Source organism: Cryptomeria japonica, chromosome 10, assembly GCF_030272615.1.
Source record: "Cryptomeria japonica chromosome 10, Sugi_1.0, whole genome shotgun sequence".
Classification (NCBI taxonomy): domain Eukaryota; kingdom Viridiplantae; phylum Streptophyta; class Pinopsida; order Cupressales; family Cupressaceae; genus Cryptomeria; species Cryptomeria japonica.
In genome coordinates this window covers 268,993,225-269,137,403 of record NC_081414.1, presented here as the reverse complement: position 1 = coordinate 269,137,403, position 144,179 = coordinate 268,993,225, and the positions used below count along the sequence as shown (strand labels likewise).

Sequence of the window (144,179 nt, the reverse complement as noted above, 5' to 3'; positions counted from 1 at the left end):
ATGTACAAACATTTGTGTTATGTGTTGTGGATGTTAATGTCTTTCTGTTTCATGCATTAATATTTACCGGTACTGCAATTAACTGATAGAATTGTCTACCAACATAAAGTTTGGTTTGTCGGCATTAAGCATTAAGTTTTAGTTGATTTTATTGGACAACTGATTCACCCCCCCCCCCACCTCTCAATTGTCTTTGGGACCTAAAAATTTGTATTAGAGCCTAGTCCTCTTTTTGGCAGAAGTTTAACAGCTTGAGGAGATCAAATGTCTTTTAACTATTTCAGGAAGGACAGTCTGAAAATTGATGGAACTAACTATGGGATATGGAAGATCGGGATGGAGACACTGAGACACATTTGAATTGCATTGGAAAGGACATATGGGATGTTACAAAGAATGGCTATACTGCTCCTACTCAAGGTCAACCTAATCCACTTAAATTGGCTAAATATGAGGAAAATGATTTCAAAGCAAGAGACGCACTTTTGAGCGCATTATCAAATCAGAAAGTCATAGGATTGTCATATAGATCTACTGCTAAAGCTATTTGGCACAAACTGGAAACATTGAATGAAGGAGATTCCACGGTCAAAATTGCAAAACTTGAATGCTTCTGGGTCAGGTATGAAAATCTGAAAATGGAAGAAGATGAAAGAATTTCTGCTTTTATGGAAAGAGTAAATGAAATTGTTTTGGGTATACAATGTTGTGGAGGAACCTTAAGTTAAGATGAGATTGTTTTTAAAGTCTTAAGATCTTTTCCAGTGGCATATAAAATGAAAGTTACGGCTATAAATGAATTGAGAACAATACCTAATGCATCAGTATCTAGAGACACCTTAGTTGGAAAACTTTCAGCTTTTGAACTTGAGTAATTTGGTCATGTTGCTACTATTAAGACATATCTAGCTTTCAAGGCATCATAATCATCTACAGCATCATCATCATCTAAGAAATCTGATTGGAAAGCCTTTTATGCAAGAGAACTTGAAGAAAGTAGGAGAGAAAATGAAGAACTTGAAGAACTTGAAGCACTATTTGCAAGAAAAATGCCTAAAGGTCCAATTGGAAGTAAGTATTAAGGTAAAGCACCCTTTAAAAGTTTTAACTGTAATAAGATTGGTCATAATAAGATTGGTCATATGGATTCTAGATGTCTTGATAGACATGCAAGATTAAGAGAAGAAGCTAAGAGAACATATAAGCCTAACCTTGATTATCAGAAATACAAGTTTAAGAAGAATAGAGACAAATCTTGTTATTATATTGATGAAGGAGTTACTGATGATTCTGATGAGGATCCGGCAGACAATGGATGGGATTTTTTTGCTATAACAAAAGATCAACCGGCACCTACTGCTCAACCGGTAGAGCAGGCCCTGGCAGCTAAAGTTGAAGATAAGGATTAATGGATTATTGATTCAAGATGTTCACATCACATGACTGGTGATAAGAGTAAATTCTTAACCTTTCAAAAGTACAATGGAGGTCTAGTAAGATTTGGAGATGATAAAGATTGTTTGATCAAAGGAAAAGGCACTATATCTTTTGATGGTAAGCACAATACTGATAATGTTTATTATGTTGAAGGTTTGAAGCATAATCTTTTGAGTGTTGGTCAATTAGTTGAGAAAGGATTTCAGTTACAATTCAAGAATGGTAAATGCAAAATCTTAAACAGAACTGGTTTGGAAATTGCAACCGGTAATCAGACTAGAGGTAATATCTTTCATTTGAATAACAATGAGAAAGCATGTTTGATTGCACATATTGATGAAAGTTGGTTATGGCATAAGAAACTTTGTCATGTAAATTTTGATTGCATTGTGAAAATCAGTACAAATAAGGCAGTAAGAGATTTACCTATGATTGTTAAACCTCACAATCCGGTATGTAAGGAATGTCAATTTGGAAAGCAAGCTAGAGAAAATTTCAAGAGTATTCCAGAGAAGTCTAACAATGTTCTTGATTTAATTCATATTGATTTATGTGGTCCAACAAGAACTAGAAGTATACAAGGAGATAGGTATTTTATGATAATCATTGATGACTATTCTAGAATGTGTTGGGTTACTTTTCTCAAGGAGAAATCTGAAGCATTTGAGAAATTCAAACTATTCAAAGTGATGGTAGAGAATAAAACCGGCAAGAAAATCAAATGTTTGAGATCAGATCAAGGAGGTGAATTCACATCTAAGGAATTTAATGCATTTTGTGAAGTGAATGGGATCAGAAGACAGTTATCAACACCCTAGACACCCCAGCAGACTGGAGTTGTTGAAAGGAAAAATAGAACTATCTTGGATGCAGCCAGAAGTATGATATCAAAAGAAAATATACCTCATATATACTGAAGAGAAGCGGTCAATATAGCAATTTATACATTTAACAGATTTCACATTAGAGGTGAAACCGGTAAGACCCCTCATGAATTATGGTTTGGTAATACTCTACTCTTAAATATTTCAGAATATTTGGAAGTAAATGCTCTATTAGAAGAGATGAGTATATTGGAAAATTTGATCCTAGAAGTGATGAAGGAATATTTCCTGGTTATTCATCTAAGAGCAAGGCATATAGATGTTTTAACAAGAGATTGCAGAAAATTGTTGAGAATGCAAATGTGAAGATTGATGAACAGTTTAGAAGAAATTCAAAATACACAGACTCTCAACCAGCAATAGAGATAATCACAAATGAACCTACTATGAATACACCAGTACAGAATGGTGATCCAGTTACACTGGCATCATCTGAGGATTCAACAGTCACTGAAGAACAGCAGCAAGTAAAAACACCTCGGTATGTAAGATTGAATCATTCTGAAGATCAGATAATTGGAAACAAATTTCAAGGAGTCATGACTAGAGGAAGATTGGCAAATGAAGAGGTATGTCTTATTTCTCAAATTGAACCTACATCAATTAATGAGGCATGTGAAGATAAATATTGGATTAAAGCTATGGAAGATGAATTGGAACAAATTGAAAGGAATAACACTTGGTCATTAGTTCCCCAACCTAAAGACAAAAATGTAATTGGAACTAAATGGGTTTTTATAAATAAACTGAATGAAGATGGTAAGGTAACCAAAAACAAAGAAAGACTAGTGTGTAAGGGATATTCATAGAAAGAAGGAATTGATTACAATGAAACCTTTGCACCGGTAGCCAGAATTGAGGCAGTCAGACTTTTATTGGCTTTTGCAGCACACAAGAACTATAAAGTATATCAAATGGATGTTAAATGTACATTTTTGAATGGAGATCTTGAAGAAGAAGTTTATATTGAACAACCTGAAGGATTTTCTTTGACAGATAACAAAGAGATGGTTTGCAGGTTAAGGAAAGCTTTATATGGACTAAAACAAGCTCCTAAAGCTTGGTATGCTAGATTGGACAAATATCTTTTGAAGCTTGGATACACTAAAGGTAATGCTGATAGCAATCTATACTATAAAGTGACTAATGATGACATCTTGGTTATTGAAGTTTTTGTTGATGATATAATCTTTGGAGGAGAAGATAGATTGTGTAAAGACTTTTCTAACAAAATGTAGCAAGAATTTGAAATGTCTATGATTGGGGAGATAAAATTCTTTTTAGGATCGTAGATTTCACAGATTGATAAAGATATATTCATATGTTAATCTAAGTACTTGAAGGAATTACTAAAGAAATTTGGCATGAAAATTTGTAAACCGGTAAGCACACATATGACTACAACTGATAAATTATCTTTGAAGGATGAATCAACACCTGTTAATCCGACTAGATACAAGTCTATGATAGGAGGTTTATTGTATTTGACACAAACAAGACCTGATATTATGAATGCAGTATGTATTGTTTCAAGATTTCAGAGTAATCTTAAAGAAACTCATGAATCAGCAATGAAAAGGATTTCCCGGTACCTACAAGGCACTACAAATCTTGGTTTATGGTATCCTAGAGATGAAAATTTTGACTAATGTGCATACATAGATGCTAATTGGGCAGGAGATGTCGATGACAGAAAAAGCACCACTGGGGGAGCATTTTTTCTTGGGAGCAGACTAATTTCATGGTTGAGCAAGAAATAGATTTGTACATCACTATCAACAATAAAATCGGAATATGTTGCAGCAGCAACTAATTGTACATAGGTATTATATATTAATCAAATGTTGAAGGACATAAAGGTAAAAATGCAAGGACCCTATAACTATTTACTGTGATAATATGGCAGAAATTGATATATCAAAGAACCCGGTATTTCACTCTAAGACTAAACATGTTTCTATCAAATTCAATTTTCTAAAAGAGAATGTTGAAGCAAAAGAAGTGAAATTGGTTTATGTGAATACTAAAGAGTCGATTGTAGATATTTTTACAAAGCCTTTGCCTAAGGATACTTTTGAATATCTCGGAGAGAAACTTGGAGTCCTACCCCCACCGATAGAGATTTAGACAGTTGATGTTTGTCATCAACCGGTAGAATTAACAGAGAAATATTTTATTTCGGCTCTAATGAGGAGAGCTACTTCTCAGGGGGAGTAGTTGATATAATAATTTGGTATTTTGTATTTGAATCTGGTTTTTGTAATGCTTTGGCATTTGATGTCAAAGGGGGAGAGATGTTATGGAAAAACATTTTTGGGGAGAGATATCTTTGGGGAGATATTATTCCTAGGGGAGAGACATTATGTATTTTAATTTTTGGTTAATGATCTCTTTGGGAGACTGTTGGTTTTTGGTTTTTGGCATTTCTGTTTTGACACTTTGATGGTTTTTCCATCTTGTGTTGCCATCAATGCCAAAGGGGGAGATTATTGGTATTTTGGATATGTTGATATGGTTTTGTCATTGATGTCAACACTTGTCATCACTTGTCAACACTTATCAGCACTTGGAGATTCTTGTTATGTTCACTGGCAAGTCAAAGACTTATGCACAGTCACCGGTATTTGGTTCACTGGCAGATTATATTGTTCATCGGCACTTGGAATGACTTGGGGACTACTTGGTTATGTCGAAGACATTATTTGATCACTTGGTTTTGGCAATTTGGTTATTTGTTTATTTGGGTTTGCATATTTATTGTTACCAGCAAATAGGTCCAGGATATACACCGGCAGGCATATCTATTCTAGATTAGCACGGCACGTTATGGAGATGATTTATTATTATTGTAAATGCATTAAGATGACATCATGCATCGGACATCGATTTATTTGTAATTGATTTTATTGTAATATCTTTGAGTGAGCCGACCTATTCAATTGGTCTTAGGTTATGGTATAAATGTAAGATCTCATTTGTGAGATTGATATGCGATTGGAAAAAGAACTGTAATAGGGTATATGCAAAATAAGCAGAGCTATACCCGCAGACATCATTTGAAGGTTGAAGGAAGGTTTTTGTGAAGGCAATCAGAACTTAACCGGTACTGAATCCAGCATATGAAGATGCTATTTCAAGAAGTTCATTATCATTGGATCTAACCATCCAATTGTAGTCAGTGTGACTCTCATTTTGTGATTGAGCAGTGACCTCTAGGCAGCTGGCCTTTTTGCATGTGCAAAATCCTTATTGTACACACATACTATCTGCAATAGTATCATTTGATTGTGGGTAAGGCTTCCCACAATGCTTTTTCCCCTTACAGGGTTTCCACATACAAACATTTGTGTTATGTGTTGTGGATGTTAATGTCTTTCTGTTTCATGCATTAATCTTTACCGATACTGCAATTAACTGATAAAATTGTCTACCAGCATAAAGTTTGGTTTACCGGCATTAAGCATTAAGTTATGGTTAAGTTAATTTTGGTTGAGTTTATTGGATAACTGATTCACCCCCCCCCCCCTCTCAGTTGTCTTTGGGACCTAACACACATAATGTTTATGCCAGTAAATTGGTCTTGTCTGGGCGTCTTTATTGAGCCCTTATTCGTGTTATTTGGTTTAGTTTCCGATTTTTAAACTTAGTTCCAATTTTCATATTTTCGTGTTTGCATTTGGATATTTGTGCTAAAAGTGTATATGCACTATTTGATTTAGTATATGTGTTGTTTGATTTGGTATATGTGTTATTTGAAGTCACAAATGCATTGTTTTGTACAATAATTGAGCTGTCAAATTCAACGAATGAGCTATTTCTCAATGAATGTGCTATTTCAATATATGTATGTGTTGTTTTGATTTGTGAATGCGTTGTAGAAAAGGTCATAAGCGTTGTACTCCTTAACATAAGCGTTGTTCTATCTTATTTTACAATTCTGTTCATTTTGGGTCATTCTGTCATACTCTCCTGGACTTGTTTTTGTACCAGAGGCTTGATTTTGGGCTTTAGATGATTTCCAGATTGATATTTGGTTTGATTCGATGTTTTTCAATGGTTTTTACACTATATGTCTTCCTACGTTATTATGGATGTATTTGCACTCTCTCCATGTTGATAAGCCATGGTTGATGAAATGGTTATATTGTTGTTTTGGACCAGCAAGTGGATTGGCTTTGTTCTGATGTCATTTTCATATTTGATGATAGATTTGATGGCTTTTATTATGCCCTTGCATTTGTTGGCCAAGAGGCTCATTTGGTTATATTTGTTGTTGTTTTAGCCATGTGTATTTTGTAAGGTTATGTATAGATGTGTTTGGTTGCCTTTAAATGTATGTTCTATGATTTCCATTTTGGATTCGAGCCTCTTATGATTTATTTTTTGCCCATGTTAGGGGGAGTGGGCTTCCTTGTGATGACTGAGGTCATGAGAGATAGGCTTGCATGAGGTTCCTTGTAAGGATGCATGAAATCTAGACCGCCAGGGCACATTGGGAGTTTATCATGAAGTTAAATAAGTGATAACCTAATAATTAATGGGTTGGGTAGTTAGATTCATTAATAAAGATAATGATTGATGTGCGCCTCATGATTTGATCCTAGGGAGGATTTTTTTGGATAAGCATGAGAAGACCATTATTATGGTAAGTCAATCTCCCTTGTTCTCTCGGAGGTTGAGATGGCTCCACATGTCCATAAAGCTAGTGCCTTATATTGTTATACTTGTATGTTTTTAGGATGGCATGTGATGACACTCCACCCCTATATGTGTTCCTTTGATGACTTATGGTTATGCCTTATTGGTTGCATTTATACCTTCTTGATTTGTTCGCCTCTGGGAGTTTATTTTTGTTGTGTTATGATTGGTTCTTGCATGAGAGTTCTTGTTTAGTTAGTCTCTTTGGCTATAGGTGCCAACTTAGATTTAAATTGTGTGTTGGGACCTTGTGTCATCTCCTAGTACAGGGGGTGGTTCATTTGGTTCCACATGGTTGGTTGGTTGGTTCTTTTTAGCCATTGGGATGATCTTTTGGATTTCTTGATGCATGGATGTGGATTCCTCTTCGTGATGGATTATGGTTGTCCCTTGCAGCAGATTCATGTAATGGATATGATGGATTTATGTAATGTAATATCTTGTATGTAGTATTTGGAATCTTGTATTATAATGAGTTATGCTTATGATGTATTATTATGCAAATGAATTTGTTTATGAGTAGTTGTAGATAAAATTAGGGATTATATCATAAATTGTAATATGGCTATATGGTGTAGTATGTTGTATTAGTATAATGGATGGAAATGACTTTATGATCTTGGAATTGTAATGGTTTATATTTGAAATAGGATTGGAATAACATTATGGCGTAATTGTCTTAGATGGAATAAGAGAATACTATGGTTATGGTTAGAATGTAAATAAATATGTATGAAGGAATCTTAAGAATGGAATGACTTAAATGTAAGAGATGAATATGTTGGGTAATGTAAATTAGATTTAGATAATGATGAAATGTATTCATGTAGATTCATTAAAAGATAAGAAGCATGTATAGCATTTATATTTTTAATTAAGGAAGAAAGCATTAAGATACTTGGATTAATGAATTTAGGAATTAGGATTGAGGAAATAATCATGTTAGAATTTTGATGCATGTGTAGCATGATTAGATAGATAAGTAAAGATTTATTATACCTATGCTTTAGTATTGCATTATCATGGAAAATGGATAAAGAGCATGTAGATAGGAAATGTTGGGTTAAGACACGTTTGGATTTGGTGTATAAAATGAATGTAGACTTAAGGGGGTTATCTTGCATTTAAAATGATAAATGTATCATGCTAGATGAATGTTAGAATAGTATGCATATCATAGTGGCCAAATAATTAGTAGGATGCATAACTCATCGAAGAAAATGATTATGATGAATTATATTAAAGATTAAACGTGATAAGTGAGTAGGATGTCATTATGGTAGTTGAATAAGTAATAATGTTAAAGTACCCTAGGGAGAAGTAATGATGCTAAGTTATTTCCTCTTGTGTAATTAATGAAATGTGAATGTGTTTTATGTTCCTTATGTTCAAATTTTCATGAAGTAAATTAGATAGTAATATTATGTGTTGCATTAGTTGTTTATAGATGTTAAATAATATAAAAAATTACCTCCATTAGTGTGTTGGTTTCTTAGTTTCTCTAGGGTATTTTGCCAGGCATTACATCTGATATTAGAGCCCATGTCCATACACTGGGTACTCTTGTTTCATATGAGCTCATTGTGCATGTTATAATTTAGCATGGGGTAGCCCAATGGTTATATCCCTGCTATTTATTTTCTTGTTATAGTTGCCCTAGATGACTAGCTCATAGTTTTCTTTTGTGTCTTCCTCAAACAAGATGCTTGTTAGGGGTAGAGATTGTTATCATATTGGTGGCATGGCGACTCATAGGAATCCTCATCCTGAGGTTTCTGAGGAGTCACACCATCAGGAGCAACAACAGGATCATCCTAGAGATGATGTGATTCCGCAATTAGTGAACGTGCTTCAGGAGCTTCTTGGTCACCTAGGACCAAGACAGGAGGAGAACTAGCAAGAGGGATCTCATCATTCGGAGCACCAGGAGAGAGAGTGTTTGTGTTCTCCTAGGAGGAAAGTTGAGGCAAGATGTGTGATCATGCATCTTTGTGGTTTTGTGATGACATTATGGCACATGGAGGAGCAGAAGTTGCATCTGGACATAGCAACAATGTCTTGGGAGATGTTCTTAGAGTGGTTTCGTGCTAGATTTTTTCAGAGCATTTGAGGTAGAGGAAGGTCGATGAGTAATGTGATTTGAGACAGCAGAGGATGACTGTGGAGTAGTATGAGTGCAAGTTCTTTGAGCTTAGGCAATATGTTGGGATTGCAGATGATGAGTTGATGTTGATTCAACATTTTGTGAGAGGTCGCAGTGATCGTATTAGTGGTGAGGTTTGGATGCACGAACCTAAGACTTTGGAGGCAGTTGTGGACAAGGTGAGGCTAGCAGAGGAGAATCTTGCCTTAGCTTCAGGAGGTGTGATGGGTGGACAGATAGTTAGTGCACCAGTTATAGGATTTGTTGCAAGATTTTCTTAGCCGCAGACTTTAGGTTTTCCTAGGATCCATCCTTCTTCTTTCCGCAGTGGTCAGCGGTTTAAGAAGAGGCGTTCTCAGGGTCAGAACTTTGTGTGAGGTGCCAGATTTTAGGTTGACAGGAGTCACATTCATTGGAGTGATAGGATACCTACTCCTTCTCAACCAGCACAGAGTTCGTAGCTATCTTCTAGTAGAGGCAATCTTCAGTAGTTGATTACTACACCAGAGAGTAGAGTTTTTGGCAGAAGAGATTGTTTTTCATGTGGTCAGCCAGGACACATTGTTGTTCATTTTCCTCAACATACTTCTCAGATATCAAGGTAGCAAAAGCCAGCTACTTCTGAGCCTATCGTAGGAGATGTAGGCAGGGCACATTGTGTATTTGCGACAGTTGATAACGGTCAGGTTGCGCATCAGGCCACCATTGTGGAGACATCAGGTGTGATAGGTGGTATCTTTTGTTTAGTGTTATTTGATTCAGGAGCATCAAATTATTTTATTTCTCCTTTTTCTAGTAGAATGATATGGGCTTGCTACAGCAAAGCAAGATGATAGGCGGCAGGTAGAGTTAGCTACAAGGTCCAAGGTGACAGTGGATTCCCTTGTGCTCAATTATCCTTTAGTTTTGGGAGATTTTCATACTTCTATGGATCTTTGTATTATGTCTTTGGGATCTTATGATGTGGTTCTTGGTATGGATTGGCTTGGGTCTCACCAAGCGCAGATAGATTGTAGAGGTAAGAGAGTGCAGTGTGTGGATGATGGTGGAAAGAGTGTGGAGATTGTAGGTATTCAGAGACCTATCTCTTTTCGCATGATTTCCTCTATGCAGATGAAGAGGTGTGCACATAAGGGTTGCGAGTTGTTTACAGTTAGAGTGAAGGATGTGGATGAGGGAGTTAGTTTAGAGGATTTATTGCAGCTGCATCCTATCCTTCAGGAGTTTGCATATGTTTTTCCTAGTGAGATTCCAAGAATTCCCCCTCAACGAGATATTGATTTTAGGATTGATTTGGTGCCAGGAGATGAGCCTATCTCTAAGGCTCCTTGTCGGATGACCGTGTAGGAGTTGAGTGAGTTGAGGGTATAGTTGGAGGAGTTGTTGGCGAAGGGGTTTATTTGTCCTAGTGTGTCCCCTTGGGGTGCACCAGTGTTATTTGTTAAGAAGGATGGATCTCTTCGCTTATGCATTGATTACAGATAGCTTAATAAGCTGACAATGAAGAACCGTTATCCTTTGCCTCGGATAGATGACTCATTTGATCATATTAATGATGCAAAGGTCTTTTCTAATATTGACCTCAAGTCCAAATATCATCAGTTGAGGATTCATGAGGTGGACATTCATCGTACATCTTTTTGTACTAGATATGGACACTATGAGTTCACAGTGGTACCTTTCGGTCTCACGAATGCACCATCAGTTTTTATGAGCTTGATGAATGGTGTATTCAGGTTGTAGTTGGACATATTTGTATTGGTATTTCTAGATGATATTTTGATTTATTCGAGATCACTTAAGGAGCATAAGGACCATGTGAGATTGGTTTTGCAGTTTCTTAGGGAGAATCGTCTATATGACAGCTTGGCAAAGTATGAGTTCTTCCTGATAGAACGTGAGATATCTTGGTCATGTGATTTCAAGAGAGGGTATCGCAGTTGATCCCTCGAAGATTCAGGTGATTGTTGATTGGCCAGCACTCACTAATGTGGGCAAGGTGCACAGTTTCATCGGTCTTGCAGGATATTATCATAGATATGTTTAGGATTTCTCTCTAGTATAGCCCATCCTATCACTTTTCTTTAGAGGAAAGGGAAGAAGTTTGTTTGGATAGAACAGTATGAGGCAGCATTTTGAATCCTGAAACTATTTGTAGAATGTGGTCCATGGCTGGTAATGGATAGTTATCTTTTAAGCTGGCCTGATTTAGATTTTTGAAATCTACATAGATCCTTATTTCTTTGTTCTTCTTTCTAACTAGTACGATATTAGCTATCCATGTAGAATGATGGATGGGGTATATAATTTTGGCTTTTAACATCTTATCCACTTCTTGGAATATAACCTGAGTTGCTTTTGGATTGAAGCTTCTAAGCTTTTGCCGGAAAGGGCTTACTCCAGGTTTCAAGGGAATTTGATGTTGGAATTTTCCCTCTAAAATTTTTAAGATCATCATAGCACCAAGCAAACACATCCTTGAACTCCACCAGGAGACTAATGAACCTCTCCTTTTCTATCGGCGTACAGCACTTTCCCAAATTGATATATTTAGGTTCATTCTCGGTACCAATGTTGACCTTTTTGTAACCTCCAATATCTTGCACCTCCGGGGACTTGTCACCTTTATTGTTCTTGCAGGCATCATGACGATCAAACAGACGCTCCAAAGAAACCAGCCCTTTAGGGATCTTGTTTCCTTTCAACTGCATGATTCCATCAGGCAACTCCTTGACTCGTTCTAGTGAAAATTATTTGCACTCTGCATCTGAACCTTCAAAATACATGGCAGAAAACATATCTATACTTTGCATAAAATTGTTGATTTGTTTATAACTTTCAAATACCTACCAAGAATCAGAATTGTCTGGGACACTAGGCCAATATATCAACTCTACCCGGTAAATATCATCAACAAATTTAGGATGTGGGACAAGAAAAGAAGTTGAAACTGCTAATGAATCTTCTTTTGAATTCAGTTCCCTGGGTATTGTTTCAATGGAAAATGCATCAAAACCTTCAATTTCATCCCAAACTCTATTCCGATAGTGTTTCAACCTTTCATTTTTAACACTAAACAACCCTCTGACCTGTTTTACAATTAGTTCAGCATCTCCTTTAACCCGCAGTAGTTTCACTCCCAATTTCATAGCTTCGGCTAAACCTAACAACAAAGCCTCATACTCAGCTGTATTGTTGTTATTTTTGAATTCTAATTTGAAAGAAAAGGGAATATAATTTCCAGAAGGTGGGATTAACACTACCCCTGCACCAGAACCTAACGCTGCACAACTACCATCAAACTCCATTAACCATAGGCTTTATTTTCCTTCAAGTTTGGATGAATCTTCCACTATCTCATTATCAGACAAAATTATGTAGTTTCTAAATTGACAATCATGACACAGAATCTGGGCTCTAGGGTCATCAGATGGAAAAGCAGTGAATTTGGAATTCGATTCAGGATGCAGGATGACTCGTTGTTTTCTAATAGGAATTGAGGCTTGGGACCAATCCATTTTAATTTCACCACCTAAATCCCTACAGAAAGTACGACTTAGCAGCATGCCATAACTAGTTGGGATGTCAACTATCAGAATAGTCAACTTAATTCTTTTATCTGGGTGAGAAGCAAGAACTACTTGAGCATCCTTAATTTGGCCTAACAAAGGAATTTATTTTGAGTCCATAGAATAGCATCTGCCAAAGGTTTTGGTCAGGGATAGCCCTAATGCTTTGGCTATGGCAGAGGGCATTATATTGTCAGATGCACCTGAATCTATAATACAATTATTCAACTTGTGACCATTTATGAATAATGATATGTAAAACGGTTCTACTTTTGACTCAAGGGGAGGTGTAGAATCATCTGTTTGAAGATCAGTTTTTTCAAGCATTTTTGCATAAGCCACAAGGTGAACCAGTTCATTACTATGTGAGGGCAATATGGCATTTAGTGATTGTTGTGTCTCATTGGCTCGTTGTACATTATTCCCTTTTACAAAATGTAAAAGTCTGTCTAGTTCTTTAGGATTTAGGTTAAGGTACTCAGCAGGTGTGGTTTGAATTTGGGAAGATTTACAAAATTCTATAATATCAAATGAACTTTCTTTTTCAACGGGCTTTAAAATGAAGGTTTCTGCAACTTTTGATCATTGTTACAAAAATTTGGGTCAAACCCCTTACCTTTGAAATCCACAGCAGACGATGAAGAAGGACCCTAAGGTTTTACATTTTGTTGATTTCTTGTGAGCACAACACATGAAGGATCTTCTAAAGTAACCAAAATATCACCTCCTCTTTCTGAATTTGACTCGTACTTAAGAAAATGGCTCTCAAAGTTTCCAGGTTTCTTTAAAGATTCTTCTTCACCCCACTCATTTGAGGTATCTTTAGAATTCATTAATTGTGTGTAACGCACCATCTCAAGACATGAACTACCATCATGTTCATCGGTGAGATGAAAAACACACATACTCCCTTTAGGTGGAGGTGCTTCAATTGCTAATCTTTGCTGAGCAAGGGGTAATTACAGAGTCTTGTTCCCATAGCCCAAAGACTGGTTTGCATTCCTCCTAGGTACATCTTGATATGGAGAAGGGTATGAGGTAATAGCTTTAAGAAATTGTCTTTTAAGGGTAATTACATCATTCATTAGTCACTAGATTACAGGGTCAAAGGAAGTTGAAGGTTGAGCAATGGGTGTTTGTACTTCTCTTTTCTATTTACTTGTCGTGATTAAATCATCTTCCAACTCAACTGCAAGTGTTTTGGCTGCATTTAAATCTGCAACTCTTTGCCTGTGAATTAGGAAACCTATTTCTGAAGGCATAGAATTGATAAAGAAACACCTAAGATTGTCATCTGAGGGCTTTTGATTTATTGGGATTTTATGCACAATCTTATCAAATTTTGCCACAAAGTCCCTCATAGATTCTGGAATTTCTTTCTTTAACTAGGCCAATTGAGCAAGGAGAGAATGTTCATCCTCGGCCACTTTGAACCTTGCCTCAAACCTTGTTTTCAGATCTTGCCAAGTTGTTATCACACTATTTGGTAAGTGATAAAACCAATCAGCTGCTACTCCAGTTAGTGTCTGGACAAACAATCTCACAGCAACATCTTCATGTTGAATCGCTATTATCTCATAAGCCACATTGAATGCATTCAAGTGTTCATCAACGGTGATTTTTCCATCTCCACTAAATTTTGGCAAGTGATCTCTAGCACCTTTGGGTTAGGGATTGAGATTCAAACCTAAGTTCAATGGACCTACAGTAGCCCCCCAAGGATTATTTATTGTCATTGGAAGTATGATATTGAGTGGAGTTGGGTTGATTATATTTGGTAAAGCAATAGCATGCAAGGTCAGAGCTTGGCAAACTGAGGACATAGAAGATGATGGTGATAGTGAAGGAGGTCTACTTCTTTCCCTTCTTTGAGGTGAAAAAGTGGGTTGAAAATTTAGGTTCTATAACTCCTGAAAGACAGAATCAACTACCCCCTCCCTTCTCAGGGACCTAGTATATCTCTTTGACTCCAGTCTTGCAACTAGGCGACCAGTATTATAATTGGACTCCCCAGCAAACTTGCCAAAAATTTATTAGTAAACAGATTTGTCCCTTTCTTGAAAACTTAACTATTATCTTCTTTAAGCAAGATATGACTCTGTTTCTCCCTTTTAAAAGGAAACAAACTACCAACAGCTGGATGAATTAATAAAAATTCAACCTCTGCATTAGAGGGAAGCTCCTCATATGATTTGCAATGAATTTATTATACAAATGATATGCTAATACTTTTTACCAGAAAGCATTGAAAGGCTTCAGCATTCATTCATCAACACAAATAAACGCTTTCAAAACTGTAAACATAGGAAATTTTCTGAAAGAATATTTAAAGAGAGTTCACAGACTTTGATTTATAACATGCTCACTGTATAAATTCAAAATACAACAGAGGCTCCGCAATACTGATGGCTGACCAATACTCTCTCATACTTCATAGAGCAAGGGGGATCAAGCAAATAAATACATGTGAGTCTTCTAACAGCTAATGATAACCATGAACTGAAGAAAAATACAGAGATAAATGATCACAAAATTAAATCATGCCCATAACAACTTTCTCAAGAAAGATTATGAGTCTTCAAACGCACAGATTCAAAGATGGCATAACATAGCATAGTATTTCATTGATAATTAGCTATTGTATTTCCAAACAATTCATATGCAAACCAAAATATTATCTGTTGCTCCTAAAATCACAGTTTTCGGAACCCTTACAAAGACAAGCTTTTCAGCTTAAATAACCCCCAGGCTTATAGTTTTTACATAATCAAATTACATTTACTTTGATTAAAGTGAAAGAAGACGTTTAAACAACAAGAAATAAAACTAAATCAACAGCCACTAGGAGGCTGACATTTCATCTTCGGATTAGCTAGGCTTCCACCATGGTAGAGAAGGTTTCGGATCTATCTTGTTTTGCCGTAGAACCATGCCATTCCAGGTGTGTTGTCGAGAAGTTCGGGATGATTTGAAAATAAGGAAGACCAATGTGTAGGATTCTCTACTTCCACACCTCTTTATCCATGTTTACCTATGCAACCTTTGCCTTGTGAACCTCTAAATGGTCTGAACAAACTATGAGAATTGATTCGATCCTTGCCACCTTTGAGAAGTCATCTGTGGTCAAGGATTTTGTTGTCTGAATGAACTAGATCCTCTCCTAAAAAATCTTGGTCATGTTTGTAGCCTCTTCAATTGTCTTGGTGCTCTCCTTCTTGAGTTGGATATCAATACACTTGAGGTCTTTCTGCATCGTGTCGATCAAGTCGGTCAATTCTCTAAGCAATTTGATGGATTCTTCGTGACCTTTTTTGATGATCGAATTGTGCCACTTCACATTTTTCTTTGACACGTACAATACATTGTCATCCAAGTTCTCTACCAGTTTTTCAACCAAGAATTTCATCACTCCATATTTCTGTACATCATTCATTTGTGCGAGGACTACTACCCATTTGATCCTTTCCTTTTCCCAAGCCACTATTTCCAGTTCTAGATCCTTGCTCACGGTTTCAGCATCTTTATAAACTTTAACCAGATTAATAATATAATTTGACCCCTATTGTATTATCAGGTCCAACCATTTATTGAACATTTCGGTAACTATCTTGTTCCTTTGAACCTGGTCTAGCATTTTTTGGTTGGCTAGATATTTAGGGTCGAACGATACCGGTATCTATGACAAAGGATGGGGGTTTGGATCATGAATGGCATTGATATACTCGGCCATCAGAGTAACATCTTGTTTCAATTCTCTTTTGTCTTTTTCATCCTTCCACGTTCTTGAAATTATCCTCTTCATGGATGATTCCAAATTCCTAACATCTACAGCCCGTGAAGCAACCCCAAATCCATCTTTTCCATAGAAAAATCCTCCTCAGTAACTTTGTCTGCATCCTTTCCTGGATTGATTTGGCTACTTTGGTCGTCCAGTGACCTATTGTTTCATCTACATCGAGCATTGCTTGTGTTTTGAGTTTCTTTGGCTTTGACACCTTTCCCAAACATCTTCTAATCATGTCCTCCATTGGGATTGTAACCAGCACCACACTCTATTTCTTCCAATAGCAGCTTCCAGCCATCTTGGTGCGTTTGTAGGTCCCTTAGGTGGTGGGGTTTCCTGTATGTCTAGTGAAGTGACAATGACCATGGTATTCATGGGGTCTTGTTGGCTTTCTTCTTCTCTGCTCGTGTCCATTTCCAGCATCTCGGGCTCATCTTGATCTTTGGATCCATTGTTTCCTCAAGCTCCTCACTAGGGTCCAAGTCTACAATAACCTATTTTAGGATGGGCTCCCCACTCTTCTTTTTACTCCTAGACCGAGTTACTCGAGAAACTGTGAGACCGGATGGTGACCTCTTTGATCTCCTCGGTTGAATTTTCTCAACAATGGGTCTGGAAACACCCATTACCACCATGAAAACTGGAAATTCCTTAGGAAATCAGAGTTGGTTTTACCTTCGTTGCCTCCAATTTTCCCAAGTATGGCAACTGCAACCTTCTCAAATATGGAAATAAATTCATACACATTTCCTTCAATAAGACGGGAAAATGTCTATAAATCCACACACGCTTCATCATGATTTACCCGAGCGTGCGAAGTAACGGTGAAATGACCAAAATTTAGCAGCTTCTTAATTATCCATCACTTCCGCACAAGTAGTTCGATGCACTCATGATTACTTTCCATATTAGAATTTTAAACTGCTGAAAAGGGAATATTCTTTCTTGTCGCACCGCTTTCATTTTCATCCAAAAGGCCTTAGAGTTAGTCTTGAAATGAACCCATGAACCTTGAACCATTTGACAAAAAAATTCAACGGTTCAAGTTCATTTAAGAAATATCATTGAGTGAGCGGCACACACGACAACATCGATAACGAGCGACAACAAGGATTATTAAGCATGAACCTTGAACCTTTTGAACCGCTTGAGATTTGGTTCAAGGTTCAAGACCGCTTATCAACTTAAAACATATAGACCCATGCTTATTATATAATGATACATTGTGGTGACTCACGAAAGGCATTTTGAACCTTGAACCTTTTAACAAAAAGTTCAATGGGTTCAAAAACTTCAAAGACCACAAACAAAAGCGCACTTGTTCACATGACGACAAAGACCACAAATGACTCTTTTACAGAATGCGCTTTGAACCTTGAACCTATTGAACTTTTTAGAAAGAGTTCAATGGTTTAAGTACGAAGGAAAACAAATGACCCGATGAAAGAGAAAGGCACAAAAGGAAACTTGCGAGTATGAACATTCAAAGGAAAAAAATTGCGGGGGGACTAACAAGAAGCTATGTGCAAAATATTCACAAACAATGGCTAAACCATCACAGACACCAGTAAATAAATTCATTGGTCCACACAAGCAAGATAAAAGAAATCATCATAAATTGGACATTATATCACTATGTGACTAAAATTTGCCACCAAACGAGGAAAGAGGGAACAAGCATCACCAAATCACTCTCCATTGAGTAGAAATATACAACATATATATGTGTGTGTGTGTGTGTGTGTGTGTGTGTGTGTGTGTGTGTGTGTGTGTGTGTGTGTGTGTGTGTGTGTGTGTGTGTGTGTGTGTGTGTGAATGCATTAATTATCAGAGACCTCCTAACAACGTATTCAAGAACTAAGCACATATGAACCATTCAATGGGTCCATCATAAGGGGAAGTAGTGAGTACATTCCTCGAGATGTGAAAGCTAAGGTCATTCATGCCATCATTATTCATACGTTGTAACATACAGCCCAAGGAAATTTGTTGCTGCTACTACCCATTCACATACATACTTATCAACAACCTATGGGTTGACATTTAGTAGGGTGACTAATAAGAAAACAACACATAGATGGTATGGTATTCCCATACCTATATGCAAAACATAACCTTGGTGGATGATTACATACTTCAACATCCTAGGGGTACACAAAGAAAGTATTGGCTATTCACAATACCCAACAAAGGCACTAGTACTAGATATTCACATCTATAGAGGGTACTTTTCCAATAACAATACCATTGCTTTAAGAGAGAAATTTCATTACTTTTTACATAAATAAACAATTAATATCACTTTTCCCAAATACAAATACTCCCAACATCCATAATAATTTTCTTTCCACATTAACATTACTTACAATTCACTTTTATTATCATATTATGCAGCTAAATACCTAAACCATACTTATTCATTTTTATTTTTATTTTCACATGGCATCACACTAATTCACAACATCTTCATATCACATCTCATCTTTTTTCAACATATAACATTAACATTCAACAACATCATTAATTCAGCAACTTGTATGGAAGTCCATCATTCAATAACATGTTATACCATCATTCATTCTACTAAAATTCATTGAATAAGCATACCTTTCCAAGGTCTAATTATGAGAAGGTAATAACATTATTTCTTAACATATTTACTTGATAAACACAACATTCATATTTAATCAAAGCCATATATATCTCTTACAAAGTTAAAAGTATTCATCTTTTCAAATCAAACAGAGACATAAAAGAATGGTTTCCACTTTCCTATGCACAAATTTTAACACACAGTGCATTATCCTTACCCTATATTCAATACTTGTACTATAACATGATAAACTAATCTAATCTTTCATGAGATCTTCTAATATTATCCATGCAAAATAAATTCATCTAATTTACTCGTTATATATGGTCATGAATGCAATAAGGAACTTAGCTCCTCAACCGAAGATTTGCTTAAAGAAAACATTCCTTTTATACACACCAGATCATATTCATAAGTAAACACACAAAGACTCTAATTTATACAAGCTACACCACAAAGTAGCATCTTTATTAAAAATATGTCCAAACAGAGAGAAGAGAGAGAGAGAGAGAGAGAGAGAGAGAGAGAGAGAGAGAGAGAGCTACCAATCAAGCAATATATATACCAAATCAACTTAATCCTATAATCATCATGTTACATGCCAAATAGAATTCATAGGGCACCTAGTACCATAGTCCAAGTGGTTTGACATAAAATTTGACTAGATAGATGATGTGAAGCTCCTAAGTTCAGTTTGACCCCTATTCTCAACTGGACACTTCCTAGACTAGGGTTCCTAGCCACAATGTCCACTTGATTTTAGCTTATATTTATGTGACAGGTTCCTCTGTGCATTTCATTTTCAGATTTGTACATGTTAGTTCATTTTTAGATATGCATTTGCCTATTTATATTATTTATTATCGACTATACGCTGTTTAGCCTAGTTATTTGCATTCATCTTATCTAATCATATCAAAGCACAAAAGAGAACAATCAAAACTACCTAGCGCTCCCAAGGATTTGTATTTGAGCCTATTGTTTGTTCTCTAATGTAATTGGTGGGGTTAGGTTTTATACCTAGTTTGCATGTTAGACTAGTGAACCCCATTTTCTCACATTATAATTGTGTTAGCTAATTTTTCACCAAAGCATTTTTCATAATTCTTAAAAAAAAAACATTTAAAGCGGGTCACAACAGATGTAATGTTATGTTGTTTGGATCAAAATAGAACCACCTTGTATGCTCCCCCTTTTTAAAACCCTTAATCTCCACTATTTTCAAAAACAAACAGTAGTTTAGAAAGTAGGTTTGGAGCACTAAAACTCGTGTTCTTGTTGCATCTTCAAATTTGGAATGTAACTATATATTCAACTTATCATCAAAGTTTAATTTTTGTTGATTTCAAATTTTAAAAAAGTGGCATCTTAAGACCCCCTTTTGGTACTACAAATTGGTAAATATACCCATCATACCCTTTTCTTGTTGTTGTATATGCACCAACAAAGGCACTATATTACATCTAATTTCTACTCAAAAAATCATCTAAAATGAAAATTGAGAAAACCCAAAGAAATTGTTGAGAGAGTTCTCAAAACTATCTAATGAAAATAGGGCAAACAACTGAGAGGGGGGTGAATCAGTTGTCACCAAATTTTACAGCAACTTACTTTAATCTCAGATCTAATAATTAACAGTGAAAGAATAAAACAACAACATAGCATGAACACACATAACACCAAGATTTTTGACGTGAAAAACCCGATCAAGGGAAAAACCACAGTGGGGACCTACCCACAATATGATGATACCTTGTTAGAAGTATATGAAATATTACAATGGGGAATTCACATGCATTCAGGCACAATGCCTAAAGCTCACTGCTCAAAAACAACAAAGGGCAACAACCCTAGGAAGTCTCACTATCTTAAAAACACATTTGGATTACATCTGGAAGATCATGAACTGAGAAACTAGCATCTTCTAATTCTTGGTTTCCATTCAGGTTAAGCACATAACATCTTTCACACTTCTCCACACTTTTTCTCTTCTTTTGAATTATTAGTACATTATTCGCACATCACACATCCACATCACACTCAATTACAAAGAAATTACATTAATTTTTATATGACATCAACCTTGGATCAATATCATCAAGGTCAGCTCAACACATATCACCTCATTAAAAAAATGTAAGCATACACGCTACAATATCACATGCAGACCAAAACACTGTCAACTAAGATATAGCATGGACCTAAATCACCACCTCAAATATGAAACACCTCCAAGAATTCTATCTCAGACATCTACAACATGCTTCAAGCATCATGTCGACCAAGAACATGAAGAACACCATCGAACCAAAGAAAATCATCATTAATGCGCTCACCGATCAATATGGACCACCAAAATGAATAACACATGATCTAGAAATATCCACAAGCATCATGAATTACCACAACAACATCAGCACCAACTCAAATTATTAGAATCATCGTTATCATCATACTGAACTTCAAAAGCATTAACTAAACTGACTGTCAACCTATAAAAATTACTTGTGGAGCTCCAAACCATGAACCACTTGAATTTAAAACACACATTAATGTCCCAAACATAATTCCAAATCTGCAAATCAAGATATTACAATGCAGAGCAATGCAGATCAAAATACTAAAAAACTAGCAATATTAAACAATAGAAAAACTAGCCACAACACTGATACTCATAACTCACTCAAATCTTCATGCAGCCCTCAAACACTTGTATTGAATCAACTAGATATATCACTCAACAAACCCTTTAATATGCAAACATTGATCATCAATATATAGCATAAACCAACTAGTTGAACTTTACTGCATCATTACACTAGACAGAGAAAATATGTTGACATCAATGACAACACATTTCTCAAACAATCAAAGATATCTCATAAACACATATTTGTAGTAAACATCCAACAATCTCCAACACTATCATGATTTTTGCTAGTACTATCACTCCTTGAAAATGGGGTTTATTCCTTCATTTTTGTAATGGGTGGAAAATTAGGAATTAGAGTTTAAGATAATAAAACCACCAAATTAACCCAATAAATTGAAACAGGAGTGAGCCTAATAGATCTTACCACAATCCAAATAAGGAAAGGGTTGAAATTTTGATTGGATTCACTAGTTGGGGGTAGTAATCCTCTTTCTTAGTTGAATTTGGAAGGTAATTGTGAAATTAGGGTAAAACCATGGATAATTGAAGTAAATTGTCAAAAACATACTGCTACAAATATCCCACAAAGCCACAAACTGAGATCTCGGCAAAAGAATATATTTAGAACATGTTCTTAGAAGTTCGATCTGATTTTTTCAGACCAGGTAGTACAAATTCGTCATGGTCCTCTGATTTTTTTTCCATCAAAAGCTGAACTTGTTTGTCATTATTGACTCTACAAGAATTCCCAAGTACAACTCCTACACCTATTTCCTACACACAGAAATAAAGGGAAAGAAGTTGGGGATAGGGTTTTTCCTTAGGTCAAACTTCAGTTTAGGAATTAATCTTGAAATTGAAATATGAATTGAAATGGAAATTGTTGCAAAGGGCTTTCCTTTTGAGGAAAAGGCCAAATCTAAAATAAAAAATTCTTGTAATTGAAATATACATTAATGAAGTTGTATTCGATCCTCATGCAATGGTTTTAGGGTTTCATGTAGAATCCATTCAGAGAAGATTAATCATGGATGCTATCTTGAATGCACAAACTTGACTTCACTTATGCTCCAATGCCTGATGAATGATTGATTTCTTTCTCACTTTAATTTGCTAGAGTGTAATTGAGATCTTGATTCATTCATTATGATTAGGTTTAAATTGAAAGGGGTAGACCTCCTTTTATACTTGACTACCCAAAAATTAATTGAATATTTGGAGTAGGCTGACACGGGGTCAATTTTCCTACTCACATGAAGTGAGCATTGTGGGGACCCAAAATGGGTGTTGTCTAGGAGGACTAGGGTGCCCAACGCCTTGGTCCTAAGAACCAAGACTCCAACATGAGAGGGAGACAGTGAAGGTGATAAAAATATGAGATTGATAGGTGGTGTGAGTAGAATCGGGACAAACATCAGGCATCGAACATCGAAGCACGAAAGTGAGGTATAGGTGAGGATGAAATTATATGTGGATACAACTTATGATGCTACATTTAGCCCCCACTTTACTAGGAGTATGAGACTAAGCATACTCATGGTAAAGTACAAAGTCGTAGTGGAAAAATTTCAACAAGATATTAAAGAGACAAGATGAACCAATACCCCAGGGACTTTAGGATCTTACTACTCTAATATCAAGATAAAAGGGACAACGCATGAAAGGAAAATAAAGAGAGCATGACTGTACTATCCTAGTAATATTTTCTTATTATGAGTCATGAAAATAAAATACCAAAGTAAAAAGAAAAAGACTTTGTTTGTAAAGAAACTTGAGTATCAAAAACATGTCATGGTGTGTGCAAAAAGTGTAACATTGAGGGGAGTGTATGCCCCCATGTTAAAGCGATTACATACACCTTATTAGGAGAAATTTCTTTTAAGGTAGCATGCATCCAAAATAAAATCACATTACCACAATGATATGCCCGAGGAAAGGAAAAATCAAAGGATAATGGTCACAAAACATATAGGAAAAAGCACATAAGGGATCCACTAACTCTGGGGTTGGTATGTACTCTTATGAAAAATAATGTATATTAAGAATATTTATATTGAATTGGCCTCATCCCCCAAAGGTAGTGGAACTAAAAACACAATGGAATAAGAGCACAAGTGTATTTTTAAGTCAACATGGAAGAGACTAAAAAGAGATCTCAACACTTTGCATCCTCCCCAAGTAGACAGCACAAGAGCACAACATATATAAGAATTGAGATACAAATAGAGGAATATCAAAATAGATTCAACCAAGCTTTATTAAATTTCACCAATGGAGTAACAAGGGTCATCCAAAGAGAACGTAACACAACACAAAAATATATCAAGCAGCACATCATGGGGAAAGCACATTACAAACAAGCAAACACACAAAAGAGAATCGATGGCATGAATGAAGCTAGTCAAGAAAATTATTTGTCTCCCAATATTGTTGAACATCATTTAGGGATGATGGAGAAAATGCAAGAGGATCCAATTCAAGCATAGAAGATGGAGCTACTGCAAGTTCCAAATAAGGACCATGCTCTAATGATGAGTCACTTTGTTTGTCACTAGGAGCTAGGGTTAATGTTTTTAAAAATGGTGAAGATAACTCATGGTTAATCTCAAAAAGTTCATACATGTCATTAGAATCATTTGAATCAACATTGTTAGAATGAACAAAATTATCATCATCCATATCATCATCTGGATTAATAAAAATAGGATTTCTAATGCAAAAATAAATTGAACCATCATGTATCTTAAGCACTGTTTAATTTAGGTGATTTAATGTGAACTTCCTCCCTAGGGTTAGGTGAAGGTTGGACAAATGGGACCAAGTCAAGATTTGGTATCTTCGGTGAGGAAATGGTTTGGGAAGCAAGCTCATGAACCTTACCACGACCTCTTCATCGATATTCTCTCACACAACAATTCCTTTTAGTTTTAGTTGAGACTTGCGAAAGTTTAGGACCAATGGACACAGGATTATTTTCTTCTCTTATAGGAGAAGGAATGGAAGAAACACCAATAGGTTGAGGGAGACTTTATGTCAAGCACTTTCAAGCACTTTCCTTTGTAGGAAGGAGCTAATACTAAGGCATATATAGGAGGAATAAGAGTAGGAATAAAATCAGGTCCATTATGAGGAGGAGGAATATACATGGGTGTAGGGTCTCTAGGTTTACTCGAGAACATGATCATCTCATTTTTCCATTTTTGATAGGATAATAAAAGAATGTCATTTTGAGGCTTAAGAGGTTCAAGTTGTTTAGGCCAAAAGTAATCAAGAGTGAAATTTTCATGCTTCATCATGGGTTGGTAGATGCTATGATTAATTGTTTTTTTAAATAAGCTGAAAAACAAGGGTGTTGCCCCTTTATACAAATATCCCATAGCCAAAAAAAAAAAGGCACCAAAACAAGGGTGTTGCCCCTAAACAAACTCATGTTAGATAGGCCTTTAATAGCAAGGAAGAACTAGTATTAAAGGCATACTAAACTAGTAACAACCCAAAAGGTCTCAACTCAAGAGTGAGGAGAAACACCCAAAACATGATTTAAAGAATTTTTTTTTTCGGGGGGAGACTTCCCTTTCCACCTATGACAAACAATGGTCTAGAAAATACAAATATTACAAACATCATAAGAAGGATCAAGTTGGGAGTCCCTTTAGTGTTTTTGTTCACAACTAGAGAAGACTGTTGTTGCAAAACAATATCTAGAGAAGAATCACCAAGAGAAAATTGTTCATGTAGAACAAGAGTAAGAGGAGAAGAATCCTCAAGGCAAAAGGAGTCCACACTTGAAGCAACCAAGGGGCCAAAAAAGGCCACATTGGCATTAATAAGCACAACCTCATCCTGAGAGGGGTCCTCATCCACATGTGAGGAGACATCATCATCAAAATTAGAAGGCATGACAATCAAATGATTAGCAGCAGCATCTTTCCACCAAGTAGCAACACCTTTATGGTGAGAGAGAACAATTCGAAGTTAAATGACCAATTGAGAAGCATCTCCAACAAAAAAATGGAGGCCCTCATAATCTAACCATTGATTCGATGGCCAATCCCCAACTATGAGAACCACATCCCTAAGGAAAGGCATGGAGATGTCAATGTGGATTAAAATGTGAGCAAAGGTATAATGACCCATGGAGGACGACGAATCATCAACCTTCAGGAATTGGCTAATACTGTTACCAATGGCCTTGTAACAAGAATTCTCCCAGAACTTAAGGAGAAGGTTGGGAAGACATACCCAAACTAGAAACACATTGAGTGGTTCAAAAAGAGGGGTAAAATAAGCTGTCTAGGGCTAGATTGAGAGAGATTAACTCCCCAAGCCCACAACTTACCTAGTACCAAGTCATGGCCATCTAGAGAAGAAAAGGAAGAAATAAAAAAACCTTTAGCATAAGGGTAAATCTCAATTATACCAACAACCAAAGGCTTTCAAGAATCACTCACCCAATGATGGGCGGCAGGGAGAGAAGGCCAAAACCTAACAAATCTTCACACCAACCCACAACATTGGTAGAACCCAAAATTTTCTACCACATCTTGGGCATAAACCACCATAGGAGAAGCCTTGGCATAAGAAAGGGGAAGAGGTTTTTCCTTGGGAGGATGAGCAGCAACAAATCTAGCCACACAAGAAAAGATTTGCCTACCAATAGTAGAAAAAGGTCCAGGAGGGGGGACCCCAACACTATTAAAACCCCTACCACCATCCACAACAACATCTGACCCACCCATAGCTGAAGGAGTCATTGAGGATAGGCGCAAAGTCTCAGTAGCCCTATGCGAACTAGGGCCAAGGATAGAAAAAGTGGTTGCAACAGGCACAAGAACTACCGACTGTGGAGAATAAGGCACCAGAGGAATGATAATTATGCTCAAAGACCCCACTGTGAAAGTAGTTGCCTCTTAGCGCACAAGGATGGTAGTTGTGGAAGCCATAATGGTAAATTTTTCTAGCTATGATTAATTGTTATGATAGTGCCATTATGAGGGAATTTCAAACATTTATGGATTGTAGAAGGGATAGCTTTTGTGGAAGAGAGCCAAGGATGTCCCAACTTCACATGAAATTAATCTAATGTAGGAATAATAGCAATGGTGACATCTAAGAACTTAGTACCAACCTCAATGGGAAGAGTGATAGAACCAATAGTAGGAAAAGAGAAACCATCATACACCTTGACCAGAACATCAAATTTATTATGTGTAACTTGATGCAATTGTAGGATATAAACATATTCTTCGGTAATCATATTCATGATACACACTAGATCAATGAGCACCCCTTGGGAGAGTTTGTCTTTGATCTTCCCAGTGATATATAGTGGGCCATCAGGTGCAACTATAGTCTCACTAGGATCAAAAGTAATACATGTCTTTTGGAGGTGTAGGTTTGTCAATAAGGTTCACAACACTATTAGACACTAAACTAAAGTCATTAGGATAAAAATCAAGAAACTCATACTAAACAACATTGGTAGAATGAGAAGGCAATGGATTGGTAAAGAGAATTATTGATTGTGTTGTAAAGACCCTTATGCCCGCGTCCTAATAAGCCTTTCGGAGGAACATGTGCTTCTAAAATATCTTTTATACTGTGTCCAATCCCAAAGTTGGTTCTATACATATGGCCAGCAATGAAAAACACAAATGCAATAGCTAAATGATGATGCGCGATATCAGTTAGCCACAAACTTTGTGTTTGTGGGTGAAATCCCCCGAGAAGAGTTAGAATAGCAGTTCCCGCCCCTTTAGTAGTACCAAATAAATGACTACTGGAATCAGGATTTTGAGCATAAAGATTCCACTGACCTGTAAAAAGTGGTTCCAACCCTTCGGGATGCGGTAATACATCTAAAAAATTATCCCATCTTATGTGTTCTCCTCTTGATTCAGGAATAGCGACATGAACTAAATGCCCCGTCCAAGCCAAAGAACTGACTCCGAAAAGCCCTGACAAATGATGATTGAGACGAGATTCGGCATTTTTAAACCATGAAACACTTGGTTTCCATTGAGGTTGTAGATGCAACCAACCCGCTGTTAAAAAGAGAGCAGAAAGAAATAGCAAGAAAAGAGCTCCAGTATAAAGATCTTCATTAGTGCGTAAGCCAATTGTATACCACCACTGATAAACACCGGAATAAGCAATATTGACCGGACCGGGGGCACCTCCTCGGGTAAAGGCTTCTACGGCCGATTGACCAAAATGAGGATCCCAAATCGCATGAGCAATAGGTCTTACATGTAAGGGGTCGCGGACCCATGCTTCGAAATTGCCTTGCCAAGCTACGTGGAACAAATTACCAGAGGTCCACAGAAAGATTATAGCTAACTGACCAAAGTGAGAAGCAAAAATCTTTTGATAAAGACGCTCTTCGGTAATATCATCATGACTCTCAAAGTCATGTGCAGTAGCAATACCAAACCAAATACGACGAGTAGTTGGGTCCTGGGCCAAGCCTTGGCTGAACTTTGGAAATCTTGATGCCATAATGCTTTTCAAATCCTCCTAGTCATTATCCTACTGCAATAATTCTTGCTAGGAAGAACGCCCATGTTGTGACGATTCCACCCAGAAGGTAATGAGCTACTCCTACAGCACGTCCTTGGACAATACTCAAGGCTCTTGGCTGGATAGCAGGAGCAACTTTTAATTTATTATGAGCCCAAACAATAGATTCAATAAGTTCTTGCCAATATCCACGGCCACTAAATAGGAACATTAAACTAAAGGCCCAAACGAAATGAGCACCTAAGAATAAAAGGCCATAGGCAAATAATGAAGAACCGTAAGATTGGATTACTTGAGAAGCTTGTGCCCATAGAAAGTCACGAAGCCACCCGTTAATTGTAATGGAACTCTGTGCAAAGTTTCCTCCTGTAATATGAGTTACCACTCCCTGATCACTTATACTACCCCAAACGTCAGACTGCATTTTCCAACTAAAATGAAATATTACTACCGAAATTGCATTGTACATCCAGAATAATCCTAGGAAGACATGATCCCAGGCAGATACTTGACATGTTCCTCCTCTACCAGGCCCATCGCAAGGAAAACGAAAACCAAGATTCGCTTTATCGGGTATTAAACGAGAACTGCGAGCAAATAAAACACCTTTCAGTAATATTAATACAGTCACATGGATAGTAAATGCATGAATATGGTGTACTAAAAAATCCGCAGTTCCTAATGGAATAGGTAACAAAGCCACTTTGGCACCTACTGCTACCAAATCGCCGCCTCCCCAGGTTAAGCTGGTGCTTGCTGTTGCATCAGGAGCTGTCAAACTGGGTGCTAAAGCATGAGTGTTTTGTACCCATTGAGCAAAGATAGGTTGTAATTGTATAGCAGTATCTGAAAACATATCTTTAGGACGTCCTAAAGCACTCATAGTATCATTATGAATATATAGACCAAAACTATGGAAACCTAAGAAAATACATGCCCAGTTGAGGTGTGATATGATTGCATCACGATGTCTCAGAACACGGTCTAAAATATTGTTGTATTGAGTAGTCGGATCATAGTCTCTTACCATAAAAATAGCTGCATGTGCAGCAGCGCCAACTATGAGAAATCCACCAATCCACATATGGTGCGTGAACAGAGACAGTTGGGTACCATAGTCAGTAGCTAGATATGGATAGGGAGGCATAGAATACATATGGTGAGCTACGACAATAGTTAAAGACCCTAACATAGCTAGGTTAAGAGCTAATTGAGCATGCCATGAAGTAGTTAAGATCTCGTAAAGACCTTTATGTCCTTCCCCTGTAAATGGACCTTTATGAGCTTCCAAAATATCCTTGAGGTTATGACCAATAACCCAATTGGTTCTATACATATGACCAGCGATTAGAAAAAGAACTGCAATAGCCAAATGGTGGTGTGCAGTATCGGTCAGCCACAGACCCCCCGTTACTGGGTTGAGTCCTCCGCGAAAAGTCAAAAAATCTGAATATTCCGACCAATTCAGGGTGAAAAATGGGGTCAATCCCTTAGCGAAACTGGGATAAAGTTGAGCTAAAAGCTCACGATTTAAAATAAACTCATGAGGAAGTGGTATCTCTTTAGGGTCCACTCCAGCATCTAAGAGTTGATTAATAGGTAAAGAAACGTGTATTTGGTGTCCTGCCCAAGATAGAGAGCCAAGTCCTAGTAACCCTGCTAAATGGTGGTTCAACATGGATTCTACATCTTGGAACCAAGTCAATTTTGGAGCAGCTTTGTGATAATGGAACCAACCAGCAAAAAGCATTAACGCTGCAAAGATCAATGCACCAATTGCGGTGAGGTTTTGATTATGAGGAGCTACAAATTTATTCCCTTTGTCATTAACACTAGCTACGAATATAGTATTTTTATTAATGAATTTTTGGAGTTTATTTTCCAACTAGTAACACTTGTCAATATCATGGCTAGGTTGACGATGATATTGACAAAAAGCTTTGGGATCATGGTAAGGTGGTCATGGCTTGGAAGTGTCAATTGTCTTTATGGGAGGAATTTGCAACACATTAGCATTCATTAACCTCAACATTATAGTATGAAAAGACTCAAAAGAGCAGTTAATTCTTTTCTAAAGTATTTGGGTAAAGGGGCCACATCTGATGTCGTGGCTACCACTTAAGTGTTGACGTTTTCATTGAGCTTGATGAAACCTTTGTTGGGTTTGAACTTTGCAAATTATTGTTGAGCACTCTCATTCTTATCAACTGGAGCCATTGAAGAGGACAATTCAAATTGACTCACTCAAAGCTAATAATTATGAAGCACTACACACAATTGCGTAAAGGAAGTAAACTCAGAATATAGAAGTTTATCAAGCTAATGTATTTTTTTAAATTAGCAATAAAAATTCTTTGAATATCATGATCAGGTACTTGATAAGCAATTTGAGAATGCAAATGTTTATATCTACCAATAAAATTAGTCAAAGAAATTTTAGGACCAATGTTATTTTGAAATTATTGAATGAAAGCATTAGCCAATTGTTGAAATAAAGTAATAGAATAAGGACATCAAGAACAATACCATTTCAAATCTCCCTAAAGGTTCTAATAAACAATTCAGCCACATCTTTGGCCATGAGAAAAATCACTACACAAAGTTTGAAATGTCTTCACATGAGTCAAGGGGTCACCTTTTACATTATACAAGTCCAATTGAGGGACTTCCATATGCTTATGAGGAATCACATGAACAATATCATCGGGTAGTGGGCTCACTACATCAAATGTGGGAACATTAAACTTGTATTAAGTTACAGAAGCCAATTGATATTGTAGGGTTATAACAATTTGGGCTAGGTTATTGATGGTTGCTTCGATGGATGGGTTAGATTGTGATGGAGGAGTAATATCATTGTACATAGGTGGAGGTTGAGAATATGGAGGTGGAACATTATGATATGTTAGTATGGTAGATGGTTGTGAAAAAAATGGAAGACTCGTAGAATGAGGTATGTAAGAATAATGATTAATATGATTTCCCCCATGACTAACATGTGTAGGATTAACAGTTTATATGGAAGTAGTCATGATAGAAGATGTAAATGTAGGCACACTAGGCAAAGATGTAGGCACAAGAATGGAATGCTTGACTTGAATAGTGGGTTGAGAGTAACCAAGGGATTTGGCACAACTTTTAATTGACATGATATTAGTGTCAACAATATGAGAAAGGCCATGCAACAAATCCAAACCGATCTTATCAGTTTGCACCATTCTTTGTAATCCTTCAATCAAGGGGATTGCCTCACTTTCCATGTATTGTTGACTCATCCATTGTTGAATATTTTCAAATTCATTTTTAATCTTCTTCAATTGGTTGATTGTAAGAATAGTTAGTGATTCATCCACATCGTGATAAGTATGAGGAGAATGGGGATAAATGATGTCATTTGTTGGAATAATGTTGGATTAGAGGAAACACCAACACTCTCATGGAAAAATTTATCTAACTGAAGCTCCATATCCTTAGTGTTTAAACCTTGGGAAGCCTTAAGTCAACAATTTCTTCTCATGGGAATATTGTATGTAGGACTAATGGTAACAAAACTCATGCACAAAGGAGGGAAAATTAAAGAAAACTATGGTTAAACAATGCAAATCCTTGTAAAAATGATTAACTAATTAAGTGAGCAATTTGAATTGTGATTTTGAATAATAGATGTCTTTAAATCTAAACATAATATGTCATAATAATCAAATTTTAAAATACAAGTAAAAAATTGTTCAACCCACCAGTCAATTTTAGAATAATAAATTAGGGTTTATGTGAATTTAACCACTAAATTTATGTAATTCAATTGCAAACAAGATCTATGAGTACAAAAATAAATTTTAAAGTGCATATAAATTAGATCTGAGACAATAAATCAGAAATAAGCATGCAAAAAGACAAGTTCACCAAAATGTAATGGGTGGGAAATTAGGAATTAGGTTTTAAGATAATTAAACCACTGAATTAACCAAATTAGCCCAATACATTGAAAGAGGAGTGAACCTAATAGATCTAGCCACAATCCAAATAAGAGAAGGGTTGAAATTTTGATTGGATTCACTAGTTGGGGGTAGTAATCCTCTTTCTTAGGTGGATTTGGAAGGTAATTGTGAAATTAGGGTAAAACCATGGATATTTGAAGTAAATTGTCAAAAATAGATTGATACAGATATTCCACGGAGCCACAAACTAAGATCTGGGCAAAAGAGTATGTTTAGAACCTGCTCCCAAAAGTTCAGCTTGATTTTTTGAGACCAAGTAGTATTCCTCTGAATTTTCCTTAGTCAAAAGTTGAACCTATTCGTCATTGTTGACTCTATCAAAATCCCTAAGTACAACTCCTACACCTATTTCTTGCACACACAAAAGAAAGGGAAATATGTTGGGGATAAGGGTTTGCCTTAGGTCAAACCCCAGTTTAGGAATTAACCTTCAAATTTAAATCTAAATTGAAATGGAAACTGTTGCAAAGTTGTTTCCTTTTGAGGGAGAGGCTAGATCTGAAACAAAAAATATTTGTGATTGAAATGTTCTTGATGAAGTTGTGTTTTATCTTCATGCAAGTGTTTTCGGATTTCATGTAGAATTCCTTCAAAGAAGATTGATCATGGATGCCATCTTGAATGCAAAAACTTGACTTCACTTTTTCTCCAATGCTTGATTAATGACCAATTGCTTGCTCACTTGAATTTGCTAGAGTGTAATTGAGATCTTGATTTCGTTTCATTAGGTATTAGGTTTCAAATGAGAGGGTTAAACCTCCTTTTATACTTGACTTCCTGAAAAATTAATTGAATTTTTGGAGTAGGCCGACACGAGGTCAATTTTCCTACTCACATGAAGTGATTGTTGTGGGGACCCAAAATGGGTCCTGATTAGGAGGACCAAGGTGTTGGGAGCCCTGGTCTTGAGCTAGGATCAGGGTACCCAATGCCCAAGTCTTGAGAATCAAGACTCCAGCATGAGGGGACGACAGTGAAGGTGACGAAAATGTGAGATTGATAGGTGGTGTGAGCAGAATCAAGATAGACATCGGGCATCCAACGCCAAAGCACCAAAGTGAAGTCTCTAGGTGATGATAAAATGTATGTGAATACAACTTATGACGCTACAATTTTAACATATTTTTTCTTTCCCCTTGTTTATGGCATGCTCGTTGCATGTTGGACCTCTAATTTGGGGTTTTCATTGTTTTAAAACTTTAACTTTGAGTTGTCTATTTCATGCCATTTGGCCTAGTCCAAAGGCATTTCAAATTTATTTAACATTGTTTGATTTTGAAACTTCACTTTATCTCATGTTTTTTATTAATAGCTTTAGAAAATATATATATATATATATAATTGGTAAAAAAAATTACATTTTTAAATGAAATATAGTCATTTAGTCAAGTTCTAATTTAAATTAAATACATAACATGAAAGACAATAATGTTAATACAAGAGAGGTGATTTTATTTTTCCTAGGTAAGCAAAATTGCATGCCTAGAAGCTAATCATTTAAAATTATAATAACCACAAACATCATTTAAATTATAATACACAATTTAAACTTATCATAATGCACACATATTCATGACAAGACAAAAATACATCACATAACCATTCAAAATGTAGTTGAATGCAACTACATGAATGTGTGTATAAGATTATGCCAATTGTTGCCAAGTGGCTAGGTCATATGTATCTCAATCATTTTCTTGTCTTCAATCTTACACCTAGCACTCATTTGCACTCATTTTTTTGTCAATACGTTAGTCCATAAACCATAATCATAATCAAAATCATTTGCAGTATACAATTCATCATCATTTTAATCTCAATTTCATTTATTATTAGTTATCACTTCTAATTATCATTCATGCACACACATTTATCAATGACTCAAAAATCAAAATATGAGAAGATTTGAAATAAGGAGATAATTTTTTATTAATTAAATTATTAGTTTTCTATTAATGAAGTGGCATCCCTTCAACATAACGAAAGACAACTACATCAAAATAAAATTTATACCATTTGATTCATGATATCCATAACAAGTGTAATCTAAACATCAACCTTTATTTCTTGTTATTATATTTAGGATTTCTTTGTTTTACCTCATCAAACTCTTCTATGTTTTCATGGCCTTTACATCTCGTTCTCTAAACTTAGATCCATCCCAAACCTTTACTCTTGACAAGAGCATAAATTTATATTCTTCCACCTTTTTCATATGAGAAGGATTTTGTTGGTAATTTGGTTAGCGCTCCCCTCGAGATTTGTGGCAAGGGATTAACCGCCTCTTGTGTGATCCATATCTCTACAGTTTGTATCGAGTTTTGACATATTGGTCTTTTGACGCAACAGCAAACTGGGCCAACAAATGGTATTAGAGCCTAGTTCCTCCGAGGAAGACTAACAGCTTGAGGAAGATCCGAAAGATTGAATCAATGGACTCCAGTTTGTAGAGGCAGCTTAGTGTGGCACTTGAAGACCTCAATGCAATGATGAAGGAAAAGAGTAGCCTGAAAAGAAATTTGAATACAGCTGAAGATTTTTTTAAGACATTAAAAGATCAACTGAACACTTCTTGGGAAAAGAGAAAGGATTTGATGGACAAGCTGAAGGAAAAAGAACAAAGTGTTGACAATCAAATTCTACAAGATAAGATAGATGAATGGGAGAAGTTGGCTAGGGAGAATGCATTTTTGAAGAATGAGATGCAATCTATTGTCATGAAGCTAACTAAGGAGATTGAAGACTGGAAGAAGAATGAAGAAATCTTGAGTCAATCCTTGAAGGACAAATCTAATGAATGTAGCAAACTAAAATATGAGAATTACCAGTTGAAGCTTAAGTTGATGCAATCAAAGAATGATGGACAAGAACTTGAAAGGGAGATCATAATTCTAAGAGATGAGCTAAATATTACTAATGAATACAAAGAGAATTTCAAATCTAGTTCAGCTCGGTTGGATGAGATGTTGGAAAGATAGAGACATGGAAAAGACACAAGAGGACTTGGATATGAGAAAGGAGAATCCTCCAGTTCTAGACAGAGCAATGCAAAATCTAATCATCAGCAAAACAAGAAACCTCCAGTAAGACAGCCTAATGCCTATAAATTCAATGGTAGATGTTTTACTTGCAATAGATTTGGGCATATGGAAAATCAATGGAGACGTAGGATGAATAATGGCTCTACCTTTACCGGTCAATGTTTCAAATGGTATCAGAGTGTTGGGTCACGATTTTGAATCCCCTTGGATAATGTTGAGGGGGAGATTGTTGGTAATTTGGTCACTGCTCCCCTTGAGATTCATGACAAGGGACTAACCGCCTCTCATGTGATCCATATCTCTGTAGTTTGTATCAGGCATTGACAGATCAGTCTTTTGATGCAATGGAAAACTAGGCCAATAGATTCCACTTTTAATTCCAATAGATTTTATTTAGGAACTAATAATAGCTTTAGACTTCTATGAAAGTTCCTTTTCCACAATTATGCATATTGCCTTCCTAGCAATCAATAGTGTCTTGCATTAGGTACATCAATAACAATCTATCCTTCTTGGACTAGACACCCAGATCTGGAAAGTAAGATTAAGGACCTGTGGCAGGTCAGTATTGAAGGAAATGCCATGTACAAAGTGGTCAAAAAGTTGAAGATTGTTAAAGATAATATTAAGAAGTGGAATAAGGAATGCTTTGGGAATATCTTTACCTCAAAAGCTACAACCCTCTTAGAGCTCAAGGAAATCCAGGATGAGATACAGAATAATGGTTACACTAATACGTCTAGAGATACTGAAGATGCTATTCTTATGAGATATCATGATATTATAGCTAAAGAGGAAACCTACTGGAAACAAAGATCAAGAAATGTTTAGTTGAAGGAAGGGGATAGGAATACTAAATACTTCGATATGTCCACCTTAAGACATAAGGCCATTAACAAAATTATTCAGATTAAAGTGAATGGCAAATGTGGTGTAGAAGATGATTCCATGAGCAGGGTTCCCATGGACTTTTTCTCCAATTTACTTGCTAAGGATCAAAATTTGGATACACAGGCCCAAAGGGACCTCCTGGACAGTATACCTACCATTTTAGGGGATGATCAGAATGATCACCTGACTACCATCCCTTCCCATGATGAAATTATGATAGTTGTCAACTCCTTTGAGGGCAACAAGTCCCCAGGTCCGGACAGCTTTCCTATGTTCTTCTTTCAAATGTACTGGCATATTATTGGAGATGATGTTACTAGAGCTGTGAAAGAGTTTTTTGGTGCTAGAAAAATTTTGAAAGAAGTTAATGGTACTTTTATTGCTCTTATCCCCAAAAAGATGGGGGTTGACTCAATGGATCTCTTTAGACCTATTAGTCTATGCAACTCTCTTTATAAGATAATCTCCAAGGTTCTTATCTCTAGAATTCTTAAGTTTCTCCTCTCCATCATTTCACCTCAGCAAAGTGGTTTTGTCTCGGGTAGACAAATTTTGGATTCAATCATCTTTGTCCATAAAAATATCCACTCTTTGTCTTTCTCTAAAAAAGAAGGTTTTTTTCTGAAGGTTGACCTCTCTAAAGCCTATGATAGAGTGGATTGGGATTTTATGATGGATGTTCTCTCTTCTTTTGGCTTCAGCTCCAGAAGTGTTAGCCTTATCAGGCAACTTGTCTCTTCGGCTTCTTTCTCTGTTTTAATGAATGGATCTCCTTCTCCTTTCTTTAAAGCTTCTAGAGGTCTCAGGCAGGGGGACCCTCTATCCCTAGTTATCTTTATCATTATGGCAGAATGTCTGGGGAGATGTATTGGAAAGCTGGTTGAGAAAACAGAGTTTTGTGGTTTGAATCCTTCTTCGGTGGATCAAATATGTTCTCATCAGCAGTTTGTTGATGACTCTATAATAATGGGGAAAGCTACAATGAAGGATTCTAGAAGATTAAAAAAGGCTTTGGATAACTATGGAGATGCCACTGGTCAAATTATAAATTGGTCTAATAGCTTTGTAGATTTCATCAATACCCCGAAGAGGAGGATCAAAATTAGTAATATTTTGGGTTGTCAAATTGGTAGTTTGTCTGCTTCTTACTTGGGGCTCCTCTTATGCCATGATCCTCCGGATACTTTTTGGGGAGCCTTGGTGGATAAAATTCCACAAGAAGCTGTCTGGATGGAAGGGTGCTCTTCTTAGTCAAGCAGGTAAGGTTCAATTGTTGAAATCCACTCTTCAAAGTATTCCTCTCTACGCCATCAGTCTGTTTAGGATTCATGCTAAGTATGCGGAGACCATTGAAAAGATTCAGATATCTTTTTTATGGATAGGGGTTGAGGAGAAGAAGAGAATGAACTTGATTGCATGGGAGAAGGTCTGCAAGCCTATAAATAAAGGAGGTTTGGGCCTTACAAGAATAAGAGACATAAATGAGTTCCTTATGGCCAAGCAGATTTGGAGAGGATATAGAAATCAAGGAGGGTGGAAAATGATATGGGATAACAAATATAAAAGTCAATGTCTGACACTTCAAAGCTTCCTCAAAGCGGAGATTATCCCAATTGGATCCAATATTTGGAAAAATGTCTCTAGAACAAGAGACTTAATTGTCAAAGGTGCAAAATGGAAATTGGGGAAAGTGAATCTTATCCAGTTCTGGGATGACCCTTGGCTTCTGGAGATCCCTTTGAATGAAAACCCTAAGTGGAATAGATTTCAGAACCAATGCAAGGAAAGATTTGGAACCAAGGTGGAGGATTACTGGAAAGATGGATAGTGGAAGGACTAATCTCAGGTGGACCAGTCTTTGGGTAGTTTGAATAAAGTCATGAACTCTATGGTGAGGGTTCAAGAAGAAGAGCATTTAATTTGGAAATTCACAACTAGTGGTACTTTTACAGTGGCTTCTTTGTATCATCAACAATTCTACAACATGGAAAGCCCATGCTGAGCTAAAGCATGGGTGAAAGGCCTCGCCCCTAAGATAAACATTTTCTTCTGGACAGCCCTTCAAGATAAAATTCTTACTACTGAGAATATCAGAAAAAGAGGTATTAGTATGCCTAGTTTTTGTATTCTTTGTAAGCAGAATGAGGAGACTATAAATCATATGCTCTTTCATTTCCCTTTCTCTGCTGATGTTTGGGGAAGTTGTCTGGATCACTTCAAAGTCAGTTGGGGTTTCCCCAAGTCAATTCAGGAGATTTTCAATTCCTGACATCATCCTTCAAGAAATAAATCCACAACCTTATTATGGAAAATTGCTTTACCTCACATGTGTTGGGGCATATGGAAAGAGAGAAATGATAGAGTTTTCAGAGAAAAGACTACTAAGGCTAAAATTGTGTTTGAAAAAATAAGAAGTATAGTGTAAAATATGAATATCATAGGCGGTATTGATAATCCTCAAGATAAGGATGATCAATTTATCTACAAAAAGTCGAGATTAAAGGGTCAAGAGTGCTTTCAGATCAACCCTAGAGAGGGTGTGATATGGATCAGTCCGCCCAAGGGATGGATGAAAATCAATTTTGATGGGGCCTCAAAGGGTAACCCGGGTGTTGCAGGATGTCGAGTGGTCCTAAGGGATGAATGGGGAATATGCAAAATCATAAAATGTATTCCCATAGGAAATCAAACTAATCATGTTGCCGAAGCCTTGGCGGCTTACCATGGGATGGATCCTTGCCAAGGAAGCTAAATGCACTAAAGTTTGGTGTGAAGGAGACTCTTTAAACATAATCAATTGTTTAAATATGAAATTCCCACCTTCTTGGTCAATTAGTAATGCTATTAAAGCAACTAGGAAAATCAGTGAAGAATTTAAAATGTGTGTTTTTACACGTGTATAGGGAGGCCAACTCCTTTGTTGATTGGGCAGCCAACCTGGCTTGCCAATCGAGAGACATCATTACTAGTTATGGTGAAATGGAGATTGCAAGTGATATGAAATCCCTGCTTAATCAGGACTGGAACCAGACAAGGCAACGTGGTACTTTTAATCATTATTTCTAATGCCCCTTCCGCCTTTTTCGATGCAAGGTTTTATCGAAGATAATGAGCATTTATATAGGTGTCTTATCATTATTATCCGGCATGGATTATGGGCGTTCTTACAGAGTACCCACAGAAACTAGAGGAGAGGTTATCAAGCCAAGAGAAGGAATTGCAAGGAAGGTGCTGGAAAAAATGGGAGGTAACAAGAAAATATTTGAAACTACTTTCTGCTCTGACTGGAGAAAGAACAAAGAAGTCTGGGATATCCTTCAGCAGGGGGGTCTGAATGTTTTCATGGAGCGGCTAAGTGGGAAATACCCCACAATCACTAGCTATTTCATCAAGAACTGGAAAACTAGCAAAATCCTTATCGGATCCCAGATGATGAATGTTGGTGAAGAGGTCATTGCCGAGGCCACAGGGATGACTACTGAGGGAATGAAATTTTACAGGGACTAAGGCATATCAGATAAAGCAGCAGATAAGTTTCCTGTCACGGATGAAGAGAGGAGAAAGATGATTAAAATCGACAACTCCTACCATGCTCCAAAGAGAATTTGCAGGCCATGGAGGTTTGTTTTATTCGCTTCTTTTGCATACATTACCTTAGATGATAGGTTTACCAGAGCCTACGGGCATCACTTTATTTTTCTCAACCATTTCTGTCATGGGGAAAAGGTGAGCCTACCCTATTACCTAGCATGCTCAATGGATCATACTATAAAGGAGGTTCAGAAGGACCCTAAAGGTGACCATTCCCTCCACCAGGGGCTTATGGTCTTGGTTTATAAAATGCTTAAGGGGAAGTGCATTGAAAAGCCTATTAAAGGCAAAAATGCAAGAGATGAGACAATGGAGAGTGAAGCTAGTGGATTTAACTTTGAATCAGAGACCGAGGGAGAATCGGAAGAAACTAGCAAAAAAGGGAGGAATAGGGCCAAGAAGAGAAGGATTATTGTGGAATCAGAAATGTCAGATTCTGAAACCGAATCCTTTGAGAAAAAATTTGTTAAAAAAAAGAAAGGGAAAGCTATTGGAAAGAAGACTTGGAGGAAGAATACTAAAAAGGGTAACAATTCAGACATCAACCACATTCTGGTTGATTCTGAGGAGGTTGAAGAAAACAAGAAGGTTGAGGGTCAGGATAAAGAAGGGGAGGGTAACCCAGTGATGGGCAATATTGAGGTCGTGAATACCACAAATCTGTAAAAGGAGGATAAAGGAGATAAAAGTGGCAGTGGTGGCAATGATACTGTTAAAGCCTTCTGTGAGACCATCGCTACCATGGTTAAGGATATCAACAGTTTGAAAACAAATACGCAGGCTATCGCAAGAGTTACGGTTGGTGATAAGCCACTGGTTGAACATGTTAAAGAATTGGTTGTCGTTCTGCATAATGCGAAAGCTATTAAATGTATGGTTGGAAAAATCATAGCTACGGAAAAAAAGGCCAATGAGATAGGAGATAGAAAGGAAATGGAAAATAAAATGAATGACTTCAACAGCAGAATTGACAGGTTGGAACTCAACGTCAAGAAGATTGCAGACCAAAATTTCCAAATCCTCAAATCGTCGGTGGATAACATGAACATCCTTATCAATAGGTTTGAGAACAATGATGATAAAGAGTAGCTGGACAAGAAGGGTCATGAAAGGAGGACCAGAGCTAACACAAAGATCAAGGGCGACATCAAAGGTCGCGAGCTGGAGGAACTGAAGACCTCAGCGAACAACATGAAATAAATGGTTGTTCATGCTGAGGAGATTATGAATAGTATTTAGGTCTTTGTTGGTGTCCTAGGTATTGTCTTTTTGTTGTCTCTGTGCTTTCCTTTTGTTGTCTGTTCTGGGTTTTTAATGATATGTTATGCTAGTTGATCCCTTTCGGTGGGATCATTTTGTCTTTTTGAAGTGATCAGGCACTTTTTTCTATCAGTTTTGTTCTCCTGGCTTGTACAAGGTTCGGGTACGTTTCAAATACCTGCTTTTACTTAATCAAAACAATCTATCCTTCTCCAAACACTCCTCATTCAAAATTTACCTTTTCTACATTCTACAACTTTTCAACCTTTTGCTACCAAGACACCTTACCAAATGAATTCCTTAATTTATAAAGAAAGGCTAATATGTCCTATTTCAAAATAATGTATCCATGAGAAAGCTATATTTTCATATTAAATATATTGATTATACATATTATTGTCTACACTTAACCAAATTTCTACCAATACACCCCAAGTCCATCTCAAGTAATATGTGTGAAAATGGAATGTGAGAGTTTCTGAAAGTATGGATAAAAAAATATCTGAAGAACTACTTTCCTTTCCCGGGGCAAATGGGATCCAAAAATGAAGGGGGAGATTATACATTCTTACTCAAATGAGAATAATAAGAAGGTTTTCAACTAGAAGATTATAATATGTAACCCTTGGTTTAGCATGACATTACACCAAACACAAGAGCCCTTTGCAAGGTTTATAAATTGAACTTGCAGACCAAGGTCATGAAGTGTGGCCATAGCTTGCTCCACAAAACACATTAGGAATTACCAGAGAAGCTCCCATGTCATTTTTTTTGATAAAGGGGTTATGAGTGATACTCAATAATGGCTTTTGAATCTTAATAAGGATAGTCAAATAATATTTGAATCCATGGGTAAAGAGGTAAGGTTAGAAAAGAGTGGAGTTTGAAATTTTAAGTCCCTTTCATTCATTTAGATCTTAAAGGTAATTAATTTTCTTCTATGGTAAATTTATTATAATGTAGATTTATTTTCTAAATATTAGAGTAATATAAATATTAGATTTTAATTTTAAATTAAGAGGATGTCTAAATGTTAAATATAGATGATGATTAAAAGGATTGGTAAAGATGTGAGTAAAGAAATGGCAATTCAATAACATAATCATTTGTATCAAGACTTAATATTATTAGATAATATAGTGTTATTAAACCTAAATTTTGGCTCCAATATTTATCAACAAATATATTAATCTATTTTGTTCTAGAATTACGATAGATAAGGTTTTTAATTGACTTAACCATTAAACCCCGTGTTTCATGAACATTAGTACATGGAAACCTAAGCACTCAAAATCTAGTTAGCATGATCTAAGAAACTAAGCCTTGGAATCTTGGAATGTAAAATTTTGGGTATTGAAGAAAATTGTAAAATTTGAAACTTACCATAATATGTGTGGTATATGTTTTCTTTCTAACGTGTGAAATTGTATGTAAGGGAATGAAGTGGATAAACATTGAGTTTGTTTACTTGTATGTCCATAAATGTTATAAATGTATTTGGTTTGTAAAACAAATTATTTGGTATGAAGACATTTCTTATTTGTTTGGTGAAATTGATTATTGAAAACCTAGTGGATAATGGATACGTCATTAAATCCACCATTGTGTTATAGTTCTACAATCAACCAATCGAGGGTGTGGGGAACTCGTAGGACAAGCTAGTTAAAATTTAGATTGTCATACCTTGTTCCCCACAATAACACAAAAGAAAGATGCAAGAGACTTCTCTTATGGCACCACAACTAGTTAGAGACACTATGAAGGCATAGGGAAAGGACAATAGTTCCCTTATAAATGTAGCTCCTTGTTTTCTTCTCAATTTGCTTGCTAACTTATTAAAAACCTATGACACAAATAGTAAATAATCTTATTAGCAACTTCCAAAATTGATAGTAATTAGGAAGTATATTCTAGGAGTAGAAGCTACCAATTAAATGAGGATCTAGTCAACTTTAATCAATATAATGCAATATGTCAAACACTACCCTTTAATTTGGGTTTAGACAATATTTTTCCAATAACATTTAGGTTATATATGTCAAGATCTACCCAACTCAAAGTTCCTATAGAAGGTGATGAAGATGTATCTAGTGTGTATTGTTAAAGTTGTGTTAAAAGTGAACTAAATGTCTATTGCAAGTGCATGTGTATTCTAAACAATGGTTCTCATGCCAAGGATAGCATCAAGTAGTATGAGATGCTTGATGCATCATGTCAAAATTCATAAACCAGAATAGGGAACGATATGTAGTATTGGATGCACTAGTCTTCCACTTTTCAACTAGTCACAAATATAGTGAAGGCACTTAAATGTTAATGATCAATATGTGAGTCACAATGTAGTAGGGTCATATTCACTTCCTTTTTCTAGTTCGTCAATGTGTGTATTTGTAATGTGTTTGATAAGTCCTATCAGTTGTGTTGAGGCTACTAATTCTTGAGTCAAGTAGGTATTGGCAATAGTTTCTTCATCTCATAATGCCTTGGATTCCATTATAGGGTGTGTGGGTTATGTGTAATCATATGGTGTGGCCATCTTGCACCATTCCTCCATAAACAAAACCTAAACATGTTACATATTCACAAAGGACTCACTAAAGCTCTAGTGATGAGCCAAGGAGAAGTTATTGTTGGTAAGTTTGTTGCATTGAAAATCGTGGTATCTATTTAGAAAAATTTAAGCCTAATTGATGGAATATACTTTCGTACTAGGTTATGATTATGTACTTTGAAAAGTGTAGATGCATCTTGGTTCCTTATATACCTTGTATACAATATTCATAGTCGTACAATAAGTGTTAGAATATGTATTATTGGTACTTAAGAATTTAAGACTAAAGCATTGAATAACATAAAAAATAATTGTCTAAATGATAACATGAATGTTGTCCACTATCAAGTGTAAAAATACCTTAATGTTATATTGATAAAATAACTGTAGTACTTTATAAATAAACATGATAATTGTAGTGACGTAAATTGCACCCCGTATAAATCTACACTACATAAGCACCTCCAATTTACAATAATTGGATATCTTCTTCATCGCCTTATTCTTTTGTCCATCTTGCTTGCCTCGTTAGCCTCCGCCTTGTCCTTTTCTGACCTGGCTAACTATTTGACTCGTAGACACTAGCGCACCATGAAGACATCTGTGCACTGTGCTAGTGTCTCGCAAATCTAACAATCTGAACGTGGTTGTTTGAGTGTTACGCCTACACCTAGAAGATGCTTGTAACATGTTTGTGTGCATCCATCAATGTTCGATTTTGTCCTTGAGGGTTTATCTTCCTTCTTGGACCTCATTTTGTCTCTATAACAATTCATTCTCACGTCTGGCTATCAATTGACATATTCTCACAGCTCTACTCCATTGTTGAAGTTCTAGTTGCATGCTTGATTCTCCTAGATCTCACACTCTCGACTCTATTCTCACATTTTGGGAGATTGGCCTTCTCCTTCTTCTCCATCTATTAGCCTTTCTTTGGATGTGGAAGGGGAGTGTTTTTCTCTTATTCTTTCATTTATCTCCATAGCATATTTATTGTTGAATATCTCTTATGCTTTGTTTAGCATTTTGTTTATCTATCAATCTAGTTTTCTTAGCTATTCATGGAGGTGGAAACACCAAAACAGGGGTCTAACTGTGGCAAGCCTCTAAATCATAGCCACAACATTTTGTCTACGTTTTTCATGTGTGCAAGTTGTCGAACAGATTCAAGGAGCTAGTTAGAGTCTTCGAGTGTAGGACTATTGTGAGAATCTCCTACCTTTTTCCTTCTTCATTAATATTGTTGTTTTCATTATATTACATGGTTAAGGCTATTATCATAATATATGGAAAACTAGTCCTTTCTACTCTTTGTACGGTCCTCTATACTTTGTTCATATAGGACGCTAGTGTGTTGCACTGTCATCTCAGACCCACATGCACATCCTTGGATAGAGGTTGAGCAAAGGTCATTAGAGAGTTTTTGTGGCTTGTCCTTTCAAGTTTTATAGTTAGATAATCTTATTGCATCTTCTATCCAGTAATCTTTGTTCATAGGTTTGGATAGTTAGTTGTTGATATCTTCCTGACTCACCAGAGTGTCAGTTTAGTGATGTAGCGAAGGTCGGTTTTCTCCTTGAGGTTTATCACTTCGAGGGTAACACGTCCCCTCCTCTACATTTTGGTGAACCCAACGTGAAACAAAAATCTGATAAGTCTATGGATAACATGAACAGTGAATTACATATTTACACTAATCCTTTTCCACCTCTTTCATCTAACTTCATTTCTGCATCATCAAATTTTGAGTTGGGTGGTGACCCCTTTGTCAACATGTTCACTATCACTCCTATCTTGCCCCCTAGCTAGAGGGTGCAAAATAAAGACGTATCATTTAAACCTCTGGAAATTCCTCATAGCAAGGAGCCTACCCCATTGTACATTCCAACTAAGATCAACAATTACACCATCACGGGTGTGATGGTAGATCCCACATATCAATTTGATGTTATCACAAAGGAGGCCTTATTCATTAATGGTTGATATAGGACAAGATACGATGAGTGGCATGCCTTTTCTCATATGCATGACAATCTTTTCGTTCCACCTCTCGGTAATACTACTTTGATGGTCCTTGTGGGACCCAAAGTGGTCTTAACTACTTATTCCCTGTTAAATCACCATGGAAGCAGTCTCCTTAGTTGTGCATAAATGTCTGAATTTTCCTCACAAGAGCATTGTGCAAACTATCCAAGACATTGGATTTCAGCCACTAATTCCCTATGGGGAATTTTTGTTAGATCAGTTTTGGCCTACTTTGGTTGATCCCGTGACTCCTCATGGAGATCTTCTATATAAATCATATTACACGTATAAGATGGTGGAGTTAGCTTCTTCATCAGCTTAGCCTGCAATTTCCTTGCCTCCTCCTACACCAATCTCCACTCAGTCTATTCATGTGTTGCAGTGGGTAGTACCTTTCCACCCCTTCCTCATCGAGGGTTGAAGTTAAACTTATTCCTCAAAGTAAACCTCCTGACTCGCCTAGGACCACACAGCCTCCAGTTGTGTCTTTTGTTCCAATGTATATACCTGATATAGACAAGGGAAAGGCATCCATGCTTCCACGATCTACATCCTGCACTCACTTTGTGTTTCCCATCCTTATTGATATCCCTTATCCTGCCCGGTATGATAAGGGTAGGCATTCACCTCATGTTCGATCATCTGCACTAGCTCCCACGTCACAGCTTCTGAGGGTACCTCTGTCTCCTCAAGCAAAACAAGGAAGGGTACCTATAGATGTGGACATGAGACATGTATTAGCTACACCTCCTACTTCATCGGTTGGGCCTTCTCCCTCATCGGTTCTAGCTCCAGAGGCCTCTCCCATGGAGCACAATGCTACTAAGCCTCCCTAGGCTTCAATTCTTGGATCCTATTTACATCATAATCAACGAGTACGTGAGCACAAGCGTCATCATTGCATGATGGCTCGTGAGCGTGAGGCCACTTCGAGGGTTGCGAGTGAACCAATGGTGTTCGTCCCTACTGCTTTCATGCTTTCTTTCAATCCTACTAATCTTGCTCCTACTTTGTCCTCTATCTTGTTCCCTCCTGGTCCAGGGACTACTGATGAGCCTCTCCCTAAATGGGTGCAATTTTTCATCACCCCTTCTTTGCAGCCTCCCTTGATCACCTCGTTACCAAATGTTCCTTTGTTTTCCTGGCCTATGGATATGCTTAATACACAAGTAGTGCCCAATGTATCCATGTCTACTCCTTTTTCTTCGCAACTGCCTCTGCATCAGATTTTTCCTAGGGTACTCAAAGCCGCTATGATTGATCAAAAGCCTTCACGTCAATAGAAACCAAAGCGAAAGTTCGAGTAGGGCCTCGTGCCTGAGTTCTGTCGTCAAAAGTCAGCTCTGGCACCTTCGACTTTTGTTTCTTTGCCTATTTCTATTTCAGTTTCACTGTATGCTTTTGTGTGTTTTTTTGAGGCAGTTTTGCCTTCTCTAGAAAAAAAATTGCCCCTTTTCTAGCGGACAAGAGTGTGACTCCTATTCGTCGCCTCAAGCCAAGTCACCCGCCTCTTCCATTGAGGGGTGTAGTTTTGACTCTTTAGAATCTATCTCAGCACTGTCGACGATCTTTACATGAATATTGACTCTTTCCTCTCAAAAGCTCTTGGAAAAAAATGTGGAAGTTGCCTCATCCCTAGCTCTTGTTGTTGGTGTTGTGCTTGGCATTACCCTCACGGTTGTCCCCCTTTAGCTTGACCTCCCTCCCCATATGATCAAGGTTGGGAGGATGATGACCCATTGGTGGATGACCTATAGGATGATGCCTATTTTCTTTATCTTATAGATTAGAGTGTCTATGTCTGTGTTCCCCATGTTTTCTTTATATGTGTGTTCCCTCTCGAAGGGCCCAAGTCACCTCATTGGTACTTGGAAATAGGAGGTTTTTTTTCTTTATGTGTTATGTTCTCTCCTAAAGGACTCAAGTCACTTCACAGGTACTTGGAAACAAGGGATTTTATGTTGTGATATTCCTCTATTTCTTAATCACCCTTCTTCCATCTATCATATATTAATTTTCAGTATTGGGGATGACACAAAGCATTGGGGGCATTTAGGCTCTCTTCCATGTTGACCCAATTTTTCTTTTCTCTTTGTTTTTATGTGCCTTCTTCATACGATTCATAAAGTTAGATACCATGATGAACCACCCATATGCATCTATATACCATCTCATTTCATTGCTATGGGTTCTAACATTGAATCAACAGATGTCTTTGTGCCCTCGTGTTTTTGTTGATGTTGTGGGTGCTATGTGTCATCTATTGCAAGGTTTCATTCTACAGAAACATCTCGCTATGTTGTTATGACACAGCATCCCTTCTCCTTAAAATGACATGTGTTTCCCACATACCATTCTATGGGGGGGGCTTCCATGCTTTCATATCTCTACATTTTTGCATCATCATATTTCCATTTTCTAATATCTTGTTTGCCTTTAGTGGGGGCCAAACCACTTGATCTATTATCTTGTTTTCCTTTGGTGTGGGCCAAAACACAAGATCTTATCGCCTTTTGAGGAGGCCAATCCACTCTAACTAAGGTCACCCTATCGTATGGCTATTTAGCATAACTTGCTACCCATGCCAACAAAATCTATAAACTATTATCTTGTTTGCCTTGGGGGGGGCCAAACCACTAGATCTTATCGCCTTTTGTGGGGGCCAATCCACTCTATCTAAGCTCACCCTATCGTATGACTATCTAGCATAACACAACTTGCTACCCATACCAACAAAATATTTTTTATCTTGTGATCTAAGGTCGCCCTATCGTATGGCTATCTAGCATATCTTGCTACCCATATGGATGAAATCCATTTATCTTTTTATCTATCCATTTATCTATTTATCGTTATTTGTTATCTCATTGTCTATCATATCATGTTATTTGCTTTTTCATCTAACATGTTTGTTTGTAGCTATCATGTTTTTGATGGAACAACCTAACAACATCTTTTGAAGATTCAAGACTCTTCCCTAGGGGCATCTTCGCACAGGTAGAGGATTGTGCTTCCCCTTCATATCTCGGTAATCTCTACTTAAGCTCGCATCTTGATAATAATATGCTTGCTAAAGTGGGGGCAAAATATAGTGTTGTAAATTATACCCCATATAATTCTACACTACATAAGCACCTACACTTTACGCTAATTGGAGATCTTCTTAATCGCCTTGTCCATTTGTCCATCTCGCTTGTCCCATTAACCTTCACCTTGTCCTTTTCCGACCTGGTTGACTATTTGACTCGTAGACACTAGTGCACCACGGAGACATCCAAGCATCGCACTAATGTCCCCACAAATCTAACAATCTAAAGGTGGTTGTTTGAGCATTACAACTACACCTGGAAGATTCTTTTAATGCTTGTGTGTGTCTATCAATGTTTGATTTCGTCCCTGGGGATTTATCACTCTACTCTATTGTTGAAGTTCTAGTTACATGCTCAATTTTCTTGGCTCTCACACTCAATGTTATTCTCACATTTTGGGAGATTTTCCTTCTTCTCCATCTGATAGCTTAACTATGGGTGTGGAAGAGGAGTGCTTTTCTCTTTTTCCTTTCACTTATCTTCATAGCATATTTATTGTTGAATATCTCTTATGTTTTGTTTTATCATTTTGTTTATCTATCAATCTATCTATCTTGGTTATCTGTGGAGGTGGAAACACCAAAACAAGGGGTATGACCGTCACAGGCCTCTAAATCATAGCCACAACATTTTGTCTCCGTTCATTGTGTGTGCAGGTTGCAGAATAGATTTGGAGAGCTGGTTGGATTCTTCAAACATAGGACTATTGTGAGAATCTCCTTCCTTTTTCCTTCTTCATTAATACTATTGTTTTCATTATATTTACATTGTTAAGGATATTGTCATAATACATTGAAAATTAGTCCTTTGTACTCTTTGTACGGTCCTATGTACTTTGTCCATACAGGAGGCCAATGTGTCGCATTGTCGTCTTAGACCCGTGTGCATGTCCTTGGACAGAGGCTGGGAAAAGGTCATCAAAGAGTCTTTGTGGCTTGATCTTTTAGGTTTTCTAGTAAGATAATCTTATTGCATCTTGTATCCAATAATCTCCACTAATAGGTTAGGATAGTTAGTTGTCGATATCTTCCTGGCTCACCAGAGTGCCAGTTTAGTGAGGTAGAGATTTATCACTTTGAGGGTAGCAAATCCCCTCCTCTAAAATAACTATAATTTTATAAAAATAAATAAGGTTGACAAGAGTGAGGCGTGTGCAAAGGCATATAGGGCTTTCTTTATAGTGAGCCTTGTGAGGGCTACAAGGGCTTCCATAATGGAGGCAAGTTCTAATGTAGCTTTGGAAGAAGAGGATGAGGCCAAGGATGATGAAGATGTGGAGTTTGGATGCTCAATACCCCTTTTTTGGAGCTTCCTTATGGTGCTATGACTATTCTAGAGGTTGCCAGCGATCATTATGGTGTCAATCCTTATGATTGGTGGAAAATTGAAGGAGATTTTCCTCCTCCTTATGATGGGGTTTTCTCTCCTTTCAATGGAGTTGGAGTTGTGGACGTTGTGGATGATCCTAATAATGAGGAGGATAAACTCCTCCTAGATATTCTTTTGGAAGCCTAATTGAAGTAGAAAAAGTTTGTAGGAGAGGCTAGGGAGAGGTCAATACTAGTGATCCTTTTTTGGGTTTGAGAAAAGGGTTTTTGGCCTCTAAGTCGATTTAATATTCTATGAAGTCTTCTTCTAATCTAGATGAGGAGAAGTTTCAGTTTAAGACAATTAAGGGTGATGTTTTATCTCATTTTGATGTGGGTCATAGGTTTCAAAGTTGGATATTGCTTCTCAAGAGGATGATGTCGTTTTTCTCCTCTTGATACAATCCTTAAGGATTTGGAGGGCCTCTACAATTTGGAGAACTATGGTGTGGATGTTGTTTCTTCTCTAGAGAATGTTGAGAAGGGTGGGATTTTTAGTGTGCCTATAGCTATTTCTTATTCCCCTCTTGTTGTTGGGAATTCTCATGAAGGAGGTTCAATTTTGGAAGAATTGCACATCCGAATAGATGTTCCTAATTCTCTTCTAGATGAGTCAAGTGCTTGGCTAAGGAGTTCACTAATTAGGAGATTTTGTGGTAATCATCCCAATATTGATCTATTAGAAAATGGATCTTTCAAGTATGGAAACTTAGATGCAAGGTTTAGGTTTCTACAATGTTGAATGGTTTTTTCCTTTTTTCTTTCTCTTGTGAGGAGAATTTCTCTATGATCATTCTTGATGGACCCTAGTTTATGGGATTGAATAGTCTTAATCTCCATAGTTGGTTTCCTAGTTCCAACCCTTGGAAGGATGTATCCTTGTTTCCTATTTGGGTATGTTTGCTTGGGTTGCCCTTGTAAAGCTGGAATGAAAAGAGTTTCAAGATTAATGCCAATTCTTTTTGGTAATATAGTGCTACTTATAAGATTACAAAACTCATGAAAGCTTTTTATTCGCTAGATTTTGTGTGCTTGTGGAGGAAAACTAGGTTCTCCCTACCCAATTTACCTTATCCTTTAAATTTGGTGATTGGGTGTTGCAGATTGAGTATGAAGACTCTTTGATTTTTAGGCATTCTTGCAATTTGGTGGGTCATGGCCACACTTCCTGCTTGAAAAATAAGAAACAACAATTGTTGAAAAGAGAAAGATCAAATGTTGGTTGACAAGGAGGATCTCATTCCTACCTATTAGGACGTTCAAAAAATTGAAATTAATAAAGGAAAATCCTCTATGGATTGTTCAAGGATAGATAATGCATTGGGGTTGATAGATGGTTGTGCCAATAATTTTATGTCTCCTCCATGTCTTAAGAAACTCAAATTTGGATAGAAGGATCCTACTTTTGTGGTAAAGCAAAGATCTTTAAATCATTTTTTTAAACCACCGTGATTTTTGGTTGGATTTTGTTAGCTTTAGTGTTGTGTCTCTTGTTGTTTCGTATGTGCTTTGTTGTCATTGTTTGTTATTTTGACGGGTTTATTGCTTAATCTTTCTCTTTGTGTAAGGGTCAAGACCTTGTCAAAATCCCTTCTCATTTAATCAAAAACATGATAACTATATTACCAAGAGGATGTTTTTCTATAAATATTGGTTAATGAATTAGTTTCCTTAGATGAATTTATAAGAAAAATCATTAAGAAATATGTGTTGCAGCAAATAAGAATAAAAAATAGTAGTAACCAAGGGTGGTTATTACCAAAAAAATACTTTATATATACCTTGACAATTTCATAAACATTTGAATATATAAGACATATAAGGATATTGATTAACAAAATGCCTATGATAGACATATTTCCATAGTCCACAATAGTGTTTGAAAGTGCTTCCCACATAAATGGGTAAATATTTTTGTCATCCACATTTCAAATCACACCTCATGATCCATCAACATGAAGAGGAAAAAATTCATGACAAATCACAAAGTATGATTCAAAACATTGATGACAAAAAGAAGCACTATCAAACAAGAAACCTTCTAATCCAACAAAAATGAAAAATCACTAAACAAGAAGAATCTTTTCCTTATTCATTGTGAAGAAACATCAAGGCCTTTTGACTAGCACAAGAGGATCCTAGCATGTAACACCCAAGGGCACAACCTCTATGAAAATATCTAACACTTACTTCTTTATGATTGCAAAATTATATTATATATATCACTCCATTCTTGGACACTTCACCCATATAATGTAGCCATCATTAAACAAATCAAATAGAGTATAAGGTTTTGTAATACTAGTAATTTTCATAGCATTTATAAGCCTTAACCCTAAAAGTGTTTTACCATATGGAGAATCCCTATGCTCTAGCAATTCTTGTTTTGTTCTTTTTTATTCTATACTACTACTACAAACAACATCTCTTACTCACAAGCCTTCTTCAATGCAACCCAATTGAATGAGTAAAAGACTAGGAAATCATTCCAATAATGACAATGAACTACAAGGGATTAGAGAAAATATCCCAACCAATTTGTCCAAGACTTTGTGCAAGGCAGTGTGCTTAACATTATTTTGAAACAAATGTTCACAATTCAAAGGATTGTTGTTGTGAGAGAAATATAGCTTCACTACGGCAATATAGTTTAACTTTGGGATCCCTAGCTTAAGTGAATGGCCTTGAGTAGTTTAACAACCCATACAAAAATCATCACTTTAGCAACTAGGGATGTGCCTATTAACGTCCAAAAACAAGTATGAGAGAGCCTTGGTTGAAGTACACACACTCAACAAGTTTAGGCTAGCAAAAGAGGAATTCAAGACTCAAACCTAATGGTGGCCTGCCAAGGCATTTGTCCCCCTATGATATGTTGAAAATTTTGCAAATATTCATCCTATTTTAAAAAGCCAAAAAACTACTTAGACGTGCTAGATAAGAGTAGTCATATGAGGGTAGACATTTCCTTGTTTGTTCTTAATCATGTATAGACACCAAGAAGAGAAACTAACCTATCCAACATCGGAAGAAGCTTAGTTGGATTGCTACATTCTTTGAAAATGAAACTTCACTTAAGATTTAGTTGATTTAGTCATCGAATCTAATGCCTCTAAGAAAGCAATCAGTTTTACATATTGCAAATTCCCCATATCATTTTGTTAGCCAACAAACATTGTCTCTCTTTCCACAATTTCTTTAATAGATTCTTTAAGCTGCCAATTTATATCCTTCTTCCAAAGCTAATACTCCATCTTCCTTGAAGTTGTCTTTGCCAAAAATCATGCCCCCTTTTGCAGTTCGCTTTGACAAAAGTCATGCCCCCTTTTGAATTCGCCATTGTATCTCTCAAAGGCATCTAGCCCGTACCAACCTAAAGTTATTTTTTACTACTCCGTCGAAAACCAATTGATGGTCCATTTGGGGCATTCCCATTTCATCATTGGCTTTTGCATTTCCATATGATAGAAGAATTAATTGGCACCAATCCAATTGCATATGATATAAGAATTGATTGAAATTATACTTTATTATCCTAGTATACTCTAATTCTTAAATAAACAAATGTTATAAAGACTTGATTACTTGATATAGTTGTAAAAAAATCACCACTAGACTTTCTAGAAAGACTAATAAATGGTGGCACCATTCCTTAAAGCGTCTAATTTGTTCATAATTTGTTATTTTGAGTGAGTTCATTTGGGAAGTATAGCAATGACTTTTGTGATAACTCACCTACATAATAAAGAACTAAGTTGGCAGCCTTTTGAATAAGATCCTTCCTTATATCTTATCATTGAAACATTCTTGAAAGTATAGCTATTGAAATAGATATTATTGAAACATTCTTGTGAATATATCAAAGTTTCTTACAAGATCATTGAATCATTCTGAAAAATATTGCTCTTGAAATATATATTATTGAATCATCTTTGTGAGAGTTGCTTTTGAAATATTATTGAATCATTCTTGTGAATATTATGCTAAGTTCATTTATGTAGTGTAAAAAAAAGGGGGGGTCTATAAGAAAATTAATAAATGAATTAAAGGATCACAATAACATAAAAAAAACTATCAAGTATAATAAAAAATAAGGATATTCCCGTACCCTATTATAGACCAAAAAGAATTCGTCTTCCATACACGCCTACCCCTGCCATGAATGCACGTAATATTGATAAAGATAAGGGCACTCGTTACAATTATAAAACATTTTCACTCCCAACTTTATTATTATTTGTTAAATTATTTAGCATTGATGTGATTATTATTCTAGCATTGTATTTATCTTGATTTGTTGATATAAAATAGTTAGATTATCAATTAAAATTTGTCAATTAGAATAGCTAGTTTGTAAATTGTGTTGTGCTGTTAATTGATATCATTCTAAATGCTTATAAATAAGATTCACTTTATCATTAGTCAATTGAATAAATGGTTGTAACCATCATCAATACTACCATTCTAAATGCTTAGTCAATTGAATAAATGGTTGTAACCATCATCAATACTACCATTCTTGTTCACGATGAAACATTTGTTTAAAAAAAAAACATTTAATTGTCTAGGGGTTGAGCATTGTCTGGGGTTGAGCTTGGCTGGTTAAAATATTGTGAATTCTTATTGTGAAGATCTAAATTCAAATCTCAAAAGGACATCTAATGTGGAATTCTAAATTGTGACTCTTTGGCTGACTTCTTCTGTTCTAAATTGTGACTCTTGGTCTTCCATGACTGACTTCTACTGTGCTCGTGGGTTTATAATGTGGTTGCCTGAAAAAAATTTAAATTGGTTTCATAGTTTACTAAGAAGAATTTGTATTGGTACTATGTTTATTCTCCTATAGCAGAATATTTGAAAACGATTAGCAATATAAAAAAATAAGTATCTACTTTATTGATTGTTAAATATATAATTTTCTGAAAATAAGTATCTACTTTTATTGATTGTTAAATATATAATTTTCTGAAATTAAAATATACAGTTAATTATATTATTTTAATGTTTTTAATGTATAGATTACATCCCACACAAAACATACACCATGAATGACACTTTGAAAAACCCTAGTGGAGAGGCGACACAGAATTGATGCAACATAATACAATTATGACACATCCTAACACAGGTGGTATGAAGCAACCCAAAAAGTTCCTCCGAATACCTGAGACACGAAAATTGACACGAAAAAAAGAAAATATTGCATTAGGACGGAAAAATATTCCAGGCATTTTTTATCTCAACTTCTGACACTTCTTATGCTAAGTCAGACTTTTGTTGTGGCATCTAAAGCAAATTCCCGGGTTCAAATCTTCTAGAGCATAATAAAGTGTGCTAAAAATTAGTAAAAAGTACCAGACAACTTGCCAGGTGTGGCACAACCCAAACGACAACTACAGGTGCTCGTCTCAGGTGAATTTGGTAAGAGATATACCTCTCAGGTGTTGCATCTACGCCAATGCCACCACACGAGGAATTTACCAATTTTCTTTTGCAAAAGGCTCGGCAAGGCATATATTGCATGGCTGTGAAAAAGGGTAGTCAACAATTTAACATGCCCATTCAGATTTGCAACATAAATTCTATGTTACATGTCAGTTAATCCAAGTAACTTATAGTTGCAAATGCGTTTAAGTAATTACCTCCTGGTGTCGTGAAAATGTAGTCAAAGTTTCCAATTACCTGTGGCCAGACGCTGGAATCAATGATAAACTTTCCTCTTCAAACGGACATTTGACAAGTAATAAAACATAATGCTCTTTCCGTGAAGGATGGGTGGTAGAATCACCTCGTACAATAAGACATATGGCACATATGGCTCTATGGTGTATTGCTTGCAAATGATTTATTGTTTTAAGACGCTGAATAATCTTTGTATCAATGTGGGCATATTAGCAATATATACGGATCCAATTCCAGCATGCAAATTAGCAATTAGATAAACTGGAGCATACGATCAACACAACCACCATTCAGTTAAAGAAACAGCTTCTGAATAACAAATCATCTACAGACACGGATAATTCTCTTACGCACCTTGTTATTATTAGTCTATTTCTAGCAAAACAGGCTTCAAAAATACTTTCTTACCAAGTTAATTTTCATAAAACTTGTGAGTAGGATCATGCTTTAGCAATTTTTACTAGGCGTGGGCGGGGAACATGGACTCTATGTTTCACCATCAACATACACAGTATAGTGTCTCTATATTGAATATTAGTGCCTATACATGAAGGAGCACCTAAGCAAAGATTTCCCTACAACCTCGTGTAAAAAACTTCACAACCACCGAGGAGAGGTAGAATATAAATAATAAATATAATTGGGTTAAAAGAGAAAGTAGGAAGCAGGGTAGATTCATAGAAGCAACAGTGAAATTGGAAAATGGGATAAGAAACGTATATATTCCTGAAAGCTGCTTGTTTTAAGCCTTTGATATTGCAATATTTTGATATCTGGTGCATTTCTAACTGTTTTTTTGAAAAGTTACAGGCACACAAGGATTTCAAATGCTAGATTCATAAAACCAATTGCTGAAAATAAGATTAACGTGAACAAAAAATATTCTAATCGCCTTTTCCTTTTTACTGATTCTTTCATTATTCTGTGTCTGCAAGTGCGGGTAATGTTTAATCAAAAATGCCAGACAATCAAATTGTTTAAGTACCGACACAGTTCAATTCAACACAAAAAGTTAAGAACTGAACAATTATAAAGCAATTCACAGGTGGAAGCAATGATGGAAGAAAACACTTAACAAGCAAATGAAAAAAGATGTATCTTACATTTTTTAGAATCAAACTTCAGCTTATTACTTGTTTTCCAGAGTCTTTGCATTTCACAGTGATCATAAAAACGTAAGAAAAACAAATGATGCACATAGAGATCACACTCTACATATTGAACCATTTAAATGGGCAGCATCGTCAAACTTCATAAAAGTGCCTGCATAGGAATATTCAAACAATCAATATTTGCAAATTTAATCGAACCTTGCTGTTATTCTTTAGCTTAGAAGTTATTGCTATCATAGAATTTCTTGAGAAATTCCGAGTCGCTGTAGTCGTCAATAACACCTATCTTTAAAGGTATCTGCCCTTCTTGACCAACAACATATTGACCAATGATGTGATGCCGCTGCTTGGCATGCTCAAGACAGTTTCTGAGTTCTTCATCACCTTTGAAAACAAGCATGTCAATAACCTGAAAAAAATGAAACAACAGCAATTAGCACACAATAGACTTGCAACAGCAGTAAAACTTGTCATGATGGCAAAAAATAAGCAGGCATCGAGACAAACAACCTAATGAGCCTCCAATCCTGGTCATGAAACTAAATGTTTTCCTCCTACAGATAATGTAGATAGAATATGAATTCCCAAAGAGAAGCTCCATAGATTTCACGTAGATTACGTTCAGAAAAAGAAGTTGTTATTTGAAAGACTATGAAGCAACACGTTCAAGCTCAACGCATCATCCCCAACTCTCCATAAATAAATTATAATGCACAGCTGGCAGCATTCAAAGTATTGCATATATTTCCTGCTGCTAGTTAAATTTAGCTACCATACTGAACTCTATTCTGCTTTCATTGAGTTGACATTGTTCCAAGGAAATCAAGCTTGAACACAGTGAGGTACATAAGCACAATGCATCAGGACTAGTGATTTGTAGAGCACAAATGAAATTAGGAAATGGTATATTAATTGGATAAACAAAAAATCATAACAATATTAAACAATTCATTTAATATTCATAACACTAGTCCACTAAGATCGGCAATTACAGTGGATGACACTATTTTATAATAGCATCTTAGGGGGAGGAATTTAAATTATGCTAAGGCATATTAAATTGTCAGCAATTTATAAGATGCATGCATACAAAACATTTATGCCATTTAATGGTTGTCACCTATTCCCTGCGTATGGCAGGTATGCAACCAAACCATGCCTCATACAGAAAGAAACGGCAGACTGCCAACGAATAATCTATACTACACTCATAGCAAAGAATAGGCATGACAATCTGACTCCACATAACATGACAGTCAAACGCTGCTATGTACCAAAAATGGTCAAGTACCAAATAATTGTGTAGGAGTTTATGGCATCCTTATATTCACTTCATATATTACAATACGGAGGATCTCTGGAAGTTGCATTTTCCTACAACCACTCTGACATAATCCATGACATTTTTCATTTAAAATTTAAACACAATAGTATCTTCTCTGCTAACAAATAATGTTTCCATTTCCATCAGACGTCCATTTGATAAGACCTGTCATAATGCCAAATACCAAAGAAACTTTCAGAATATTTTTATAACACCCTTAGGTTGATGGTAACTGGGGTTATAATCATTATAAACACAATGGAATGTAATGTCCCTAAGTTACTGATTCGGGTATGGGTGCAGGTACGGATACAAAATCGGGTACAGATTTGCGGGTACAGCGAAAAAAAAAAATCCTTGGGTATGGGTAGTCTCTGTATATATATGTTTAAACATCAAAAATTATAAAATATGAAGTCACTCCCATTATTACAATGATACATTCCATACAAGGTAACTTTCCCATACATAAATGATAAATCCATAATTGCCAATAAATATTCATAATTTGCAAAAATGATAATATTCAACTTTCAAGTCTCAAAATGTCATGACACGATTAAAATTCAAATTACAAGTCATATGGGATTTAATATTCATATTCATCTAAAAGATCAAGCCCAAGCCCAAGGTCATCATTTGAACCACAATCCATTGAATTGCCACTCCCACTACCTACGTCTTTGTCAAGTTCCACAACTGATTCATCTCTAAAGACTTGGGCAAGCTGTGTGTTGATGAATGTTTTATGACTTCATGCAACACGGAATAAAATACTAAGTATTCTATCCTCTTGAAAAAAATCTTCCCAAATGCTAAACAATGTGATCACTTGGAAGACTCCAAGGTTCCGAATGTCAGATCTTGACGTGCTCTTAGATAGACTCAGCTGTATGATGTGATTTTGCTGGAATCACAAGGTGAACTTACGTTGAATCTTGGCAGCTTGAATTATGCTGGAACGTGGGATTAACTGATTTAAAAAAAGAACATAAAGATAAAGAGTTGAGAAAGCTAATCTAATCCTAGGAATGTAAGAAACTATGGACGATCTTTGGTGAAACTCAACTAAGCTAGGCTTTGGCATGCAAGCAACATCTCCATGAAGCTAGTGCAATCTCATAAGGTAAGCATAAGATGTTCAAATCACTACCAACTACATAGAAACCATCAAGACGATGCATATCAATGAAGAAATAGCAATTGAAGTGAAGCTTGGCTAAATGGATCCAATTGACTACGCAAGGCATGCCTACAATCAGCAAACTGCTAGTAGTATGGATATACAAATTTCACCATTGATCATGCACAAAGTTCTTCCATTCATCTAATTATCATTATTTAACATGAAGATCCAACAAAAAACCATGCAATTGTAAAAGAAACAACACATTCCACCATAACTTCGACGAAAAGGAAGTTTATTTACAACTTTGGCAACAATTTCTGCCTTCTCTTCCTATTCTACTCTAACTGCTATCTGCTATTATTATCGGCTACTAAACTATTCTTGAACTACTAACTATTAACTATTCAACTATTAACCTTTACAAATGAAAGAGTAGAGCCTTGTATAGTGCTCTTATTACAATGAAGGGCCAGGATCGAATCATAATCAATGGCCAAGATAGAAAGATAGAAACCCCGATTAGGGTTTGTTACACGGACACCCATTACAAAGCATTTAATGGTTTACCAATAATAAATTAACAATAAATTGGGACACATGTTTTTCCTTGAATAATTGACCAATGAATGGCGAGGGTAGGTACAATGAAGTTTGTGCCCACATGTGGAAGTTGTCTCCTTGATGGATGAGCTAGGTACATTGAATCTGGACGCCTTGACTTGGAATAATATGATTGGATAAGACTTGGTCACCACCTCAGCTTGCTTGATCTTGTAATTCATCACAAGGAAGAGTTTGTGATGGAGGCATATCTCTCTATACTCAACATTTCCAAACTCAATCGTGAATGAGATGAAGGTAGGAGATATTCCCAATTTGCATTATCTTCTAATTTGATTAGCTCTTCTGAAACTATCTCCTGTCTCGATGTACTGGCATTGATTCTTGGATTTCCGGAGGATATTCAAGATTGTAAAAATTTTATTTCTAGCATCTTCATGCTTTTGCTCTTTTGTGTGGTGAAATCTCTTTCTTCAAGAGGCAAGTTTGCATCCTCACGTTGCATATACTTCCTTAGCCTCTATAACCTGAAAAACACACAATCCTTAATCAAGATATAAAAGAGAACCACTTCATTCTTTAAATTTATAAATGGTTTCCCTTTGTTTGATCTCTGATTATCATCTCCAAGATCTGATTTTATGTCTGATTTTTTTATCAAACCCAGGTCTGATTTCTGAGACTCCACTTTTGTGTCTGATTTTATTGACTTTAGGTCTGGTACATGCCTTAATTTTCACTGGTCTCAGGTCTGGGATCTGCTACTAATCATAGATTTGGAAGTAACTTAGTTAGCATGAGCAGATCGGACTTCTCAGGTGGCATTGACAGTGCCAATGAGCAGGTTTGACTTTTGACAGTCCACTTGCTGGAAGTGAAAGCTGATCGGGCTTGTAGCATGGCAAAGGAAATGTATCAAAGACATCGAGGATTTTGAACCCCAAAGGAAATGAGCCCAAGCTTGATCATGGATTAGAAGGGTCAAAGGAAATGATGCAAAGGCAGTTCGGACTTTCGACAGGCCAAAGGAAGTGGCATCAAAGGAAGCTCGGGTTTTAAGATGGGCAAAGGCAGCAGTCCCCAAGGTAGTTCGGGCTTTTAAGACCCCAAAGGAAATCATTCCAAGATAGATCGGGGATATGAAGGGGCAAAGGAAATGAGTCCCAGACAGCTCGTACTTTTTAATGAGCAAAGGAAGTTCGAACCTTTTCACTCCTTGCCATTATATCATGTTCCACGTGCAGATGTCTCTCGAGGGATGGGGAGACGCCCAGATGTCTCCCGTCGCCCCCACGTATATGCAATGTTTAAAATTAAAATTTAAAAAAAGTGACTTTTTTGGGGGTTAAGGGGTAACCCTAATTGGACGTGGGCCAATAGAAAAATAACACCTGACGCCTTTAAAAAATAACACCCAACGCCTTAAAAAAATAACACCCGCTGCCCCTTGATCCCAACTTGGGGGCACTGCCCCCAAACCCCCGTTGAAAAATATAGGGGGAAACCGCGCCGATAGAAGTAGGGAAAATTTAACCTATGAGTCTAATTAGGCTCCATATAACAACACAATTACCATTGAAAAAATCTTGGTATTTAGATTTAGTATTTCAAATTTCCTATAGTCTCATTTGAAATGTAATTATTATACTGTAATACTATCATACATCTTTTCAAAACTAGTTTTTCAAGTACTATATGTATATGTATAACTATATCAGCACCACCACCCCCCCGCCGTCCCCCTGTCGTCCCCCCACCATCCCCAAACTTAGGCCCTTGGTCCCCCCGTCCCGGAAACGCGTCCCCCCGCCATCCCCAAACTTAGGCCCTTGGTCCCCCCGTCCCAGAAACACATCCCCCCGTCCCCAATGCCCGTGGAACACTGATATAATGGCACCCTCCTTGGCAATTCAAGCATCTTTGTGCTACAAAACTTTGGTGTCAATGCAAATGCTAAGAGATGTAAGGGGGTGATCATCTTGTTCCAAAGGTCAACAACAATTTGTAGCACAACTTTGAAAAATGTTTTCGTTGGGTCACATGGGCAATCAGTATCAACATATCTAATCATGCTCATGATGGACTTAGTGAAACTCAAAACATATTCCACACAATCCCACCATTCATCATCATGGATCAATGCTCTTACTTTTTGGGCTCTTTTTGTGTTTGATTGCTTCCATACACTCCACAAGCTGTTGATGACCATAGCACTCAAGGCCTCACACACCTTCACAAGTCATATTAAGACGAGTGTGTGAGATGCAAATCGTGTTTCGGCAACCTAACATAGCATAAAAAATACACGTCATATATCAACTATAAAAAATAAAATTTAAATTACCTTCAACTACTTCAACTTGGAGAAGGTCCTGAATATGGCTTGTGACATGTGATGATTAGTCACATTCATTTGAATCTCCTCACCCCCCGTGTAAACTTGTTTCACCCAATCGATTTGTGTGCCAATCTTTTGCATGATCAAATTGAGTGGTCTGCACACGGTGTCCAAAAAATGTGACCATATGTCACCTCCACTATAGATCTAGCTAACCTACAATTTTTAGCATTGTCCGTTATGACTTGGACAACATTTTGAGGCCCCACCATATCAATGGATTCTATGAGGATATTGGCAATGAAACTTGCATCTTTCACTTGCCCTTCACAATCCACTGCTTTCAAAAACATCGCCCCTTTAGGGCACACTACTATACCATTAATCAATGGCCTATTTTTTACAATCTTTCCATCCATTGGAAATGATGGACACATGTTCCCGGCCATGTATCTTTGATGACTTTCGATTGTGTCTCTACGGAAGCATTCTCATTCACCAATAAGATGGTCTACACCCTTTCCTACCTAGGCCAAACATAATCAAAAGGTGTATTGCAAAGGGTATGGACCATGTCCCAAAAATAAGGTGATCTAACAATGCGGAAAGGAAGCCCATTGCCATGAATGCAATGAGCAATGCTCTGATCTGCAACCTCTCTAATTTCATTTTCAAAGGCGGTATCCAATGGGCCTCTTATTCATGTAACCACAACATTCTCTGGTTCAAACGGTGGTGGCATTAGCATGAAAGGATGTGGGCCAGCCACTCTTGTTGAGCCACTACTACTAGAAGGCCTCTTTGAGCTTGCCTTGGCAAGAGGATGATCAGTCTTTGTTTTGTTGCTTCTCATGTAGGCTTCCTCTTGTCCTCTAATATATTCCATAACTAGAGCTTTTGGCAGCCCCTTGCCATTTGACCCCCTACAAAATTTTATTCCACGTCCACAAATGAAGGAAAAGTGGCCTTTCACTTAATAGTATGAGGTGGTATACTATATGCCACAATGGTTACATCGTCAAAAAAAACTCCCACCACCAGACATTTGCTTGATCATTGTTGTATAATGCCAAAGTTGCGAATCAGCATCAATTTTAAAAGGGTTTTGTTGAGTTCAAGCCTGGGCAACTGAACTAGAGCTTGCACTTGCACTTCCAGCCTAAGCCATTATGTATGAATGATGAGCCTAAAATTAAAAAAATGGAAAACTCAACATTATAGAAAAAAAATCGGCATTATAACCCCCTATCATGCATACAAATTGTAAATAAATATTCAAAAACAAAATTAAACTCTTAAAAAAAATTTAAAACTTGAAAAAATTCTTGACCACTTGAAAAAAATGAAGATTCACTCACCTTTGATGGCTAAATCTTCCTTCTCCAATAATTCATCACCCGAGACGAACCCGACTCATATCGGGCCCAAAATCACACCCAGCTTGATTTTGGGGGCTACAAGGAGAATCTGGTAACTTAGGCCTTGAGTTCTATGGTCATCAATAGCCTATGGAGTGTATGGAGACAGTCACGCACAAAACGTAAAAGCATTGATCCTAGATGATGAGTGGTGGGCACATGTGGAATATGTTTTGAATTTCACTGAGCCCATCATGAGCATGATTAGGTATGCTAATATTGATCGCCGATGTTTGGGTAAAACTTATGATGGCATGGAATCCATGGTGGAGAAAATAAGAACAATAATAGAAGCCAAGGAACATGACCCAATGACAACATTTTTCAAAATTGTGCAAAAGATTATTATCAACCGTTGGAACAAAATGAACAACCCTTACATCCCTTAGCATTTGCTTTGTCACCAACGTATTATAGCAAATAGGTACTTTCATTATAGAGGAGGGTGCCACCATATAGAAATGGGGAGGTTGTTGCTAGCTATAAGGCTGCATTTAGAAAGATACTTTCATATAAAGATATCCAAAGTATTGTCTTGAGCAAGTTTAACCACTTCATATCTTCAACAAATCATGATGTTTCCACTCTTCTAGACAAATATAGGAAAAGTGCTAACGAGTGGTAATATTTACACCATCAAGGCTCCATTTACTTGCAACCTCTTGCAATTAAAATACTCTCCCAAGTATATACATATATATATACAACCTCTTGCTGTTATGCTGTATATAATATTTCATAGTAATATGATTTTTAAACTTATGTTTAAAGTTTTATAAAATTTTAAATTTAATGTTGTATGCAAATTCAACATGTTGCCAAGTTCTTCTTCAACCAAGCAGAATTGGAGTACATGCTCCATTTACTCAGTCAAGCCCAGCTTTTTGGGTGCAAAGAGGATTTGGTCTATAGACACTCCAACCTTCATCTCTTGTCACATAAAAAACCTGAATACAATGAGGGTGTGACAAAGAATTGGGATCTAACCCCCGAGTGTGTTGATTTAGATGCTACAGTTGCACAGCTTTCTGAAGTCTCTATTAAAGAGGCAACTTCTACACTTGACACACCTAGTGAGAGTGGCAAGCAATCCAGTTAGTTGATTGTGGTTTAAATGAAATTGAACCAAATATTGACCTTGATGCTTTTGATGAACAAGAATATGAAGACTATTAATATTAATTTGAATGAATTTTCATTGTGTAATGAAATTTTGGAACTTGAGTATTTTCATTTTTGCAAATTATGAATATTAGCTATTTAAATATTCTATTTATTGGCAATTATGAGTATCACTATTCTACTTCGAGTTCTTCTATATATATATAATTCACGTGCCCGTACCCAAGGGTTAAAAAAATTGTCGTACCACCTTTACCAGGTTCCAATACCCTTACCCAAACCAGCAACTTAGCTAATCTTTGTTGCAAATCTTTGGTGGGTTATCTTTTTTCTCCTCTTGAGATATTCCATGATCTTGCATTATAAAACTGCATAAATGGAATTTGTCTTTTACAATCTGGAACAAGTATTAAATATGCGTCTCTTCACTCGTCAAAGTCATTTACTGTCATGTTTGGCTCTACCATATCATGTAACCCTAGACTACTTCAGCCCCTTCCTATTCCAAGTAAAAAATGGGAATCCATCACTATGGATTTCACTACTGGTTTACAGAAAGTCATTGGTAAGGATTGTATTTATGTTGTAGTTGATTGTAATGTCCCTTTTCAGGATATTCCTGATTTTTGCTTTTGAACAATAATCCTTACTCGATTGATAATGGATTTGTCAAAATTTATGAATTTATTATAATATTCAGATAAGTAAGTCATAACATAATTATGAAAATCAATCATGTCTAGAATTCTTTGGAAATGTTTTCAATTCTGCTGAATCAGAAGTTTCCGTCCCTAACTCAGCAGTGACAAGATTAAAGGTTTTTGTCCTTAACTTGCCAAGACTATTTCACGGTTTTCGTCCTTAGAACTCTTAGTTCACCTTGGAAGGTTTTCAAACTCCAGGATTACGATTTGGGTTTCCGTCCAAAAGTTGATAAGAGAAATAAGGGTTTTCATCCTTAAATCTCTTATGAACTTTGGAGGGGTTTTGTCCTACTTATTTGCAAGTCACTTCCTCAAATTCAAGATTAAATATTTGATAGATTGATAAAGTTATTACTGATTGTTTGATTGATCTTTGTTGATTGATAGATTGCTACGTTTTCTTCATGGATCAATAAGTGAATGCTTGAATGATTTTCTCAAATGAAATGATCTCCCTTTTATACCTTGTAATGTCCCCTACTAGGTTTAGGCCTGTTTTAACCATAATTAATCTATTTCAATATACTTATGACTTAAACTAAATTGATTAGGAGACAAATCTATCTTAACATGAATCAAATCTGTGATATTCCATAGTTCAATTAATTTATCAATTATTAATAAGTAAATTATTCATCTACCATACTAGATAATTAATTCTATCATACTAGATAATTAATTTTATCATCCATAATTCTTAATGCAAGTGTCAACCTTGTTACTACTTCAGTTCTAAGGAAGAAGAGGATGTCTATGTTACCAAAGCGCTTAGAGACTATAATACAATATGCTCCCTCAAAATTTACGGATCCAAGCCCTTACCCTATCTTGGGACCATGCCCTCAAAGTTTACGGGACATTGATCCTTACCCTATCTTGGGAATCATCCAATTGATTGGACTTAGAGTGCCCCTCTTTGGAAACAATTCAGTCCCTTCTTCTTAGGTACTGACAGAAATAACAAGAATTAGACGACAAGTATACTAACTTCTCATGTATTATGAATATATATGAAATTAAGTATGAATGTCATACATATTGCAGTCCATATTAATATTAAATTCTGCATAAGAACATTATCAGGCTTCATATATTAAGCATACATATTAAACACATCCCCATGCATACCACAAAGAACAAGGATGTTACTGCCTGTAACTTCATAACAGTTCTATTCTGATCTGATTGATGGTGATTATATATATTTATCTTCTGTAGTTTTAAACTTATATCTGTTGTGATGGATATCTCACATACCCCTTGAATGGTTAGTAATGTTGCTTATATGCCCCCTTAATCAGTTGGAAGGCTATGTCTCTTCCATAGGCCACCTTCTTTGTAAGAGTGGTGACTCATTTCATGACCTTTGCCACTAATTAACAATTATTTGTGATCACCTCTTAGTACTGAATATAATTTATATCCTCCTTAATCCAACCATTATCCTGCTGATCGCAGTTGGATCATTGCCTCATGCTACTTAATCTCTATCGCTGCTCCATATTAAATAATCCTATTATGCTTGGAGCAATTCGCACCCTATAAAGAAGCATTACTAATTATAATAAAATCGCAGCTATTCATTTGGTGACTATAATAAAATTGCTACCAGTAAGACTATGTGCTTCTTAATAACATTCACTTAACCAATAGTTTATTACCAATTTGGGGAGATCGCTATTATTAGGAGAGGATGAACGAGCCATTATTGCATATGATATTTTCCATACCTGTTGCAATGATGCAAACTATTACAATTATGGAAATTGTGAAGTCTTACATGATGTAAGACAATTTCAACAACTGGTTTGTTGTTTATCACAAGGAAGCAATGATCGGCAAAAAATCGCGATCGATCGCGATTAATCGGGAATCGCACTGGGTCCTGATTTTTTCCCCGAAAAAGTCTTGAAATACGCGTTGACCGCGGGTCAACGATTTTTTGCCATTTAAATACGATTAATCGCGATTAATATCTGGCGATTAATCCGAAAAAAATAAAATCGCACGAAAACCCTAAGAACATGAAAAAGGGGCCAAAGTTTTGCAGAAAAATCTACAAATGGACGCCGCCTCCCTATTATTTTTCGTCCGAAGTCTGTAGGTCGAAAATTTGAAGTCTTTGTTCGTCATTAACAAGGGCCAAAGAAGATCACCAAGCCGGACTGCGCAGAGGGATTTCTTACGGTGATTGAAGAAGATCACCAAGCGGACTGCGCAAAGGGATCACCAAGCTGCAAGCCAGCACTGCATTCATCCAGCCTTCCAGGTATTTACAAATTATATTTTTGTTTTACAATTTTTTTAATATTATGTTTGTTTTATTTAATTTCTTAGTTTGTTTTATAGAATTTATTAAATTTAATATACTATGTAATAATTTAACTGTTAAATTTATTATACAATATACAATATATTTAACTGTTAAATATACTGTATATTGTATAATAAATTTAACAGTTAAATATATTTAACAGTATATTTAAATTCTTAACTATATAATAAATATAGTTTAATTTAATTTATTAGTTTGTTTTATAGATAGTATAAATTTAACTTTTAAATTTAATATACTGTTATATTAAATTTAACTGTTACATATATACAGTTAAATTTAATATACTGTTAAACATATACAGTTAAATTTAATATTAAATTTAACTGTATATATTTAACAGAATATTAAATTTAACTGTATATATATTGTGAGTTAAATTTAACATACTGTTAAACATATACAGTTAATTAACTGTATATGTTTAACAGTATGTTAAATTTAATATTAAATTTAACCGTATATATATTGTGAGTTAAATTTAATATACTGTTAAATTTAATATTAAATTTAACAGTATATTAAATTTAACTGTATATATTTAACAGTATATTAAATTTAACTGTATATATTTATATACAGTTAAATTTAATATAGTGTTAAATATATACTAATAAATTTAACAGTTAAATTTAACAGTATGTTAGTATATATGTAATAATATAACAGGTTAACTAATCAACCCCTAGCCTAAGCACATGGTCAAATAAAATTACTTATTTAACTAATTAACTTAAATTTACTAGTATAACTGAAGTAGTATGAAATTAATAACTAAAGTTGGTCTGTAGTTGGTCTGTAGTTATTTCATACTAGATTTCATACTACTTTAGTATTACTATTTCTAGAGACCAACTTTTGAATCAGAATTAAAATGCAATTATTATACACAAGCCCAACCCTAGATCCCTCAAAATTTTAAGACTGAGTGTAATGATTTTACAGATCTGATTCTTGATCAGAATGTCGCGTCAAAAAGACTTTGCGTGGACACATTGCACAGCAGTTCCTGGTAGCACGAAGGTCAAGTGCAATTGGTGTCTAGAAGAGATCAATGGTGGAATTTATCGTTTCAAATGGCATTTGTCCAAAGAACGAGGAAATAACACTGTGATATGTAAAGCATGCCCTGCAGATGTCTCGTATCAGGCAAAGCAATCTCTTGACGGGATTGCTGAGAGTAAGGCCAAAAAGGCAAGAATTGGGGTTGACCTAGGTTCTAGTTCTGCAAATCCCAGGACGAACCATTTGGGTGAGGATGATGGCGAAGATGGGAGTTTCAGGGAATGTGGGTCAACTCCTAATCCTATAGCACGTGGACTAAACACAGGTGGAGGAAACATTAATGCTTTCTTCCAACCTCGTACTACACCAGGATCACAAACCACTTTGGAGAGTACAGGATGGAGGAAAACTGTCACTGAACAAGCAAAGAAGGCAATTGCTAATTTTTGGTACTCCTCTCACATGGCATTCCATGCTTCCAGAAATCTATATTGGCAACCCATGGTAGATGCTATTGCAGCTGTAGGACCTGGGTTTCAAGCCCCATCCTATGAGTCATTGAGGGTTGGTATGTTGAAAGATGCAGTAGAGGATGTGAAAGATGTTGTTAAACAACATCGGTTACAGTGGGCTAGAACTAGTTGCAGTATCATGTCAGATGGTTGGACAGATAAAAGGAACCAAACTCTCATTAACTTCCTTGTCTCTTGTGAGATTGGCATTGTTTTTCTAAAATTTGTGGATGCATCTAATATGAAGAAATCCACAAATGCATTGTTTGAGATGTATGACGTGGTAGTTATGGATGTAGGGCCACAAAATGTGGTTCAATTTATCACAGACAATGTTGCTGCTTGTGTTGCTCCAGGGAGACTTCTGACAGATAAATACCCTTCTGTGTTTTTTACACCATGTGCAGCACATTGCCTTGATCTAACCCTAGAGGACATTGGAAAAATAGAATGGGTTAAGGCGGCCTTTCAGAAGGCTCACAAGGTTACCAAATTTGTTTATAATCACACGAGGGTTTTGACTATAATGCACTCTTTCACAGGAGGCAAGGAGCTAGTTCGACCAGGGGTGACAAGATTTGCAACATATTTCCTTGCATTACAAACATTATGTGAACAGAAAGGTAATTTGAGGCGAATGTTTGTTTCAGCTGAGTGGATGGAGTCTGGCTTCACAACTCAAACAAATGGCATAGCAGTGGCAAAGTATATGTATTCTACCACCTTTTGGGAATCAATTGAGCAGATTGTAGAATTTTTAGAGCCTTTAGTAAAAGTTTTGAGACTAGTGGATGGGGAAAAAACCCCCATGTGATATGTGTATGAGGCCATGGATAGGACCAAGGAGGTGATAAGGAGTAAGCTGCAAAATAACAGGGATAAGTATATGCCATTGTGGGACATAATTGATAGGAGATGGGATGGACAGATGCACACTCCTCTCCATGTTGCAGGATACTTTCTCAATCCTTTGTTATTCTATAAGACTGACTTCTTGGAAATTGATGCTAAGATCAAACGAGGATTCTTCAAGTGCTTGGAAAAAATGTTTCCTGACTTGGAAAAATTTGATGCAGCTACGATAGAGTTGGAAGTGTACAAGCATGCTAAGGGTTTTCTCTCTTCTAGGGCTGCTATACAAAGCAGAAAGACTATTCAACCAGGTAGACTATAAACTTTTAACAATCTCTTTATTTTGCCAACATGCTCATTAAGCTCGTTAAGATTTTAAGATATTAAATTAGTCTTACAATATCATCTCCATATGATGTGTTTTTCAGCTACATGGTGGGCTTCTTTTGGAGACGAAATACCAAATTTAAGGTGGATGGCAGTGCGCATTTTGAGCCAACCGTGCAGCTCATCAGCTCGTGAGCGTAATTGGAGCGTTTTTGAACACATACATTCCAAAAAACGCAACCACCTATCACAACAACGGCTGAATGACTTGGTATTTGTTCATCACAACCTTCGCTTGAAGATAAGGAAAGCTCAAGGTGAGAATATTAATATATAGTTGTAGTTTTTGAAATTCTATTCACTATTCACTTTTCATTGTGTTTTTCACTTGTAAGGGAAACACTAATTTCTACATGGGCAAAATCAGGAACTATTGAGGATGGCTTGCCAATTGACCTCGATGAGATATATCCAGAGTGTGAGTTGATTGCTGCTGAAGATGCTGATGATGATGATGATGATGATGATGATGTTTATGATGATGATGATGTTGTTGCTGATCGTCCACTTGAGACTGAAGATTTTGATATCATGAGGCAATCCAACTTTGATCCTCAATGGATTGATCGAATTAGGACAGGCTCTCACCCGGGAGCTTCATCATCAGAGCCTCCTGCCCTCTAGCATGCCATTGCCTACATTTGACATTTTGGAATTTTGTACTTAGTTTACAAGTTGACTTTGTTCAAAGTCACAAACTATATTGTAATTGACATTTTTTTTGTGCAACGTAATCGATGATATGAATATAAACAACGGAAATCTATTTCCCGCAATTCATGTGTTCAAGTGTGTATTTTATTTGCCTACAATATCTCTATGCTATGGAAATGCCTTAATATATATAAAAAAAGTAGTTTTTGATTGTTTTTCTACAATTTTTTACCTTTTTTTGTAAATCCGATTTTTTCCCGATTTTTTGAAAAAATCTTATACTTTTGATTTGCCGATTAATTCCCCAAACGATTATTGCTTCTTTGGTTTATCATATGTTGGATTGGGGCATGACATACCTTATGTTCGAGGGAGTCACAACCCTTCACCACTATGACCTTTACAAGAGTTACAACCTTGCATAGCTAATCCCATCATTCGACAGAATTATAATTTAATTTTAATTATATAATTTCTTATTAGGGATCACTGCTAATGATAAGTTATTTCCTTTATAGAATCACTAGAATTTCTTTGGTGCCACCTTCAATTAAATTGCCCAAGTTATAAATTAAAAGGGTTGCTATCTTGCATTGCATTAAAGGCTGCAATATTGTATGAAAGATCTTGTATTCCCTCCAGACACTGATAGAATAAGCAAGTACTCTCACTTCATTGCCATTGACCCCACTTAAAAGGTGCATCAGTTAGTAGTTATTTTTATGGAGAACATTTACAAACTACATGGTTAGCAAAAGCCGTTGTTAGTGATCAAAATCCAAGGTTTACTAGCAATTTCTGGAAGGAATTATTTGAGCTCAATAGTACCACTTTATCCTTCAGAGGCAATAACCACCCTCAACTGATGGTCGTCAGGCAGAGTTTGTTAATAAGAATCATAAGGGTTATCTTCATAACTATGTGGCTGATCTGTAAAAAGCATCACTGAGATTGTTGCATTTAGCAGAATAAATGCACAACACCACCTACCAAATGTTCAAAGGCATGTCTCCATTTAAGGCACTCTATAATTTTGACCTGACTTCCTTGATTAACTGACACCAAAAAAAAACCAAGATACCAATAGTGCAAAATTTCATCTTGGAGAGCCAACAGAAATTTACAGGCTACCAAGGAAATTTGCAAACAGCACAAGATCAGCTGAAGATTTGAGCAGATCAGCACCATTGGAAGAGAATATTAGAGGTGGATGATAAAGTTTTCCTCAATCTTCAACCATAAAAGAAGACTTCTCTCAAGAAAATAGCTTCTGAAAAATCTCACCCAAATACTATGGACCCTTCAAAGTTCTTTCGAAAGTTGGTCAATTAACCTACACACTCTTTACCTCCATCAGCCAAAAATACGTAATACTCTGCATGTCTCCCAGCTGTAGAAGGCAATTGGACGGCAAATACAAGCTTCTCAGCCTTGCCCACATTGACTGATTAAAGCAAACTGATATTAATTCCTGACCAGATCCTTGCTCCCCGATATGAGTCTGTAAAACGAAATATTGATTGAATGCCTGATTTAGTAGAAGTAAATGCCTGCCGAGGCTGCCTCGTGGAAAAGGCCTGATATCTTGAAGCACCCAGAATTACAGAATATGATTGGGGACCAAACAAATTCAAAAAGGTGAACTTGTAATGAACAGCAATAAGTCGAAGTCGGTCGACAGTGAATCAGCTTCATTTCCCTAAACTCAAGGATATTCTGTACTGAATTGGATGTTCAGTTCGGATCTGTGCATTTAGTTAAATGAACAGATTGAATTCTTAAAATAAAGGAACAGTTAGCTCATACTTAGGATTCTCTTAAAAAAAAGAACAGTTACAACCTAGTTAGAAGTATAGTTAGATTTTGTTGCACTTGTAACTAAAAAGATTGAGGATGCTTGATCAGTCAGTCATAGATTAACAATGATTGCTCAGTCACGGAAGATCACTGCCATCATACTTCCTCTTCCTTCCCCTACCCTTCCCCATTATAAGAAACTTTCTGTTGTTTTTCCAGGTACTCTCATTAAGAAGGCATATATTTCCAAGTAATATTTGCAGACATATATTTCGGTTCTATATTTTGTCTGTATTTGTATACTGGCTGTAGTAAACATTTTCAGGTTCAGATTCAAAACACCAAGCTTGTATATGGACATAGGAAATCACTCTATGGGTTGAAGCAGGCGCCACGAGCATGATATGAGAAAATTGACAGCTTCAAGCTATGCTATGGCTTCACCAAGTGCAAATCTGGTCATAAGGTATATGTATATGTCAAGCATATTGATGGTCACATGCCTATTGTTTTGTTCTATACTGATTTTCTTGTTATTACTGGCAACAGTGCTTATATGTTAGTCTTACAGACCAAATGAAGGTCTTTGAGACGATGGACAAAGGCTTGCAATATTGTTATCTGGTATTCAATATTGCAATGGAAGATAGAAATTTCATCCCCTAGCTTAATTATCCATTGGATTTACTAAAAAGTTCAAGGTGGGTCAGTACAAACCTAATCCTACCCCGTGTGCTACTCCAGCAACTGATATCATCGTGTACGTTATCCATTGGATTTACTTAAAAAGTTCAATGTGGATCAGTAGAAGCTCATTCTACCCCACATAAGTCAGGAGTTAACTTGACAGTGTACTATTCCAGGAACTGATATCATCATGCATGGGCTACTTAATGGGAATATCTTGTATTTGACTCATTCAAAACCAGACCTTTCCCTTCTAGTTGGTCTGGTTTGCCAGTTCATGCATTAGCCTCAGGAAAACCATTTGCAGCCAAGAGGATACTGACATACCTACAAGGAACGGTACACTTGAGTTAGCTGGAAAGATTGATCAAAGCAATTTACTTCAGATGGTCATTAGTTTGAGTTTCAGTACTATTATCTAGGCTATAACCAGAAGAGTATTTCGATATTGACCACTATCACTGAGTATAGAGGAGCAGTTCATGAGGCGCAAGAGATTGCTTGTAAGTTGTATCAGGGAAATTTCAATGGAGTTGTGCCTTCCAATATAATTTTCCAGCTATGTTGTACAATGGTAGTCAGATGTCATCGCACTTGCTCATTATCCAGTCAAGAGGTAAAGGCTGTTGCGTTTTGGGGTCCAAGAGCACTTCATTTGACATCACATTAATGATAGACTAGTGGATTCACATTTTGTGAGAAGCCATCAACTGGGGACACCTTCATTAAGCCACTTGTTGAGACTAAATTCACTAGATTGATGATTTTAGGGAACAAATCATTGGAGGGGTGGTGAATAGCTTCCTCTTGCAAGGGAGAAGTTGGTAAGTAAATGCCATCAAGGCCCTCTAAGTAGAGATTTGGGAAGGATGTTAAAGTAGATGCAAATTTCTCTTATCCAGCCTGTGTATTCCCTTCATTTATATTATATATTGGAATGTATGTCAGGGATGTAGGTTCTTGAGTGATCAATTTATTTTTCACATTATTAGTTCTAGGTCTATTTATAAGTGACATTTGTCAAACTACAGCATATCACATTGTAACACAAATTCTTCTTTTACATGAGAATATTTCATCCTGGGAATCCATAGGAAATTCCACTCTGTTAACTCTTTGTTTCATTGTGTGATCTCCTGCACATAGTGGATATTGCTTTTAGGTCAAGCATGGAAATATTGCATTTAACTCTCACAAAATATAAATAGCTTAAACATACAAATCATTCTTAATTTTCTATAAACAATCTCCTACTCATAGAAGCTTCTATCAATATATAAAAAAGGCAAAGGCAAGTCTAGGTAAATAAAAACTTCTAATCTAAATAGTAAATACCCTAATATGGATTTTAACACAATAATTGATTCGTCTTTTAAGTCAAAAAAGAAGAACTCGAGTAAACCCAGATTCTTTTGTGGCGATACTATAATAAGGTGAAATGGCTCAAAGTGGTAAACTGATTCCCCCTAATTCACAACTTGAAAAACAAGATACAAGCTTGGGCCTCTAACTGGGGAAGATTACGAGGTAGCATTCTCTTACCTAATGGTAGCATTCTCTTACCTAATGCAGTTCCAAGAGCTTTCCCCATATTTCAACTGTTGATTTTAGGATCAGACTGATAACAAAGAACAGAAAACAATAAATGCAATACACATAACACGGTAGTACCCTGGGAAAACCTCCCTCTTGGAGATGAAAAACCCAGCTACAGATCTCAGATCTTATTATGCAATAATCAAAAGTATCTTTACGATACAACACTTGAAGCAATCAAAACCAGTAAGTTATGCACAGAAGAACAGCATCTTCAATCTAGGATATACACAATGATGCACTTATCTCTGAGAATAGGGTATTTGCTGTCACAAGTAGGTTCGCTGTCTCAGAGATGGAGATTGCTCCCTTCAAATGAAGTTAGATGCCCTTCAAATGATGTTCGCTGCCCTTCAAATGATGATCGCTGTCAGAAAGAACAGTTGCTGTCCTTTGTATATGATTCGCTGACTTCTGAATGTAATTCGCTGACTTCGAACATGATTCGCTGATCTCTGAAGTAAGTCGCTGGAGAATGCCGAATAGGAATGTAATCTCTGATTGTGTGTTATTACAATGACATTGACTTCGCATATATATGTGCCTCTAGCATTCTAATTCATTTATGTCAGCCTTGTAAGCTTTTGGCGCCAAGGAGGATCAGACCTATAATTTATAAGTTAGATTCATATAGGTCTTAACTAATTACAAGTTACACGAGTGGTTACTGTTGTGACGTATTCACACATTGCCCCATTGCAAATGCCCCATTGCAAATGGGGAACCCTACGTTTTGCTTTCTGGGGTTGGTTTTCTTGGCTTAGTCTTTTAGGTTCCTGGCTATTAATCTTTGCATTGGAGGGTTGCCAGAGAGATCTTTAGGATAGCAGGGTCTGCTTGAATTGAAGTGGGTCAGTAGGTGGTCCAGGTCAGGGTCTCTGTTGAAAGCTTCCTCTTGGTTAGGACTGGGATCTGTTTCTAGGGTTGAGTCTTAATTGAGTTTGATAGAGTCATTGCACCTTGTCAAAAGTCTAGGAAGAAGCCTTAAAGTGATCTTGGTTTTGAAGGTCTGATAGCTTAGTTTGAATGAGTCAGGGAGATGAGTGAAGAGGGTAAACTCTTAGAGTCAGTATCGTCAAGGACGCCCCCTCCCCCTTAAGGATTTGGATTGATCAGGAAGCAGTAATCAGAAGCAACCTTGAAGTTTGAAGGAGAGAATGAAGAAAGGTGAAGGCAATTAAGAGTAGAACATCAAATTCGCTCATGTACCTCTCTGAGGGACCAAAGCGAATTTCTCAAGGAAAAGGTCATTGCCTCAATTTGGATAGAAGTCTTCATTTTATGGCCTTGTTTGATGCAAACTTCATTCACCCATCCCTTTGGAGAAGCAAATTAAGCAAATTAGGCTTGGAAATTTGAGTAAAAAATAAGAATTTAGGCAAAGAAGACCAAATTCGCTCAGGTACCTTCCAAAGGTATAGGAGCGAAATCCTCCTAAACTCCCTTTGCCCTCCTAATTTGGATGAAAGCTCACTCTGGAATGATTAATCAGGGGAAATCAACTTGACTTCACCTTTGAAAGTGAATTTAAACACGCTTGGACTTGAAAGTTTGATGAGGAAGGGAAGAATTTGAGTTAAAAGAGGAAATTCACTCCTGACCCTTCCAAAGGGTCCAGAGCGAAATCCTTCAAAACACCTACTTCTTCACCAAAGTCATTGAATCGTTGTCATTTAGAGCAAAAGAAAGGACAAATTTGCAAGATCATGGAGAGAAAAGGATCAAAAGTCAAGTCTAAGGTAAAGCTAAGTGAAAAGAGATGTGAATTAAGCCTAAAAATGTAAAATTCGCTCTTCACCCTTCCAAAGGGTCCAGAGCGAAATTCGCCTAAGCTCCTAACCCTTCCAAAGAGACAAGAGCGAATCTTCCTTAGCTCCCTTTTGACTCCTATTTTGGACAAAACCTTCACTTTAAGGCATGGATTGGGAAGAAATTAGCTTGAATTCACCTTTTGGATGCCTTTGAACAAACTTAGACCTGGTAATTTGGAGAAAAGGTCAGGAATTTGACCAAGAATGCAAAATTCGCTCCTGACCCTTCCAAAGGTCCAGAGCGAATTCCTTCTAAGCTCCTGACCCTTCCAAAGGGTCCAAAGCGAAATTCTTAAAAGGACTTCATTCCTCACCTAAGCCATTGAACTAATCTCATTTTGAGCAATAATGGAAGCAAGTTGACTTGATTGAAGTGAAAGAAGGATTTGAAAGAAAAAGAAGTGTGAATTGAGCCTAAGGGAGCAAATTCGCTCTTGACCCTCCCAAAGGATCCAGAGAGAGCTTCTTCAAGAAGCCTTGTACCTTGCTCAAACCTTTGAACCAACCCATTCCTAAGTATTTCTAAAGGCAAAGGACTTGATTTTGATGAGGAAAATGATGAGTTGAAATTTTTATGAAGGAAAATTGAGCATGAAAGTAGATTTCGCTCCTGACCCTTCCAAAGGGTCCAGAGCGAAATTTCCTAAACCTCTATTTGCTCCTTGTTTGGGGTCGAAATCTTGGTTCCTAAGGCATGGTTGAGAGAGGATTGATGTATAATTGCCTTGAGAAGTGGATTAGAGCAAAGTAAATGATAGAATTGAGACTAAATCACAAAATTCGCTCCTGACCCTTCCAAAGAGTCCAGAGCGAATTTTCTTGAAAACCTCTCCTAGTCCTAACTTGGACTATAACCCTTGCTTCCATGCCTTGACTAGATGAAGAATGATCGATCCATGCCCTTTGAGTGAGTTGCAATAGTGTTGGATGAGGAATTTGAGCTCAATAAGCAAATTTCACTCCTGACCCTTCCAAAGGGTCCAAAGCGAAATTCCTCTTGAGGTCATGTACCTTCCTAAGGCATGGTTGAGAGAGGATTGATGTATACTTGCCTTGAGAAGTGGATTAGAGCAAAGGAAATGATAGAATTGAGACTAAATCACAAAATTCGCTCCTGACCCTTCCAAAGGGTCCAGAGCGAATTTTCTTGAAAACCTCTCCTGGTCCTAACTTGAACTATAACCCTTGCTTCCATGCCTTGACTAGATGAAGAATGATCGATCCATGCGCTTTGAGTGAGTTGCAACAGTGTTGGATGAGGAATTTGAGCTTAATAAGCAAATTTCGCTCCTGACCCTTTGTGAGTTGCAACAGTGCTGGATGAGGAATTTGAGCTTAATAAGCAAATTTCGTTCCTGACCCTTCCAAAGGGTCCAAAGCGAAATTCCTCGAGGTCATGTACCTTCCAAAGGTACCTAAGCGAAATTGTTAAGATGTACTTTTGATCCAACATTTTGAACTAGGCGCCTCCTTAAGGTGATTTGTTAGCATGTCCTAAGGTGAGAACAATGTGAATGAGGGTGAAGTTTGAATATTTGAGTGATATCTAAGGCTAATTCCTCAAATTCGCTCCTGACCCTTCCAAAGGATCTAGAGCGAATTTCCTTATATCTCCCTTCTTGGTCCTAATTTGCATCACAAACCTTGCTCCCATGGCGTCTTTGAAGAAGTTAAATACACTTGGAACATGAAGAAATGGAGAATTTAGGCAAAAACACCAAATTCGCTCTTGACCCTTCCAAAGGGACAAGAGCGAATTTTCTTAAAACACCTATTTGCTCCTTGTTTGGGTCGAACTCTTTGTTCCAATGGTGTGATTAAGGAAAGATTAATGACTTAACGTGATTTGGGACCCAAAAGAATGCCCTTGGATCTTGAAAGAGTTAGGAATTTGAGCATAAGTATCAATTTCGCTCCTGACCCTTCCAAAGGGTCCAAAGCAAAATCCTTAGAAGGGCCTAATTTGTCACCAAAAGCATTGAGTGGAAGTCATTTTGAGGGAAAATGGACTTGATTGAGATGGAGGGAGGACCTAAAAGCTAAGACTAAGAGCAAGGTTGAAGGAAGTATGAGAGTTTGAGTGCAAGTAGCTATTTCGCTCTTGACCCTTCCAAAGGGTCCAAAGCGAACTTCTTCAATGGACCTTGTACCTTGCCTTAGCACTTGAATGACCTCGTTCCTAAGCAATTTTTGGGAGCAAAAGGCTTGTTTATACCTAGAAGGAGAACAATTATGAAGTCTAGTGCCTTGGAGAATGGGTTATGATAAGGGAATTAAGTGAAATTGCTAAATTCGCTCCTGTACCTCCCAAAGGGTCCAGAGCAAATTTCATTATAGGGCCTGTCCTTGGAGAGGGTCTAGAGCGAATTTTATGATAGGGCCTCTCCTTGAGAGAGTCCTGAGCGAATTTCATTATAGGGCTTGTCCTTCTAGAGGGTCCTGAGCGAATTTCATTATAGGGCATGTCCTTCCAGAGGGTCCTGAGTGAAATTGACCATAGTGCCTTCTTGTTGATGGTTTGAAGTGGAAATGCCATGTTAGAATGAATATCATGTGTACTTAACACCATTTTTGTTTGTCTTGAAGATCAATAAAATCAAGTTGGAGGAAGATCAGGCCAGGACAAGGGCGACCTCTTCAAGTTTCATCATCATCAAGGACACTTCAAATGCATGATAGAGGACTCAAAGTGCTTCCAAGTTGAAGGACTTCAAGTGTTCAAATAGTTGCAAGCAATAGAGCAAAATATTCTCAAGGACCTCATTCTACCACATTAAGAGATCACAAAATGTCAGAGGAAGGATCTTACAAACATTTCAAGGCGATATGAGTGACTTGACCATGAAGAGGCTTCATCAAACACAAGAGAGCCAAGGAAAGGTACATCGTTTCTCGAGTACATCAAGGATGAAGGAGGATTGACCAAAGGTCAATCCAGTCACTATTACTCCAATCAGAAGCCTCCACCTCAACGTGTCCAGATTTGAATCACGTTTATGCACAAAGGCACAAACTTTGATGTACCTACCCCTGTTTCCCATTGGTTCTCATGCATTAAATGTAATTTTCTCATTGGCTAAAGGAGTTTGTTGTAACAAACCCTAATTAGGGTTTTCTATCTTGTAATCCTAGCCATTCATTCTAAATCAATCAGAGCCATTGAAATGTAAGGAGCTCTCTATATAAGGCTCTGGCTCTTCATTTGTAAAGATTAATAGTTAGTTAATAGTGGTTAGAATAGCTAATAATAAGAATAGCAATTCGAGTAGAGTAGGAAGAGAAGGCAAGAAATTGTTGCCTTGGTTGTAAAAGATTCCATTTTCATTGAAGATATGGTGAAATATGTCGTTTCTTTGCAATATGCATGGTTTCTCGTTGAATCTTCATTTTAGATGGTAAATGATTAGATTGAATGAAGTTACTAAATGCACTCGCGTGGAATCCGCCTAGTCCAAACCACTAGCCTCTTACTGATTGTAAGTGCGCCTTGTGTGGTCCACTGGTATTGAATGAGTTTAATCTCGAATTGTTATGCATCTATTGTTCATGCATTAACTTAAATGGTGATTAGTGTCTCATGGTGTAATGATTTGAACATATTCGAAGCATCCCTTAGAAGATTGCACTGAGTTGGTGTCAAATTGTTCAAACTGATGGTGAGACCTCACTCAGTAAGATTCCATCTAATCATTCACTCATCTTCCTACAGTCTTAGGATTAAAATAGATTCTCTCAAACCCTACCTCTTTTGCTCTTTTTTATCTTCCAATTGAGTAGATAAGACCTAAGTTCCAGCAAATCAAACATTCAGGCATTCGAATGTAAGTCCCCTTGTGATTCTAGCATAATCACATCAAACCAACTACCCTTATCCACAAGTAGTGACCCTACATTCATGAACCTTGGAGTCTTCCTTGGATGAACCTTAAGCAAATCTTCAGCATCCAAGAGATTTTGATCAAGAGAGGATAAGATACTTATGGTATTTTATTTTGTGTTCGCATGTGCCTAATAAACACATCAACAGAATGGGCCCTAGAACGAGAGCTGATCATTGTCAAGCTGCGATTAGTGGAACTTATCAAGTCATATTTAGAGGAGTTATCCAGAGCGTTGATCATTGTCAAGCTGCGATCAGTGGAACTTATCAAGTCATATTTAGAGGAGTTATCCAGAGCTTTTCATCCTCCTCCCGTGCTCAACAGAATTGGCGCTAGAAGGAGGGACCCTTGGAAGGATAGGACCTAAAGAGGAATTTCGCTCTGGACCCCTTGGATGGGTCAAGAGCGAAATAGTTATTTTCACTCAACCTCTCGCCATTTCCTTCAACTTTGCTCTTAGGCTTGGCTTCTTAGTCTTCCCTCCATCTCTATCAAGTTCATATGCCCTCAAAGTGATGTCCACTCAATGCTTTTGGTAGGAAATTAGGCTATTCTAAGGATTTCGCTCTGGACCCTTTGAAAGGGTCAGGAGTGAATTTTGCAATAATGCTCAAATTCTTGACCTTTTCTCCAAATTTCCAAGGCTAAGTTTGATCAAAGGTATCCAAAAGGTTAATTCAAGCTAAATTCCTCCCCATCCACGCCTTAAAGTGAAGGTTTTGTCCAAAATAGGAGTCAAAAGGGAGCTAAAGAAGATTCCGCTCTTGTCCCTTTGGAAGGGTCAGGAGCGAATTTTGCATTTGTGCTCAAATTCTTATTCGACTCTCAAGTTTTCAAGTCTAGGCCTGGTCGTTAGGCCTTTTCCAAGGATAAAAAGGTCAGTTTCACATCAATCAATGCCTAGAAGTAAAAGAACTTCATCATTCATTAACTGGACCAATCTCAAACCCTCAAAGGGAAGAATCATTGAGAATATACTTGGAACTCAATTAGATGAAAATTCTAAATTTGTGTGAAACTAAGAAGCTTGAAATATACTTGGACCACATTCACAAAACCTACATTGCCCTAGCAAAGATTTTTTAACTTGTGAGAAACGCACAAGAAACACTGAGAGTGGGGGGGTGAATCAGTGTTTCAAAAATTTGACACAGATTTTCAGAATGACACAAAAGATACATAGAAAGATCAATAGCACAAGAGCACAAAATTTCTCGTGGAAAACCCTTTCGGTTAAAAAACCACAGCACCAAAATACTTTTAATTCACTTGAAAAGGGCACCAACCCAGATTACATAGAATCAACCATCAAGGAGAGCTCCAACTCTCTTCTCAATACCAAATGAGAACAACTGAGGCACCAACCCGAAAGAAAACTCCAACTCTCAGTTCGGATGAAGCACCAACTCCAACCTTTACTACTGAACCAAACTACTGAAAACAAAATCTAAGCAGCAATCCATAACTCAGAAATCATTGATTCCACTAGACACATGCTGAAGAACCACCTCTTATCTCTGCAAAATTGACTCCACAGTCTACTGCTTCCTAAAGAACCGATAATACACAAAATCGCACCACATACACAGCACCAAAATGAAAAAGACGTTTTTTGATATATCACCTACATAAAAATAGCAACTCACTGTATTGAAGCTCGATGCACCCTCAACACGCATAACATCCCACACATATTAAAAAATATGACATCTATCTCCAGCCCATAATCAATCCAATTCCATAAGATGCCAACCCCATGATTTTTATAAAAATCATCTTTATTCCACCCTTCACCCAGTATAAAGACCACGAACATGGTCATGAAAATAACGTCTACCTCCACACTCAATTCGAACTTCCTTTTTTTTTTTTAAATGCCTAGCTAGTATTTCGGATATGCCATATATCCCGACAACCATCATATGGCCATTTTCCGACACAACAAGAATACGAAGGCTTCACGATATTCATCTCATAACACCTGCGATACTATCATGACACAGAAAAAATTCTCAAAAGCGTTTTGAAAAAAAAGGCTTGTTGTGACCTATTTCACACATCGCACCATTGCAAATGGGGACCCCCTATTTTTGCTTTTTAGGGTTTTGCTTTAGCGTCGCTTCTGCTAATCACCAATTTTTTTACAATGAGGAATTAAAGTTTTTGAGAATTCATCCCAAGCCAAGCTGAGAAATCATGCTCAGAATCATGTATGAATGTTGTCAAAGTGTTCAGAAGGTCCAAAGGACGAGGATCGCAATTTCTTTGGGTCATTTCTGACACCTTGCTATTTTTAGAAATTTTTGCTTGCTACTTTTTTGAAACTGGCATCTAGGTTTTGTTCTTTGAGCTATTTTATTACTCTACCCATTTTGTTAGAATTTGAAAATCTTGCCTCTAGATATAAAAAGCAGGGCTTCGAAAATTTTACTTTTTTCTGAGATTAGGGTTTTGTTCTTTAGGTCATTCTGATCCTGCCCATGTCTTCAAATTCGAAAAATTTTGCTTCTAAGTGTAAAAAACAAGGGTTTGAAAATTTTGCTTTTTTTTTAGATTAGGGTTTTGATCCTCATGCCGAATTATTCCTACCCATGGTCTCAGATTTCAAAAATGAGGTCTCCAAGTGCAAAAAGCAAAATGGAAATCCAGATTAGGGTTTTTGTCCAAATGAACCAGCAAGGTATAAGCATGGCATGAACACTATCGACCAAGTCAAAAGAAGGCAAGTGGAATGGCACATCAAAAATTTCGTCCAGGTTGAAGAAATAAAAAATGCAGACAAGTTCAACAAGGTTCAAGGGTAGAATGGCAAACGATCAATTAAAATGTGGAAGAAGTTTGAGCAAGATCAATTTAAAAATTGTCCAAGAAAAATTGTCCGACAAGTGTTAAACTCCTACCAAGGGTTAACTAATTCGTGGCAAGGGTTACTTAACTCCTGCCTAAGGTTAAGCTTATTCATGCACCAAAAATGTCTAACAATTTTTAAAGTGCACCTCATGTCCAGGCTAGAAATTCTTTCCAAGTCCACTTTAAAAACATGGCATAAGGAAGAAGTGCAAAATTCACCAAAGCTTGAGAAAGAATGTAAGGCCCACTTAGGCGAAATTGAAGATGGCATAGAATAAAAATGATATAAATTTCCTAGTTGGCAATAAAAGATGACTTGACAATAAATGATGACATGGCATTCCAAGAGAATTAAAGATGGCAAGTATGATGACTTGGCATTTAAACCATTAAAGTCACTTAAAAAAAAAAAATTGTTACATGCCTTCCTCAAATTCGAATTTCTAGAAAGAGATTTAAAACAAATAAAACTTTCTAAAACATGATGGAAGCTTCTAAGGATAAAATTCCAACTTCTTAGAGGGAGGATGAAACAATAAAACTTTCTAATTTTTGAGAATCTTCCAAGCTTCCTTCTAGAAGAAGGCAAGGAGTTTAAATTTCCTAAAGATAGAATAAAACAATAAAGCTTCTAGAAGCAACTCAAGAAGCTATAAAGACAAAGTTTTACTATCACTTCTCTTTGCCAAATTCAAGAAAATTGCTAAGAGTGATCAGAGTAAGCAGTAAGCAGCTCAAAAATTTAAAAGATTATCAGATTCATGCCAAAATCTGATCACATTATCAGATTAGTCTTGCAGAGATAAAGTAAATTCAAGGGTTTGAAGAAAAAAATTTGAATTCTTCAAAGGAAGCAGCTCCAAAGATTGATTAAGTTATCAAATTTGCAGCAGGGTTAGCAAAATTCGACTTTGGATAACAGTTTGAAGGTATAGATTCAAGGGTTTATATCCTCTTCAAATTCGCCATTGATAACAGTTTGAAGGTGTAAATTCTGCTTTGATCATCTCCAGAAGGAAGAATAAAGCAAGTCCAAGAGTTTGAAAGGGACATTCAAAAGGTTCAAGTTTGCCATCACCAAGGTTTGCTGATAAAATTCTGAGTTCACCATTAATCATCCTTGAATCTACCTTGGGAGAAAGAATCCAAATCTGCACATGAACTCCTCAGAAATCTTTCAAATCTGCAAGATGATACATGTCAAGACATCATCCAAGTTCGCCAAAGTTGGAGCATAAGCCTATGCCCAGAATTCACCAAGGATGAGCTAAAGTAAGCAGCTTCCAAACATGAAGAACATGGAGAAGCATCAGAACATGATCAGAGACAGTAAAATTTGCCATGAAGATAAGAAACCAAGCATATCAAACTCAGAAGTTCGCCATGTTCACAATAAATTCGCTTAAAGCATGAGAAAGATGTTTGTGTGAAGGCCAAGGAAACTCTGTGCAAATTATGTCATGAACAGCGATCAGGACAAGTAAATTGAATTCTCCAAGTTCAGAAATCAGATTGGCATAAAGCAAATTCACTTGTGGCATAGCAAGACTGTTCGAATTCTGTCCAAACCAGTCAAGAACAGCAGTTAAAGATGAACAAAGAACAGTAGATTGGCCTGAGTAATTTCTCTCAAGACCGCCAAAATTTGAAGGGAAACATAATAAGGTTCGCATGATAATAAGGAGAGAAGGCTTGGAGAATGATCTTCTAAGCGCTTGACATGGAAAGAATGAGTAAAGCTTGGTGATCAAACCTCCACATCTGATAAGCACAGAGACAAGACAATATGTCTTAGCATATTCCAAGCCTTCCGAGTTTGTCTTGATCAAGGAGAAAATTGTCCAAGGTCTTGTCCAATTAAATCAAGATCAAATTAAAAATTGTCCCAAGGATATGTGAACTACACCTTGCCAAGAGGAAAGTCTTCGAGCATGCTAAACAATCCAAAGCATGAAATTTGTCCTTCCAAGAACAAGATGGACTGACAAATTAGAAGATAATTTGTCCAATCATACTTCCGAAGCCTGCCAAGATGACATGACAAAGAGCAAGACAAATTGTCTGATTATATTTCCGAAATGTGCCGATCCATCAAACATGAAGGATGATTGTCCAAGAATATTCCAAATCCGAGGACAAGCCAATTGACATGAAGCATGCCAAGACATAAAGACTGACACAAATTTGTTCCAAGGCACAAACCCTAATATGTCAAACACATTCAAGTTCTTGGTTTAAGACAACCTAAGAGGGAGAAAACATAAATTGGCACATTCACAGTCAAGACATAAGACAAGACTGAAAATTGTCCAAGCCTTTGTCCAAGCAAGTTGATCAAACTCAAACACGAATTTGTCCAAGGCATAAATAAAATATATGAAGATGTCGGATCAATGAACTCAAAATTTGATCCATTAGACAAGAAGACAATCAGGTTGGCATGCCATGAGGAAAGACAAGTTTTGACAAATTCACATGAAATCAGACCAACAATCAAGTAGGAAAATAAATTTGACAAGCACATGAAATCAAGGGTCAATCAAACGAACAAGTTGATAAAAGTTTGATACATGAAAAATGGCTAAGTGTGGAATTTTCCACAACCAAAAGAATCAAATTTTGACTAAATGTTGGAGAGGAAACAAGAAAAAAGAAGAAGAACAAAGAGGAGATGAATCAAATTCTTCTCCAAATTCAAGGCACTTGAAAGAGTCTCTAGGCATCAAGAAAGAAAAGTCTTCAGACTCGACGAAAGTATGGAAAGAAATTCCAGATTTCTTGAAGGATTTCATTTCTTAAGAGTCAAAGACAAGCTCCCATGAGCAACATAAATTGGCGGCAAGAAGAGTATTCCAAACAAATTTCCATACTTCGGCAAACTTTTTCGGCACAAATTGGGGAATTCAAGTCAACGTGTCTAGGTTCATTGAACACACTACCTCTCAACAGAAGAAGGGGGTGCAATCCTATAAGATAGCATCTTGTGCCACTTGTCTCTCATCCGACGGATATTTGATCTATTTTCGGAAACTTTGATTAGGGTTAGGTTGTTTTAATCTCGACCGTTGATTGGAAATCAGTATTCGCAATTGAGCTCACCCCTCATTTGTAAATTATGGGAGCATGTTGCAAAACATGTTGAGATAAGCAATTGTTCCTTAGGATTTCCAAAATAATAAGTAATACATTGTTCGAATTGGTGGTGATTATTTCCCTTATTTTGGAGTTTGCATGGTTCTTATCCCTCATCATAGTGTAGATTTTATATCATGTATGTTAGAAGAATGAAGGATTTGATAGTTTAGATTGGTGAAACTTTTTGCTCATACTTTTGTTGGATGGATGATTTTCATTCAATGTGTAAAGTTAGCCTGAGCTTTTAATGTGGATGTTTAACTTCTACTTAGAATAATATTGTTCAATTGTTGGTATTATTCATAAGTGTGAAAATCTTGAGCGCAACCTTAGAAGATTGCGCATGCTTTGCGTACTTGTCCTAAGTGTGGCAAAACAAAGTGTTGTTATTAGTTTCACCTGTTGAGACATGGTCCAGCTAGGACTCGAACCTAGGACCTTCCATATGCTACTGGAGTGCTCTACCACTAAGCTACTGGCCCCTCTTGGACCAGTCTATCGTCGGTCCGGGTGTGGCTTATTTCCAACACCAACACCCCCCCTTAAGCCACACCTCTCGTGTGCTTGGGGCTCCTAGCCTGGACCTGGCTCTAATACCATGTTGAGACATGGACCAGCTAGGACTCGAACCTAGGACCTTCCATACGCTGTTGGAGTGCTCTACCACTAAGCTACTGGCCCCTCTTGGATCAGTCCATCGTCGGTCTGGGTGTGGCTTATTTCCAACACCAACATCACCCAGTCTTTATCGTCTCTTAAATTCTTAGGAATAGGTTAGAATTTCTAAACCCTTATCTCCTTTTCAGTTTACTTGAAATCCATGATCCAAAACTCAAACGATAAATCTCCATTGTGAATTGAACGAGCCAAGCGTAAGTCCCTTTGTGTACTACCAGCATATCACAACGCCCATTGAGCTTATCCACACATCAAGACCTGACCAAAGAAACCTTGGAATCACCATATAGTCTTCTTGCAACCATAGCATAAGTGGTGGTTTTCAAGAGAGGATAGAGTATCCTTGGGTATTTTATTCTAATGTTCGGTATATGATAAAACGTACACCAACAAGGCCCACGATAAAGTTTTTCCCGACAAAGACAAACCCACGTAGCTGAAGTCTTAAATGCGCTAAAACCATTTTTATTTTTATTTGCACAAGTCATTACCCCCAAACAAAAAAACATTCAAATCGAATGTGCCATTTAAATCGATACTTCAAACATTGAATCCCTTTTTTTTAATCTCAAGTCTGACTGGAATTAATTTCCCATACACCACAAATAGCTGGAAATAGACAATATGCACTGAGCGCATATAATAAGTAGCCGGCATACTCAAAAAGAAATGCATCCTTTTTTAAAAAAAACTTCCTCAGTACGTGTTCCAGAAACACGGCAAATGGATTCATCTTAATCACCGCCCAGCATTAAATAAAATACTAAAATCGTCTCCAGAAAGGGAGAAACGGGAAGGATGCGTCAAATTCATTTTAAAATAAACCCCCAAAATAAATGAGCCACATAACTTAAGATATTCAATACATATTATAAAGATTCCCTTTGAAAAAGTCGTGGCTGATATGGCAGAAAGCTGATGTAGCAGCTGACTGGATGACATGTAAGCACACAGACTGCTGATGCAGACACACAGGTAGCTCAAGAAGACATACACACAGCTCAGGCACCTCAAGCTAGCAGACAACTAGCTCAACCAAACAGGCAGCCACCTCAAGCAACCAGTTAGGCACCTCAAGCAGCTCAAGCTAACAGGCAGGCAGCTCAAATAAACCTTGGAAAAACTTGACATCAATGACAAAACTTCTAACAACTTGAACATAAAAAAAAGGAAGGGACAATTCCATTGCCACTCCAACAGCAGGTTTGGGGTACTTGTCTCCGGATTGAAGTGTTAACATCCTCCCTCACTTTCAATATGGTATTATCATCAGGGATGTCATACCTTGTGAGTCCTATCTAGCTTCTAATTTGTCATTTGTATAATATTTGTTGTTAAGAAAAGTTTGGTTTAATCTCAAGTCTTGTAGTGAATTAAAAACTGCGCAATATGATAGGACTATATTTGAATTTTAATAAAATTCCATATTTTATTAAAATCCTTTAAAGATGTGCATGTTATTTTAATTATCATTTGTTTTGGCTTCTCTTTTTAAATATTTAAATAAAAAACTGTTAAAATAATATTAATATCTTCTATAATGGTCATCTTCTATTTTAAGTTGTCGACTTATTTAGCATTTAGCTTTTTAGGTAATTAGCTTTTAAGCTTTATTTAGCATTTAGCTTTTTCTTTTTAGTTAATTAGCTTTTAAGCTTAATTTAGCTTTCAAGCTTAATTTAGTGTTTAGCTCTTTAATCTTTTACTTTAACGTTATGTTCTAAATATAGAACATCGTCTTGTAACCTCTATATATACGTGTGTATATCGTTCAATGTAATCATTCGATTATTGAATCATTCATTCAATTTATTTTTCATGGTATCAGAGCGGGTCGATGAGAATCTTTAAAGTTTGGTATATTTTTTAATAAAAATTCATGGCCTTCTTTGTGGAATATTTTCCAGATTTTTTTTAATTGTTTTTTTTATAAAAAAACGATTTTGCTTTTTTGAAGGCTTTTTGACGGTTTCGAGGGTTTCTGGTTCGTGGGCGAATTTCTTTGTGCTGGGCAGCAGTTCATGTTTTTTAGGGTTCTGGAGATTTTAGGGTTTTTTTGCATATTGAAAATTTTCCTAGGGTTTCTACAATTTTCGACTAGGGTTTTGACCTTTCAGTTCAAGTCGAAATTTTAATCTGGTTGCAATTCTTGGTGGGTTTTTCGAGACCTCAATTGGGTCGTCGTCAGATTTTTCTAGATGCATTGTTTTTTGAGCCGTCAGATCTGCATTCTGTTCTCAAATTCTTGGTGGGTTTTTCAAGAGCTTTTTTGGGTTGGTCTCAGATTTTCTAAGTGCCTCGTTTTCCATGCCTCAAATTTTGTGCCAACAAATTTGCCTTGGCATTTAAAAACAATTTGCAATTTCTACTAATTCTGTGGATGTTGGGAATTTTGTTGTCTTCTGGGCACCGTTTATGCTGTTTTAAGATTGCAGAAAATTTTAAATTTATGGGTTTTTCAACAAACCTTGAAATTCATGCATTGGGATTCGTGCGTTGAATTCCACTCCAAGGTTTTAGATTTTTGTGTAATTGCTTCTATTCTGATTTTTAATCAGAATCTTTTGTCTCATTCTTTGTGCCTTCACTAGGTTGACCACGTTCAACCTCAATTTCTGTGATGGCATCTTTGACCAACATCATGTTGGAACACAGTCAGAAGTTCAACGGCCTCAACTACAACACCTAGAAACAACGCATGTTATCGATCTTTGAGTATCGTTGCCTTGATCAGCTTGTTTTGGGCAAGGAATCTCGTCCTACAACAGCAGGTGATGATCAAGACAAACATGATGTCAAGAATCGAGAGGTTGTCATGCTTAGCAAACTCTCCGTCACAAATGATCAACTCCCACAGGTGCCTTCTAGTAAAACAGCAAAAGAGATCTGGGATCTCTTGAAGGATCTTCATGAAACGTCCAACAAGAGCCGAGCTTTTCCTCCCCACTTTATGAGGAGTGTGAAGCAGGTTGCCATATAGGAGAATGTCTTTCATTTAGGTTTAGTATGAAAACCAATCTGGCCCCTTGTATTAATCATATTGAATTATGGCTAAGATTGTTTCCTTTTTGCAATCTGTATGTACAGCATTTTTCCTCATTGTAAAGATCTTTTGGTTGTTTTTACAAATTTAGTGTTGTTGTTTGCTCTTGTAAAAATGACTTAACTAATTGTTGATCCTTTAGTATGTCTTTCATTTAGGTTTAGTATGAAAACCAATCTGGCCCCTTGTATTAATCATATTAAATTATGGCTAAGATTGTTTCCTTTTTGCAATCTGTATGTACAGCATTTTTCCTCATTGTAAAGATCTTTTGGTTGTTTTTACAAATTGTGTTGGTGTTTGCTCTTGTAAAAATGACTTAACTAATTGTTGATCTTTTAGCTATTGATTAATAAAAAATTGGCTTTAGCATTTTTTTTCTCATATCTTGTTTCAAATAGTGCCCCCTAGTCTGATTTCTGGATATGTTTTGTGCTTATTTGCTTATGCCCTCCAGAAGGAAGGGAATTGTCTTTCTGCATACAAAAATGAAATATCCATTGTCCATAGATGTCAATTAATGCTCTTTTGCACATTGACAGATGTGCATAATGTAAGTTGAGTAAGAACCACTACAAGCATTTGCATATTCATGGAGGAGGACCAGTTGTATACTGAAGGGGGATTAACTGATCTCTCTCTTTGGCACCCATCCACCCACCATTTTATTTTATTTCTCTTGTCCCTTTTCTTTCCGTGTAACAATTTAGTCTTCAGTTTATAAAGGGAATGGCCTTCTCCATGTTAATGTTTGTAGCTGCAGGAGATTTCATTTACCTGCGATGGTTGTGTTATTGTGTTCAGTTGTTCGACTTCCTTGTGATCTGTCAGTTTCTTCTATGTAACTGATCATGTATCAAATTCCTCATCACTGTCACCGACCTGCGTCCTTGCTAGTGGCGGTTCTTTTCATATCTGTCTCCGCACTTCTTGATTCCGCACCTTTGATGCTTCGTGTCTCCGACGGTTCTTCTCCTATTCTCTTCGTATTCCTTCCAGGAAGAGATTCTTTCGTGTCTACATCCTTGTGGCTTTCGTCGGTGTTCATTTGTGTATTCATCTATGTGGCTCATGTCGGTGCAGGAGGAGTTACGATTTACTTTGTAACTGTCGCCGAGTTTATGGCGTCTTAGCTTTCTGCCTTTCTCCGTCTCAAGTTATCTTTTTCGTGAACTTGTTCTTTAAGAGGAGCGTTTTGCAGGTTGTAGTGGGGAGCGATGAAATTCTTAAGAAGGAAAATTTATATATATGTGTTGGTGATTATTCGTAGAGCAGATTTTTTTTGGGGGGGGGGGGGAAATGATATCTTCTTCAGAATCATTGCACCTTCATCGGTCTTTCTGTATTATCTCTGTGTGTTCAATTAATGTGTGATCCTTTCATATTATAGAAAGGTTATATGTCGTATATATGGTAGAAGCCATCATTTTCAGAAGGTTTTTGGCTTATACTGTTGATTGTCAAAGTGAGCATTGTATCAGATTTGTGCCAATAATAAAGTTTGATTTTTGGTGTGGCTGGGTTTTTCACCCTCAGGTGGAGGATTTTCCCAGGATAAAATTTTGTGTATCTTGTTCTTGTGAGATTTTCTAAGTTTTAGACTTTTGTGTCTTGCCTTTTTGGTTCTATCATTAACACTCCAAAGGTTGCTTGCACATTTGAAAGTTGTGCATGTGAGCATCAGCAACTACACTGTACCCCATTTTGCCATTTCAAGCCTTCCCCAATCCTAGGCTGCACGTTTGGAGCAGCCAACAGAAGCTAAAAAGTAAAAAAAATCCACCATGCACTCTAACAGTAGGTGGACCAGCAAAGTTGGACTCACTTCCAAACTGGGTTATAGTGTTAAAATCATAGTTCCAAGACTCGGACTCGGCACGGACTCGGCAAGGCTGACCTGACTCGGGACTCGGCAAAAAATCGGCAAGACTCAGCAAAAACTCGACAGGACTCGGCACAAAACCAGTTTCTAGTGAGTCTTGCCTAGAGCGAGTTCCTGGAGAGTCTCAAGTCCCTGAGACTCGGCTAGGGTCACTCGGCTCCAGACTCGCCAAGACTCGGAGATTCCTAGCGAGTCCTGGAACTATGGTTAAAAACAGGGTTACAAGTGTCGAAACCCACGGGTATAAGTGTCAAAAAACCAGAGGCACAAATGTCAAAAGTTAGACAATATATAAGGTAAACATTATTCAGCTGATGTCATGGCCAAGTCCAAGTAGAATTTGCCATATAATTTCACATGAGCATTTCTTTCCATTCACATTATTTATTGTTCTAATTTTGTCCCCCCAGATTTCAATACAATGACTAAGCTTGAGGATAAACCCAACCTTGCCACAGGCTACACACAATTTCAGAAAGGCATCTCATTTGGCTAGTGCATCTGACTTGGCTGTAAACTAAAATACATTTAAATAGCTTGTCCATGCTGGAAACATACTCCACATTGCTAACCTCCCTCACAGAGCTGATTGTTATTACCATCGGATAACAGCTTAGGTTCCAGGCGTTACAATTGCACAAAGTACAAGAAAATATCTAATTTAGGCTAAATCCTACAAGAAAGCAGGATGGGAATTGTTATATGTGCTCTGGCATCAGTGTGCTTGCAGAACTGGGATGAGATAGCTGAACATAATTGGGGAGTAGTGATGATCACAGAAATGTTATACATTTTAACAATTTGAGGAAGGGCATGGCATGCCTGCTTTGTAGAGCTCCAAGGTGCACTTCTTTGCCTCTTCTAGCATCCACAAGCTTCCCACAATTACAACCAACCTCATCAGGGCTGACATTGCCTTTGCCAATTTCAACCGTCTCTTCTCATCCTTTTTTTGTCTGCTGCTCCTGATGGTTAATTCATTTGTTTGCCCCAGCTCAGGCAATGGTCGCTTCAACGACCATGTGTGGTCTCAGTACAAATATTTGTATCTCACGAGAAGACATTTGTAAAGCAAACAATGTGTAGTTGATGTTTTGGGTGTTCCCTAGACATTCTGATGATTTTATGGGATATCACTCAATTGGTTTAATGCTGAAGGTTATGTATTTATCTATTGGTAAGGATTCTTTTGGCACTTCTTTAAATTCTAATAATTTATTATTGAAAGTTAAAAAATTGTATTCATCTTTTTAAGTATAACAAAAATTATTTATAAGAAATATTAATTATAAATGTTGGAAGGTAAGTAAGGATAGTCACAATCAAACAACCCATAAATGGGGAAAAAAAACTAACTAAATTTTGATGTTTTGTTCATATTGTTGGAATTGTTTGCCATTGCACCAAAAGCTCAAACTATCAACGCCCGATACAACACTAGATTTAACCCAACCCACGGGAGGCAGTTAAGCCGTGTCACGAGTCCCCAAGGAGGTGCTGACCACCAAGTCAACAATCTCCCCCTCAGCACCAACTGAGCCCTCAGCACCCACTGAAGGGAGACTCGAACCCGTGACCCAAGGCTATGATACCAATTGTTTGAATCATTTTCCGTTGCGCCAAAAGCTCGAACTAACGACGCCTGATACAAACACCAGATTTAACCCAACCCATGGGAGGCAGTTAAGCCATGTCATGAGTCCCCAAGGAGGTGCTGACCACCAAGTCAACACATTTTTGCACTTGTTGATGAATAAAGAGAAACCCGTCCACTATTAGAAACCCCTTCCACAAACTGGGGCAGCTGGCCAAAGTCTTAACCTCATGATTTTGCACGACTATAGACGGTCAACCACCTTCACCTTCTTAGTCCAACATACCCTCATTCCTTAAAAAAAAATTCTTCACACCTAACTTCAAATGAGGATATTGCTTGGTATAAGTAAAACCTTCCCTAAATAGGAAAGGGAGAATGCATAAAACCAAAGACACTGAAAAATTTTGTCATGGTGGACAACCCTTACAAAAGGAATAGGCAATTTCGTCGCCACTCCAACAGCAGGTTTAGTTTACATGTCTTTGGATTAATATGTTAGCATCCTCCATCACTTTCAATATGGCATTATTATCAAGGATATCATACCTTGCGAGCCCTACTTAACTTCTGATTTGTCATGTGTATAATATTTGCTGTTTAGAAAGGTTTGATTCAATCCCGAGTCCTGTGAAAGTAAAAACTAAGCAATATGAAAGGACTACATTCGAATTTTAATGAAATCCCCTATTTTATTAAAATCCTTTGAAGTTGTGCAAGTTATTTAAATTATCAATTGTTGTGGCTTCTCTTTTTAAATATTTGATTTAAAACTTCCTGAAGCAAGTTAGCCTAAAGGAGGAGATGTATTTCATTTAGATTTTGCATGCAAATCAATTTGGTCCCTTAATTTAATCATATTGAATCAATGGCCGTGATTGCTTCATCTTTGTAATCTGTATTTACAGAGTTTTCCCTCTTTGTAAAGATCTTTTGGCTGTATTCACAATTTTAGTGCTGTTGTTTGCTCTTGTAAAAATGACTAACTGATCGTTGTACTTTTAGCTCTTGATTAACAGAATATTAATTTTAGCTTTTATTTCTCATATACCCTCCTTAAGGGTGCCACCAATGTGATTTCTGCATATTTTGTGCTTGTTTGCTTATGCCCCCTGGCCATAAATATTTTGCTTTTGTGTATTCATTATCCACTAGCCATAGATGTCAATTAACGCTGTTCTACAAATTGACAGGTCTGCATAATGTAAGTTGTCGCAACGGCCCCCACAGACATTTGCATATTCATGGAGAAGGAACAGTTGTGTGCTAACGGGAGGGCTAACTGATCTCTCACTTTGGCACCCCTCCACCTACCATTTTATTGTATCTCTAGAATTTTATGACTCTTTCTATACCCCATGCCTCCTCTCAACCCTTTTCCTTCCACGTATTAATTTAGTCTTTAGTTTAAAACGGAACAAGCCTTCTCCGGAGGTTGCTTGCACATTTGAAATTTGTGTATGCAGACATCTCTAACTACACTATACCCCATTCTGCCATTCCAGGCATTCTTTGGCACAGGCTGCCCGTTTAGAGCAGCCAATAAAAGGTAAACAGGAAAAAATTTCTATAATGTGCTTTAACTGTAGGTGCACTAGCAAAGTTGGACTTACTTCCAACCTGTGTCATAGTGTCAAAACCCAGGGGTGGAAATGTCAAAAGTTGGATAACATATAAGGTAAACGTCAATCCTGAGGCCAGGGCCAAGTCCAAGGAGAGAATTTGGCATATAATTACAGATGGCATTTCTTTCTATTCACATTATATGTTGTCCTAATTTTGACCCACTGGGTTTCAATCTCATGACTAAGTTGGATAATAAACCCAACCTTGCCACAGGCTACACACAATTCCAGAAAGGGATCTCGTTTGACAAATGCATCTGACTTGGCTGAGAACTAAAATACATTAAAATAGTTTGTTCAGGCGGGAAAATCACTCTACATTGCTAACCTACCTCACAGGACTGACTGTTGTTACCATTGAGCAACAGCTTAGGTTCCAGGCGCTACAATTGCACACAGTAGAAGAAAATGTCTGAATTTAGGCTAAATCCTACAAGAAAGCAATATATTTGCATGGAATACATTAAATACCTTTGGATTGGTTACATTTGTGTGCTTGCGGAACTGGGATGAGATAGCTGAACGTAATTGGGAAGTTGTGATGATCTCAGAAAGGTTATATATTTCAACAATCTGGGGAAGGGCACGGCACGCCTGCCTATAGAGATCTAAGGCGCGCTTCTTGGCCTCTTCTAGCGTCAGCGAGCTTCCAACCGTTACCACCGACCTCATTGGGGCTGCCATTGCCCTTTGCCAATTGCAACCCTCTCTTCTCCTCCTGTCTGTCTGCTGCTTCGGATGGTTATATCATTTGTTTGCCCCGAACAATGCCACGGTACAAATATTAGTATCTCGGAAAATGACATTTTTTAAGCAAACAAACAATATGTAGGTCGTCGACGTTTTGGGTGTTCGCTAGGCATTATTAAGATTTTATGGGATAACATTTAGTTTATTGGTGAAGACTTTGAATGAATGGACGAAGACAATATTAAATTGGAATTTTTTTCATGTCAGCTCTTTTTTAATGAATTTTGATTAAGAAAGTTGTAGTTTTGTGAAGTCTTGTTTCTTCCAATAATTTGTTCAGATTGTCTCCAAATTGCTTACGGATATCCTCATAAGCCACGCACTCCATGATGAAATGTTATTTAGTTTCAACTGCCCTTTTACCACAAAAGATACAAGTCCTTTCTTCCCAGTCTTCTTTGAGAGTTATCTATCTCCCTGTTTCACATCGAAGATGATGGGACCTTGTCCTCAACTAAGCAACTAAGATTCTAGCCTTTCCCTTGATTTTAGCCCTTAGATAAGCCTTTTCATTATGCGTCCCCATGGGATTGAATTCTTTGACATGATGTATTTTTTCTGGATTGAATTCTTTGACATATTGTATTTTTTCTGGTCAAAATGATTTTAGCCCTTAGATAAGCCTTTTCGTTGTGCGTCCCCATGGGATTGAATTCTTTGGGAGTTATTATCCATCTACTTGTTTCACATCGAAGATGATGGGACCCTGTCCTCGACTAAGCAACTAAGATTCTAGCCTTTCCCTTGATTTTAACCCATAGATAAGCCTTTTTGTTGTGCGTCCCCATGGGATTGAATTCTTTGATATAATGTATTTTTTTGGGTCATTTTGTTTTGTCCACATGGCAATCCTAAATTTTTCCAACACCCAAATTTGTATCTCCTTGTTACAGTTAGGACAATCTTGCCAATTAATGTCCCATTTGTTCATCCACTTGTCATTTTACTTTCTCCAAGTCTTCTTCTTGTGTTTTAACTCCTCTATAGTAACCATTTTGGGCCAACAGTATTCATCCATGTTTTCAACCTTTTTAAGTAGCTTAACAAACAGATTATTGACAAAGCCTCCATTGGAAACATACTAACCTTAGCTAAAAGGATCTCATAGGGAACCATTGATTTGACTTTGAGGCTACTAGTGCTTAAGTGTTTTTGAATTCTTTCAAATTATGTCCACTTGTGATTTGACATGTTACTCCCCCAAACTTCACACCCATAAAGGACAAGTGGAATAACCAATAAACAAAGAAGGATTTTCTTGGTCTTTCAGTCCCATAGTTTCACCTTCTTGCACCTATTCAGGAGAAGGTAAGAAGCTCTACATCCCACTTGGATCCTCTTTGTCCTACGTCTCTCCCAACTGAGCCTATTGTAAAAATCAATTCCTATGTACTTGTACTATTACACTATCTCTACGGAGTTTTCTCTTGAGGTAAAGTTAACTTGTTACTTTTTTTGCTTCAAAGAAAAGATCATGACTTTATTTTTGTTGGTGTTTAACTACATTCTAACCTCTCAACAAAAGAGATCTAAAGCCTTCAAGTGTTCCCTCAAACCATGAGCAGATTTTGCAATTAGAATAAGATCATCCGCATAAAAAAGAAGTTTCATCACATAGCCTGCTAATTGAATACCCCCTCCCATAGAGTTGTTTAACCACTCTTCCAGCTTATCAATATATAGACTAAACAATGTGGGGGAAAGAGGACAAACATGTTTGACCCCAATATCGTTACCAAAGCATTCAAAAAATCCTTCCTTAGTTCTGATTTTTGCTCTAACTTGCTCATAGAGTTTATGAATAGTTGCTTTATACTTGTTTGGAATTTGAAGCTCTTCCATTCTATTCCAAAGCTTGTCCCTAGGGACAATGTTTTGAAAGCATTTTTTAAATCAACAAAGCAACAAAATGCCTATCCACCTTGGGTATCCCAAACCTTTTCAATTAAGTATCGACGAGTGATGCAATAATCAATGGTAGAGTGTCTTGGCCTAAAAGCAGACTACCCTTTTTCTATTTTGCCTTCTTTTTCAACCCAACTATTGATTCTACGCTCCATCATGCTCCCAAAGAGTTTTCCAAGAAGAATATTGACCATGACAGTGTAATAGTTTGAAGGGTTATTGATGTCCCCACTTTTAAAAAGAGGAATAACAACGTTGGTTATCAACTCCAAAGGAAAGTTGCTTTGAGTAATGTTGTTAAAATTATTTTGATGTGTGGAGTCAAAGTCTCAACACCCCATTTTAAAAAATTGGCCTACAACCACTCAATGTCTTGAGCTTTACCGATTGTTAAAAATTTTATACCATGTTTGATATCCTAATTGTAGTGTCAATTATGGGAGGGTAACTTTTCTCTTTTGTCCTCTCATATAGACTTTTCGCATATTCTAACCAATGAGTATCCTTGATGTTATTTTCTATTTGTTTTCTCTTTTGCAGTTCCCACCAAAAACCTTTAGGTTGTGCTTCCTCAAGGAAATCAATTCATACCTTCTTTCTATCACATAAATTATCAATTTTATTTATGTGTTTGTCGCATTCTCTTTGCACGATCTTTTAGTGAGTTTGCATTCTTCGTCATACCAGGGATTAGTTGGGAAAGTGTTTGAAGCTTTCTTCACAGGCTGAGATATTTTACATACTTTTAAAGCCTCGTGGATTAAGGGTATTAGCCTACTATTGCAAATGTGCTCCTTTTCTTTGTTGTCTTATTTATTTTCCATGTTGTTTTTTGTCAACTGAAACTATTGTTGCAAAGAGCTCCTAATTTTCCTGGTTCATAAAAAAATTACCATTTTTGTGAACCTTCTCATGTAATTGTTGGACCCACTCTCCATGTAGACCAATTGTGTAAATGTCAAACTTAAAAAGGAGAGGCATATGGTTGAAATTCAAGTTCAAGCACCAACAGTGAATTCCAATAACCTACAAATAGAGCTCTAAGAGCATATCATATAGCCTATAATACTTTGATTGTTGTAGGTTTTATATGCGATGCCACCAAATCTCAACTAAGTTTCCATGCCATTACAAATAATTAAACCATAAAGGCTATATAGGCCTAACAAATCAACCCCAAAGTGAAATATACTCCCATTCCCATTTTGAGAAGTCTTTTTTCATGGTGATCATCATTTTCATCTAGCCAAAGGGGATTGTTGTCCACATCATCACCACCCAATAGGATAGACTGGATTATTGTTGTAGCATTAAAATTACCAATAATAATTATATCTCCTAAAGGGCTAAAAGCAAAAATGTCATTTTTTTAAAGCAATATAAGGATCTTCTTTATCTAGATTTGCCTTTTTGTAGAACTTCAATTTTGGGGGGGCAAAATAGCATGCAACCAGTCTAGTTGTTACTTCATTGTCTATTATATTCAACCATGTAAATTCCTTCTTAGGGTCCTCTCTTTTCATTTTAACGATTCCACTCCAAATTCATCTTATTAGAACTGTTATCCCTCCATGTCCCTTGATGAGCCTTAGTTTTATGCTTTTATTTGCATACATTTTGCTATCTTTTAGGACTTTTATATTTACTGATGGATTCTATATCATGCTTTAGCCCTTATGGACCTATTTTGATAATCATGTCACCTATAGCTTAAGACCTTTATTTTGACAAAACCATGAACTTTATGAATGCAAGTATAAGTATTTGTTGTTTTTGTGTGATTAATGAATGTGTGCAATGAATGATCATGAAATCTGGATGGAATGCTTACTCTAATCCTTGTATTGCAACTACGTGGAAACATTCTTTGAGATAAAACATGGCTTCATTTATAGCAACATGGTAACACGGGCAAAGACTGGAGAGGAAGGCAAGAAGAAGTCAAGGATTGTTACAACTTGGGTACTAGTTGTCCAAGCTCATTAAGGAATCCGCGGAACAATCATGACCCATTTAATAGTTTTGCTAATTGTTATGGTGGATGGTAGAGATTATATAGGAAAGATCTACGGATGTTCAAAAATAGGACAGAGTCCTAATTGTCTTAGTTTTCCTAGATTTCGTAGTTTAAATAAAAGCTTCCACCTAGATATTAGGAAGTGGAGCGACTCTTATGGGAGTTGTTGTAAGGATGGATGCTATAAATTCTTCCTATATTCCTTAGATAGTTAGTTACTATCTTTCTTATCAAGCAATGTTATGTTGCTCGCTTGATTTTTGAATAAAGAGCATATCTACTTTCTGAGCAAGTTTATGATATTCTAATATGGTTGTGCAAGTTCGATAAGTTAGTTTTTGTTGTCACTTTCATTCCAGAAGACTCGCCCAAGGGGGCCCACTTAGTGAGGATTTTGTTTGGTTATCTTTTATGTGTTTTTCTTTTCGAGTTGTTTAATTTTGTTCTATTGAATTGCTCATTGTCTGCTCCTGTAGCCATAGACTATTACTATGTGTCTGTTCCTGCAGCCATGACAGAGAAGAATAGTTGTTTATGTATAATTTAGAAGAATTTATATTTTGGTAGTAGAAGTTAGTATAATTTTTACTGAGTTATGATTCTAACAGTAATTTCCTTTTCTACGAAGATTTATTCAGCATTTCCATTCACTTAGAAGAAGATAGACTTGTTCTTAGACACTATCTTGCATGCCCATTTCAAGGTGTACGTCCTCATATTTATAGATAAATGAGTCAAGGTAATGGGGTTTGGATAGCTGCTCAATTAGGAACTTGTGTCTTTAAGTTGAGTACTAAGTTGTGTATAACATCCATTGTTTCAAACCAACATTTTTGGATTCGTTGTTGAAGATGGTGATAAACTGAAAGTTTAGGAGAACATAGGATTTCATTTGTCAAGTCATTATAGCAGTATTTTACTTCCTAGAGTAGAATAAGTATTCATGTCATTTATGCAGGACTGATGTTATCTTTCCAATATCTATATGCATAGAAGAAGAGATCCCCTTGGGATATTCCTTGCTAACCTGGACTACTTTGAAGAAGATCCACCTATAAACATTGAGCTAGCACTTGATCATTTTGTACAACTCTTTGCAAAACTAGATAATCTCATTCCTCCACCTGAACCACCACCTATAGAAGATCCATTTGTTGCATTGGTGATTTACAGAGGCAATATGTCAGGCATGGGCAGTGGTGGTGGGGGTTGTGGTAACAATCCACCCCCACCTCCTGACCTGACCTTCAAATTTCCTATTCCTCCATAGGGAGCCAATGCCAATTTGAAAAACATCTCTCTTGGTGCTCTCCCTCACTTTTATGGCCTTATTACAGAAGATCCAAATACCTTCCTTTTTGAATTTGATGTCTTATGCAAAAGTTATGACTATACCATAAATGGACATAGACTGAATTTATTTCCATCCACCTTAAAGGATTATGCTCTCTATTGGTTTATGTCTTTAGGAGAAGATTCTATAACTGATTGGGACACTATGAAGGAAAAAATCCTTAACAAATACAAGGACTATTGTAGGGGAAGTGATATGAGGGGAGATGATATATTTAAGATGCAACAAAAAGATGAAGAATCTCTAGAAGACTATGTAGGAAGGTTTTTCTTCAGCTTGAAAAAGTCTAAACATAATGAGTTGAGTGAAGACTCCCAAAAATTGGTCTTCTTAAGAAGAATTAATGATGAATGTATTGATGCTTTGAACCTTATGGGAGGTGTTGATATTACTCAAGCTACTTGGAGTGACATACAACAACTTTGTCAAAATTATTTAAGACTTGCATTGAGAAAGCCCAGGGGATACAAGTATACATCATCAGGAAATAAAGTAAACTTTGGGGTCTTAAGAATGGAGTTGACTAATCTACTCAAAGATTTTCAGCAAGATATCATCAACAATATGGCCACACAAATTGACACTCTAGAGGCAAAACAGAAGCAATATGTTGCAGAAACAATATTGTATGAATTATGTCCTCATTATAGACAAAGGAAAAATGAGTGTAGATGCAAAAAGTTGGCCAACATCGACAGCAAAATCCTGATAACTCAATGATGAACCACTAGTACCAAACCGGTACTGAGAGGGGGGGGTGAATCAGTACAAAACACAAAAGCAATCCAAAACTGGTTTGACAGCAAATACTCCAAATGACTGGCAAACAAGAATACCTATTCAACACAGACTGCAACCGGTAAAGCCAAGAGTGTCTAAAACAAGCATTGACCGGTTGAACACTTAGCTTTTCATTTAACTTCAAAACAACACTACCATTTCACTCTCATGCATGAACAGATAAACTATCCTCTGATCGTCACAACAGTTAGTTCAGTATGCTTTATAGACAGGCATAAAACACAGAACCATCATATGCTCAACAGGTAGTTACAAAGCATCACAAGATAAAAGCATCACACATGACACACATATTTTTCACGTGGAAACCCAACTGGGAAAAACCACGGTGGGGATGAATACCCACAAGTTGCTTTTGAACTCTTTTGAAGTCCGCTCTGTTAGGAGCCTTGTCCAGTTAAAGACATTACAATAGGTTCTGCTAGGAACCAATCCTATTAGGGATCACCTGGTTAAGGGATAGCAATAATACCCGGTTAAGGGTTAAACCCAATAGGGTCACCTTGTTAGAGGATTTCAAGAACTCAATAGCTAAAGGATCTCCAAAGCTCTATAGCTTCTCATAACTCATTAACCTCGAGTTACCCGGTTAAGGGATTTGAGTCAAGTCGGTTAAGACTACCCTATTAGGGGATTTTATATCAAGCCTATTAAGGCTACCCTATTAAGGGATTTAACAACTGTTGAAGTGGTTAGAGATCAACAGGACTTACAATGATCTGGTAACAACACTCAATGCTAAGGCACATCCGTTTTGGCTCCTCTTCACCTTTTGCACATACACTTGCAGGTATCTCTTCTTTCCTTTGGTCTGGCGAGGATCATGTATCACTTCACTTGGATACACACATACAAATTTTGCCAATAACTCTGAAAGAAACACAACATTGACCTTATAGGAAACAAACAGGTCGGTAGCAAAAACCCTAAACCCTAAACCTGTTGGGTTAAGCAATTCAAACGGTTCAATCTTGACCGTTGAATCATACTGTATTAAATGCAATAATCTTGAATCATTCTCAAGAAATTCTCCGTCGTCCATTATCCACCGATTTCTTGGTGGTTGATAACCCATCACACGTTATCATCGTTTGACAAACTTCGCACATTCCCGAGGTAGATAGGAATAGTCTTCTTCATACAATATCCTTCACGCGCACAGGGCATACATGGCAACATGATCTGTTATCCATTACCATGCTAACTCATCACACAAAGATCACTGATTGAGTCACTCAGGCTTGAGGCACTCCAACTGGAAACCCTGACATTACCAACCGGTAGTAACACAAGAGTTCAATGTGTCAGTTCCCGTAACTGCATGTCGGTTCATCTTGAACAAATATGTCGATTCACTTTGGCATATAAACTGGTTCATACATATGTCGGTTCTTCTCTCTTTTCACCTATCACATGTGTCAGTTCACACCATGTCTCATATTGACATCAATGACAACATACAATATCATTATGTCTTCATGTCGGTTCACATAATGCCAACAATCTCCCCCTTTGGCATTGATGGCAATATACAAAGATATCTTTCCGCTTCACATCTTCTCCCCCAATTTCTACTGATATCTTCTCCATTTCACTTATTCTCCCCCTTTGACAACAATGCCAAAGTGGAGGCACAAGCAAGCCTATTCCACTATGTTGCTCCCCCTGGGGAGTAGCATCTTTCAACACATCAATCAACAAAAATTTGACTATACAATACCTGACTGATGTGGAGCAAATACGTTTAGTTCACCTCCTGAAGGGGCAGTACCCCTAATTCACCTCTTAAATGCACAAATGTAGTCTTTGGGAGAGGCTTGGTGAATATGTCTACTAACTGCTCCTTACTGGACACATGCTCCAGTGCAATCTCTTTATTCTGAACCTTTTCCCTCAAGAAATGATACTTAAGCTCAAAATTCTTGGTTCTAGAATGTAAAACCAGATTCTTTGATATATTGATAGCACTTGTGTTATCACAGAATATACTTACCGGTTCAGATACAGGAATCTTGAAGCCTTCCAGTACATGCTTCATCCAAATTGTCTGAGTGCAGTTCATGAAAGCTACAACATACTCCACTTCCGCTGTAGACTGAGAGATACAACTCTGCTTTTTACTCATCCATGAGACCAGTCTACCACCGAGAAATAATGCACCACCGGTTGTGCTTTTCTGGTCATCCACATTACCTGCCCAATCAACATTTGTGAATACTTTCAGATTGAAATCATTGCTATATGGGTACCACAATCCATAGTCAATTGTTCCCTTCAAATACCTAAGAATCTTCTTGATTGCAATCAAGTGGGATTCTCTTGGACTTTTCTGGAACCTTGCAGTAATGTCAACTGCATGTACAATATCCGATCTGCTATGCACTACATAATGCAACTTACCAATCATTGATCGATATTCCTTCTCATCAACCAGTGCGGAATCATCCTCTTTTGTCAATTTGCAACCGGTCACCATCGGTGTACCAACCGGTTTGCTATCTTCCATGCCAAAGGTCTTCAGTACCTCTTTGACATATTTGGACTGAGTGATAAAGATTCCATCTTCCATTTGTCGGATCTGCAGTCCAATGAAGAACTTAATCTCCCCTATGAGTGACATCTCAAACTCTTTCTTCATCTCATCAGCAAACTCATGACTCATCTTGTCATCTCCTCTAAAGATAATGTCATGAACAAAAACCTCACAAATCAGGATCTGATCTCCTTCAGACTTCAAGTAGATATTGCTATCTTCACTTGTTCTCTCAAATCCAATCTTCACAAGATGGGAATGTAGGCGCTCATACCATGCTCTAGGTGCTTGCTTTAGACCATATAAGGCTTTATGTAGCCTGCATACCATATCACTGTCTTCAGATAGGGAAAACCCATCTGGTTGCTCTATATACACCTCCTCTTCAAGTACACCATTTAGGAATGCAGATTTTACATCCATTTGATATACTTTGAACCTTTTAAAAGTTGCATATGCAAGAAGCATACAAACTCCTTCCAATCTGGCTACAGGAGCAAAGGTTTCTCCATAGTCTTCCCCTTCTTCTTGAGCATATCCTTTGCATACCAATCTGGCTTTATTCCTAATCACTGTGCCATCCTCATTCAACTTGTTTTTGAACACCCATTTGGTGTCAATGACATTTTTATGCTTAGGTCTGGGTACCAAGGACCATGTACCATTTTTCTCTATCTGGTCAAGTTCCTCTTCCATTGCCTTGATCCAGTCTTCATCTTTATGAGCCTCTTTGAATGATTTAGGCTCAAATTCAGAGATCATACATGAGTTTTCTCTAATCTTTCTTCTTGTAAGGATTCCTACATCCTTATCACCTATGATCTGCTTAGGATCATGATTCAACTTGACATACCGAGGAATGGTCTTAACTGGTTCTTCTTGCTTTTCTTCTTCATCCTCATCTTCATCAGTATCAGCATTCACCGGTTCAGGGACACTGTTACTGGTACTTGGTTGGCTAACAACCGGTTCCTAGAAGGTTGCAACCGGTTCATTTACAGCTTGCTCGCTGTCGGTTTCCTCAGTTTTCTCAGAGGATTCATCAACTCTTACATTGATACTTTCCATAATTCTCTGAGTCCTATTGTTGTAGCACTTGAAAGCTTTACTCTTGGTGGAATATCCTAGAAATATTCCCTCATCACATTTAGCTTCAGATTTGCCCTGATGTTCACTCCTCTTGATGTAACATTTACTGCCAAATACCTTAAAGTAGCTAACAATAGGTGTCTTACCGGTCCAATACTCATAAGGAGTTTTGTCCTTACCCTTTTTGATGAGTACCCGATTCATAGTGTAGACTACAGTGCTCACCGCTTCTCTCCAAAAGGTGTGAGCTACCTTTCCTTGAATCAACATGGTTCTAGCTGCTTCAACTACAGTCCGGTTATTCCTCTCTACTAGGCCATTCTACTGTGGAGTCTGGGGGGTAGACAACTGTCTCTTGATGCCAAATTTTTCACAATACTTGTTGAATTCACTGGAAGTGAATTCCCCTCCTTGATCAGTTCTGAGACACTTGATCCTTTTACCACTTTCCTTCTCCACTAATGCTCTGAAAGCTTTCAATTTCCCAAAAGCTTCAGATTTGTCTTTTAAGAATGTGACCCACATCATTCTTGAGCAATCATCAGTGAGGATCATGAAGTACCTATCACCTTACACACTCCTAGTTTTCATAGGACCACACAAATCAGTATGTACAAGATCAAGCAAGTTGTCAGCAGTGAAAGATTTACCTTTAAAAGTTGAGGAAGACATTTTCCCCAGTTGACACTCTCTACACAGGGTATTATCCGGTTTGTTTAGCACCGACAACCCTTTAACTGCCTTGATCTTACCAGCCTTTACAATGTTATCAAAGTTTATATGACAGAGTCTCCTATGCCATATCCAACTATCATCAAGCTTAGCCATAAGACATGTACTTACATTTGCATTCAACTGAAATAAGTTACCTTTGGTCTGCATGCCGGTGGCCACCAATTTACCATCTTTTCCTTTGATTCTGCAAACTCCATTTTTGAATTGCAGAGTGAGGCCACTGTCATTTCGTTGGGCAACACTTAGAAGGTTGTGTCTGAGACCATCAACCTAGTACACATTGTCAACACTACTCTTTCCATTCAAAGAGATGGACCCTCCGCCTTTGACCATGCATGGTGCATCATTGGAAAAGCGAACCACACCACCATCATAAACCTCCAAGGATAGAAACTTGCTTCGGTCACCAGTCATACGATGAGAACAACCACTGTCAATGATCCACTCATTTGAATTATCAAACCGAGAGACAAGAGCCTTCTTGTCTGCCACATCTTCCTTTACTACAACAAATACAATGTCTTCATTATCTTCATCTTTTGATTCCTCATCTGTGACACCTTCATCAATTACCACAAAATAGTTTCTTCGGTTTCCTCCTTTGAATTTCTTGAACCTTTCCGGTTTATCCTTGTTGTCGCTATTAGGACAGTTCGTAGCAATATGTCCTATCCGGTTACAGGAAAAACATTTCAAAGGTAGCTTACCTTTGTATTTACCAGTTCCTTTTGAAAATTTCCTGGCAAGAAGAGCTTCAGATTCCATCAAAAACTCTTCATCATTCATTTCTCTGCTCTGATTAGGTTCCCCACTAGTGCTAGCCTCTTTTCCTTTTCTGGATGGTATAGCAGAGGCTTTAAATGATGATTTTGTCTTTTGAACACTGCCATCAAAACTATTCAGCTCATAGGCTGTCAACTTGGCTATGATGGAGTCCAAGGACACCTTAGACTTGTCTATTGATCTCAGCTCCTGAATAGCAGCAACCCTTATTGCATAGACAGGCAACAGGGATCTCAAGACTTTACTTACCACAGTGGAATCTTCTATTTTGCCACCTGCACTCTTGATTTCTCCAACAACCATTTTGATTCTTATTCCATACTGTTGAATGGTCTCTCCTTCAACCATCCGCATGTTTTCAAACTTCCCTCTCAGGCTTTCTTCCTTGGCTTGTTTTACATGCTCATCACCACCATAGATATTTTCAAGAGCATCCCATACCTCTTTGGGATTTGCCTTGTCCTGAACATCAATAAACTCAATGTCAGATGGACTACTGACGAGGGCTTCCATGACTTGCCCATTTTCTTGTATCTCTCTCTTTTGGTCATCAGTGAGAGTACCGATAGGAACAACATATACATTTTCAACATAACTCCAGTGTTGAACACCCATGCTTTTGATGAATATCTTCATCCTGTCTTTCCATATACCAAAATTTTTCCTGTTAAACTTTGGACCTTCCCTCTTCATCATTTGACTATGATCTTTTCCTCAAGTGGTTAAGCTTACAACACAAAGGACCTGGAGTGCTCTGATACCAATTGATAACTCAATGATGAACCATGCCATACTGGTACTGAGAGGGGGGGTGAATCAGTACAAAACACAAAATCAATCCAAAACCGGTTTGACAACAAATAATCCAAACGACTGGCAAACAGGAATACCTATTCAACATAGACTGCAACCGGTAAAGCCAAGAGTGTCTAAAACAAGCATTGACCGGTTGAACACTTAGCTTTTCATTTAACTTCAAAACAACACTACCATTTCACCCTCATGCATGAACAGATAAACTATCCTCTGATCGTCACAACAGTTAGTTTAGTATGCTTTATAGACAGGCATAAAACACAGAACCATCATATGCTCAACAGGTAGTAACAAAGCATCACAAGATAAAAGCATCACACATGACACACATATTTTTCACGTGGAAACCCAACTGGGAAAAACCACAGTGGGGATGAATACCCACAAGTTGCTTTTGAATTCTTTTGAAGTCCGCTCTGTTAGGAGCCTTGTTCGGTTAAAGACATTACAATAGGTTCTGCTAGGAACCGATCCTGTTAGGGATCACCCGGTTAAGGGATAGCAATAACACCCGGTTAAGGGTTAAACCCGGTAGGGTCACCTTGTTAGAGGATTTCAAAAACTCAATAGTTAAAGGATCTTCAGAGCTTTATAGCTTCTCAGAACTCATTAACCTCGAGTTACCCGGTTAAGGGATTTGAGTCAAGTCGGTTAAGACTACCCTGTTAGGGAATTTTTTATCAAGCCTGTTAAGGCTACCCTATTAAGGGATTTCACAACTGTTGAAGTGGTTAGAGATCAACAAGACTTACAATGATCTGGTAACAACACTCAATGCTAAGGCACATCCGTTTTGGCTCCTCTTCACCTTTTGCACATACACTTGCAGGTATCTCTTCTTTCCTTTGGTCTGGCAAGGATCACGTATCACTTCACTTAGATACACACATACAACTTTTGCCAACAACTCTGAAAGAAACACAACATCGACCTTATTGGAAACATACAGGTCGGTAGCAAAAACCCTAAACCCTAAACATGTTGGGTTAAGCAATTCAAACGGTTCAATCCTGACCGTTGAATCATACTATATTAAATGCAGTAATCTTGAATCATTCTCAAGACATTCTCCATTGTCCATTATCCACCGATTTCTTGGCGGCTGATAACCCATCACGCGTTATCACCGTTTGACAAACTTCGCACATTCCCGAGGTAGATAGGAATAGTCTTCTTCATAAAAGATCCTTCACGCGCACAGGGCATACGTGGCAACATGATCTATTATCCATTACCATGCTAACTCATCACACAAAGATCACCGATTGAGTCACTTAGGCTTGAGGCACTCCAACCGAAAACCCTGACATTACCAACCGGTAGTCACACAAGAGTTCCATGTGTCAGTTCCCGTAACTGTATGCTGGTTCATCTTGAACAAATATGCCGATTCACTTTGGCATATAACCTAGTTCATACATATGCCGATTCTTCTCTCTTTTCACCTATCACATGTGCTGGTTCACACCATGTCTCATATTGACATCAATGACAACATACAATATCATTATGTCTTCATGCCGGTTCACATAATGCCAACAAATCCATCAACTAGATTTCCATCTGGTAGAGGATGATGAAGGCCAAATTTTCTTTGTGGCCCAAAGGAAACCATGGGTTCCAAGACAAGGTATGCCACCCAATCCCTTATTTTTCAATGGTCCATATTCATATGCACCTAGTAATCGGTGGCAAAATCAATATTCTCCTAACTTTTGTAAGGTAACATCATAAAATTGTGACCTTGCAATTTTCAACCGCATTTGGGTGTTCACATTGGCGAAGAGAATCCCTAAGCCTGATTGGAGACCCGAGACATGCTCGCACCTCTCGAAACATGTATTTCCTTGCATCCTACACTTTCCTCTTGCACTTCTTGTCTTGAATTAGGGCAGGATAGGGGCATGGCACCCACCCTTGTCCTTGCCCTATTTTTGGCCCCCTCCACTTAAGTCCTGCATTGGGCTTGTCAATGAGAAGCAGGGAAAAGGTTTTCTATGTCGGCCTGAGACAAAAAATTAGTTACAAACCCTAATTGGCAAGTATATAAGATAGTTTTCCCCTCTCATTTGCATAAGTCAATGAAGTCAACAAGTTCAATCAAGCAAATAAGTTAGATAAGCGAAGGAGTTCAATAAGTTTAAGAAGCAAAATCAAGCATTCCTTTCAAGCATTGAGCATCTCAAGTCTCATTTCAAGGCTAAGTGTTGCATTCAAGACGAGGATTCAACCATTGAAGAGGAGATCCCTATCATCATTCAAAGCATTCAATTCCACATATTCTTTCAAACAACTATACCAACATTTCAATTGCATCCTCTCTTGAGGTGAATTTTATTTCAATCATTTACTTTCATTTACTTGCAAGTACTTTTCATCATTTCGTTAATTCCAAAATTGGGGTTTGACCTAAAGGCAAACCCCCAATCCCAACAACATTTCCTCTCTTTTTTGTGTGTAGGTTGCAAGTGCACAACTGTATTTGCAGGTTTAAGCTTCATTTTCAAAGACGGAAAAACCCTTTTTGGCACATGAATTTTTCGAAGGACCAAGTACAGTTTCAACATGGTCTCAACAACTTTCGCTCAAATTTACAAGGGAACTTCATCTCGGCATTTTATTGCTAATTCCAGGTGCACAACTTCATCTCACATTTCTATCTCAAGTTATAATCATTTCTTTTCTATATTTACACTTAGTCTCAATTCACTAAGTCATCCTATCCATTCTAAAAGAGGGGTTACTTTTACTTTCCAAATTCATTGTCAATTCACTTAGCATCGAATCTCTTTCGATTGATAGTAAATCTAGTGAATTCAACCCCCCTCTTTTAAATATAATGCATGAAAGAGGTTGAAGAGGATCCTTTGTGGAACTTGCACTCCTTTCTTGAGGAGGGTAAAGCTTTCCACTTGATCTCCTCCTCCCTTTTTCACCATTACATTTTGGTAAACTTGACGTCTTGCATGCTTGCCATTTCACATTATTGCATATTTTTCATTTACAAGTTTAATTTTCTTGCAAAACTTAGTGGTTAATTGTAAAAAACCCTAATTTTCAAAAATCAACTTGAATTTGTGAAAACATTGGATTTACATTTAATTTTCAGAATTGGAACTATTTTCAGCCGTCTTCTTGCCTAAAATTCAAATTTTCAACTTCCCTCCCTTTTCCAAAATTCAAATTTAAAAATTCAGTGGTTAGGTCCCAAAACCCTAATTTTTAAATTCACTTGGATTTTGTGTAAAATTCAATCAATTTCAACCATTCAGTTTTCAAAACATTATCCAAGGTGTCCTTATCCATTAGGTTTGACCTTTTTCAAATTTGCCAATCAATTTCGTATCTTTTCCAAAACCCTAATAGGGTCCTATTTTCACATTCAAACCTTAATTTCGCATATCTAAACTTCATAAAATCAACCAATTTTTTGAGGTTGTCTCTAAAATCATCATAGATTTCATCCCTGAAAATTTCCGAAAAAGTTGGGCGGATCATGTGCAACTTCAACACGGTCCCTAGCTTTTTTCCTGAAATTTCGGGAGACTGTTATGACTATATTTAATTGCTTAAATCCAGAAAATTGGCTGATTTTGTTGAATTTTGATCCCTCTAAAATAAAAAATACTTCATAAATTCAACATCACAACTTTCAAGAAAAAATTTAAAATTAAGTGGTTAATTGTAATCTGCCCTGATTTTAAAAAAATTGTCAATTTTAATTTTAAAGTTAAGTGGTATCCCATAGGCCCCAATTTTAAAATTTCAAAACATTATTTTGGAAATTGTGTCATTTCTTCTTTCAACAAAGTTCAAATTGTATAATCATCATTTGTGCATTATTCAATTTTGTAAACTTTGTTCCCCAAATTCAAAACTCAAATTCAAATTTAAAATCCAAATTTTCCCTCTAGTGCATAAGTTTTACCACTATTAGTCCTACCTATACTATCCCTGTTAGAAAAAATATTAGAATTAAGGCTTCCCAAGGTTTAATTCCTGGAGAGATGGAGCCTAATTTGGGTGAATTCTTTTCATCCCCATCCTAATAACATCCCTATCTACCCAATTGATGAAAAAGAAGCTTTGACTAGAGTTTCCATAAATCAACTTTAAAAATTGGACAATCAATTTGACAACTTTCAACAATGGATGTCCCAAGAATATCCCAGTAGGGAAGCTCTTCCTTTAATTGAAGGTCTAAAACGCATGATTCAAAGTGATAAGAATAGAATTGATATATTGCATGACATTTCTCACATTGTTGATTCTAATGTCATACCTATAAAGAGTTGTGCTAAGAACTTAGGTTATTCACAACCTCCTACACAATTCAATCATTCTATTCCTTTGACCACTTCAATGACTCCCATTCCTACTTTCACTTCAAACATCATGGCTACATCAAATTAAAATGTTATATTTACAACCATTAGTCATGGGGGAAATCCCTCTTCTTCATTTAATCCTCCATCTTTATCTATGCCTTCAATGAGCATTCCTATTATCTCTCAACCAATCAATGTGACACAAGTGGGCAATTCATCCAATCATTCTATCCCCCCTTTTAGTGTCTCGTTTCCTACTCAATCGTCACCTATACCTACTTAACATAGTGTTCCACCACCCTATTCTCAATCAATGCCTTATTTTAGTAACATCACACCACCTTCTCAATCAAACATGTCTAACATAAATTCTTCAACTGAAGCAACCATTAATAGCCTTGCCCAAGCTGTGTCATCATTGCAATAACAAATTGCTTCTATGAGTCAATCCAAGTTTAGTGTGCCTACATTTGATGTTGTGAGCCCAATTTCTCCTGATATTGTTAGAGTTGTCCCTCCTAAACATGTTGAAGTCCCTCAATTGGAAATCTATAATGGAAAAGGTGATCCTTTAACGCATGTCAAGACATTCCAAACTTTGTGTACTGACTTTTCTTATGATCAAAGATTGCTTGCCAAACTGTTTACTAGAACACTAAGAGATAAGGCTTTAAATGGTATTGCTCTTTGCCTTCCTATTCTATTACTTCTTTTCAACAATTATCAAATGCTTTTATTCAATAATTTCAAAACAACGTAGGTCCTAAAATCACTTTGACTGATTTAATGCATTGCAAACAAGGTGTTAAAGAAAAGTAATTGATTTCATTGGTAGATACAAGCATTTGTATTCTCAAATTCCTTTTCCAGTGCATGATAATGATATTCAAAGAATTTTCATTTCTAATTTGCAAAAAGAAATTAGGGACAAACTTCTCCTTTCTAAGTTTACTTCCTTTCCACAGTTGTGTGCAACACTTCATAATTATCAACTAACTATAAGTCTGTTGGGTGAATATTTTTTCACTAGCATACCAATGACAAAATATATGATTCACACATAGCTATGTCGAGAAATTAATATCTCCTCTCATCAAGGGGAGGTTCCCTTTGAAATTTCTTCTCTAATTAACAAGAAACTAAAATTTGTGGGTAAGTTTCAGGCATATAACTCTCTTTTTTCAGAGTTTGTGTATTTTCCCTCCACTTGTTACAATTCTCTATCAGTTATGATAAAGAAATGAACAAACTACTCCAACAAATTACACCTGTAGACACCCAAAATTGTCCAGTGTTATTTATTTAATTATCTAAGCCCAATTCTTCTATTAATTAAATAAATCTTTATTTATTTAATCAATTCATTTATCCTCTTCTAGCCTTATTTCTCATTTAAATAAATACTTTTATTTATTTAAATTTTCCCTTTTCTTAAATTAAATAAATATCTTATTTATTTAATTGATCCCACTTCCTCTATTAATTAAACAAATATTTATTTATTTAATTAATTCATCAACCTTTTCTACCCATGACACATGTCATTCATCTCTTAATTCATACACTACCTACCCTTTCATTATTTTATTATTTCTTTTACCTACCCTCTAATCATAGCCGACCTCTTTTACACCTCTCAATCTTGTCCCTCCATTTCGTATAGTGTATTCTATATAAGGAGATGCTTCCTTCATTATCAAACCTCCGTTGACTACTTGACTACACTATGCTTTTCAACATAGGCGATCCTACTTGCAACCACATTTCGTTCTTTGTTGAGCTCTTGTGCACATAAAATCTGAGAGCAAATATATCAAGCAAGATCAATGGAGATAGGAAGAATGGAGATCCAAACCCTATTGGACATGTGATGGTATAATCTTTGTGATTTCATTTGATTTGCATTGTCTTAGGTAATCTTCATATGTTATGGTGGATCTTTGTTGTTGTTAGGTTAGGGTTTTGTGGTCGAATTCATTTAGCCTTTCAATATTGTTAATCCATTTTCACCATATACATTTTGGCATGCCCCATGGGACATGTATTTTTGTTAGATCTATGTTTTTTGCAGATTTTTCTAACCCTATATTGTTATTTTGTAAAACAATTTGGAGAATAATCTTGTGTAGCTAGAGTTTTGGACACAAAATCAAGATCTTGGAGAGATTTGACCATATCTCACAAACGGCTTAAAAATTTTGCACCAAATTTTTTTTGCAGGTTGAAGAAAGTATCAGGAAATCTCAATCCAAAATTCAAAATTTTTGGAGGACATTTTCATTTTCTATGAATTTTTTATGAATTTTCATAAAAAATTAATTTTGAGAGCAAATGAGAGAATTTTTCGTATTTTCTTACATTTTTGGAAATCTCTCATAATTATACATAGGATATGTTCTTTGTGATTTTAATTTTGATGCAAAATATTTCCCTAAAAATCGGATCTTTAAAAATTAGGGTTTTTCCTTATTTTGATCAGATCTCACAAACGGCTTCAAATTTTGGCATCAAATTTTTTTTGCAGGTCAGGAAAAGTATCAAAAGGATTAAATAAAAATTTTAGATTTTTTGGATCACTTGTTCAATTTATATGAATTTTTTATGAGTTTTCATAAAAAAATAATTTTGAGAGTAAATTAGCGAATTTTTTGGATTTTCTTACATTTTTGGAAATCTCTTAGAATTATACATATAATCTGTTCTTTGTGATTTTAAATTTGATGCAAAATCATTCCTAAAAAATTAGATCTTTGAAAATTAGGGTTTTGCATTATTTTACTCATATCTCACAAACTGCTTGGATTTGTTGTAGAAATTTTTTTATATAGGTTTGGAAGACCATCAGGACTCTCCAGTAAAAATTTTAGATTTTTTGGATCGATTTTGCATTTTATATGAATTTTTTATGATTTTTCATAAAAAATTAGTTTTCGGAGCAAATTAGCAAATTTTTTGGATTTTCTTACATTTCTGGAAATCTCTTGAAATTTTACAGGTGTTTTTTTTTTATGATGAATCAAATCTTTGAATTGGTCAACAAAATGTATTATTGAAGGCCCCTATTTCACAAAGTCTTTTGGATCTAAAATTTACCTAACTTGTGTGCTTGCAGGAAGGGGTGATTATTTCAAACAATCCAAACTACTAATAAATCTTTGTTGCAGGTCCTTGGAAAGGTTTTTTGGATTTTTATTGTGTGCCTTGTTTTCATAGACTAGCAAACACTTTAATTGGTGCACTAAAATTGAATCACTGTCTTTTGTGTCTTGAGCAATAGACTCTTTTTGTTTAATCTTTAGAGGGCCTGTCTTCCCGTGTGGTCATTAGGACTACTAGTGAGAAGAGAACGACTCAAGTGGTAGCGAGGAAAACCCACCTCTTCCGAACCACTATAAACAACTGTATTCATGGTGAAAACTATGGATAACGTGTGTTGATTAGTTTATACCGACACTATGTCTCCCCATAAACCCATTTGATCAAATTTATTTGATCAGTTGTAGGGCGTAACCCCTACCGACTGGGAGCCTTCTGTATTTACAGAGCTGAAAGTGCCGCATGTATGGCCACATGAGCGGATGCCCTTACTAGCACCTTTTTGTTTTAGAAGCCAAAATCCTTCTAGTTGTTGAGGAAGGAGGTCGGACCTCTGGTAGCGGCCCACACACATATGGTTCTTAGTAGAGATACAAAGTTCACCACGGGGAGTTTTCGTGGGGACTGATGCTTGGCTGACCCAAGAAGTGAGTGCCGAGGGTGGAGCTAGTCAAGTCAAGCATCTAAGTATCCGCTCTGAATAGCGTAGCCTCGGGGGTAAAACCTCATGTGGGATCAACAACTATTGTCTTGGCCAGCCATAAGAATTATGCTTGACTTATTTTAAACATTCAAAACATTCAAGACCAAACAACAAAACATTGTGTCTTTTGTGTCTTCAAGTGTATGCAAAACATTTTTACATCAAACAACACTCTTTTCTTGGAGTCATTTTGAGTCTAAACACTTGCAAACATTGAGTCCTCATCAACATTGTGTCCTCTTGTCACGAAAAATAGTCAAACATTCATATTTGGTCACAACCAACAACTTCACAAATTGGAAAAATTTTACAGTCCAGCAAACAAGAGCAATCAGTTTCAAAATTCTTGAGCTTCCTAGGTTGTTTCTCCAGGTTTTCATCTAGCATTCAACTTGTCTTTGGGTCTCACAAAGTCCATCATTGCTTTACACCTTACATTACATACACAGTTGTCTAAACTTGAGTCAAAAGGTCACTTGCTTGTCCTCATCATACTTTGTCAACACACTACATACAACAACATTTTGCTAAGTGGTCCCTCATCAAGGTCTATCACCTTTGGGTCTCATTTGGTCTTACTTAGAGTCAAGGTCAACTTACCTCATCAAGAGAAACTATCCTCTCTTTGGAAGTCACACCTACCCTACTACATACATACTTGGTCTTACACTTTGGACATTGCAAGTACACTTCAGATTCATTTACATTCCATCCAACCCTTGGTCTTCCATACTTTTTCCATTTTCATCTAGTTTCACACATCTCAGTCAATACGTAGTTCATGGTTGAAACCCGTCTTCAAAAATCTAGGAGAGAAACTAAAGAGGCTCAAGAGTCCGCAAACATGAGTTCTTATGAGTATGACAATGATATCTTTTTCAATTCTGATCATACTACATTACCTAACATGGATGCCTATAGAAACATTCCAAATGTTGAGAACATGGACACTACAAACAACAATGATACACACAATGATGATATGGACAACTTTTCAGTACATTCAGTAGATGTGGAAGAATCCATTATGGATCCCCGTTTCAATCGATTGGTTGACGAAATAATGAGGGATAGACAATACTTCTTACAAATGATCGCACAAAGTGGAGCCAAGATACCTCATGATTTTGACATGTCTCAAATAATAGAAAATTGACCTTTGCAACAACCTCACTCCAACATGGATCAAAGGAGGCCTAATAGTGGAGGCAATAGAAGACCACATCTTGTGCCTGAATCACTATCATCTTTGTTTCAAAAAACAGAGGTCCCACATACACATGGTCAAGCATATGATACTCACCTTCGCAGACCATTATGGAGGTCTTATGCAGAGAAATATGCTCAATCACATACCAATGCTAAGGATCAACCACCAAAGCAATTGGATATTCAAAGGCATGCTCAAAATTTGGACACAAGGAAACCCCGTGTCAAATTTGGGGACAACACACTAGAACAAACTCATGACATGTCTGTAGAGTATGGTATACATGGACAAAGCAGATATTTCATTCCTCAACATGAATCTATACCAAGTAGTCCATATACACAACATCATTACAAACCTCCTCCATGTGAACATGTGTATGATCAATATCATCCATATATGCAACATGCTCCTCCTCCAATTGGTGTCTCAAGCATGGGGTATGGTCCAAGAAGTCGATCTCCACCTAAGAGCAATTTGGAACAACAAATCAGGGACTTACAAAAGAAAATGGAGGACATAAATACACCGAAGCCAACATACACAATGAGAGACATATGTCCTTATCCATTTGACAAGAGCATTCCAATGCCTCTTTTTCCTACACATTTTGTGACACCTAAGTTTGATAAGTATAGAGGAAAAGGGGATCCTAAGGCACACATACGACAATTTTCCACAGCTTGCATTGAGGTAGCTTCAGAAGAGACATATTTGATGAGATTATTCCCACAAAGCCTAGGTGATCAAGCTATGGAATGGTTCTCCCAACTTCCACATGGTATTAAGTCATGGGGTGACTTAGCAGAGACATTTATTCAACATTTCTCCTACAATATAGAGACAGACATATCAGTTACTACTTTGTGCAACACCAAGCAAAAAGAGGGAGAGTCTTTTGCATCATTTTTACAAAGATGGAGAAATCTAGCCAGCAGATGCTCTTGTGAAATTCCACAAAAACAAATGGTAGAGATGTTCACCCAGAATGTTAAAAAAGACATTGGTTATGACTTGAGAAAAGCTTTCTTATCCACCTCCAAAGACGTCATTGAAAAAGGCCTAGCAACAGAAAAGGTCCTAATTGAACAAGGAGTCATTAAGATATTCAAGGAAAACAAAGACGACTTTAAAGGAAAAGACAAACCAAGATTTTGGAGTAAAAACAAGAACACAGTCAATGATGGTGTTGTTGATGCCAATATAGTGCGACCCAAATTCATTTTTTCTGGATCAAATCAGGTGAATACTCAAACAACTTCTAAATCACGAAGGAAGTACACTCCATTGGGAGAACCACTTGAGTCAGTTTTCAAAAAGCTAGTGGCAAACAAGGTAATCACTATTCCAAATTTTCCTCCATATGAACCAAAGGTTAAACCAAATTGGTGGAATGATGATGAATATTGTGAATTTCATAAGAGCAAGGGTCATAAGATAGGAAATTGTCATCGACTGAAGAACATCATACAAGATCTCATTGATAGGGGTGACATTGAGATTGAGGGGCACTCATCCAATCAAGAACATGAGATGTTTAAGGAACCATTCCCAAAACATGACAAAGGAAAAGCTAAAGTCACAGATGATCAAACCAACTATACCAGAGCATCTTATAACTATGATTCAACCATCAATCACATCTCGATGGACAATTATGTCTCTACCATTATCATCAAGGACAAAAACCCTGAGAATTCTACCCAAAGACCCAAGATTGTCTTAAAAGGTGTTGGATCTTCTTTCGAACCTACCTTTGAATGTCATGTTACAACTCGTCGAGGTAAAATCACTTTGCAAGGTGCTCTAGCCAAGAACATCGCTTCCTCATCAACCAAGCCTGAGTATGACCTTGTAGAACAGTTAGGGAAGACACCCGCGCTCATCTCCATCCTTAAGCTCTTACGCATATCCCCCACACATAAAGCTATTCTTGACAAAATCTTGAGAGACACTACCGTTCCTACTGATCTAAACATGGACCAGTTTCAAGCCATGGTGGGATACCTTTCCATTCCACACTCCCTTACATTCACAAAAGTCGATGACGCCTTCGTAAGTCAGCCACATAATGCACCTTTACACATTGAGGCCTTCATACACAAACATCGAATAAAACGAGTCCTGATAGATGGAGGAGCAGGTCTAAACATTTGTACATTGAGCACTATTAAACAATTGGGATATTCTGAAAAGGCCGTGAATTCTACAAACAAAATTACCATCAAAGCACATGATGATGAAGAGCGTTCATCTAAGGGAACAATCACCTTACCTCTCAGAGTAGGGCCAATTACAAAAGATGTGGTTTGTCAAGTCCTAGACCTGGATCTCACATACAACATATTGCTAGGACGTCCATGGATTCATGAGATGAATGCAGTACCATCAACATATCATCAATGTATCAAGTTTCCACACAATGGAGTTGAAGTGACCGTCAAAGCTGACCCAAATCCATTCATATATTGCAACAATCTATGACCTAGATCAGAAATAACAATACCAGTCAATCGAGAAGTTGTTCCATCTTCAGCATATGTGGATCCAGAATCATTAAAAGCTTCTACATCAAAGCAAGCAGAGCTCAAAGAAAAATTCAAGATTAAAGATCTGGGATGTGGTGAGTATATCTTTCATGTTGATCAACTCCCACTATCTCCTAAGGTATTCAGTCAACAAGAACAATCTATAAACAATTTGCAATGCCAAGGAATTGGGTGTGAACCACCTAGTATTGTGGCTACTAAGTCTGAATGCAAATCTCCTCTAGTGGTGCAAGCATCTCTTGATATCAATAATCCTAAGAGTGGTTCCAGCGAAGAATCTATTGAGCGTATCGCCAACCCTCTTGAGAAATCACATGTCTTTACCATTTCATCCACTCATTCCATTTCCACTCCCCTCCCAGACTTGGATCAACAAGAATCACAAAAGCCCTTACTAATTGGGGATCAAAAATCAAACTATGAAAAGAAAAATCTAAAAGTCAATAATAAAGAAAAGTCCTTTAGTCCAAATCAAAATCAAAAGCTATTAGACTCTGCAAAAATCAAAGTCAAGGATAAAAATCCTATGAAAGAAAAAGAGAAAGAGTTGATCTCCCCTAATATCAAAATAACTGGGGGCAAAAGTTATAAAATTTCAAGTCAAAAGCATACTTGTTGATCCTAAGTCTCCATCATGTCATAATACTTTCATTTCTTTTCGCAGTCATAAGCCTTCATCACTCGTTCACTTGTTCCGCACATCCTTTCCCTTCTGGCGATACATCATGGACCTTTAATGGAGCTTCCTTGAAGGACTTTGTTATTAGGGATGCCCAAACTTCTTTAGGTGACACACATACGGGCCTGTGTAGTCCACACACTAGTAATTCTATCGCAGTTCCTTTATCAAGGAAGAAAGACACTCAAGCTACATATCATTCAGTCAAGGAACAATGCAGCTACAATCACAATGTAAAGCCTCACACATTTGAGGTAGGTGACTTGGTTCTTAGAGAAAACCCCAAAAATTAGCAAGACAGAGAGAAGAAGGGCAAGTTCGAACCAAACTGGCTTGGTCCTTACATCATTACAACAACATATGGATCTGGTGCATATCAGCTCTCAACCACAAAGGGTGAACCTTTAGAGGATCCTATCAACAGTATGCACCTTCGTCGGTTTTACACATAGCGCTTTGGAATATCCTAATTCAAAAATACAAAAAAAAAATCATAAAACAAAAAATCGTTACTTGGTGAAAACCTGGCAAACAGGCGCCTTGTGGCACAAAAAACATTGAAAAATCGACAAAAGTAAAGAGAAATAATTTTGTCCAACAGTGAAAACTACTTCGGTGGTGCCCTGGGCAAGTACCATGGTGAAAACCGGGTCACCGGCGCCATGTGTAGAGACATTGCTCCTCCCTCCTTTAGGATTCAATTTCATCCTTTCACTTTGCACACACTCACAACCTATTCATCCATAATAAACTTACCCATTCCCATCATGGCTTGTTATTGATCTACCTAAGATTGGTTAGCCATTCATAATAATAATTCCTTTTCACCTCCCTTTCCATCCATAATAAATCAGATCCTATCTGTGGCTAAGGCAAATCCTACATCTAGTGATGGGTGTGGAACTGAGAGCATCACATGTTTCAAGGAGTACAGTTTCTTCCAGCTTCCTTCAGTCTATCCGCGCACAATCCGCAATAAAGCAACATTTGCATCATATATCCGCAATAAAGTTCCGTCTTCTCCACAATACAGTATCAGTTTCATGGATTCAGTCAGTTTCGGATGAGACACAACAACAACAATGGGCTTCAACAAATCAAATCTTTCAACAGACTCAGACAACATATGGTTCTGTGCTATCTATCCTTTTTGTGAAAGTAAACATTGTGACCACAATCAAATAAGACTTATACAAGTGACAAGAGACACTAAACTTGAGGACTACAGTGGATGTTGGTGTCGAGTCTTGATTTTCTTTTGATTTTATCTTTTGGTGACATGTCTTTTAGCTTTTCCGGGATGTCTCTGACTAGAGATTCTATCTCTAGGATGTCTTTGACTAGAAAGGTGAGGATGGGGTATCGTCACCTATTTGTATTTGCTGTCTGCGGATTGTCTTTTATTAATGCTATGACTTGTTGAAGGATATGAGGATATTGTGAGTCTAGTGTGAACTTGGGCATTCCTTGTTTGTGACTGTCTTATCTCCATGCAAATAGGTACAATGACTTTCTGGGTCGAACATATGCCTCGATTGTCATAACCTACTTGCCATAATAAAGCTCAATGATGATAACACACAATAAGATCCTTTCACTTTCATATCTTCTGTCTTCCATCCCCCTTTCTTGATTGACTTCCATCGTCCTTCTCGAGTCCGCGTAGCCTGCTATCACATGACTGAGTATAATGACACACCAAAAACATTTGCATTTCATGTAGTTGCACCTGCATTACCACATATAAGCATTTCATACATACATATAGATATCACAACTGCATCACATCCTGCACATAACACCTGTTAGCACAATTTACATTTGCATTATCATATTCATCTGCATTATATACATTCACATTTGCATCATGCATACACATATAAAACATAAAAGAACAAAAAAATATATTGCATTGCATCATATACATATTTGTATCCATATCATAAGCATCACATAAGAACATCTCATCACATAGGTACACATGCATATAGCTGCTGCAAAGATGAATCATCTCACATATATATATATATAAAGTGTCATGATACAATGATGTCAAAATCATATGGCTACAATCACCCGCAGGTGTCTACATCATCATACAAAATGGTACAAAATTGATATATAGGGAGCCCTCTACGGCTACGATGAACTCCCTCCCTCAGAGCTGGCTGGCCTCGATGGAGTTTGAGCCCTAGAAGGACCCGCCCCAAGATCATCTCTCCTGGCCTCTATCTCCTCTGCAGCCACCCCTCGTGTCGCCCTATCCGGATAGAGGAACCCACTAATAACTCTTGCCAACACTGTTGGTAGTGCTAATCCTGTCCATGTCATGGTATCCCATGCCACATGTCCCACCCTCATCTCCAGCCCTGGATCCTAGAACACTCGTCTAAGGGCATCCTTGTCTCTGTCTCAATCGTATGGAATCAGCTCCTCATCGATCAGTATTCGTATAATCCTGTATACATCCTCCAGGGTGACTGTCATCTCCCCCATCGGCAAATGAAAAGTGCAAGTCTTAGAGTGCCACCTCTCTGCTAGTGCAGTCAACAATCCCATGTTAACCCGAAACTCAGGCACATATAGAATATGTCTCAATCCCATAGCCTCAATTGCAGCTCGGTCCTCGACTGTTAACTCAGGTTGCAACCTCTGAGTCGATGGGAATCTCTCCCGTGACACTTTATTCATCTTTCTCCTCCTCATTAGATTTATGAAATTCTTCAAACTGAGCCCAAGAAACTTGCATCTTAGCTTTGTCTGGCGCCATATCAACAATCTCATTAGCGCATCTTCTTTTCTTTGTCGATTTACTGGGAGAGGGCTCGAACATTTCAATGGACATTTCAACATGAATCATTAGTGTTTTGAAAATGATCAACATCGGACGAGCAAATTTCATCAATCAGAACAAGAAACAGGAGTTAGAAATGACTTAGGAGACAAAATGGGAAAAACTTGCACGTAGGACTTTAAATTTTGATCTACAAGTTCAAATAATATCATACGCAGGTCGGACTTTATATTCCGATCTGCAAGGGAAAAACATGACAAGCAACTGCATGTCGGACTTTAAAGTTCAAACTGCAATCTGGGAAGGAAACTCAAAATTCGCACATTGGACTTTAAAGTCCGATGTGTAAGAAAAATCAATCAAAGATTGCATATCGGACTTTAAAGTCTGATATGCAAGAAGGGAAAAACCTAACTTGCAGGTCGGGAACAATTCTCCAACCTGCACATAGGCAAATTTGTAGGTCGGGAACAATTCCCTGACCTGCACATAAGCAAATTTGCAGGTCGGGAAAAATTCCCCGATCTGCGCATAAAGGCAGACTTGCAGGTCAGGAAAAATTCCCCAACCTGCACCTAGACCTGCAGGTCGGGAAGGCAGACCTGCACATCAGATTTTAAAACCCGACTTGCATTACTTGGCAAGCCAAAATGACACTTCGGGTTTTAAAACCCAATGTGCAAGAAAACACAAGAAACACTGCATTTCGGGTTTTTAAAACCCGAAGTGCAAACAAAAGATGAAATAAAAGATGAAGGCAAAAACATGAAAATAACAAAAATGAAGACACAAACTGATACAACTTATGAGGGAAGTTGAATGACCTTAGAGGATGTAGGCTAGAAAATGGACAAGTTTTGTAGGGGTTGGACCATGATTTTGGCCATGCCAAAATCGAGGACAACAACTGGCTCTGACTGGGGAACAAACTTCACCACTTGAAGATTGTAGAACCCAAAACTCCAAGTGCCTGTATCCATTGGGCTACAGAGTCAAGTGACAAAGACATAGATGACAAGAAGGATGATATGATTGAAAACAAGACTCAAGCTTGTGCAACTACACTTATTGAAAAGAAAACTAACCTAACCTAAACTAACTGACAATTGAAACCTTCCTAAATGAAACCATTCACGGGCTTTCCAAAATAGTCATCTTTCTTCAGCAGCTTGCAATGCCTTGCATGATCATAAACAACCACAACCAATAGAAGCACGAACAATTGTACCATGACTTGATGCAATACTCCTTGGAAAAGATGAACAAATTCACCTTCCTCTTGAAATGAATCATATGTATTGCTACTCCAAAGTAGATATTTGAAACTAGATTGCTCTTGCTTAGCTAAAAATGCATGTTTGGCCTCTTTCTCAAGTGTATCTTCAAGTTCATGTATAAGTGGAACCTTTGGCTCTCCATTGGCTTCCAACCAAGTAAGATGTTTGATTGGACATCCTCTTGATGAGGAAAAAATAAAATTCTTCTTGTTGATTACACATTTATCAACTACTTCTTCAATTACAACCTCATACTAAAAAGAATGAGTTTCTTCATGTGAGTCAATTGAAAACATGACTGCATTGCTTACCTCAACATGTTATTCACAAACTTCAGATTTGAGAGGATCTCCAACAAGACTTGAACAAAACTCTTATATAGTACTCATGAAATGATCTTCATCAAGTTGTGGGGTAGGTCTCTTATGCATGATATATCCAAGTTCATGACCTTGGAACATGAATACATTCATTTCAACTTGACTGGGATCTTCATGCATGTTCACCTTTTCACATCTCATGATATGATTCTCCTCCTCCATGGTACTTCGCATGGTCTTTTCTTTTTGTTCAATAGCTTTCTAGAACTTCTTAAACCAGATTTGAGAGTCGCCAGCTATGTCTGCTTCTTCTTCTTGGAATAGACCAACAAGATCACTTTGATCAGATTTAGTGTCCTCCACTGCTACATTTGTTGATGGTGCCTCAAGTGCAAGCCCTTCTAGTGGAGAAGGAAGCCTGTCTTGATTTCTAGCTACATAACTAGGAGCAGTATTTGGATATGGCATCCTAGGAATGTCTTCATAAGGGGAAGAAAATACACCTTGAGCTATTTCCTTTTTGAGGGCAAGAAACTCATTAGCCAACCTTTGAACCATGGTATTTGTTGTCTTTGTAGACCATGATCCCAACGAAGAGTTTTCTTTGGACTCATTTGGCTCTATCTTTATCTTACCCACATGGATAAGATCATCTTCAATCTCAACTGCTAAGGTTTGTGCAGCTGCAAGGTTACCTAGAACTACTCTTCTCAACAAGAAACTCACCTTAGGTGATTGAGCATTCATGAAGAAGCATTTCAAATTTGCATCAGTAGGCTAAGAAGCAACCGAGATGTGGTTAAGTAGCTTGTTGAATTTAGCAACAAATTTCTTCATGGGCTCTTGCGATTCCTTTTTCATTTGAGTCAATTGTGCGAAGAGCGCATGCTCATCTTTTGTAGGTTTGAACCTTGCCTCAAACCTTGTTTTGAGGCTAGCCCAATCTGTGATAGAATTATTTGGCAAATGGTAAAACCAATCAACAGTTACACCTTGTAAGGCTTCAATAAATAACCTTACAGATACATCTTCATGCTCAACTCCTAAAACACCACACACAATATTAAATGTAGCGATGTGTTCATCAGGATGCTGAGCACCATCACCCAAAAACTTGGGAAAGTTCTTCCGCGAACCATCAGGAAGAACATGTAAGGGTAAAGTCAGGTTCAACGGTCCAAAAGCATTCCCCCAAGGACCTTGAGCTGCCATTTTACATATCCTTGGTGAAAGTTTGATAAATTATAAGGAAAGGAATTACAATGAGTAGGATACCAGTATACTTCAACCAAAAGCATGAGGCTTTTGGATGCGTATCATATCCCTAGCAAAGTCGCCAAAAAATTGTTGGGTGAATATTTTGCCACTAGCATACCAATGACAAAATATATGATTCACACACAGCTATGTCGAGAAATTAATTTCTCCTCTCATCAAGGAGAGGTTCTCTTTGAAATTTTTTCTCTAATCAACAACAAACTAAAATTTGTGAGTAAGTTTCGGGAATATAACTCACTTTTTTAAGAGTTTATATATTTTCCCTCCACTTGTTACAATTCTCTATCACTTATGATACTTAAAGAAATGAACAAACTACTCCAACAAATTATACCAAAGCTTACAATCAAGAAGCAGAAAGTCTTTCTTGAATGTAATTCTAATTAAGCTAATGATTACAAACAATAAGAAATTTAATTTGCAGTCCAAAGTCTTCAAGTATAAATTCCCAATTCTTTAAACTACAAGTAACATCAGCAATACAAAGCCTACTATTAATCACTTAAAATCAAAAAATTTCTCAAATATGTAAACAACACAAAGTTTATTTCCATAATTAGAAAGCTCTTTCTTAAACTTTCACAATTTCACCAAAAGATTCAAGATCATAAAGAACGATTATGAGAAATAAACATAAGAATGATTCCAATCACAATTAAAATCTTCAGTCGAACACAAAGTTTCGAAACTAGCGAATTGCTATCTTTATTTCCTTGAATCCACTTTTTTACATCAAAAGCACAAAGTCTTAATTGAGATAAAAAAATTGTAGAGTTTTGCTAAGCATATTCAAATATAAATATGTACAAATGAGGGTCCTCCTTATATAGGAAAAGAGTAGAGAAAAATGTGGGCACAGTTGACTAATTCAACTACACAGTCCCACTTGACTACAACTATAACAGAAAGAAAATATGCAGCTACAAGAAAACTTGCAGCATCTAACAATGCAACTACATGAAAAGAAAGTGTAAAAAAGGGGACACTTTATTCATCTTTCTCCTCCTCATTGGATTTCTGAAATTCTTCAAATCGAGCCAAAGCAACTTGCATCTTAGCTTTGTCTGACGCCATATCAGCAATCTCATCAATGCATCTTCTTTTCTCTATCGATTTGCTAGGAGAGGGCTCAAACATTTCAACATGGATCATTAGTATTTTGAAAATGATCACCATCAGACGAGCAAATTTCATCAATCGGAACAAGAAACAAGAGTCAGAAATGACTTAGGAGACAAAATGGGAAAAACTTGCAGGTCGGACTTTAAAGTCCGATCTGCAAGTTCAAACAGCATCATATGCAGGTCGAATTTTAAAGTCTGATCTGCAAGGGAAAAACTTGACAAACAACTGCATGTCGGACTTTAAATTCCGATTTGCAACCTGGGAAGGAAACTCAAAATTCGCACATCAGACTTTAAAGTTTGATGTGCAAGTAAAATCAATCAAAGATTGCATATCCGACTTTAAAGTCCGATATGCAAGAAGGGCAAAACCTAACTTGCAGGTTGGGAAAAATTCCCTGACCTACACATAGGCAAACTTGAAGGTTTGAAAAAATTCCCCGACCTACACATAGACCTGCAGGGCACACAAAGGCAGACTTGCAGGTCGGGAAAAATTTTCGGACTTGCAAATGGGTAGACTTGCAGGTCGGAATAAATTCCCCAACCTACACTTAGACTTGCAGGTCAGGAAAAATTTCCCGACCTGCACATGGGCAGACTTGCAGGTCGGAAAAAATTCCCTGACCTGCAAGTCTAAGTGTAGGTCGGGAAATTTTTGTGCAAGTCCGGGAATTTTTCTTGACCAGCAAGTCTGCCTTTATGTTCAGTTAGGGAAATTTTTCCCAACCTACAGGTCTAAGTGCAGGTCGAGGAATTTTTCCCGACCTGTAAGTCTGCCTTTATGTGCAGGTCGGGAAATTTTTCCCGACCTGCAAGTCTGTGTGCAGGTCGGGGAATTTTTCTTGACCTACAAGTTTTCCTATGTGCAGGTCGGGGAATTTTTCCCGACCTGCAAGTTAGGTTTTGCCCTTCTTGCATATCGGACTTTAAAGTCTGATATGCAATCTTTGATTGATTTTCCTTTCACATTGGACTTTAAAGTCTGATGTGCGAATTTTGAGTTTCCTTCCCAAGTTACAGATCGGACTTTAAAATCCAACATGCAGTTAGTTGCTTGTCAAGTTTTTCCCTTGCAGATAGGACTTTAAAGTCTAACCTGCAAGTTTTTCCCATTTTGTCTCCTACGTCATTTATGACTCCTGTTTCTTGTTCCGATTGATGAAATTTGCTCGTCTGATGGTGATTATTTTCAAAACACTAATGATCCATGTTGAAATGTCCGAGCTCTCTCCCAACAAATCAACAGAGAAAAGAAGATGCGCTAATGAGATTGTTGATATGGCGCTAGACAAAGCTAAGATGCAAGTTGCTTTGGCTCGGTTTGAAGAATTTCAGAAATCCAATGAGGAGGAGAAAGATGAATAAAATGTCCCCTTTTTGACACTTTCTTTTCATGTAGTTGCATTGTTAGATGCTGCAAGTTTTCTCGCAGCTGTATATTTTTTTTCTATTGTAGTTGTAGTCAAGTGGGACTGTGCAGTTGAATTAGTCAACTGTGCCCACATTTTTCTCCACTCTTTTCCTATATAAGGAGGACCCTCATTTGTACATATTTATCTTTGAATATGTTTAGAAAAACTTTGTCAATTTTTAATCTCAATTAAGACTTTGTGCTTTTGATGTAAAAAAGTGGATTCAAGGAAATAAAGATAGAAATACACTAGTTTCCAAACTTTGTGTTGGACTGAAGATTGTGATTGTGATTGGAATCATTCTTATGTTTAGTTCTCATAATCGTTCTTTATGATCTTCAATCTTTTGGTGAAATTGTGAAAGTTTATGAAAGAGATTTCTAATTGTGGAAATAGACTTTGTGTTGTTTACATATTTGGGAAATTTTCTGATGTTAAGTGATTAGTCATAGGCTTTATATTGTTGTTGTTACTTGTAGTTTAAAGAATTGGAAATTTATACTTGAAGACTTTGGGCTGCAAGTTAAATTTCTTATCATTTGTAATTATTAGCTTAATTAGAATTACATTCAAGAAAGACTTTCTGCTTCTTGATTGTAAGCTTTGGTGTAATTTGTTAGAGTAGTTTGTTCATTTCTTTAAGTATCATAAGTGATAGAGAATTGTAACAAGTGGAGGGAAAATACATAAACTTTGGAAAAAAAAGAGTTATATACTTGAAACTTACCCATAGATTTTAGTTTCTTGTTAATTAGAGAAGAAATTTCAAAGGGAACCTCCCCTTGATGAGAGGAGAGATTAATTTCTCGACATAGTTGTGTGTGAATCATATATTTTGTCATTGGTACGCTTGTGACAAAATATTCACCCAATAGAGTCAACTGGAGCAATCTACTCCTATGGCTTCGAGTGATAAGGGTGAGAGTGCTCAACAACCATTTGCGAATTTCAAACCGAATAAAGGCTTCATCAAATTTAATGACACCATCAACAACAACAATGTGAATGCTACAATAGGTGTGCCTTCTATTTCTAATTTTTTCAGAAGAGAAAGACAATTTATTCCTTTGAATGAATCTTTACATAGCATTATGTCTCAGTTGTTACAAAGAAATGTAATCACAGTTCCTCCAATAAAACTAGTTGACCCTTCTAAGGCAGCCTCGCCTTACTTTAATAATAATTGCATTTGTCAATTTCATCATCAACCTGGTCATGATATGAGAAATGTTCTGCATCAAAACGTAAGATTCAAGATCTAATTGATAATAATACTATATCTATGGCAAGGGTGAATGATAAAGGAAACAACTCAGTAGCCCCTCCTAATCAAAATCTTAAGATTTTTACTGATCCTTTACCCTCTCATACCTCTAATGTGATTGCGACTAAACATAACTCTTTCTCTCCCTCTCATCTGACTACCATGGCTCCAAATTTGGTGAATATGGTAGAGAAACAAGATGCACCTAAGGATTCATGTATCACATTTGACCCTAGTGAGATCATTAGAGAACACAGTGGACCTTTATACATAGTTGCGAATATTCAAGATAAACCTTGTTGTGGTGTGCTTATCAATCCCTCTTGCATGGTTAATATTATCAGTGAAGGGTATCTTTTTACTTTATGTTTGCATAAACCAGTCTATGATAATACTAATGTGGTCGTTAATTTATTTGATGGATTTTCTTGTCCTGCCATTGGTTCTATCATACTCCCTATTGAGGTTCACACTAAATCTATAGATGTCAAATTTGTTGTCATTCCCTCATCTGAACAATTCTGTGTGAAGTTAGGCTACCCTTGGCTATCTTCCATGAAGGCTATTGCCTCTCCAATCCACAAGTTTTTGAAATTTCCCCACGATGGAGAAATCATAACTATTAACCATAGCTTATTTCGACCAACTGAAAGAAGCCCAAGTGTTCCTATTGATTTCTTTTGGCCTCAACAATTTCAATCTCTTCCACTGAGAAGTGATGCTCCCTTTCAATCTTATCAAAAATAGAAGAAAGATATGATCTTATCCTTAAGACAACCTTGCACTCCAACACTTGATATTCCCATCCTTCTTGAAGATGAAGTTCTTCCCTTGATGGATATAACTAATCTTCCTCCTAAGGAATATTCCCAACCTATTCCTATGGATGAAACTATGCCTTCTCCTAAGAAGGAAAATAATATTCCTCCTAAGGTTAGACATGTACCTCCTCCTCATGATGGACTTGGTCTCCTTCCTACACCGAACATTCCTCCTTTATATGGTGTAGTTCCACCTCCTTTCTCTTATAGAAAGATGATACCTGCCTCTCCTCTTGTTCAACCTAAAAGACCTCAACCTAAACCTCCAACTACCAAAGATGAGAATATTTTTCCTTCAACAAATATTCCTCCTTCTTCTCAGCCTTTCGCTAAGACTCGATGAAATCATTGTGTGAGCGATCGCCGACAAATACGTCATGTTAGAGCTCGTGAAGTTGTTTCTCAAACTATTCAATCTCCCAAAACACCCACAATTGACATGATTCCCTTTTCCCCTAAACAAGATGTTGAACCTAAATCTCCAAATCATAAGTTGCAAAAAACATGTGATGGTTTTACTTCTATTCATGATAGAGCTCCTCTTTCTATAAATCTTGATGAAGAAATAGGTGAAAATGTTATTCGTGATGGAAATACAACTCCTAATGCTTCTGATAGTGAATATGAATATGTGGATGTTAACAAACATTTATCTGCATAATTTTCAAATGCCTTAATCTTAGCTCCTAGAATTGAACAAAGTGACTTAGCACATGAGCATAGTCTTTGTTTGGATCTTGTGATAGCTCCATCTGTTGTGTTCAATGTCTCTCCTCTGGCATGTTTCCCGCCTTCCCGAAATAGTGATCAGCAAGATCGGGAGGTGGATGTCATGCTAGACTAGTTGCATTAGCACCGTAGATCCTCTACCTCTCTCTCTTTTCTTTCTCTTTTGTGATCATTCTTCTATGTGTATCCCTATTCTTCTTCTATTTGTTGTCCCTAGTAATGTCTACTTGAGGACGATGCAAAGCATTGAGATCTCTTTTGGTCTCTTTCATGTTGACTCAAAAGACACTTGTGTTCCCTTTCTTCCAAGGCAGTTTCCTTTCTTTGGGGAATGAAGACTATTCAATGCATATATATACATGAGTTATCATACATACTGACCCCGAGGAAAGCGAAACTACCTCGTGCTTTGTGTTTTGTGTTCATTATCCTTGGGTTTATTCCTCAATTGGGGGCTAAATCCTTGCGATAACGTAATCTCTCTCTCTCTCTCTCTCTCTCTCTCTCTCTCTCTCTCTCTCTCTCTGGTGTATCCTACCTTAAAGCAATCGCTCTCGATAAGGCATGCACGATCGCTTTAACGTGGGAGCATACACTCCGCTCATATTTTCCTCCTTGATACTTAAATTTACTTACTAAACTTATCCTTTGTAATTTTTTGGTATCTTTTTTCATGACTCATAGTGAGGGGAACCTTACTACTTGTAGGCATGGTTCTTCCCTTTTTACTTTGTTAATTGAAGTCGTAAGATCCTTAGTCTACTGGGGGCTTAGTGTATCTTGTCCCCTTGATGTGGTGAAAGTCTTTCAATTTTGTTTCCTTGTACTTTACCGATATTATTGGCGTACACTTATACTCCCGCTAAAGTGGGGGCTAAATGTAACATCATAAAATTGCGACCTTGTAATTTTTGACTGCATTTGGGTCTTCACATTGACGAAGCGAATCCCTCAGCTTGTTTGGAGACCCGAGACATGCCCGCACCTCCCGAAACATGTATTTCCTTGCATCCTACACTTTCCTCTTGCACTTCTTGTCTTGAATTAGGGTAGGACAGGGGCGTGGCGCCCCTATCCCCCCTAGGATAGGGGCGTGGCACCCTTGTCCTTGCCCTACTTTGGCCCCCCTCCACTTAAGTTATACATTGGGCTTGTTAATGAGGAGCGGGAAAGGTTTTGTATGTCAGCCTGAGACAAAATCAGTTACAAACCCTAATTGGCAAGTATATAAGACATCCCCCCCCCCCTCATTTGGATATGTCAATGAAGTCAACACGTTCAATCAAGTGAATAAGTTGGATAAGTGAAGGAGTTCAATAAGTTCAAGAAGCAAAATCAAGCATTCAAGCATTCCTTTCAAGCATTGAGCATCTCAAATCTCCTTTCAAGGCTAGGTGTTGCATTCAAGTCAAGAATTCAACCATCAAAGAGGAGATCCCTATCAACATTCAAAGCATTCAATTCTACATATCCTTTCAAACAACTCTATCAACATTTCAATTGCATCCTCTCTTGAGGTGAATTCTATTTCAGTCATTTACTTGCAAGTACTTTTCATCATTTGGTTGATTCCAAAACCGAGGTTTGACCTAAAAGCAAACCCCCAATCCCAACAACATTTCCTCTTTTTTCTATGTGTAGGTTGCAGGTGCGCAGTTACATTTGTAGGTTTAAGATTAATTTTGGAGATGAAAAAACCCTTTTCGGCACGTAGATTTTTTGGAGCACCAAGTACACTTTCAACATGGTCCCGACAACTTTCGCTCAAATTTATAGGGGAGCTTCATCTCGACATTTTAATGCTAATTCCAGGTACACAAATTCATCCCGCATTTCTATCGTAAGTTATAATCATTTCTTTGCTATATTTACACTTAGTCTCAATTCACTTAATTCATCCTATCCATTCTAAAAGAGGGGTTACTTTTACTTTCCAAATTCATTGTCAATTCACTTAGCATTCAATCTCTTTCCATTGATATTGGATCTACTGAATTCAACCCCCCTCTTTTAAATGTAATACGTGAAAGAGGTTGAAGAGGATCCTTTTTGAAACTTGCACTCCTTTCTTGAGGCGGGTAAAGTTTTCCACTTGATCTCCTCCTCCCTTTTTCACCATTACAGGTAATTATGGGAAACCACAATGGAATTATCAGCCAAATTCTTGGTTTGGACCTGAAGCTCAATGGCAGCCACCACAAGGAAATTAGCAGGCACAACAAACCAATTAGCCTCCACAACAACCTTGGCAAGGACACCTGTACACACATAAAAATGGCTATGAGCAATTAAATAAATATTTTCTATTTATTTAATAATTATTCTTCTATTAAATAGTTAATTTGAAAAGATTAAATTATTTAATTCATTTCATGTCTTTCTATTAATTAATTTAATTGAAATATTTTATTATTTAATTCATTTATCTTATTCCTCTAATCAATTAATTAAATATCTAATATTTAATTATTCCTCTAATCAATAAATTAAATATCTAATATTTAGTGGTTATTCTTCTATCATATAGTCTCAAATTTTAAATGATTTCTTAAATTATTTAATTCATTTTCCAACTCATCCTTCCATCTCCACTTCATCTTTCCTTTGCCAACTCATCCATCATGTGGCTGAATTAATTCAAACAAAATTAAAATAAATAAAACATTTATTAGTCACATATCTCCAACTTTCGAAATAAATGAAATATTGTGTACGTACACATATTTCCTAACCTTCTTCTATATTCTCTTCAGCATCCCTATATCTTAGGAAGGACTTGAGTCCACTTGTCCTCTCATGCCTAAATCTTCTCCAACCATTTTCTAGATTCCCTCAGTCAGCAACCTAGTCAAGGTGAGATGAGTGACACTTGTCTTCTCCTTCCCCCTTTCTCTCAACCTTCACCTTTTCTCACAACCATCCAAATTTGCAGATCTGATCATGACTGTTGATCTCAGACACATCATCTTATCCTCTCAAAAGTCTATAAAAGTAGGAGTTTGAGTTGAGAAAGAGTTAGTCTTCAAGTTAATAATTTGAGTAAACTTATGCATCTGTGAGTTTTTATCTTGAAGCAATTTCGCAATTTAGCAATTTAGCAACTTAGCATTTCTCATTTAGCATAATAATTTAGCTTTAAATCATTTGTATTGCATATCATAGTATTGGTTAACTATCTTTTATCAGTCCATTCTTCATATGCCATCTTGGAAGCTATCAGTGCTTGTCTGAGAGAAAATCATCTGTAACCAGGAACAATGGAGTTAGGACACAATGAGACTTAAATCATGAAGGTAACAATATGGTTTTATTTTAATATCAATTTCATGTAGTTTCATTGGCTGAGTTTGGATTTCTTATAGCATTTCCTTTGTATTTTGTAAAACTGATATGTTGCAAGTAGTATTTTAATGATGAAATTCAAGTCAACACAACACCAATGACCTAATCAGCCATCTGGATATCTTCAACCCAATCAACCTGCTAACCCACAATTCGTTATGCCACCTACACCAACCAATGTTCCACCAAGACCTACTCAATTACCAACCCAACTTTCTCCTAATCCCAACAATAAACCTCAACAACAACAACAACAACTAGTGTATTCCACATAATTCAATCAATACGCTGCATATTCAGTTAGCATTAGTGATGTACATCTCAGGTCAAGCAAAGTTTTACAATCACTTGTTACTCCTGTCATCACAACGTTAACTAATGAAGAGGTGGAAACAATAGAACCTACTCCTGTTTTTCCAATTAAGGAACCTAAAAATCCAGATCCTCCATTCCCTCAAAGATTAGCTCAACCATGACCCATCTTTGAGCCAACATTTGATTTTCTGGATCAGCTTAAACAAGTTTCCATTAAGATACCTCTCTTTCAAGCAATTATGGTTTACCTATATATAGTAAAGCTATTAGAGAGGCATGCTTGAAGAAACCTAGGAGGAAGAAGAAAGACCCTACAACATTTCATGTAATGGGTAAGTTAGTTGATATTATGCTAGGGAAAGTAATCATGCCTAAGTTTTTAGACCCTAGTAGCCCAGTAGTAGAAATAATGATAAATGAAATTATGGTTGAAAATTCTTTTATAGATTTATGAGCTGCCATCAATGTCATGACCAAAGAAATCACGCAAAATCTAAATTTGGCCAACATAAGACCTACTCACATAGTTCTTCAACTAGCTGTCACTTCTATTATCAAACCAGATGGTCCGATAGAAGACATTGTGGTCACTCTTGATTCTTGGGAGTATCCAGCTGATTTTATGATTTTATTTCCCAAGACTACTTTAGGGGGATATCCAGTAATATTGGGCAGACCATGGTTGTGTTGGCAATTGACACTCATCGGATTCATTTTGTTGTCATTTGTGGAAACAAGATTGGATGAAAGTCACATATCGACATTAGGAGGCATATACTGGCAGATACCAACATTGGAATATCCAAGGCTACACCGACACCGACATCAGTACTTGAAGGAAGCCGACATCAAGGAGGATTTATTTAGTAAATCATTTTGTAATTGTTGAGGCCGACATTGAATATATTTTGTAATGTATTGTAAGCTAACATTATTGGTATTATGGATGTATTGCATTGGTTTTGTCATTGATGTCAACACTTATCCTTTTAGAGATCTTTGGTTATGTTGAATCGACACATTATGTTCATCGACAATTTTAGTGACTTATGCACAGCCACTAGTATATTGTTCACCAGCAGGTTATATTGTTCATCGACACTGAGGATGACTTGCTATCATCTGGAGATCACTTGGTTATGTCGAAGATATGGTTTGGATACTTGGTTTTGGTATATTGGTTAATGGCTTAATTGGGTTGACATATTTATTGTTACCGGCTAATTGGTCTAGGTTATGGACAGGTATGCATTATCTATTCAAGATCAGCATGACACATTATGGAGATGATCTATTGATTGGATATTGTTGTAAATGTATTAAGCCGACATGATGCATCACATCTTAACTTGTTTGTAATTGATTTTATTGTAATATTCTTAGTGAGTCGACCTACACATTTGGTCTTAGGTTTTGTATATATGTAAGATCTCAATTGATGATATAAAGGATATGGGACATGGTATGTAAGGTTATGGTATTGTAACATGGTATGTGTGAATATTGAAGACCATATGAGTAGACCATAGAGAAGGTTCAAGGAAGGTTTGAAGGTGATTATCAAAGCTTAACTGGTACTGAATCCAACATTGGAGATGTTATTTTGAGTAGTACATTATTCTAGGATTTAACTATCCTACTGTAGTCATTGTGACTCCCATTTGAGCAGTGTGCTCTAAGCGGCTGGCCTTTCTACATGTGCAAAACCCATTTGTATACACATACTATTTGCAGTAGTATCATCTGATTTTGGGTAAGGTTTCCCACCATGGTTTTTCCCCTTATAGGGTTTCCACATTAAAATCTCTATGTTATGTGTTGTGGATGTTGTTTCTCTTTCTGTTTCATGCATTATGTTTCACCGGTATTGATCTGTTAACTGACATTAAGTTTGGTTTACCAGTATTAAGTATCAAGTTTGATTAAGTTGTATTTGGGTTGAAATTCATTATCAATCAATTCACGCCCCCCCCCCCCCCCCCCCCTCTCAGTTGCCTTTAGGGTCCTAACAATTGGTATGAGAGCCTAGTACTCTTTTTGCAGAAGCCTAACAACTTGAGGAGATCCTATGGTGACTAACATTTTCAGGAAGGACAGTCTGAAACTTGATGGAACCAACTATGGTATATGGAAGATCAGAATGGAGACACATTTGAATTGCATTGGAAGAGACATATGGGAAGTTACAAAGAATGGCTATGTTGGTCCTACACTGAGTCAACCTAATCCACCAAATTTGACCAAGGAATTCGAAAATGATTGCAAAGCAAGAGAAGCACTTTTGAGCATATTATCAAATCAACAAATCATGGGATTATCAAATCGATCTACTTCTAAAGCTATTTGGGATAAGTTAGAGACATTGAATGAAGGAGATACCACTGTCAAAATTGCAAAACTGGAATGTTTTTGGGTCAGGTATGAAAATTTGAAAATGGAAGAAGATGAAAGAATTTATGCTTTTATGGAAAGAGTTAATGAAATTATTTTAGGAATACAATGTTGTGGAGGATCCTTAAGTGAAGATGAAATTTTTTCTAAATTTTTAAGAGCATTTCCACCGGCATACAAAATGAAAGTAACTGCTATTAATGAGTTGAGAATAATGCCTAATACACCAGTATCTAGAGATACCTTGGTTGGAAAACTTTCAACATTTGAGCTTGAGGAATTTGGTCTTGTTGGTGTAGCGTCCTAAAATTGCGACACTTGCAATTTCGACTGCATTTCGGTCTTCACGATGGCGACGCAACATGGAACCTGAATGGAGACCCCGAAAATTGTCCACGACACCAAAAACTGCATTTTCAAGCACCCTGGCCTGAACCTCCTTTGCACCCTGCTATCCCGGGAGGTGGGACCAGAGCGCCCAGCGCCCTGGGCCTTCAGGACCAGGGCGCCCAGCGCCCTGGTCCCTGGCCCTATTTTGGGCCCGGTCTCCTATGGGACTTCGGGTCTTTTTTTTTGCAAATTGGAAAATAACATTTCCTGGTCGGCCTAAGGTCGGGAAAATCAGTCTTTTAACCCTAATTGGCAAGTATATAAACTACATTTTCCTCTCTCATTTGGATGGATGGAAAATAGATGGAAAAGGCGTGAAAACGATAGTCAAACATTCAAGCATTCAAGCATTCAAGCATTCCTTCAGGCAATTGATCATTCTAAGTCTCCATTCAAGGCTAAGTGTTGCATTCAAGACAAGGATTCAACCATTGAAGAGGAGATCACTTACTACATACTACTACAACATACAACAAACAACAACATCTATACCTTCGCACATAAGGATACAAACATCCTTACAACAAGGTATTAGTACTTGTTTTACATTACATACATTTACATTTACAACATTTCTCATTTCTTGGTTAATTCCAAAACTGGGGTTTGACCTAAAGGCAAACCCCTAATCCCTAACCCCCCAATCGTCTTCTCTTTTCTGTGTGTAGGTTGCAGGTATGTGGCTGAAATTGAAGATCTGGAATCCTTGTGCAGAGACGAACAGATCCCCCTTCGTTTCGCGGATTTTTCGGAGGACCGTGTGCACGCCGGGCGCCATCGTCCCGTCAACTTTCACTCAAATTTGCAGGACAATGCCGTATCGACATTTTACAGATAATTCCAGGTCCGCAGCTTCATCCTGTATCCCTATCTCAGTTTATAAGTGAATCTTTCTCACTTTCTATGCATTCCTAGCTTAATTCTTCTATCAACATTCTTTACAAAAGAGGGTAGCCTTGCTGTCCTAACCCTTGAAACTCATTTAGCATCCAATCTTGCATTGTGTGGGATTGGATCTTGTGGGTTTCAACCCCTCTTTTGAATGTAAAGTCTCCCAAGTGAAAACCATCAACCCTAGCAACCTCCCTTCTCTCTCCTTGGAGTTGGAAGAGGGGAGAGCAACTAGGGTTCGATCGATTTTCCGCTTTACATTTTGGTGAACCTGACGTGAACATCCTTTTTGATTATTCATGGTTAGATTTGAAAATTGGATTCCTTGATTACATTTCCATGTTGATCTTTTGCAAAATTTTAGAGGTTAATTGCATAAAAACCCTAAATTTTCTTTTTAGTAATTAAGCTTGTGAAATGTCTAAATGTTAATGCTTGTTTCAGATCTACCCTTCTATTACAAGTTATTAGTTCATATATGTGCTTTATTTTTGAAAATTAAGTGGTTAAGTGTCAAAACCCTAATTTTTGAAACCCTCTTGATTCAACCTTTGTCCGACAATTTCAATGATCAAAACATCTCCCAATCAGCTGTAACTTTGGATTCCGCAATAAAATCACAATATCTTTCATCTCTGAAAATTTGGAAAAAAGTTGCGAGGATCGTGTGCACTCCGAGCGCCATCGTCCCCGACATTTTTTCCGAAATTTCGGGAGCTAGATCTTACTATATTTTCCTGCTAAAATCTAGAATTTTGGCTGATTTTATCAATTATAACACTTTCAAAATTCAAGTCAAAGTTGGTCTTGTGATTGCTTGGATTAAGGCTTCTAATCATTCAAAAAATCATTGAAACTGAAATTTTGTGTCAAAATTGTGTTCTTACTGTCCTAAATCTGAAAAGTGCGTTTGCATTCATTCGAAATTTCAGTGCTTTATTCAAATTCTTGCAATTTGTGACTTTTGAAATTAAGTGCTTAATTACAACAACTTTAATTTCTGCTTTCAAAATTGAATTTTGCGTGAAATTGAGTCAACTTTTAAATTTCAAAACTTGCATTGCTTTTGGTATTCCCTCTAAAATCATAAAATTCAAAATTTCAGTTTCCCTCTCTTTTTCAAAATTCAAATTTTGCATTTTTCGACAATCTTGGTAGGGTTCAATTTCGAGATTGCAACTTTAATTTGGCCTATCTGCAGATCGTAAAATCACTCAAATTTTTCAGATTAGCTCTAAAATCATCATAACTTTCATCCCTGCAAATTTCGAAAAAAGTTGCCGGGACCGTGTGCACTCCGAGCACCACGGTCCCTGACATTTTTTTCTGAAATTTCGGGAGATTGTCCTGATTGTATTTAACAGCTTAAATCTAGAAGATTGGCTGATTTTACTGAAATTTGCTACCTCTAAATTCAAAATTTTCTCTCCCTCTCTAGTGCATGAGTTTAACAACAATAAGCCCTACTTACACTATTCCCGTTAGACGAAGCCGTAGAATTAAGTCTTTCTGAGGTTTAATTACCGAGGAGATGGAACCTAATTTGAATAGCCTTTTTAACGAGGACATGGGTAATTCCTCTAATCCTCCTAATGATGAAGAAGCTCTCCATGAGGTTTCTGTAGAACAACTTGCGAAATTGGATAACCAATTTGACGATTTTCGACAATGGATGTCTCAAGAATACCCCGATAGTCAATCTCTTCCTTTAATTGAGGGTCTAAAACATATGCTTCAAAGTGACAAGAATGGAATTGATATTTTGCGTGGTATTGCACACATTGTGGACTTGAATGTGATGCCTATGAAGAGTTGTGCCGAAACTTTAGGTTATACACAACCTCCCACTCAAGCCAATCATTCTATTCCTTTGACAACTTCTATTGCTAGCATACCTACCTTTACATCAAACATAATGACTACTTCTATACAAGACATTCCTCCTATGATCACCAGTCATGGGGGCAATCCTTCTTCTTCAATTAACCCTCTTCCTTCATTCAATCCGACTTCATCATTCATCCCTTCAATGAGTGTTCCTATTACATCTCCACAAATGAACATGATGCAAGGGGGCAATTCATTTAACCATTCCATTCCTCCTTGTAGTGTTCCTCCTGTCCAATCATCTCCTATGACTAATTATCATAGAGTTCCACCACCTTACTCTTTACCTTCTTTCAATAACATAACACCTCCATCTCAATCCAACACATCTAATATGAATTCTTCGACTGAAGCGACCATTAACAATCTTGCACAAACTGTCTCTTCTTTACAGCAACAAATTGCTTCTATGAATCAATCTAAGTTTAGTGTGCCCACATTTGATGTTGCGAGCCCACTTTCTCTTGACATTGTTCGAGCTATCCCTCCTAAACATGTTGAAATCCCGCATTTGGAACTTTATAATGGTAAAGGAGATCCTCTAACACATGTTAAGACTTTTCAAACAATATGTACCGATTTTGCTTATGACCAAAGGTTGCTTGCAAAACTGTTTACTAGAACATTAAGAGACAAAGCCCTACAATGGTATTGCTCGTTGCCTTCTTATTCTATTACTTCTTTCAAACAACTTGCAAATGCTTTCATTCAACAATTTCAAAACAATATAAGTCCTAAGGTTACTTTGATTGATTTAATGCATTGTAAACAAGGTGTTAAAGAAAAAGTGACTGATTTCATTGGTAGATATAAGCATTTGTATGCTCAAATTTCTTTTCCAGTGCCTAACAATGATATTCAAAGAATCTTTATTTCTAATTTACAAAAAGATATTCGAGACAAACTTCTATTTTCTGAGTTTACTTCTTTCCAACAGTTGTGTGCAACTCTTCACAATTATCAACTGACTGTGAGTCAAATGGAACAATCACATCCTATGGCTCTGAGTGATAAGGGTGATAGAAGTCAACAACCATTTGGGAAGTTTAAACCGAACAAAGATTCCATCAAATTCAATGAAAACATCATCAACAACAATGTGAATGCAGCATCAGGAGTGCCTCCTATTTCTAAATTTTTCAAGAAAGAAAGAAAGTATACTCCTTTGATTGAATCATTGCATAGTATTATGAATAAGTTATTGGAACAAAATGTGCTTACTCTTCCTCCTATAAGGCAAATTGATCCTGCAAAGATTACTTCACCTTATTTTGATAACAAATCTTTTTGTCAATTTCATCGTCAACCTGGGCATGATACCGAAAAATGTTTTTCTTTAAAGGGTAAAATTCAAGATTTGATTGATAATAATACTATCTCTGTTTCTGGAGTGAATGATAAAGGCAACACATCTGTAGCTCCTCCTAACCAAAATCTTCAGATTTTTACTGATCCATTACCTTCTCATACCTCTAATGCGATTGAGACTAATGATTCCTCTCTCTCATCTGATGGTCTTGTGTCTATGACTCCGAATGTGATTAACTTTGTAGAGCAGCAAGAAAACCCTAAAGAACCTTCCATCACATTTGATTCTAGTGAAACTATCAGGGCACCTGATGGTCCTTTATACATAGTTGCAAAAGTCAAGAATACACCTTGCCGTGGAGTGCTTATTGATCCTTCGTGCATGGTTAATGTTATTACTGAAGAATTCCTTTTTACTTTGCAATTGAATCAAGTGATCTATGACAAAACAGATGTGGTTGTGAAATTATTTGATGCATTTTCTTCTCCTGCAATTGGTTCTATTACATTACCTATTGAGGTCCATAGTAAATCCCTTGATGTGAACTTTTCTATTATTCCATCTTCCGAACAATTTCGTGTGAACCTTGGCTATCCTTGGCTATCTTCCATGAAAGCTATTGCTTCTCCTATTCATAAGTGTTTGAAATTTCCCCATAATGGTGAAGTTGTTACTGTCAATCATAGTCTCTTTAAACCAGCTGAAAGAACTTCTAGCGTTCCTATTGATTATTTTTGGCCTAAACAATTCCAATCCCTTCCTCCGCGAAGTGATCATCTTTTCAAATCTTATCAAAAATGGAAAACAGATATGATCCTATCTTTAAGTGAACCTAGAACACCTAAACTTGATATTCCTATCGTTCTTGAGAAGGAAGTTCTTCCTTTGAAAGATAAAACTAATGTCTTTCCTCAAGAAGATTCCCAACCCGTTCCCATGGATGTGACTATGTCTATGCCTAATAAACCTTCTAAAAGTAGACCTATACCTCCTTGTCATGATGGACTTGGTCTTCTTCCTAAACCAAATATTCCTCCTTTATATGGAGCAGTTCCTCCTCCTTCTTTTTATAGAGAGAAGAGACCTTCTTCTTCTCCTATTATCCAACCTAAGAGACCACAACCTAAACACCCAAATGATAAAGATGAGAACATTCCTTCTCCTCAATCTTCTCAAATTCCTACTAAGACTAGACGAAATCGTTCTGCATGTGAACGCCGACGAAAGCGTCATCTTAGAGCTCAAGCAGCTGCTTCTCAAACTTTACAATCTCCAAAAACACCTTCAACAAGCCTTATTCCATTTTCTCCAAAATCTCCTAAACATAAGATGCATGATGGTCTTGATCCTGTGCGAATTAAAGACCCTATTTTTATAAATCTTGATGATGCTATAGATGAAAATGTTACTCCTCTTGCTTCTGATAGTGATTATGAACTTGTTGATATTGATAACCATCTATCTAATGAATTTTCTA

At 37.0% G+C, this 144,179-nt stretch overlaps 3 protein-coding genes across 3 annotated transcripts; all 3 read right to left on the bottom strand.

The window, feature by feature from the left end:
* Positions 1-27,224: 27,224 nt before the first annotated feature.
* Positions 27,225-28,259, bottom strand: LOC131858897 (photosystem I P700 chlorophyll a apoprotein A2-like). Its single transcript, XM_059212371.1, has one exon. It carries the CDS (start codon positions 28,257-28,259, stop codon positions 27,225-27,227), a length of 1,035 nt encoding a protein of 344 aa, XP_059068354.1.
* A 25-nt stretch (positions 28,260-28,284) lies between these two features.
* LOC131039111 (photosystem I P700 chlorophyll a apoprotein A1-like) lies at positions 28,285-55,324 on the bottom strand. The gene is made up of 2 exons (XM_057971764.2): positions 55,258-55,324; positions 28,285-30,116 (listed from the first exon to the last, which is right to left on the bottom strand). The coding sequence occupies exons 1-2, from the start codon at positions 55,322-55,324 to the stop codon at positions 28,285-28,287; spliced, it is 1,899 nt and encodes a 632-aa protein (XP_057827747.1).
* A 1,534-nt stretch (positions 55,325-56,858) lies between these two features.
* On the bottom strand, positions 56,859-96,603 carry LOC131039138 (NADH dehydrogenase [ubiquinone] 1 alpha subcomplex subunit 6). The gene is made up of 2 exons (XM_057971808.1): positions 96,279-96,603; positions 56,859-57,296 (listed from the first exon to the last, which is right to left on the bottom strand). Exons 1-2 carry the CDS (start codon positions 96,489-96,491, stop codon positions 57,105-57,107), a joined length of 405 nt encoding a protein of 134 aa, XP_057827791.1. The 5' UTR covers positions 96,492-96,603; the 3' UTR covers positions 56,859-57,104.
* Positions 96,604-144,179: the final 47,576 nt, after the last annotated feature.

Bases quoted from the DNA above. Each gene is read 5' to 3' on its own strand.
- LOC131858897 (XM_059212371.1), bottom strand. From the start codon at position 28,259: ATGGCATCAAGATTTCCAAAGTTCAGCCAAGGCTTGGCCCAGGACCCA.
- LOC131039111 (XM_057971764.2), bottom strand. From the start codon at position 55,324: ATGCCTGGAATATTTTTCCGTCCTAATGCAATATTTTCTTTTTTTCGT. The intron at 30,117-55,257 runs GTATTCGGAGGA...CTATATTCGTAG, and splicing joins TGTCAATTTTCGTGTCTCAG to CTAGTGTTAATGACAAAGGG.
- LOC131039138 (XM_057971808.1), bottom strand. From the start codon at position 96,491: ATGGCAGCCCCAATGAGGTCGGTGGTAACGGTTGGAAGCTCGCTGACG. The intron at 57,297-96,278 runs GTATTTAATGTA...CATTTTTTTCAG, and splicing joins CAAATGTAACCAATCCAAAG to GTTATTGACATGCTTGTTTT.